Source organism: Phoxinus phoxinus (genome assembly GCF_949152265.1).
Source record: "Phoxinus phoxinus genome assembly, chromosome: 1".
In the NCBI taxonomy this organism is placed as follows: domain Eukaryota; kingdom Metazoa; phylum Chordata; class Actinopteri; order Cypriniformes; family Leuciscidae; genus Phoxinus; species Phoxinus phoxinus.
The window spans coordinates 17739857-17861752 of NC_136876.1; the positions used below are offsets into that span (position 1 = coordinate 17739857).

The window sequence follows — 121896 nt, forward strand, 5'->3', positions numbered from 1 at the left end:
AATCTGCTAAAATTCTGTCATTATTGCGCTCCCTCACGCTGTTCGAACCCGAATGAAGAAGACGTTGTAAAGAATGTCCCGTCTGCTTTGATGTCGTTGATCTACTAGTCTCTGGTATCTGAGAGTAACCAACGAGTTTTCGACAGTGTTGTCAAATATATTCCGAAGCTGTAGGGGGAGCTCTACGGAGAAACCTGCGAGCAAAAAGCGAGAATACAGCGAAGAAATTCCCGAAATAGCCCTGCTTTAAATGGCTTAAAAAGTGACAAATGAACGTAAAGATTTGTGAGTAAATATGATGCGTGTCATATTCACGTCTTAAAGTGACAGCAGCCTAATAAGCACCTGCTGCTGTCTGTCAATGTTAATCAAAGAACAAAAGACAGAGAAATGAACTCACTGCTGTTGACTGAGCCACTTTTGTAGCTTTAATAAGGATGAATGTATATTCAATTTATAATTTATGAGACTGTCTATTGTTTATTAACTGCACATACACCAATTATCCAATAAATTATTAAATTTCTGTATATTTACCTGTTAGACTTACCTGAAAATCTTAAAGCACTGTTTACAATGATACATGGGTCAAAAAACAAAGACAACAAAAACAAAAAAAAGAGAGAGAGAGACAGAGAGAGAGAGAGAGAGAGTTTTCCATTCTTTCCAAGTATTAAGCATTAAATTAATATTTTTTTTTAAGAAAGGACAATTTAAAAGAAATAGGGAGAATCAACAAATTATGAATCATTTAGTACCATTTTATAAATAATATGTAATCATGTGATCCATAAAAAAGTAACTGTAATTTGATAATCAGCATTTTAAAACACAATATAGTCTAATCTCTAATTACAAATATATTTATATATTAAAAAGAAAGAAGACAATAGAAGGCCATTTTACATAAATAATGAGGTGAATAATAATATTTTATTGGTCTCTGAGCAAGCCTTGGTAACTTGTAAATGGGTTTTAAATGCAGAGGAGTTTATGGCAAAGCTCTGAGGAAAACTGATCAGGAGCAAGACATCTGACACCTCGCTGAGTCACTTTTCTGAGTCAATTTTGTTAGTTTGGACCAGCTAATCGCCAGTTTGGATAATCTCTGACCAGATTGGACCAAGTAATGACCAATTAAAACCACCGTTAACTGGTTTTAGCTGGAACGTCCAGCACATTCCACATTCACATAGTTATCTGGCTTTACATATTGCTGATAGTAACAAGACAAAACTCAGTCCTTCTCCCATAGCTGTATTTTGTCAATGTCAGATTCCTTTAAACTAATAAACTAAAATAAGTTGCTACAGTTAACATTAAAAACCTCTCTGGCAGGAAGAACAGACCAGAACAGACACACACACACACCGCTGCATGAGTGTGACTGTCACCCAAGGAAACAAGCAAACTCCACTGACAATATAAAGCAAAGGCTTTTCATGCATGTAAAAGAAGCTAATGGTTTATGAAAAAGCCAGTGGAAAATGGTTATCAAGGAAATCAGCTTTCAAAGTCCCACAAGATCAGGGCCAAACTATGAATCAGAGTTACGAGAAAGCAATCGCAACCTCGATGCACTCACCCCAGAGGATACTGAGAAACACGACAGTTTCCGTACCAATACATGCATGCCTGCAAACGATTTGAGCTAAAATCGCACTTTGAGGGCACAAACATGCGCCAGATGTCATAAAGGAAGAAAATATGAAATAAGCTTAACCATACGGTAGATTGATACATGCATATTCAGTGTGACACATTGACTCTTAGATGAAAAGGTTCTATATAGAAGTTTAAAGGGTTCTGTCTTACAATAACCTTTAAAGGATTCCCATCATGGGATCATTTTATGGATTTAGATTTCATTTATTTTGTGAAAGTATATGCAATAATTTTTACCTTACAGATTTTTTGACATAAAGCGTTCTTTAAAATTGAGTCTATGGTTCTAGAACCCCACTGAATATTTTTTTTTTAAGAGAGTACTACAATCCCCTCACAAAACAGGCTGTTGTTTATTTAATCATATTTAATTTTGACTACTAGATCTCTGTCATCACATCTGGCAGCAAGCAAACCCCTAAGGAAGGAAAAGGGGAGTAAACGGCATGATGGGGAAATAAACTGACAAACACTGACAGAAAAAACACTTCAGTAAGAAAAAACCCACAGGCACGGTCCTCTGGGAGCTGAATTTCAGCAGAGATGCTTTATCTTTGTCAGATCTGTTTAGACACAGGCAAATATTCTCTAAACAAGTGTTTTGCTCAGAAAAACACACTTTCCATCATGTTGTTGTTATCTTAACGGCATCAGGAACGTAGCTCGTGGTCAACGTAAACACTAACCCACTTAGAAAAACTTGGAGAAAGAGTGTGAACGCAGAAAAGACAACAACATAACAAGCCAGAGAAGTGGAGGTAGACGCCAACGGCTGTGACCACCAATCAGACACTAACAGGGACTGAACTATAAATATTCAGAATAATATTGACCAATATGTGTTTATCAATGGCTAAAAAAAATGGTTCACCCAAAAATAAACACATGTGCACTGCCATTCAAAAGATTTTTAATTGTTTTCTCTTATTCTCACCAAGGCTGAATTAATTTGATTAAAAAACAGTAAAAACAGCAATATTGTGACATTTTATTGCAACGTACTGTAAAATAGCTGTTTTCTATGTGAATATTTAAAAATTTAATTTATTCCTTTGATGGTAAAGCTGAATTTTCAGCATCACTCTTCAATGTCACATGATCCTTCAGAAATCATTCTAGGATTAGGATTCTTTGACAAATAGAAACAGCATTTATTTGCAATAAAAACCCTTACTTTTGAATAATTTAATGCATGAACAAAATCATTAATTTGTTTAGTTTTTTCCTTACCGACCCCAAACTTTGAACCGCTGTGTAACTCAAAAGAACAACTTGAAAGCACAGACGTCTCATAAAAGTAGTCATATAATTTGATCTGTTCTTCACATAAATCTATCATATAACTAAGTTGTTGCACTACTTTTACATGTAATTAGAATTGTGCCTTTTATACTTACTGTTTTCTCCTCTTTATTTCACTGATCTGGACTTACAAATGCACTTACAAAGTTTTCATTATACGTGTTACGTTCAATATTTTAGGCACACAACTGATTCCATACTTTTATTGTGTTTTTTCTCACTATTAATTGTCAATGTGTATCAAAAGCTGTATTAACAATAAATGCAAAAGAAATTGACTTACAGAAAAAATAGCATACTGGTTTGGAAGCACACGAGGGTGAGTAAATAATGAGTTTTTATTTTTAGATGAACTGTCCATTTAATCAAAATGGATAGTTTAAATTTTTCCCTTTACAAGTTCTGAATGGTTACTTCTTTGCTAGACGCACTGCTGTTCTTCTAAGTTAACACAGCTGCGTCTGTCTGGTGTACAGTATTTTGGCAGGAAAGTTTGTCTCGAAGGTCCCATATGCAGGAAGGGGAATGTCTGTTCTGCAAGGGTTTCTGTCCTTGGCTTTCATCCTTTATCGCCACCAGGAAGACATTCCAAAGGGCCATGTAGTAAAACATGCTGTGCTTTACATCTGTCCCTTACAGCAAACAGTATTAAAATGCATTCAATGAGAGCAAAACAAAAAGTTTATTTAAAAAAAAGAAAAGAAATGGCAAGTCTCTCATCATTTACTCACCCTCATGTTGTTCTGAACTCGTATGGTTTTCTTTCTTCTGTGGAACACAATTTTTTTTTTTACATGATGCTTATTTTCCACACAACACAGTGATGAAGGGCTGTCAAGCTCCAAAAATCACTTTGAAAGTACCATAACAATAGTCCATATGAGTCATACACTATATTGCAAGTCTTCAGAATAAGTTTTATTTATTTGAAGAACAGAGGTAAATTTATGGTGGTGTTATTAATTGAAAAGCTTCATTTATGCATACTGCATTTATACTGTACATGAATGAGATATATAGCTCATAGAAACATAGCAAACAAGTTATATTTGATACTTTTATATGTTTTAAATACTTGTTTTTGTCCTGTATATGGCTTGACTGTGCCTAGAATGTTTTTTGTATGGAAAAGAGCATTCATCACAGAAGAAAGAAAGTTATACACGTCATTTGGAAAGACATATATCTTGGCAAGTAACTGTTTGAATCTTTGGGACATTGTGAAAGACAGTTTTATGTAAGCATATGAGTAAGTCTGGTGTGAGTCTTAACAGAGAAGATGCATGCATACATGTAAGAAACTCAGATTCATCAAAGAGATGATAAAAAATACTGATAAATGCTCCGTTGGACACGCTCATGTTCTTTGTTTAAAACTCTGAATGACATCCGTGTATGAATAACTCTGGCTTGGATTGGTGTTTGAGCCTCAACGGCTCATTGGTGACCAAGAAGTAATCATCACCTTCATATTACAATGAGTTATCATGGAAATATCCATTGCACAACACTCAAGAGGGAATCCTGGTTGAAATTAGAGCTGGACGGACAGCCTAAGCTGCAGTACAGTTTTATTCCCATTTTATGCGTTTCATAGCTTGATGGTTTTCAGGAATGCGTTAATAAGCAGAGGTTTGAACTTGGGTTCATTTTCCGAATAATACTGTTGAAGGAAAAACACATCTCTATACTGAAGAGTGCAAACCTGAACGCCATTCAGCTGTGAAACTGATGCATAACCACGACTAGCAGGTAAAGGAATACTGGCTATGTTCGGAAAGCATACTGGAATAGTACTTTTCCTCTTTCTGCATTATATGTTGCCGATAATGTGAAAAACATGCAATTGTTCTATATTTGCCAGAATGAATAGAGTACACTCCATGACATGTAATATCCAAAGTGTTCAAAAGTCCTTCTATTTCTGATTTCAGATAAGTTTCTGAAATCAGCCATGATTTTTTTACCATGTCTTTCTATAATCATTACTTGATCTGACATTTAATAATAATTTAAAAAGTAGTTGCAAAGTTACTTATTGTAATGTCTAATGTGGACCATCGAAGTAAAGCGTTACGCAAGTTTCTTCACCTAGACAGTCAATGCTGGTCTGGACCAGTCAACAAAAATTCACTTCTTGCTAACATTCCCATGAAGTTAATTTTGCAAACATTATGAGAATGTTATTGTGGCGAGCAGGACGGCGCGAGGCCGGTGGCGTGATTAATGATAAGCGACACCTGCGCGACGCACCGGTCTCGTATCTCTCACGGAGGAGCGGAAGCAATAAAAGGAGGAGCGCCATTCTCTCACGGCTCTCGGCCTCGTCCTGCTTGCCACAGTTACATTTGAAGGTTACACAGACACACACACACACACAATCAAAGCAAAACAACGATGGCATTGAGCTGTTGCTCTGTTTTCCTACAGCACACTCCCAGGGAATTAACCTGCATCCTTTCTAGAAAGAAATGAGCAGATGCCAAGCTAAATATGGCTGTACAAACACACAACAGTCAACATGCAGCCTGCATCAAGCTGAAGTGCTAAACTACACAGAAAACCCTCTCGAGCTCATGTAGAGTCTATATTTCTCAAACGTGGACACAGAAAAGAGAGAAACAGAGGCTGAGCAGATGAGTTTACTGTAGGTGAAGTCATGGAAGAGGCGCTTCTCCAGCTGCTGAGTGACGGATGAGAGCTCGGAAAGCTGGAAAAAGCCACAAAAGACACTTTGTTGTGAAAAAGACCTGCACTTAATTTCAATGCAATATTTAGATGGCTTCTTGACCACAATTGATTTGGGACTTTTGAACAGAAAAAGCGCTCAACTGTGTCATGTGGACTTTGTGGTCATGGACATCAACAAAAGTTGATTTATGAAAAAGTTTTAGCGGTGAAGTTTGAAAAATTATTGTAAATGAATGCATCAGTGTCAACTGAGTAAAACAAAGTTACATGTAGATCAGAGGAGGGACATTAAATACATTTGCCGGGATCTAACAGTAATGTCTTACAGTAAGACACACATCATTCAATTTAGTAGAAGAGAAGAAATATCTTAGTGTTTGTTCATCAAGGACATGTTTCTAATTTTAATACAATTTATGAAATCGTTGAACATCACTCACTGACGAATGCGGTCTGACATAAACATCACTCTCGCAATCATAGCATAACGGTGGTTTGGTGCCATTAGCATGTGTTAAATGGATGGCGAAATGCTACTATGAATTATTAATAACAACAACTGTGCGTTGATGGCGCCGGCACCCAGTTTACACAATAAAGTATATGCAACATAGGAAGTTCTTACTCAAGCATTTAACTTTTACACCAACTTTAAAGTTGAAGCAAATCACCTCAAGCATGAAGCCCAGGTAATTTAACAATCAATTCAATTTAAATACATTTTAGGCTAATGATTCAGAAATCTCCTTTCAAGTCAAATTATTTGGATGTATATCACCTCTAAATATGTGTGGATATGAACCATCAGAGATTAATCTTTTACAGAACAATATAACGCTGAAAGCCCTGCAATACTATAACATCCAAATATGATCTGCCGACAAAAACTATCTGTAATTGGCGGTAATGTGCAGAACAACAGCTCAATCTTAATAGGACGGTTCAAGTGGAAAATCTGGTGGATCAATGCAAACTTCATCTTTCTAGAATCCCTCAATGTTTCAACAGGGTATCAGTAGCAGCTCGGCGAGATCTCCAGAGACCTCTGTTCTGCTGACAAAATCTGATGCTGACAAATGACGTGGATTGGAGAAAAAACACGGCCTGCTGCCCTTAGAGAAAACATATGATGGGTTATTATTACAGCAACTCGGACAGTCCTCTGACACAGACACTCATCTCTAACCAACTATCAAGAAAATATATGTGTGGGAGGAGACTGGCCAGCAATGAGTTTCAGGTGCAGGTGGCTAGTCATATGACCAAGACAGCAGTAATGGTTGTTGTTACAACAGATGGTGAGATTTCTGTATGTTTCTGAAGTTGTGCTCAACGTGCAGCCTCTGTGCCCTTATGTGTGCTGAGTTACAGTAGCTGTGTGGCCGTGGCTGCACCTTGACTGCGCAATTTCATCCTCATGTGATCCTTTCTTCCTTTAGGCTGATTTATTAAGAGGTTTTACTCTCTGTCTGGGTAGTGGGGCAGACAAACATTTATTTGGCTGACGGCCGTGTTGGGAGTGCTGAATAACCGGTAAATGCAGTATACTTTATTGAAGCCGATTGCTTATGAGTTTGACGCAATTAATACACGAAAATGTATTTGATGTGGTTAATACAGTCCCTTTATCTATCATGTTTGGGGATTGAGAGCTGAGATTGGGTAACTGTGCTGCAGTTGTACTTATTTGCTAAAGTATGTTTTGTTTGTTTGTTTTCTTTTATTGCGGGTTGTAGCCTATTGATGTGTATTAACGTGCATGTTTTTTTATTGTGAAAGGGGCAGACCAGCCACTGCTTCTTGTGTATTTAAGTGTTATATTGGGGTTTATTTTTTTCTTGTATTTGATATTGATGTTTAATGTGATTATATTAAATATTGTTTGTGTCATTTGCTGTTTGTTTCTGTGGTACTGCTCTCCTTATGTGTGTTACAGTGCTCAGTGACTTTGTACGTGACCAGGCCTGCATCGACACTTAAAGGGATTAGTTCACCAAAAAAACGAAAATTACCCCATGATTTACTCACCCTCAAGCCATATAGGTGTGTATGACTTTCTTTTTTCAGACGAATACAATCGAAGTTATATAAAAAAAATTGGCTCTTCCAAGCTTTATAATGGCAGTGAATGGTCGGTTTCTGTTTTGAAGTCCATAAAAGTGCATCCATCCATGATAAAAGTTCTCGACACTGCTCTGGAGGGTTAATAAAGGCCTTTTGAAGCAAAGCGATGCGTTCGTGTAAGAAAAATATCCATATTTAAAACTTTATCGACTAAAATAACTAGCTTCGGACAGACGGCCGGACCGGACGCATCGATTTACGGCGAAAGACTAACCTTTGACCGCTTCAGAAGGCCTTTATTATTCATCTTGGGGTTAACCCAAGATTAGCTTTGTGGATTTTTTGACTTTCTGACGAACCGTAGTCAACGAGTCAAATTCAACTCATGTGTCTCATCGTTAAAATCCATAAACACAGTGGCACCACAAGGGTGTGTTCTGCCCCCTATTCTATACACCGTATATACTAACAACTGCCAAGCAACCATCTCAAACCACACCTTTTTTAAATATGCTGATGATACAGAATTAGTGGGTTTTGTACAGTCCAATACTGCATCCCTAGAGGGCTTTGAGAGGGAGGTGCAGGGTTTTATTAATTGGTGTAAAGATAATTTCCTTGTGGTTAATGCGAAGAAAACAAAGGAGATGATCATAGATTTTAATAAAAATGGAATTATAGTTCCACCCTCAAATATAAATGGTGTGAGGGTCACAACATATATATTTGGGTGTTGAAATATGTGTACAAAATAAGTCCAAAAGGTTGCAGAAGAGGATGTTTTTTCTGAGGAAACGTAATCATTTTAGAATAGACAGCTGTATTCTTCAGATGTTTTACAAAGCTCTCTTGCAGAGTGTCTTATCTTTTGGTCTTATTTGTGCATTTGGTAACATGTATATTAAGGATCAGAATACGAATAGTGAAAACAGCCAAGATCATTGGAGTTGATCAGGTATCTGTAGCTCAATTGTACAATGACCTTAGTCTTAAAAAGACAGAACAAATTCTAAATGATCATTCTTCATCAGATTTTTTTAAGAAGTAACAGGTCAAGTGGCAGATTACTGCAAAGGAAAATTAGGACTAAAGGTACAGCAATTATTTTGTGCCTACAGCAATTAGACTGTACAACAAGCAGATCGCACTCAGCTAGTTTTATTTATTCATACATGTGTGTCATGTTTCTTCAATGTTTTCTGTTTTGTTTTGTGTTTCTTATGTTTTAATGTCTAAATATTTAAATGCTTTTTGTATTTATGTTTTTATTCATATGCAGCAGGCTAATTAACAATGGAGCGTGTAATGGTGACCACATGAATTTCCTACTTGTGAATAATATTGTTTACCTTGACCTTTAACCTCCCTCGGTGTAGGTGATTTGGGTGGTGTGACACTAGAACAATACAATTGTGATTTTTTTTTTTTTTACAAACTACATTTACTGCTTAGAATAAAGTATTGTGATCTGAGGGCTCCTCCTTCCTTAAATAAGGAGTCAGCTTATATTTCCTACAATACTATATATATATAGATTTATATAGATTCATTTGACAAAAGATAAATGCATTGTGTGCCTCCAAATTAAACTGAAATATAATTATCACTCCTGTTGTAAATTCCAGCAATATTTTTGTGTCTGGGTAAAAATGTTTACAGGAATTTTGAAAACATTGTAACGCAAGATGTGCAAGTTTATGAATTCTCCTAATAAACAATTTTCATATTTTTCATGCCAGATGTCAAAAGTTGCTTTGGGGTCAATTTGACCCCATACATTACAGGAGGTTTTAATATTGCCCCAAAACAATGAGAGGAGAACACAACACTAAACTTGGTAAAGGTTTTTAATCTGACAAAATGATTTGGCAAAAACAATGGGCAATTGCTTAGTACAGCTATAGGGTTTATTTTACTTTACAAAAATATTTAGTTGGTTCTCTCTTGTTTTCGCATGTGTTTATACTTTCTTTGACAGCATGGCCAGAAATTACATCCGCACAAATTGCTCATCTTTTTCATTATGTTATCACAAACAAAACAAGTGACTATACAATATGCTTACACAAGCAAGTTTTTAATCATTTTTGAAGAAAGGGTGAATAAATTTTATGTGTGTGTGTGTGTGTGTGTGTGAGAGAGAGATTTTTAGTATTATTGAGATGCTATTATAGTTTTTATGAATATAATTCATTTATATACATTATATTTATTTATATATATTTATTGTATATATTTTCCATTTTCACCTTCATTTTAGTTAAAGTTTCAGTAATTGTGTTGTGGCCCTTTTTCTATTTTTGTTTATTTCTATAGTTTTTTATTAATTTTTATTTCAGTGTTAGTATGAAAAATGGCAATAGCTGGAATAACACACGCACACGCACGCACGCACGCACGCACGCACGTACGCACGCACGCACGCACGCACACACGCACACACACACACACACACACACACACAAGTAATAAAAACAAATCCCACATGTTCCAATAGTTTATGGTTTTGGAATGCTCATTCATATTCCCAAAAATAGGCCGAAACATATGCAGTCTGAAGACTTTGCTAAAGCTTTATGACAGAGTCAATGTTCTGTGAAAGTCTTGTGGCACATTTGACTTGTGGAAACCTTTTGATACATATCTATGCCAGACGCTGTTTCATAAGACACCTAATGACATGAAGTCAGCAAGCTAGATGAGTTGCTACATTTTAGTAAAGTTAAACTGGACAGCTAATCTGTACTATTAGAAACTGCTGCAAAGTAGTACTAAAGTAATCTCAATAAGCATTTAAATCAGCGTTTAAATCTTCAGTGTTTAAATACTTTAGTAGTCTAATAACATGATTTTAGAACAACAACTTAAAACTAAATGTAACCTTTAATGTAAAAATACTTTTTGTGAGAGAATATGTCATCTCAAGTTATATTATCCACATACCTAATTTCTATAAATAAATAGCACAAATTAAGGTTTTCAAAATATGTCAAAATATTTATAGAACATTTGATAATAACTAGTTAATGTGAAAAAATATTTATTGGCAAGGCAGACATCAACTTGGCTGACTAACATAAGTGTTAGTTGCTCCTTGTATGTATTCCAGAATCGACAAACTTACTAAACAATTTCTGTTGTCAACATTTTGAACAAAATATTGTGTAAAATAAGTGTTTGATTTCAGAAATTGCATGTCTCATTTTGTAATAAAAAAATTTTTTTTTTAAAGCAGGGTGGCCAATATAATGCTGAAACAATGGAATAAAAATTTAAAATGAAAAAAAGGTAACACTTTATTAAACAGTGTTCTTGTTACACACCTACTTATTAAAGTAACACACATTTATCCATAATTACATGCAACTAACCCTAAACCAAACCCCAACTTAATTATTACTCCATACTTAACTGTACAATTACACTGTAACTAACAAGGACACCTTAAAATAAGGTGCAACCAACAACAATGAAAAAATAAAATGAACCAGTAATAACACCATAATGTCCCATTAGTTCATGATAATTAATGCATCAACTAACTTTAACGATCAATGAGCAACACATTTGTAATGATGAATAAACAATGAAATGCAACTGTTCATTGTTAGTTCATGTTAGCTCATTAAATAATATTAACGGATACAATTCTTGATTTTAATAATGTTAATAACTTGCAGAAGCTGCAAGTAAAATAAACAGAAACATGCAGGCCTTGTGGTCCATTGCTTACAATGTCATTGACTAGGTTTAGCCTTGACTGAGTCTTTCCGCCTGATGTGAGACACAGGGCTGGTATTTGTCTGTACTTAAAAGAGACACAAGTGTGTCAGTATAGTTTATGTTTCAGCTATTTCCCCATCCTGTCAGCCACAGATATCTGATAGCATCTCAGCATGTGTTCCCGCCCATTCGCTCTGGATCTGGCATTGTTTGGCTTTTACGGTTGCAGTCATGTCCGAAGTGTTTGTTTTAGTTTGACATATTCACCCGCATACATTAGCTAATCTATCTTCCTATTTCTCACTGAGTTTGCTGGGAAATGCCTGCGTCACCCAATAAAGATCGTCCTTTTTTTCTGCAAATGACCTTAGATTATACACACCTTGTAAATTATTGCGTACATGTAATATAATATATCAGACAGCTCAGAGTACAACATTTAACTCCCTCATGATTTGAATAAACCTTTCGACATGTTTTGATACCAACAAACCAAGAAGTACATCGAAGTCTGAAAGAAAAATGGGTTTCACTTTATTTTACAGTATGCGTGCACTTACAGTGTAGGCTACTTACCAAGAAAGTTCTGAGTAATATACATAGGTTAAGATTAGGTTTAGGGGTTAGTTCAGATTTAGTACCTAGTTATTACCTAGTTATTACTATAATATAAGAATATAGTATGAACATGCGAAACAGGACTGTAAGATAAAGTGCTACTCAAAAATGCTATCCAATAGCATCCCCATGCACCTCAATCACACAAAGTATTTCTGGATTGGGTGGCATGCAAATCAGATTCGCTTAAAATGCCATGAGCTCAAATATATCTTTATATAATGAGAAGGTCCATTGGACTCAGTTATCAGTTCTATCTGAGAATGTGAAATGCACAAAATCACCAAACATGGAATGCTTCCCACTTCCTGCCATCAAAAGCCCTCCAATCATGGAGGGAAGCTAGAGTATACAATTAAGAAAAAAAATACAATATCCACAAAACTGTCCTTATACACTAACTTTAAATCCAAGTGATGAGCAAAGTCTATACGCAAGTTCATTTCTCTAGTGATAGTGATTGAGGGTTGGTTACGTGTGTTGCTTAGTGGCTCAATTGCGCCCTCGTCTGGTATGTGTTTACAATATAAGACACACTAGCATGAATATATATACAGGATATGGTCACACTTTAGATTAGGGTCCAATTCTCACTATTAACTACTTTTGCCTCAATAAACTCCTACTTACTGCTTATTAATAGTTAGTAAGGTAGTTGTTAAGTTTAGGTATTGGTTAGGATTAAGGGATGTAGAATATGGTCATGCAGAATAAGGCAATAATATGTGCTTTATAAGTACTAATAAACAGCCAATATTCTAGTAATAAGCATGCTAATAATCAACAAGTTAATAGTGAGAGTTGGACCCTAAACTAAAGTGTATATTCTTTTCATTTTCAGGTCAAACTAAATATTACACTAGTGGTTTTACTATTCTTTTTTACTTCATACTTTTACATTTATTTTATTCGATTTGAGAGTCTAAATAATGTTTAAAACCCTGATTGTGTGATTTTATGTTTTAGCATTAAACATTGAATAAACAAAATGTATGCAATCCCATGCAACAACAAAAAAAGAATAACAGGATTGTAGGTTAAACCTAAATTAAACTCAGTAGAGCCTAGCTAGTTTGAGACCAAATATTTGTTCATAATATTATTATACTTGACAAACCTATTGATTTGAGAGAATTTTTAAAAATAATTTACATATTCTCTTTTAACTTGAGTAATACGGTGTGGTTTAGCTTGATGAACAGCATTAAAAAAAAAACAGAAAATGTAATGCGATCATTTATTTGTCAGTAGAAAGGGTTCATAGGGTCTTGGGTTTAATTTTTGACTACAATGAAATAAATATTAAAACAGATTATGTCATTATTATGATGCTGTATGATTACTAGGTAAGGTCGAGAGAGGCTGGACAGACCAATGGGACTTTAGGAATAGACTCTCAAATCCCAATGCCTCGGAATCGACACCCAGTCCTACAGAACAAACGACCATTTCGAGTTTAGCCTACACACTGGATACAATGTTGCTGCTTTGCCAATATATCGGTTTTTTTTCCATAATAGCTCTCACTACAAAAACGTGATTTGTGCCCTATTCATGGAAAGCGGCACACGGTTTGCAGATTTAGAACAAGAGTTCAGGAAGCTTGTTATCACCGTGTTCCCATCACATCCACTTTAACCATTTACTAGCGGTTTGTTTTGCTATCAGACTGTTTACAATTCCCAGCGCTGATAAGATGTATGCAAAGGAATAATAGACTCCGTCCAATTAAATCAGGGCGTTGTTGATCATCTTGCTGAGTTATGAATAAAAAAAATGACGAGTGCACAACTTGCTGAGATTTTAGAGCACATTTAATGATTTTCATTCAAGAGCAGATTCACATGAATCCGTCTCTGGTCAACACTTCCATGGCACTTCTCTCTTTCAGTCACAAAAAGTCATGTTTTCTTCTCTCTCATACAACACAAATACTTGTACAGAGACTGCAGTCTAAACCAGCTGAGGAGATCTTTAGGAGATCTTACACCATCTGCTGTGAAGCACATGCCAACTGGGCAACAGTCACAAAATGACCCAACTAACCAATAACAACATACATAGCAGTTGCATTTAAGACACGTTTTTTTAGAGTCCTTGGACGAGGACTTGACAATCTCCCTTTGAAACAATCTTCAATTAAAAATCCATTCACATCCACTCGTTCACATGAGCACCAATGTACTTAATCTTAAAAGAGAAACTGACGGAATAAAAAATAAAACACTGATCTATTCCACTGGTATGTAACTGCAAGTAAAGGAATGCACATCTCATTAAAAAATACACAGCATTAAAAATTGAAAATAAATTCACAAAGATCACATTTTAAGTGTTAAACTGTTAATATCTTCTTCTTGTCTATACATATGTTAGGTAAGATATATCAATAATATTCCCTTTTGGAATACTAAAAAACCTAACAGTCAGAGTTGAGTCGTAAAAGCTGCAACAAACATCCATAGTGGACCAGTTTGTCATTGCTCCCCTGTGAAGATATGGAAACATAAGCAAAAGCACTCGTATGTTTGGGAGGCAGTCACTGTTTTTGCAGAAAAAAAATCGACAGTCAATTCTTGGATGAATCAAACACCGAGTATGGTGAACTTGTATGGTATACTCACATAGTAAACTATACTTAGTTGTCAATTTCTATTTATTTTAAAGCAAATCCACAGCAGCAAATCTGCTGCCATCGTCCACTCCTCAAAGACAAAACAGAACGGGGACTTGCAAAAGCTAAAGCTACCAAAACGTGTGACGTCCTCTTTGGCACATTCTGTCACTGGCAAATTTAAACTTCTTAAAATCCTTTTCTTGCTTTTGTTTTTGTGAAAACGCCTTCAGATTGGTACTGGGAAAAACTTCTTAGGAAAAAAGCGTCATACATAGCCATTTAGCACTTTATGCTCAGAAAAAAAAAACTAAATATATGTATATTTATATATACAAGAGTTTAAACACACGAACGCTCCCTAATTCGTTGCAGATAAAAGTGCATCGTCTTTTTACTCTTGCAAAACATTCAATGTAGTGTAGCCAAATAGTTCAGTTCATTCAACACTCAAAAGAGCCAAACATTTTGGTTCTTTTGAAATCTGGGGGGTAACTTTTATAAGACTAAAATACTTCAGCCAATCAACTTCTCAAGGCATTTTCTCAGAAAGCTTCATTATCATTTAAAAAGCAACCAGAAGACTTTTAGACAGCGGAGTTGTCTAAACTGTTTCATTTGGAGTTTACATTGTGTCAAGCACAGAAATAACAAGAAAGCTGCTGTGAAAATGGAGCGATCTACGATCAAAATCTTCAAAGCATTATGCAAAGCATCGCATAAACTTGTGCAAACGTGCTACAAAATAATGTGCTGTATGAAAGAGGAATGAAGGCATAAATACGTATGTTCGAATACAACTGGAAGGCATGACGTAATTTTTCATGCTTATTTTGTACGTTGGACGTGCTAAAACAATGCATTTAACTAAGTGTGCTTAGCTTATTTAAATATTTAGCAGCAAATGGTTCCAGACAAGTTTGATCATCTCTAAGTTGCAAGATTCAACTGAGAATATAAACATCAAGTTTGCAGAGGGATAATGACCCCTTAGCAATGGAGCAGAAAAGGATACAAGGGAACAGAAAAGGAAAAGCATGTCTCGTTTTGACATGAACCCATCTATGTCTGCTTAAAACAAACATCTCGCATCTTTTTATAACTGCATGGCAGTGCAAGCTTGTACTCAACTATCACAGTTAAAACAGCTACAAACTGTGAACTTGCAAATGCTAGAAACAGAAAAGCTTTGTTTCAAAGGGCCAAGGCCTTTTGTCTAAGTGCTTTATAGTTTTATCTCTGTGCCTTTTTGATTGTAATTCTGATTTGTCGACGATTTAACAATACATTAGGTAAGCTAAATGGTTTTGCTGTAGTCTTAAGAGTTCCTCTTGAACATCAAATTTTAGGCATTGGGCAAAAGGGCCAGGTAGCTTACAAAACTGAACTCACCACATATTCTTTCTCCTTTTCAAAGAATAAATGCTTGAAACGTTGCATTGTACTGTGATGTTTTTTTCTCCCATAAATAATGATCAATCCTTTCGAGGCAAAAGGGAGATGAGAACTGTCATGGCAACACACCTACCTCACGCCTGAATCCTAACAGATGCTTGTGATGTAGGTCAGGGTAAGAAGGTCGCTAGCTGAGAATTTTCAAAAAAAATCTCTCCCTTTGATCAGAGATAGAAATATTCAAAGATGAGCAATAGAGAAACTAAAAAGAACAAATTAGGGATATAACTGGTGAAGATGATGGCATCCCATACATATGTAGGAGGGACACATGGTCTAATTTGCAGGCGAAGGAATTGGCTCTGCTGTGGCCGGACGCCTCACGGAGACTTGGTTGAGAGTGGGTGTAGGTGTGGGGGCTGAAGCGGGCATTGGGGAGGGCGTGGACGGGGTCGCGGCAGGAGCTGTGGTTGTAGTGGAAGAGGAGGTAGCAGCTGAGACAATAGGGTTTGGAGTAGGAGTGTCACTTTGGACAGGAGTGCCGTTTGTGGGTGATGCAGTCTTGTTGTAGTTAAGATTGAGGATATGCTGCTGCAGGTGTCTGATCCAGTCCTCCTGTACCGAGAGAGGGCCGTGAAACTCCATGTCACAGAACCTAAAAGAAATTAATTTCAAATAAAAGATAAGGTTCTGAGGGCTTACACATTTGTAAAAAAAAGGAATGTCTGAGCTGTTTAAACAAATATCATCAACACACCAAGGCTTCATCTACACTAGGGACATAAATATGATCTTAAAATAAACTACATGTACACTTGCTGTTCAAAAACCGAATGAACTGACTACTAGGGCTCGGAATCGATTCCTCGATTCTGAGGCCTTGGGAATCAAGAGTCGATTCCAACCTCCTTCAAGGGGATTCAATTCCTTCCTTTTTCATTTCAACAAAGCGTATCATATTCGCCTCTCACTCGATAATAGTAAAATCAATCAGAACTGTAGAAATTAATTTTTTATATTACAAATAAGGCTTCATATTATGAGAAGGCAACATTCTACGACCTTTATCCTGTAGTCATGGCGAGATTAGGATCCTGCCATCTAAAAAAAAAAAAAAGATGCGAAAAAAAAAGCATAGAAAACAACAGTGAGCAATCGATTCTTGGAATAGACTCCCATCGATTCCAGAACCAGGAATCGGACTCGATTCCAAACATTTCGGAATCGAACAGCCCTACTGACTACCAAGACATTAAGGCATTTTAAGGCATCATAGACATGCTCACAACACAAAGATCTCACTAAAAGATTGATACAAAGTTTTAGACCAAAGCTATGTATCTATCTAGATCTATGATTCTAGATAATTCTACAAGAGTCACTTACTAGTTTCCATTTCAGTTAGCATTCTAGTTATGTAGCCTGTAGATATCCAGGCAGCTCACTAGATTATGGACAAGACCTAATATGCAAGTACAACTTACCGGCACTTGAGTGAGTACATTTTACCCACAAGTCTAACCAGTGGGGTGGAAGGGGGCTTTGGCACAAGGGCAGGAATGGTACTGGAGCGAGGCTTTGGGGGGCCACTCTCTCCCTCCCCTCCTTCAGCATGTGACGGGTGTTTAAGTGGCCGTCTCTCAAATCCTGAAGAGAATGAAATCGGCAGCTTAGGTACAATTTTGCAAATACATAGGGAAAAATTAAGACGAAGAGATTAAGGTAAAGTTTTGCTCAGACCTCGTGGCAAACGCACGTTGAGTTCACTATGGGCCACCTGTGCATGTGGAAGAGCATTATTGGAATGATGGCCGCCAGGCTGTGGAATAAGGCCATGCTGAGTGGAACTTCCACTCCTGCTTTTTGCATCTGTTCCCCGTGATGACAACCCCCATGAACAACTGTTGGTTTCACGTTCAATTGCCCTCTTTTGAGGCAAAGTGAGAGATGCCCATTTGGACACAGCAGGCTTTTGGGAAACAGGAGTTGTAGGGACAGAGTTACAGGATGGTGAGAGAGTGGAACTGCACCTCTGCAAAAGAATACAGACATTTTAATTGATATAAAAAGAGCAGTCTTTTCATATTTTCACAGCTAGACACCACAGAATTGCAATTACTGGGGAGTAGTTGCTTTCATACTTTCTTTTGGGTATAGCGGGCTCCTTGCACATAACTTTGCTGCATCTCTGCTGCCTTCTGTGGACGGCTGCGTATCCAGGCACTTAGCGTCTCGATAGGCGAACCATTTACACACCACTCTGTCACGCCAAACTGCCGTAAATGTGCCCGAGCATGACTGGCCAATGCCTTCCGGTTCTCAAAGTAGAATCCACAGAGTTCACAACTAGCATCTGAAAAGGAAAAACAAAAAGATGAAGCCACATTGTTTTTTAGAATATTCAAAACCCATTTTACGTATTTCTGAGTAAATCAGGATATTCAACAAGGAAAAAAAATGCTAAACAACCAAACAATGAATATTTTTAAAATAACACCAGGAACATCTCTCTCTCTATATATATATATATATAGTTTTTTTTAAAAGCAAATAGGGTCATTTTTAATACATATTTTTGTTTATAACCACAAACTTGATTGGCTCTATTTTAAGTCTAGAAATTCTGAATTTATTTGAGAGTCTTTCTTGTGCAAACATGGAAGCAACAAAGACATTGAACTACAAATAGTCCTCCAACAATGTTATGGAAAAGAACCAAAAAAGGAGTCTTACAAAAATATACCCTTACCCATGTGGCCTATCCCTTGCTTCTCCGTTGAGGCTTTACCCTTAAAGGAATAGTCCTGTGGGGGAGGCGAGAAGTTTTTAGATTGGATGAGCAGTGTCTTCTCTCCTGGCTGTCCCTCCACCAGCACCTTCTTCTTCAGTGGAGACACTCCAAAAATCTTCCCCACAGGTGAGGTGGGGGACAAGGTCATGCTTCCCAGCCCATGCTTATGGAGGCGTGAACCAGAGTGTAACAGATTAAGAGGTGATTTGCGGGACAGGGCAGAGGTCTGATAGCCTTGACTGTTCAATGAAATTCCACCATCCTGTCCCGGTTCCTCCTTTATGCCCAAGGCAACAGATGCAGGGGTTGTGCCCTGTCTCCTCATGACTTCCCACAGTGTGTCAATGGGCGAGCCATTTACAGACCACTCTGTGATACCCATATGCCTCAAGTGTGATCGTGCGTGGCTTGAGAGGCCTTTGCGGTTTTCGAAGAATTCGCCACAGAATTCACAGCGAATATCACGGGAAGGTTCCTTCTCCTGAGTCATGACTGTAGGAGGAAAGACCGTAAAATGACAACAAATGATTCAATCATCCATTAACATCATTAAACATGATAAAAGTAAACAAACATGGACTACAGGTATAAAACTTACCCAAGTTGACTGGATAAACATTATCTGAATTAATTAAACTGGAATGCAATGGCTCTGGACTGTAGCCTTTATTTACTCCTATGTCTGATCCTTTCATAGTAACTTCTACAATTTCAGGCTCTGGTTTTGGCTTAACCAGCTCTACTGTTTGGGGGGAACTGGCAGCAGATGTCGAAGGAGACATTTTGCGATAAGTAGGCTGGTTGTGGCTTGGTGTTTTGGCAAAGTGGAAAGGTAGGCGCCCAAGAACATTCCCTGGTGGGGAAGAGGACTGGACCGCAGGCCGTGGCATTCCTGGGCCCGGAGAAGAACAGGGGGATTTGGGAGACTTCAGAGGCATGATGGACGGTAGGCCTCGACGGACTATAATCTCTTTTAGTGTGTCAATAGGTGAGCCATTCACAGACCATTCTGTGATGCCTAGTTGGCGCAGATGGGAGCGAGCATGACTGGAGAGGCCTTTGCGGTTCTCAAAAAGTTCTCCACAGAATTCGCAGCCCACGTCTTTCATTGGCTCTGATAGAAGTGTACAAAACAATCTATCAGACTTAAGTTTATGTGTGTAAATTACATTATGCAATTAGCCAAGGATAAACAAGGACATGCAAAACACGTAAAAGTTGTTACCTATAGGAAAGGACATCACTTCCCCACCACTGAAACGAAGGACCTGCAGAGAGGAGGGTTTCAGCTTCTTTGGGGGTGGGCCTAATAGGGTGTGGGTAGAAGATGAGGTAGCTTTGGAGCCAATGGCTGTCTTCAAAGAAGAAGTTGCCATTTTATACAGGACAGGGCTGGAGGGAATATGTCTCTTAGAGGAAGAAGTGGAAGTGGAGGGTAAGAGGGAAGTCATGCTGATCTTCTTGGACCTCAGGTCCTCAGGACCGTCAGAGAGAAAAGAATTTGCTTTGTGCTTAAAGTCATCAGTCAAGATGAAACGGTTGAGTAAGTCAATGGGGGAGCCCTTGGATTCTGAATACTCAATCCCAAAATGGCGCAAATGTGCACGAGCATGACTTGAAAGGCCTTTTCTTGTTTCAAACCATGCACCACACAACTGGCAAATAATATCTTTAGAGTCCATGTCCATCGCTAGAAAAGAAAGTGAGAGGAACAGAAAAGTTGAAGAGATTTTAAGGACATGTAGACAATAAATTTGCAAGAAGGATCAATTGATGACCCCAACACTAAAATAAAACAAATCGCAAACAATTTGTTGAAATTATTTATTAGTATTTAGTATATTAAATGCTTTCTTACTAAGGTTTAAAGGGGCATCTGTCTCTTGTGGTGCCCAGAATGGTTTGGTTGGACTGGAGAGGTTTGTAGACTGTTTCTTTCCTAAGGCCTTATGCTCCTGGGATCGCAGTGGGGAAGAGACGGGTAGTAAGGAAGAGATGGGAGCCTTTCTCAGCACTGGGGAAGGGGATCGAGACTTTACAAATGGAGAGGAAGGCAGAGAGCCAGCTGCAGATGGAGTAGTTGGGGAAGAGGAAACTTTAATAGCGGAACCAGATACAGAAAACGGGACAGGGGGCTTTGTGTCCAGCAGTCCTTCTTCAGTTTCAACGACTTTTGTGGGGCTAGGTATAGGAACAATAGGGGCATGGTGCTGGGGCTTCTTAGATGATTCCATAGTAGTGGAGGTGCCAGTGAAGCATGCATCAATTGAACGTTCCTTAGTGATCTTGTGGAGGAGATCAATGGGTGCACCACTGTTCTCCGACATGCCAACGCCCAGCTGCCGTAGGTGAGAGCGGGCATGGCTAGACAAACCACGACGTGTCTCAAATGTAGCACCACAAAACTCACATTTCAAAAGGTTGGAGCCTGGAAAACAGAGAAATGGTGATACAAGGCCAATATACACTTATCCATTTCATGGATTTACTGACTCTCCACTGTGGAAATAAAAACTAATTTTGATTAGTTAATAAATGTCATGTAAAAAGACAGAAAAATCAAGATGGCAGACCAGACCAATAAGGGCACATGTATATAACGTTTCATCCCACCAGCTCAAATATCCATGTAGATGCAATTAACACTAGCGACTTCATGTGTATTTAAAGGAATACTTAATCCAAAAATAAAAATTAATGTCCACAATATAACTCACTATCAAGTCATTCCAAACCTGTATGAATTTATTTTTCACTGGAACAAAAAGGTTGAATTTTTAAAGAATATATTTGGATTTTTGGGTAAACTATTACTTTAAAAGCAGATTAAAATAGTTAAGATAAAATAAAATTCAAATTACCCATAGAATCGGTCTCTTTAGATTCAGGGCTCTGTTCGTCTAGAGTAAACAGGGTCTTTTCTTCTGGACTTGTGGCCAACTTATCCGTATGGGGCATTTGGGCCTCATCTTCTTCATCTTCCTCTTCCTCATCCTCTGCCTCCTCCCCACCTGAATATGCACAGACAGAGACAACATTTTTAAATGAGCTAATAGTCAAAGCTTTTCAAAGACAACCACAAAGGTCTGAAATTAATGTTTTCCTAAAACTAACAGTTACTAGCTTTCCCTTCACCATATGCACATAATAAATAATAACATCAAATAATTCATAGTTAATTCTTACTTAATTGACTGGCTACGTGATTTTGAGAGATTTGCTAAAAGACACCTGGTAAATATTTGTTTTCATTATGGGGACAGAAACTTGCAGGGCACTCACAAAATGTAGTTGTAATGATGAAATATTGAATATAGCATTAATTTTAATTAATGAATATAGCCCTTAAAATTCACATCAATTTCTTGCTTGAACTTTGAGATTATAGTCCACCATTTCCGATTGTATTTCATAACATTACAGTTTTTCACTTCTTTTGGCAAAAGTTTAACATATTCATCTGTGTTTGTCATTTCATTTTTCTCACAACTTGAGCATCATGTTCCACAGAGAAAATGTTAGATGAGCATAGCCCACCCCACCTAGCACCCTGCTAAATCTGGGCTTTCACAGTAGATTGCAATTTGAGGCAGCATTAAACTTAGTTATTGACTTAGTGTTTTTAAAACGGACAAACTTTGGAGATGAAACTATAAGGTACAGCTAAGCAATAGTCTTGACCTCAAAAAGCCACAAGATTATAGGCTATAGTTTAACTACATTTTTAGACCACTAGATTATAAAACAACAGGTTTATCTGACTAAGAGTTGTTTTATTTTGATTGCTCAAGTCTACCAATTAGATGAACACAACCAATATTTGATTCACTCCAGAGCCAGAGGTAAATTCAGCATGCCTACTACATTCGTAGCACACAGTGTTTTTCTTTTGAAGCTGCTGGTCTTGCACTTCTCAGCATATTCAATATAATAAGCTGTGAACGCGTTCCTGCGGTGGGCGTTTCTGTTCTGTCATTTGATCTGTCCTAGACACAAATCTAGCAACATCAGCCTTTTTCTCCTCAGACTGAAAATGAAAATTCATTGTAATGGCATACATCGCATGAAATAACCAGACAAATAGACAAAAGACATCAAATGCAGTAAGTTAAAGATTAAAGCCAACCGTTAAATAACTTATTCAGGACAACATAAAAGAAAACAAGCAGCGTTGTCATTATTCTTTTCAAAAACGTTTTTCTGAAAGTGCGCGGAAAAAAGAAGAATCAAGAATAAAAGCGTTGGCGCGCCCCATTTCAACATTAAAAAAAGCACCTCAAGTAAAATGGCGAAGACTCAGCCTAATTTCGGTAATCATAAGACAAATACACTGAAAAAAACAAGCCGTCATTTTGACAGGACAACAAAAACTGCGTTTATTAAGTACCTGAGCGCATAATGTCATCTTCACTTTTCAGATAGAAAAGTGACAGACAGCAAGGGAAGCAGTGGCTTTCACACGCGCACTCTGTCTCGCTAGACCATTTCAGGCATTAGTAATTTAAAATGCACATCGGGTATGACAGGAGCTTGTCTTAAATGTTAACACGATTGCATGCCATGCAAGCTTGAAAAGTGGCTAAGCTCCGATCATATGCATATTTCATGCATCCCCATGCACGGCGCGGAAGTGCATGCACTCACCATTCAGCGGCTGCAGGGCATCGGACTTATTACAGCACCTACAGTCAGACAATTTTTCCGCTATTGTTTGTGTCTGCGGGGAGGTGGAAGCAGCCATTTTGCCCCGCACACATGCACTAACGCACCAAGGCGTGACGAACCGAATAAAGGCGGAGACTAGGATAACTATTAAATACCAGACAGACATCAATCACATTAACGAATGTTGCATTAAGAAATTAGCAAGTGTTCTGCACCATACAAAAAATCTTTAGAACTGCGTACAACTGCCCCTGACAGCATTACAAAAACATCCTGGAAGGCACCCACAAGCTTCAGAGGTTTCTCTTTAGGCTAGCAATATTTTGGACTTCAGGCCACAAAGCAGGCGAGGTAAAGGGCAGGCTATTTATGTAAAAGAAAAGTTATAAGCAAGTAATGTAAGAACATTAGAACGTCACATCAACCTTTGAAAAAAACACTACATTTAAAATAGTGTGAGACCGGTGATTTTGTATTTTCTCTAATGCAATACAAACTTTTTTATTGCAAATTATATTATGACTACAACAATTTCAATTTCAGAATTTTTAAATTATCTTATTTTGTATAGGCCTGACCCCTTTTGCTTACAGCATCCAATCGAAGTATGACTCCACAAGTTTTTTTCAGAACCCATGTTATCCAGCATGTCATGATGTTAAAATGTTTCAAAGAGCATCTTGTGCTTTAATAGTTTTAAGCAAGACCATCTGACGTTTTTGTACAAATAAGCTAGCATTTGAATAATGGCAGATATAATGCAGAATCACAAATATTGTGATATGTCAGACTTTTTTTTTCTTTGTGCATCATTCTTTTTCTAACAGACATTTTTTTGCAGTGATTTAAAGAACTTTAAAGAACATAGTAATAACTATGTAGGCCTAGTGACCAAATCTTTTTAAGTTATTTGAGAAATCAAGAAGTAAATCCCATTTACTTACCCTCTGGTTCACTGATATTGTGCTTTTCTTTCCAGTGCTGTTTTGGAGAGTCAGAAGAAAGAGTGGCAAGATCTGCAGTCATGTTCTCCTCATCTTTCATATCTTCCCTGCTCTCCTGCTCTTCATCAGAGTTTTCCTCTTGACTTGACTGGAGAGTATGTGTGGGAGCAGTGGGTAGAACAAGATCTGGATGCTTGGCAAAAAGCTCTCTGAGAATGTTAATGGGAGAAACCGTGACTTCCCAATTGGTGATTCCAAAGTCTCTGAGATGGGCTCGGGCATGACTGGAGAGACCAGCCCTGGTGTCAAAGCCAGCACTGCAGAACTCGCATCTCATAACGCTGAAGGTCGACGGGTCAAAGTTGGCGACTAGAGGTGGCAATGGAAAGTATTACATAAAAAAAGTTACACAAGCCTTTGGTTCTGTATCGTAGATATGGAAAAACAATTTCATGAGACATCAAGTTCATAGACATTAACAATAGTAGGCAAAAAGCCATCTGCATTTAGAAGTCTCCTCACCTTTTTTCTTCTTTTTCTGGTAGGAGAATTTCTTCTCAATAGCATTAACCTCCTCTGGGGAGATGAAGTGCCTAACGTTGTAACTGACGCCCACTCTGTTCAGGTGACCCCTAATGTGATTGGCTAGTCCAATGCCATTATGGAATCGATCTGGGCAATAAGGGCATTTTCTTTCCACACTCTCGAACAACCCCTCTCTATCATTATCTTCATCATCTTCCTCAGTCAATGCACCAATAAGACGATTTACAACATCTTCGTCATCTTCATCTTCTTCATCCTCATTATTATTATCATCATCATCACCATCCTCTAGTTTTGCAGCAACAAGTGTGTCTTGTCTGCTCCTCCCCCGATTATCAGATTTGTCTTTTTTGAGTTTGGGTTCCTCCTTTGCTTCAAGCTTTTTGCTGCTCTTCTTAAGTGAAAAGGAGCTGGCTTTGAGATCCAGAACACTGGCAGGTGGCTCACTCCCTGAGGTTAAAGTGGAGTGTTAAAGAGTGTTTAGCAGTTATGAAAAAAATAAACAAACAAACAAAGATGATTATTGCGCAATCAATTATTGCAATTTTTCTGCAACAAAACGTTCGTGAGATGCAATGAGAATGACGGCAAGTTTTCTTTTACTCCCTCGTGTTGTCTTATAAACACAAATGACTTCTAATGAAACATGAAACAAGATATTTTGAAGAATGTTCATGCTTTTCTTTTAAAAGACAAAAACATTTCTATACAACAAAACCATATTTGGGTCAGGGTCTCCAAAAAAGGAAAAAGTATTGTAAATGTCCATCAAAATGTCTCCTTTTGAGTTCAACAGAGGAAAGAAAGTCATATGGGTTTGGAACAACAATATGGAAAGTAAATGATGACAGAAATCAAGCGTAGCGTTAGTTCTGGCAGGTTACGTTAGTCAGCATCAGCTGACTCTCAGCTGATTCACATCTACCTGTAGGAATACGACGCCTATCACCGTATACATATACAGTATAACCTCCTTCAGTATTATCAGCAGCTATCGCGTTTCTCAGGACGAATTACCCTCCTCCATCCAAAGCTCCTCCTCTCGTCAGTCAGAATTTGGCATTCTGATTCCCCTTGAATCAGAATAAGTTCTCGAATTATGTTGCACTTTAAAATCTTGAATTAAATATATTTGCATACATTCATGTTGGTTCTGTTCTGTTCTGTTTACCCCAAGGGGGGTTATTGCTGCTCTCCCTGCTCTTATCCATGCTACATGGATACGCAGGGATTTCTCGCCCAGAATGGAACCATACCGCCAATCTAAACTGTATGCTAATTGTCAATCATATTTGGCGATAGTGGTCCTGACAGAATTCAAATTTTTGGCCTGACTACTCTGCAACCATTTACGATCTCAGTGGCTCTCCTCATCACTCACCCATCACCCTGCTGAATGAGAGGGGAGTTTGGAGGTCAGAGCTGAGAGTCTCTATGAGGATGAGGGGTAACTTGTTTCTTAGCTGGGCTTGCTACCCCTCAAGCACCCCCAGTCTCTCTGCTGCCCCTCAGAGGCTGGCTGAGAAGCTGATCTTCGGGTGCAAGGCCAGGGTGAAACCTGGGATTTCCCTAAGTTTATGGCCAAGCACAACTCATGTGAACTATGTGCTTCTAGAATTTCAAGACTTGGCATTTGCCTCCCATCAAAATATTGGTCCTCGCTGACTATGGCCACTGACTGGATTAACTGTTCCTCTTCTACATTAAAAATGGAAGGAAGAAAGTCACTATACCACCATCAACAGTTGCTAATAGTGAGCATCGGCCAATGGAACAGGAAGTTACACCTAACAACTATAATAACTGTCCAATGGAATGGGGAGAGTCACTCCTTTAACCAGTGGCCAATCGAAGAGGATGTTCCATAACACAAATTTGGTTCAACCGACTCAGGCACATTGAACCTAGGCATCAAAATAGCACAACAATACATAGCTACACATAAGCATGCATCACTACAAGACCAAAGAGAGAAGTACAGGTAATGTATTTATTCCGAATATGAAATTAGAATTGTGACGGCAAATTCTAATTGTTCTGTTGTGGTGGTTAATGACAGTATTAATCAATGTGAAAATGTTATAAGTGGATGGCAAAATAATTATTTAAAATAAAAACAAGACCTTAATCATATATAAACCAAAATAATAACTTAATAATAAATATACCATTAGTTTATGCTATTTTTCATCCTCTCTTGTTCCCTACCTAAGTGTTGCATTGACAAGTATAGTTTCCTTTACACAAATGCTGTTGACAATGCTAAATGTTAGCATTTACTGACTACATTTAAATTTATGAATTTGCCAAACACCTTATCCAAAGCAACTTGCACATCATTTGAAGTTTTGCCTAAGTGTATATGTCTGTTTCCTGGGAAGTGAAGCCTTGCCATTGCTATCACCTTACCATTTTAGTTACACAGCTAAGCATTGACTGGTATTGGTGCTATAACTTGTTATTGACTTACCTGTTTTGGAGTCTTGTTTTGAATCATGCTCTGGTTCTGGTGTTGGAATGTCTTCTTTCTGGCCCTTATCTGCAGTCTGGTTTGAGATTTGGACTTGCTTTGTTACACCGGTAGTCAGGGTTGACTTACGATCAAGTCTTGTACTTGCTCTTGTGCGCCCCAGTTTATTCTTTGCAGCCCGGACTGAGCGCTTTTTTCCTATGCTCTTGAATGCCACATCCTTACGCCGCGGAACAGCGCTTGGATTTGGAGGAGACATTAGATGCTGAGGTTGTAGAACATTCTCTTCCATACAATTAGCCAGAGATGTCTCTTCTATTTGTCTCGACTCCTCCGCATGGTCTGTATTTGCATGCAGGGTTGCTTTATCAGGTTGGTCTGTGGCTTCTCCTGGGGTTGCAGAAGCACTTTGACAAGACAATGAACTAGAGCCCACCTGTGAAGGGGCAATGTCTGGCTGTGTTTCTTTAGGTTTTTTGGATGTTCGGATGGGGTACCTCTTGTTGAGAGGTGAAGTGATAAAAGTTGGTGTAACATCTGCAGAGGACTGGACCTGTCCTTTCTTGCAGGATTTCTGCTGGAAGCGGGGTGAAGTTCGATAAACCCCAGCCCTTTTTCGGGTGGTGTGCGTCTTGGCGTGCTCGGAAAGCTCTTGAGGCACATCACAGCTAAAGTTGCACTCAAGACACACAAACTGGCCACAGTTGACCTTTGTTAACTCTTGAATGACTGGCTCCGATGCATTACTGTAACTGGCTTGCACTGCCACCCGCTTTTCCCCCTCATTTAATTTTCCAATCTCTTCAAGGATTTTTTGCCGTGACTCCTCATGGCATCGGTGATGATCTAACAGCAGTACCTTGTCTACAAACTCCTGACCACACTCTATACATTCAAAAGCATTTTTATTAAGATGTCCGCTCCAAGCTTCTTTCTCTCCATATTGCCATTTCTTCCCAGGTCTACCGACCTGACCATGCTCGAGCATGTGTTCACGTAAATGGGCACGGTTTTTGAAGTAAATGCTACATTCTACACATGTGAAAATCTCTTGGGAGAGGTCTCCATCCATTTGGTGGTCTACTACTGAGTTCTGCCTACCCCGTACCTTCTCTGTTTTTTCCTCTTTAAAATCGAACATCCCTCCCCCATCCTTTGTGGTTTTCCTACGCTGCTTTGCTCCAGAGGGTTTTCCCCTGGTCCTTCTGCCGGCTCCCGTTGTGCGTTGCCAGGTACCTAAACCAGAGAAAGGCCTCAGTATGACCCTCTTTTTCCTTCTGCGCTGGATGAAGGTGCAGTGCGCCCACGGTCCAGGTGGTGGACTCTCTGGCTCAGAGTCTGCTGGGAAGGTGTATACATCTGCTTCTTTGGTGATCTTCTCTTCCTGCCCTCTACGATTAAGGACGTTTTGCTTATCTTTCTCTTCTTTTTGGCATCCCTCTTTTGGTGTAGTATCTGGTAGATGGCTCACTTTGTCTTTTCCCACTGAAAGTAAATAGGGAAAGGTTTATTGACTTGAGTATTTTTTTTATTTCACATGGTGGTATTGACAGGAATTTAAACATGCTTTGAGGTACATTACTTTTTGTTTTTTTACGTTTTGCTGCACGCTTCGGTAGGCTAGAGTCTGTTGTTGGCTTCATGTATGTTACATCTCCTTGATTCTCCACCTCCAGGGGGGCAAGTTGGTTTTTATCAAGAAATAAGTGCTTGGTTTCCACAGGTTCTTGGCACGGATCAATGTCAAAGCTGCAAGTATAAGGATTAAGACTGATGAATAGGTTTCAGCTCTATATTTATCTCCATCAAACCCCTCAATATTTAAAATCCTCATATATGCACCTTTCTATAAACAGGGGTGCACATAACTGGTGCGCAGGTGACCATGCGTGGAAAAAAATAAACAATGTGCAGCAGAAAATGTGGAGGGAAGCGCTTTTGAGTGCCAACATTTTGGGGTACAGACTGAGACACGTTTACTTACTGGAGCAGGATTTTTGTCCATCTCTGGTAACATAGCAATATGATGATAATTGTGTTCATTAATTATTAGTTATTAATAGGTGTGCAACGTACGTATGTGATTAGCAGATTAACTGCTAAGTTTAACCAACCTAGAGTAACAGACAGTTTCAGACAGCACTCGAACACCGAATTGATTCCTCTTTCGTGTTTAATTGCGCTTGAACAGACACATAAAATTATGTCAAAGTACGCGTCTCGGCAAGTTTTCTCTCAGTTATGTCATAAATGAACAGTTGAGAAAGAAACCGGATGTGTGTCAGTATATTCGATCTGTGCATTCTGTCTTTAAAGTGACAGCAGTCTGATATTCCTGCTGTTGTCTGTGTCATTCATTTTAATATAAAATAAAGAATACAGCTTGAACCTATATTTAATTTCTACAAATAGTGTTAAAGTGTGGAGAGCAGTCAGGAAGAAAGTGATGACGACAGCTTGCTGGATAAGTTTGCCACATAAAGTGTGAGTACCAAGCAGCATCTCCAGGTGCGTGCTCCCTTGAGAACCAGACCAAAAAGTTATGTGCACCCCTGTCTATAAACCTGTTTTCCCATATAATTATCTGCATCTCACCTGTCTTGTTGTAGTACAGAGGTGGGACTCCCTGGGCTGTGAGCAGCCAGACCATGAGGATTAGAAAAGTGCTGAAGTTCTTCCTCTGACATAAACCATTGGAATCCACACAGGAACACAAACAATATACACATGACTTAACAGAAAGCAGTAGACTCACAGTTATAAATACAGCATGTAGACAAACAAAACCATTAACACTTTTCACAGAGAGACAAGTTTCACAGTACAAACACATAGTTCAGCCTGAATGTAGCTGAATGATTGCAAATTCTCATTTCAAGACTTTTTGAGTTTCTTATGATTTAGATAGACACTAATGTGTTTTTCACTGACATGAAAGTAAGAATGAAGCAGAGAGACAATTACCATCCAAGGTTTCTTTCTCAGAGTCCGAGTCCCATGTAAGAGATGAGGGAAAGCCTGAAGAACGTGGACTTCTCTGTACTTTACCACAATGTTCCAGTGTGGGGAAAAAGCAGTTTGGACCTTCTGAATCTCCATTTCCATCACCCTTCTCCACGTCATCACAATGCAATAACCCCCCCTGTGAGTTCAGAAGGTTGAAAAAAGTCCAGCATTACATTTGTTACATTACATTACAATAAAATGTTGCAAGATTCTCACACGTGTAGTGTACGCTAATTGTTAAAAGATAGGAATCAGAAATGTATACAATAACAGTGCAATGATAATTATGATTAAAAGGCATCTAACTGTATTAAAACAATGACTCTCACATATAATGTTTTACATTCATATTGTAACAGTTAGTTGTTTTTCCATTGGAAAAGAGGAATCAATTAATGCAAAGAGAAAAAACGTTAAAAACATCCATTGTCTAGAGCCTTGGCTATACCAGGAAGGTGCAGTTGAGTAAGGATGTTGATGTTGAAGGCAGTAGCCCTTGGTTGGACATCAGATCTTGGGGGTCCCTGGTCGAGAGATCATCCTCAGGCTCCATGATCCTCTGGTGCACAGGCTTGTGTGCAGTTACAATCCACCTCTCCTGTCCTACATTATGAAGAGCAATTCCATTTCTGGACAAACACAAACACAACTAAGAAACAAGATTGACCACCTGAAAGCAATAGATATGGACTAGTAGCCACAAAAATTTCATCATTTTAAGGGCTATTTAAAGAAAACCTATAAATAAGCATTTGCAAGATGTTTACAAATTCAAGAGGTTAATGTGGGGATGAATTACATACTGCTCTGTGCTATTCGCCTATTCAGTCTCTGAAAGAGTGCATTTGAATAGCCTAACTAAATCTCTGTGTTGAATTCATGAGGAGTATCACTCTGTCTGACCTATTTTATCATGCCTCATTTCCTACGTTGATGATATCAGAGGAGGCCGTTTTTTACTGAGAAAAAAAAAAAAGGCTAGTACCGGCTCCCGAAAATATGGTGCTCGTCTATGTAGTTCACATGCGTTTATAACTTGCTATATTAATACTGGACCATCTGCAAACGCTGTCCTTCCCCGGCAGCACAATATGAGACTGTTAAACATTTCCCAGGATGTGTGCGGTGAGGATGAAATTGTGCAACACTCACGGAAAGCGGCCTGTCTTTGGAATCCTCTACGTCCAATCACATCGCTTTCTCCATGTCCTATTTGGATTCAAGTGGCACGAACGCACGGGCGCTTATAGAGCATGTGTGCGTTGCGCTGTATGCGTCCCGGAGCGTCGCAGCCTTTCCTCAGGATCACCGGGAAAAGCATATAGGTTTCGCAAACGGTGCAGACCGCCTTTGCACTCTAAACACCGGACTCCATGTTGTTAGTTTCGGAGGGATGGTGACGTTGGTGGGGAGGGGAAAGGAGTTTATGTATCAGCCACGGTGTAACTCTTTCACAGCAGGTTGAGAGATGAACTAGACTTGATCAGTGCGGTAGCAACGGTGCATAGCTGGCTAATTTCAGTACATTTATTGGTGCTTAAATGACATTATTGTAAACGTCACTAATTTTAAGTGTAAAATAATGTAAAATGCTTCAGTTATAAACTGCAAAATAATCAAATCAGCTTAAAATACACATAAAATAGAAAAATGTAAAAAAAAAATTAAGGACATTTATTTATATAATGTATAAATACTATATCATTTATTAAGTAATTACATAAAAATATATTTTATAATAATATAATAGATCTGTCTGTCTATCTGTCTATCCATCCATCTATCTATCTATCCATCCATCCATCCATCCATCCATCCATCTATCTATCTATCTATCTATCTATCTATCTATCTATCTATCTATCTATCTATCTATCTATCTGTCATTTTGTCTATCTATCTGTCTATCTATCCATCTATCTATCTCAGTCATTTATTGTAAAATTTCCATGCCTTACAAATACATCAGTGTAACTAGATAATTTTAGCTAAAATAGGCTACCTAGTATATATATATATATATATATATATATATATATATATATATATATATATATATATATATATATATATATATATATAAGTAAAATTAAGTTGTGTTCAAGGGGTATTGATTAAAAATGCCTTGTTTTAATTTTTAATTATAACCACTGCACAGTCATATTAGTAAATTCACAACATCATATTAGCTAGGTTTGCTAATTTTTTATATTTTATCAATGTAAAAATAGGGTGGTAATGTTTCTGATCAAAGTAATACTTAAACATTAAATTTTTAAAGGAGCTTTAGACCAAAAGTATTATTTTAAAGAAATTATGCATTTATTGTGTGTGATACATGTAATACATCATGTACTATGTTCCAGAGACACAGTTGCCCATTGTTGATGCCACATTCATCAAGGCAAATAGCTCTGTAGGACAAAAACAGAGATACAGACACACACGGTTAAGGTCTGAACTGTTGGGACAACAATACATTCTGAGAAGTTCAGAACCACATAAGTTCAATAAATCCCATAACATTTTTGTTGATCTTTTTACCTGGTAACGCTCCCATGTCTGGATTTCAAGGTAGAAGGCATTTCCTGGGCAGTCTGTGGAAGTGGCTTGCCTGTGTCCATACAAGGAGTAAGATGAAGACAGTCGACCTCCATTAACAGCACAGCTTGTGAAGTCGTACCGCACCATGTTTATCGCACTCCTGGAGGGGAGGTTGGAGGTATAATCTCCAATGAAGGAGACACCATAGCCTCTGGAGTTGTACCCGTAAGTGTGGGCACCCACCCAATTCCAACCGCGGCCTTCGTACAAGTTTCCATCAGAGCCTGCAACAAAACTTCAGAGGGAAGAACAATAATTAAATTACAAAAACTCAGTACAGAAAAGCAGTTCATAGGGCTTTATGGTACAGAATGATATCTTAAATTATTTTCTACTTAAATTACTTTCCTAACCTGTATCCAATGTCAGACCATCCATTGCTTTGCTGGTGGTAGCGCTGCATGGACCGCATCTCACTGGCACATTGTTCAAAGGTGGTGCAAGGCTTGGATGGTTGGTATGTGTGGTGGATGAAAAGGTACGGCACAGGGAGAGACAGATAGGAGGGAGAACCGATGAAAGAGGCAGCCCCCCATTGAGACCTCGTAATGATTTTGGGACAAACTTGGCAGGGGGAAAAAAAGCAATGTGAGAACACAAAATAGGTCACAAATAAAGGGGTTTACTTGGTAGTGCATAAATAGTATGATTAAAAATATGTATCATTTAACAATAAAAGAATATAAAATGTAACCATTAAAACAGTAAGTCAGCTTCCCAAAATCATTTAATTTAATTGTAAACTTCCCAAAATCGTTACTAAATATAATCCCATATATATATGTGGTTATATTTAATAGGAAAATAAATGTATTTGTCTGTGTTAACATCAGTAAAAAAATAAATAGTACTTAGTTTCTAATTAAATGAAAAATTATCTACAATTACAGAAAATAAAGTAAATGTAATAAAGTAAATGTAATAAAGAATGTAAAATGTCAGTTCAAATTGTTAAATAAATAATTGAGTCAGCTTAATCTACAATAAAAGAAAGTTATATTTTTTAAGAAATGTATTTTATTGATATATATTTAAAATATCTAAAAAGGAAATATATATATTAAAAAAGAAAAAAAAAGTAATCTTATAAATTTGATTAAAACATATTCTAAATTCTAAAATAGGGTAATCTTAAATTTTTTTATTAAAACGGACACAAATTCAACCTCTGTGGTTCCTCCCACTCACCACCAGAGGTCTCCATCAGGGTTTGACATTAACTTTTTTGGCTCACCAGCCACTGTGGCTAGTGGTTTTCCAAAGTTGTCACTCAGCATTTTTACTGGACACAATTTTGACATTGATACCATTGGGAAAAACTACCATATAGATATTTTTTATATTATCATTCAGTCATTCACATTCAACGTTACGTCGATACTGACCTATTAGGGTCCCTAAGAAAGCGCCACAGCCACTGAACTATGTTACGAGATGCTGGCAAGCTGTTGCGTGCCACTTAGCAAACTGCTCTCACAAAGTCGTAACCTACCCAGCGCCCCATGCAAGCCAGAGGGTAGTCCTCCATAGCAGATGGGATAGAAGGAACAGGGTTTACTCTGAGTACGGTCGAAGCTGCTGTTCCTCCCCAGGGAAGAGTGCTTCGGAACTCAATTCCCGTTGTTTTTCAACCATGACCAAAACGCTGGGGAAGGGTGCCCAATCCCAAAGGAGGGGAACGCCATGGAGACCACACCCTGCCCAAAGGGAGGTAACGTGTGGACATACACATATGGACTGACCCATGGGGTCATGGCTGCTCGCCTTGGGACTGGTAAGTCCACTACCCAGTGGTCCAACCTCTGTTTGGAGAGAACCTTTCCCTTCTGCTGACCTCCAAAGCAGACAATGAGCTGCTCTGAGCTTTTAAAGCTCTGCTGCCCATGTAAGCGTACAGTGCGTGAACGGGACACAGCAGGCACAATTCGCTGACCGGAAATGCTTGCAGGTCCCCTACCCTCTTGAAGGAAGCGAGGGCAGTCAGGAGCACTGTCTTCAGAGACTTGTGTTCAACTGACTCTAGGGGCTCGAAGGGAGCTCTCTGTACGCCCAAAAGATCGACAGAGAGGTCCCAGGAGGGGATGAGGCGAGGCCTGGGAGGGCTTAACCTCATGGCGCCTCTCAGGAACCTGATGTGCCGTGCTTTTGCGGTGACCTGCCATTAACAACATCATGATGAGCTGCGATGGCGGCAACATAGACCTTCAAGGTAGCGGGGGACAGCGTCCGCTCCAAGTCCTCTTGAAGGAAGGAAAGCACAGAGTGTGAGATGCGTACAAATCAATCAAAACCCACAGCCAATCAGAACAGCATGTGGGCGGGGTCTCGCGGCAGGTGCACAGCACCAGAGAGTAATCTTGACGGCACTCGCAAGAAAATGGATAAGTAGCTACATAATCAAATTCACAAATATTACACCATTTAAACATTATTCAAATACATACCGAGTTACTAAAACAATCTTTGTCAAATAAAACAATTGTTTCTTCACAGTTTGAACGTTCTTGTTTCCATTTGTTTAATTTCAAGATAGAAGGTGAATTATCCATTGTTGCGTTTACAGCTACAAAGCTGGGAGCACTAAATAATATTCAAAGTCACATTACACGCTTTTAACATTAAATAAAGCACATAAACAGTGCCTGAGATTATCATTGCCACACTTTGTGTTTGTTGTTCCAGCGCGACGTTGCAGAAAAATAGAAACCGTTTCTAAAATTGTCACGGCGTCGCGTCGCGGCTGGTTAGGACAAAAACTCTGATTAACATGGAAAAGATACCTTTTAGCGTGCGTCGCGGCGTCGTGTGTAGTTAGGACACGGTGTAAGCAGTACTGCTAGCAACTCGAGGCAATTGATATGCCACTGCAGTCGAGGTCCTGTCCGGGAGCGCAAGGCAGCCTGCCTGTTGCAGCCGGTGATGGAAGCATCTGTCGTGACAACAACATGCCTGGACACTTGTTCTAGAGGCACTTCACCCCGTAGAAAGGCAAGGCCTGACCTCAGGCTGAACATTTGGCGACAGCTCGGTGTGATTGCCACACGGAGTGCGCCATGGAGCCATGCCCATCTTGCGACTCGGCTGAGCCTCTGGAATTGCTTCAGTGGAACTGCTCTCTTTCGCCTGAACGTATTCCGGCAGTTCAGCACCGACTGTGTACACTCTTTGGTGAGACTTGCTGTCATATTGACCGAGTCCCACTCCACACCGAGATAAGAAATACTTTGCACAGGGGAATACTTTGAAATACTTTGCTTCTTCTAGTTGACCCGAAGGTATCGGAACTCAAAACTCCGAACACTTCTTCCTTTTTTAAGAATGACTTAAGTGCCGTTCTTTGCTCTTTTCTCAAAGAAAAACTTAACTCCAAGTCCTCCAGAGTCGCGGCCAAAGCCGATTCAAAAGACCGCTGTTCGGCAGCAGCAGCCGCCATTCTTTGTTTTCAAGTGGCAGTGAACCGTCGCAACTCTGTCGTCATTATGTTAAGCCCGCCCCGTCTACTCTATACACGATGTGATTGGTCTGACCCAATTTAGGTTTTTCCAGCTCGAAAGTCAATGGAGAGTTGCTAGACTACCCTGGCTGCAAAATAAATTTTACTGCCGCTAAGGTGCGTCTAGATTTCTAGGCTAGAAAAGTATGGCTGTCAGCTCTGGATTCGATTCACACCGCTGGAATGCACCTTTACACCAGCCGAGTAGAATCCACGACAAGCTGAGAAGAAAACAAACAGAAAATCCCATGGCACTTCTCGTAAAAAGAGTAAGGGTGTAACCCCGGTAATAATCCCCATCCACTGAATTGGCTCCATCACACTCTCTCTCTCTCTCTCTCTCTCTCTTCTCCACCTGTAGCTGATGTGTGGTGAGTGCACTGGCGCCGTTGTACTGTGGCTGCCGTCGCATCATCCAAATGGATACTGCACACTGGTGGTGGTTGAGGAGATTCATTCATTCACTCTTTTGATTGAAGGTGATCTGGAAAAGAGTGATCACTGTACAACTGCTCGGCTCAGGAGCAAAATATGAATGAAGTGAGTAATGCCAGTCCTATTTATAACCGTATGTCCGGGTAGGTGTGACTCAGCATGCAAATCTCACTGGCTAATGTTCATTGGCTCGTTTTGTTACCACTTGGAGGTGATTGGGCTCCCAGACGAGACCCCAATACGTCAGTATCGACGTAACGTCTAATGTGACTGACTGAATGGGAACGAGTGAGTAAAATGACACAGGTTTGTGTGTAACACGCTATCAGAGAGAACGTGCAGCTGATATTCCTAGACATCAACATAGTGTCTGCCCAGATCCGGGCCACATCTGATACATGTGGATTCAACGTGTACCAGATGTGGGCCAGATCTGGGCCGACACTATGTTGCTGTCTGGGATTATGTATCCTGCGGAAGAGTTTCAGATATTTCAGTATCTATATGTATCGAAAAAGCTATATTTTTGACAACACCAGATTGCACTTAGTTTATTATTTCAGATGCCTTTTTTTTAAACTACAATTGGAAAATGTATAGGCCTATTATATAAAATTCAACCCACCAAAGTGGCTAATAGGAGTGACTGCGTTACATGCCACCGCTGAAATCCACCTGCACTTGGCAGGTTGGAGGGTGTTAATGTCAAGCCCTGGTCTCCATCACCTGAGTATTGACACTTTCTCCTCGGACTCTATTTCCCATAAGCCCTGAAACTGATAACCATCCACCTGCACCTTATGACCTGGACTATTTCAGCTGCACACACACTGATCAGTATAAACTAATCAGTATAAAATGTTAAACATCAGTAATAAATAAATAAATGAATAGGTTTAATTACCCGCATACACATGGACAAATTGCTCAAACCCCTCGTTCACGACATCATCCAGCCTCTTCCTCTCAGACTCATTTAAGTTACGACGAACTGTTAGAGCCTGAACCACTTGGCTTTTCAGCAAAGAGAAGCTGACGACCTTTTTTAAGTTCATCCTTCGATTTTGACTAATCAGACGGGGCGCTGCGTCCAACCCTGCGGCATCAAGCTGGTGGCTGTAGTAACTCTTCAGCAAGTCACTCAGTGAAAGCTCACGAAGGTCAGAAGTGGCAACTTCCGACCCGAGAATGAACCCGTCCATTCCTCCGGTTATTAAGGCGTCTGTTGCCAAGGAGGGCAAACCAGAGAGAGTGTACACCTTTGGGGATTTAATGCTATCCCAAAAACCTTTAGTGCCCAAAGGAGCGCTGGACTGCTCATTGTGGGTATAATAGACCAAAGAGGCAACCAGGTTTTCGGTCAAGGTTAAAGGGTACAGGCCTTGGATGGTCGACTGCAGCCCAGCCTCAAGTCCAAGGAGCATTGGGGCCAACACCACATTTGAACCATCTAAAGTCAGAACTACACCTTCCTCCTGACCCAACTGTGATATGCTGTGATTAATGACCTTGCTTAAGAATGAAATGACGGATGGTTCTGTCGCAAAGTCGCGGGCATCACTGAGGTCGCCGAGGTGGCGCTTGATGAGGTCGGTTTCAAAGCCAGCAGCCTTACGTAAACCTTTGACCACATCGAGCATCTGAAGTCCTGGATTCTCTGCTTCAATTCTCTCCACAGCACTGATGAAGTCATCCATACGCCTTGTGGTGGTCGCTGATGAAACAAATAAAGAAAACATGGACATTTGAAATATTAAAGGAGTCAAATAACAAGAAATCAAACATCTAGAATTCATTGTACTGTGAGTTTCAGACCCCAAAACTACTCCACAATCCAAAAAAATACCCTAAACGTTTAGCGAACTCAACGTTTCATTTATTAATGTGTTAACTACAATAGTAGCCAGCAGCAGCCATATCACCCTGTAGCCCAAGACCGGTTGCCCACTGAAGCTAAGCAGGGCTGAGCCTGGTTAATACCTGGATGGGTGACCTCCTGAGAAAACCAGGTTGCTGCTGGAAGTGAGGCCAGCAGGGGGTGCTCACCCTGTGGTCTGTGTGGGTCCCAACGCCCCATTATAGTGACGGGGACACTATACTGTCAAAAGAGCACCGTCCTTTGCCTGAGATGTTAAACCGAGGTCCTGACTCTCTGTGGTCATTAGAAATCCTAGGATGTCCTTCGAAAAAGAGTGGGGGTGTAACCCCAGCATCCTGGCTAAATTTGCCCCTTGGCCTCTGTCCATCATGGCCTCCTAATCATCCCCATATACTGATTGTCTTCATCACCAAGGGGGCAATCCATCCGCCGGAAACTGAAGCCTCCCTCCGGGAGCCGCCATTGTAGCAGAACTTCACCTGCTGTTATCATTACATTGACTCCCATTCATTTTGGCGTCACTTTGACAGCGAATAACTTTACATCTGAGGCGTCCAAAGACTCCATTTGTCCATTATTTATTTCTAATGAAACACGACAATGTATAAAAGGCTCCATTACTTTGTATCTTACGTTATGGCCCCGTAGAAGCCGTTTTTGTAAAAATAGGCTAACGATTGCGTCATAACCACTCGACTTTCTGTCGCACAGTCGAGAAATTACCATATAGACCGGCGGAGGAGCTTGAAAGCAATAGGGGGGACGTGGAGGCATAAAGTCTGATAAAGTCAAGGGAGAAACCCATAGAGAGTGATAAAGTTGCTCCTGCTGCTAGCTCATGGACAGCTAATGCTCACGCTCTCCGTCTCTGAGAGATTCGGAAGGGAATGATTCAGATTTCTCTCGGCACAGCTACTAGAAGACTAACAGCTGTCAGACACGTTGCTCACGTCACATCTACGTCATCAAGCTCAGTTTGAGCCTGCACAGTTCGCTCAGCGATCAGGAAGTGAGTGCTTCTAATGGGCTTCACTTTTCTCCGTTGAAATTTATGGGGTCGCTGTGTCCATCTTATATACTGTCTATGTTCATCACTGTCACCAGTAAGCTGGTGTGTGGCGGGAGTTCTGGCGCAATATGGCTGCCGTCGCATCATCCAGGTGGATGCTGCACTTTGGTGGGGGTCGAGGAGATTCCCCCTTCCATGTAAAGCGCTTTGAGTACCCCGAAAAGCGGTATTTAAATGCAACAAATTATTATTAGTAGTAGTAGTAAAAAGGAACGAACAATGAACAAAACTTTTCCAGCACCTTGTAATCTTAGTTAATGCTAATTTAACCATTTATTAATACATTCACATTAGCTAATGCTCTTTGAATTAACATGAACAAACAATTGAGAATTGTATTTTTAATAACATTAACAAAGATTAATAAATTCTGTAAAAAATATGTATTGTTTATTAACAAATGTTAAAACCATATTTGATTTGTTAATGAAAGTAAAATTTACGTTTTGTCACTGATGTGAAATCTGGGATGACGTAGGGCAATATTTTAAGTAAATAACTCAATTCATATCATTCTGTTTCTCAAACAAAGTTACCGTACAGCTTTAGCAGACTTAGAAAATAATTTTTACTGTATTTTCATGGTGCTATTTTTTTGGTCCTATTATTGAAAAACTCTTTGATGTTTTGGTTTGGTTCATGACGAATAATGTCTTTTGTTTGGAATGACAAGAAGGGTAATACATTTATTTTTTGAATTATTTTTGAACAAACTCTTTAAAAACTTTTCTAATTTTTGTCTGTACACCAAATGAAGAGTATTTGACCAGTAATTATTCAGCATAGTGACTAGAAGATGAATATGACTTACCTTCAGTGAAGCCACTGGCAAACACCACAAGCAAAGAAACAAGCAACGGCAAGTGCCAAGCCATGAGGACAGAAGTTACTAGCACTGAAGATTCTCTGTTCATACAAAATGGATGTGTGTCTACCTGCACCTCATACGCATTATAAATACATGCTGACGCTTATGTAAGCAAATACTGATTAACTGCGTTCCATAAACGTCCATTTAGGTTTGAGAAAGTGACAGCTGCTTTTAGTGTGCCCCAAATAAACAGGCCAAAACCCATGATAAAGACAGAAATAGGTCAAATATCTTGACAAGATGCCAAAAAAGGGTGTATTATTCACTCTTAAAATTCTGATTCCAAAAGGATGTTTCACAGTTATTCCATAGAAGAATCACCTTGGGTTCCAGAAAGAACCTTTCAGTGAACCGTTCTTAAATGAGAACCCTCTTTTTCTCAGTGAGAAGAACACTTTAATACTTTTCCGCTATTAAGAACCTTTTGTGGAATGGAAATGTTCATTCAAATATGATTTTTGCCTCTTATTCCAGGGTTTCTGCAGGTTTTATAAATGGAAATTTAAGAGTTTTTATAAAACGGTTCGTTCCAATCCTTGATTCTAATTGGCCAATAAAAACAAAAATACTGATGAAGAACAGCACTTTGCAGTGTGATCAGAAGGTTCAGTAACAGTTATTTCCATGTTTGGGAACAGAGTTCAAGCTACTATTTTAGTAAAATTAATACAAAAGTAATGTAAGTTGTTTTGTCAAACTCTAAAGTGTTGATAAAACAACTCTTTAGACATTTACATTTAGAGAACATATTGATGTATTGTGTTCCCTTCAATTTATTCCTTACATTTTCTTTACCTGGTCTTAAGAAGGTCTTTATAAACTCTTACATTTATTTAGTTTGAAAGAAATTCAATTGTGTGCACAAACTTTACTCAATTGAGTTAAAAAAGGGTAATAAATTAATTTGAGTTTTTCATTGAATCCTCCTCGATGCCAGTAAATAACCTTTATTTTTTTAAGTCTGGTGTGAGATACAATTACAGCCTACTTCCTCTGATTTAGTTTTACATACACGAGTCTTAAAAATTGAGAAATGCTAAAACATTTGAACCTTTCCTTGTGTAGAAAAGTGTTTTCTTATTGCTAATAATCTTTCAGATCATTCTAGCAAAAAAACAAACAAACAACTATATTAGTTCTTGTTGGGAATGACTGGAAACTGTGGATAGATAAAGCTTCCATTTTGGTCTTACTCGATATTAAATCTTCATTTGAGACAGTTTATCACAAGGTCCTTATTCACCAAATAGGAAACTGGGTTAGGTTTTCCAAGGACATTTTTCAAAGTTTAAATCAGGTGTGTCCTGCAGTTTGGCTTCAACTTGACTGGGAGTGTCTAGTACGCCTATAGTAAGACCGTGATTACCTGGTTCAGGTGTTTAATTGGGGTCGGCGCTGAACTCTACAGGGCAGTGGCCCTCCAGGAGCAGGACTGCACACCCCTGGTTTAAATCATATTTGATAAATAGACGTTTTGATCGCATTTGAAATCAATTATCAAAAAGTTTCTTGTTTTAAACCTTTAAAGACCACGACCCTTTTCATTATAAGTTATCAAGGGATCAAAACTATGGCTGCGTCCCAATTCGCATACTATCCGTCCTAAATAGTATTCGAAAGTAGAATTAGTACGTCCCAAATCGTAGTATGTTGAAATAAGTGTTCCAAAGATACCCGGATGATCTACTACAGGGATGTTCAACTTCGGTCCTGGAGGGCCACTGTCCTACAGAGTTTAGCTTCAACCCTGACAAAAGCTCTTTTCTAGTAATCCTGAAAACATTGATTAGCTTGTTCAGGTGTGTTTAATTAGGGTTGGAGCTAAACTCTGCAGGACAGTGGCCCTCCAGGACTGAAGTTGAACATCCCTGATCTACTATTTCCGGTCAGAATCCGAAGTGCAGATCGATGATCACTCTAACGGCTAATATTGCCCATAACCCATCGCGCGTTGGGCGAGGATTCGGTTAGAACTACAAACACGAGTGAAAAGTGTTAAAAAAAACTACAGACATGGAGGAAACGCGAGTCCGGCGTTATGTAGAGAGGTTTAGATAAAGGGGTTTGAGTGATTAATTATCAGTATCTAACCTGACGAACATGTATTTATTCAATGTTGTCCACATTATATTGCATCTGCAGCAGCATTGTGAACTTTTGTAAAGACACGTTTAGCCATTAACTTTGAAATGCATCATTACATTCAAATTCCAAACACATGAGAAGAGTCTCCGCATGAAAGACCCGCGACTGGCAGATGAACGTGCGTCTACATTTCTCTCTGTAACGGTAGGAAATGAAATTAGATTGAATGGAGGATTTTAACTGTGACAAGATGATTGACAGGGCAGTTTACAGTGACAGGATGCACACAGATCTGTCCGTTAAAGATGACGAAGTAGTACGTCTCAAAGCTTGCCTAATTTTTTGCTACACACTCAAAAGTATATACTTTTTCTTAACAAAAAGAGTACATACTTTTAGGTCGAAATATAAGTAGGCGAATTGGGACCAAGCCTATGTCTCTATTACCATAAATATCTTAATCAGCTGTGCGTTAAATTACAGATTATGAATCAGGCCAATGCTAAAATAGCAGGTGATAACATTTCTAAATTGTGTCCGTTTCACTTAAAAAAAAATATCTACGGTATATTATATAATGTATAATATTAATTCTAAAGTACAGAATCTTGGTTATTAGATAATTTAATAGTGTAAAAAAGGCTCATGTTCGTGCATGTGCTTTTACACTCACTACAAAGTATTTTTAGGTCAGAATTGAACTTAAACAGAGCTTTGAATCAGAACACTCTTTATTTTAAATCTACAAATTATATGTTTTATTATTTGTATATATAGTTCTACATTGTGGGTTTGTATTTGTGTAAAGAGGAAGAATAAACATTTAGAAAGTTGAGCCTAAACAGCACATAATTTATAACAACAAACTGACATATTATACAAAAATGTACATATTCATATTATAACACAAGCGTGTTTGTGTACAGTTCATGGTATGAGAGTTTGCACATGCACACATAGCTGGTCGAACTGAACTCTATTCAGAGTTAAAGTCTCTTTCAAGTTTATCTCTTGATCAATTCTATTTCTAGTTTTTATTTCTCTCTTAAACAGAGAGGGAATACAAACACGGCCTGCTTCACCAGTAAGACCTCAGCGATCCATTCCACTGTCCTCCAGGGGTTGCCCTTGGAAACACGCCGCTCGTAAACGTTCACAAAACTCCAGCTCCTCCTGCAGGAGAAGAAAAGAAGAGTTGTCAGACATTCGAGTCATTATGAAGCATTGTTTGCAACCTATTTTACTTTTAAAATGTTACTTAAAAAAAATTAAAAAATCAATGAGAGAAAGAGGGAAACAAAAGTGTTACTTTAGTATTACTTATATGTGACCCCGGATCATAGGGCTGGGTAAATTTTTTATTTTTACCCGAATAAAATTCTTTTATATTTAGAGTTATTTATTTTTATAATGTAGCCAAGTGTACCTAAAATAAAAAGAGTTTAATATACCATACAGGTTTGTGGCTCTTAATTTCTTTTTATTAATTAACCACTTGTAAACTTATGCTCACCGTTCTTTTTTATAAATATAGAATTCGTATTAAATCTATATTCATTGAGTCGAATGGGGAATCGAAATCAAATCGAGAATCGAATCGAATTTAGAGCTTGTGAATCGAAATCGAATAGAATTGGAAGATCTGAATCGATACCCAGCCCTACTGGATCACAAAACCAGGCATAAGTCGCCCGGTATATTTGTGGCAATAGCCGACAATACATTGTATGGGTCAAAATTATTGTTTTTTCTTTTATGCCAAAAATCATTAGGATATTAAATAAAGATCATGTTCCATGAAGATATTTTGTCAATTTCCTACTGTAAATATATAAAACACTTATTTTTGTGAGTGTTTGTGACCATGGTTTTGTGGTACAGGGTCACATATACTATTATATATTAATTATTAATACTTTGAATTTGCTTTACCTTTTTTTATATTTTTTAATTAGTAAATAAATTAATAATTTTGTGCTTTTTCTAACTTTTACTAGTTTATTTTATAATTATGTTAGCTTCATTTTTTTTATTTCAGTTTTAGTCATTTTAGTACTTTAGCCTCTGCTAAGTCAACATTTCTACATTAAGTTTTTTTATCTAATATTTATATTATATTTCAATTATTTTTAAATACCAAACACGGACTGGCTCATGATATTTGGATAATGTAATGTTATTTGCTATTATTGTGGTAGAATTGTATTATGTTAATGTTAATCTGCATTTAATTGTTTACGATTGTGTACGACAGCCTAAAACAATTTGATTATTGCTAAAAAAAAAAAATTATCCTCTATTATTTTACCTACCCATGTTTCTCATACATATAAATGAGTGGCCTGTGTGATGTCAGCTAAGAAAGAAAGTAATTTCAGAGACAAGACAGGTTATTTAATATTGGTGAAGGATTACGAACCCATTCTTTTTTTCTTTGGAAGAACATGCATAAACAAATCACACATAATAAGACAAGGTAAAAAGGGTCCATTTTTATTACATGTGGACCTTAAAATATTTGATATGAAAGTGAATGTGAGAGTAAAGGACAAAGTACAGGAGAGATAAAGTGAACAGTTAAGAGTTGAGTGAATGAATTTACCTGGCTCTCCTCTTGTCCCCTGAGGTCCTGCACTCGCTGGTTGAGCAGTTCCTCCAAGCCCAGCGATGGATCTCTGCAATCACTCACGCCACGGGGAGAGTCCTCAACCAGACTACACACATACATGTTGCAAAAAAACAGTCAGAAACCAAGCGTCAAACTCCAAATGCTGATTTACTACCATCAGCATACTGAAGTTTCATGTTCCTCATGCAATAAATGTTACTAACCAGCAGAGGGCACCAAGTACATGTTCATGTACAGAGGAATGAGGGGACCGGAGAACTGACACCAGCTGCTGAACCATCCCCATAGACAGCACTGTATCTGAGAAATTAAGAATGAATACATTAAACACTCGTACAAACTGGACTCTAGATGCTCGAACAGATCCAGCGCTACCTTTGTGCTCTGGGTGACTGGACAGAAGGTTGAGGAGAAGGAACGCAGATTTAGTTCTCAGTTTCTCGCAGTCTGACTGCATCCCCCTCATCAGCACTGAAAAACCATCATGTGACAGGAAGTCCCGCAGACCCACATCCTGTTCCCGGACTAAACCTGGGAAAGACAAGATTTGAAGATGCTTAATCCCAGAGGCAGAATAAGGAGGAGACTTGCCACTAAATGAATGGAGGCCTTTCACTTAAAAAGATCCAATGTTGGGTCACTAACCAAAAATAACCTAAATCATATAGACTAAATATTATAAAATAAATAGGCTGATTAGGGCTAGACACAAAGCCCGATTTGGGGATCAAATGTAAAATACGATTTTAGTGCTTGTTTGTTGGGATGCACAACTTGGCCAAAATTCTGTGGCTAAATAAATTAATAAATAAATATTATACTACCGTACTAAAAAAATAAAATAAAATAAATAAAAACGAGAAACACTACTATTGCAAAACTTAACTGTATAGTAAAAAAGCAGCATTTAAGAAAAAAAATAAATAATAATAATACATTTCTTTTGCAATGGTAAAATTACAATGATTTGTAATGTCTTAATTTCTTCATTTTTTTTCGAACTTTAAACTATCAGGCATTTATTTTTTTTAAGGTTTTTAGTAAGATTGGGAAGATGATTTGCACTTTTTATCCCCCCAAACTCATCGACTCAAACTCAGAGCAGATGCAGAGATAGAGATTCTGTAGAGCTCTTCTCATTTACTAACAAGTGTGTGAATTATTTAATATGCGTATGTGTGGTTTCATTTGTTCCAACATTTCTCCCTAGATTTTGAATAAATTAAAGTCAGAAGTTATTGGTGAATCATTTCACACACAAATTTGTGCGTATGCACCGAGTACTCAATATAAAATCTTGGATAATATCAATCCAGACATTTTCTTTTATGCGCAGCTATACTCACAGGACACCGCGTAGAGTGCTTTAACTCTAACTGTGCTGTTTGCGTCGTGATCTGTGAGTTGCAGGAGTGTCAGTAGCGCCCCCTGGTTGAGCAGGTAGAACTGCACCTCGGGCATGTTCTGGGCACAGCTGGCGATGAGCTGAGCCGCTCTCCAGCGGATGCCCGCCTCGGAGTGGCAGAGACACCGGGAAATGCACAAATCCAGACCGCCCAGCTTCATCAGATCTGCAAAACACACAGAGAAGGGATGCATGTGTTAGGTGCTACAGGAAGACGACAGGACAGTCTGAAGAGCAAACACACATACACACACACCTCTCGCATTGTCAAGGTTCTCACAGAGCTCAGAAAGCATTTCCAGGGCTTCCTCTCGCTCATCCTCCTCTTCCTCCTCCTCCTCTCCCTCCCTGCGTTCATCTCGATTCAGCACGTCCAAACACTGCTTCATCTGCTCGACCTCGTCCATCTGTCCTTTACACACTTCTGCAAGAGCTCCTCTCAGAAACTCCAACCTCTAGAAAGAGAGAGAATGTGGTTTACTTATAGATGACTGTATATTGAACTGGGATGTGAGTATTTTAATAAACAACAAAAAAATAAACATCAATATCACAGACCAGACAACTGTCAGGAGGACATATTTTCAGAGATTGCATGCTCACCTCTTGAGTCATGGGTTCTGGTGGAGCCGGACCGTCCGAAGCAGAACCGGCCTCCACTGCCATCTGAAGCACACCTTGCAAATTACGGGGGTGTTGCCTGTTACCCCTGCCTTCTGCCATCTAAGGAGATAAAGACACATCATATGATATTCGGGGTTCAAAGTTTTTCTGCCAATCCATAAACGCTTTTTAAACTTGGCAAATAAATTCAATATTCGGGCAATTTTACTAAAACTTGTCAAAAACGTTGTAAAGACAAATGAGATGCTATTTGCAGTATAATGCTAATTCTTTTTGGTTGCTTTTTATGGTAACTTCTAGTCATGTTGAGAATAATGATTTATTTTTTGACATTTATATATTTTATTTCACATTCACTTGCAGAGAGATAATATACTTTAGATATTTTTCCTTTCATTTAGAGATACGTTCAGATAATATATTTTGGTGACATTTATTTATTATATTTTGCTTACAGATGTAATTTCACAGATAATAAATTGTGCGACATTTATTAATTACATATATTATCATATTATATATTTTATGATATTTATTTATTATATTACACTTACAGATATTATCACATCACAGATCATATTTTATGAAATTTTACTATTTAAGTTAGAGATGTTATCACAGATCATATATTTTGTGACATTCATTTCTGATATTTCCTTACAGATGTATTACGTTACCACAGATCATATATTTTGTGACATTTATATATTTATTTTGTTTCACTTACAGATATATTATCACTTATAATATTTTATGACATGTAGGCCTATTTTATATTTCCCTTAGAGTTACATATATGTTATCGCAGATAAAATATATTTTGACATTTTTAACAGATATAACTTACTGTCAAAGATAAGGAACAGCCAAATACAACCAAACCGAATCACGTTCTACTTAAGATACAAAATGTAAACACGGTAAAAACGACTCGGGCCTACCTTTGGAAATGCTGTGTGCCAAAGTTTAGAAGTAGACGTTGTAAGGATGTGTGTCAAGAGGTTTCGCCGCAGTATTAATAATAATGTGCGTGATCTCCGCGCAGAAATTATAAAGTCACCATCGCTGATCCAGAAGCTTCCAGATGCTGCCGCACATTAACGGCGTGTGCTGCAGCAGAAACCGTCGACACGCGATGACGTCAAGACCCTTACCGTAATGTTTTTGATCATCATTGTTGTATCTCAATCAACAAATAATAATTTGCATAATTAAAACATTGTATACACTACAATTATATATTAGCATCATATTAGCAATTACAATTATATGACATTATATTGTAATATTACTACCCACATAATTTATACATTTTATATATACATATACATATATAATTATATATATACATTTTGTGTATTTATATAATATAAATATACCATGTTTATAATTAAAATACGTTTTTTTTTACAGTCTATTTTTCTGCTGTTTCTCTTTATGTTTAAGTGGTAGCTAGTGTTAACAATAGTCTCATTGCAATACAATAAATTAGTAAGTAGTCATTAATGAAATGAAAGAAATTTGGTTAGCAAAGCAAAGAGTCCGCTTAATATCAACTTCCATTGTTTAGAACTGTTACGGTAATTTAAAGACGCCTGTTGATGGCGTATGTGTATTTCTCCGCGCACGCGCTTTTGTTAGTGTCCGCAAAATGGCTGCGCTTGTGAGCGTCCGCGCGTGCCTCTCCGGTAAGTTACAAAATCGGTGTATTTTTCTTTTCGCGTGCCATTGACATTGTGTTTATGCTACGAGTGTTTTGCGTGCGAGATGTACCACATATATGTGTGTATATATGTGAGTGTGGAAATTACAGTGATTGTGAATTGAGAAAGGATGCTCGTGCGTCCCATAAGCAAGGTCAAGTTCCTCAGCCTGTGCCTTACATCATCGAGAGAGAGCAACAGCAGCGACATTAATGCATAAGATTGGTTATGCATACGTACTTGAATATCTGTCCTGTATAAAGATTAGACATCTGGGAAATAGATTAGGGCTGTTTCAGTCTCATATACTTTTGACAACTGTGCCAAGAGACTGAGACTTTGAGGCATTGAACTTTTTAAATGGTTGTTTTGTGGTGTGTTGATTATGAACCATGCTTTTATTATGGCATAGTTGTTGAACTAATGCTTAGACACACATCTAAACCATAAGCCATTATATATCATGCAAATGAATTAAATTGTACATGACATTAAGCACATTTTCTCTCCTATATTCCAGCCCTTCAGTTGACCTCCCCGAGTTTACTGCACAGCTCCTATAAACTGGTAAGTTTTCATGTTCAAAATATCTGTAACTTTATGCAATATAGGCCTGGTTTCACAAACAGGGCATTGATTAAGTCAGGATCAGGCCTTAGTTCAATTAGGGCATTTAAGTATCTTTTATAAACGTGCTTTGAATAAAGCATGACTGGTGTGCATCTTGAGACAAAAAAATGGCTCTCGCATATTTTAAGATATGCCAGTGCAAGTTACTTTCAGTTTAAACTGCTCAAAAATGCATTTTAGTCTGGGACTTTGCAAAGCTTAATCTGTGAAACCGGGGGATAATATTTAATAAGAGAGTAGAATCAATATTTGTGATTATCATAGAATTAACATTATGTGCATGAAATGTATTTATTTTATTATGTTATGTTCTGTTAGCTTGCAGTTCCTCTAAGTCGGAGGAATTTCGCAGCAGAAGCGAAGAAGGTTTTCTCTCGTGATAAACCCCATTTGAACATCGGGACTATCGGTCATGTAGACCACGGCAAAACCACGCTGACCGCCGCCATTACCAAAGGTATATTGTCGACTTGTTTTTATTTCTTACTGTTCGAATAGCAGTGTGCTGAGTGTATTTTGTTCATGTCAGTCCTTGCCGAAGCCGGTGGTGCAAGTTATAAGACGTATGAGGATATTGACAACGCTCCGGAAGAGAAGGCAAGAGGAATCACCATAAACGCCTCGCATGTGGAATACACCACCGCCAACAGACACTACGCTCACACAGACTGCCCCGGTCATGCCGACTACGTCAAGGTATTGCACACGGATAGCATAGCGTCTGTCTGTCTGTCAGTATGGGGGTTTTCTGATATAAATTAATACGCTTATTCAACAAGGATGCATTAAATACATAAAAAGTGCAAGAATGTAAGGACATTTATAATTTTACATAAGATTTCTATTTCAAATAAATGCTTTTCTTTTTAACTTTATATTTATTAAAGAATCCTGAGGGAAGAAACGCAGCACAGTATCCTCAAATATTAAGCAGCACAACTGTTTTCAACATTGATAATAATCAGAAATGTTTCTTGAGTATCAAATCATCATATTAGAATGATTTCTGAAGGATCATGTGACACTGAAGACTGGAGTAATGATGCTGAAAATTCAGCTTTGATCTCAGGAATAAATTACATTTCACAATATATTCAAATTGAAAACAGTTATTTTAAAGGAGAACTCCGGTCAATTTTAACATTGAGCTCAATTTTTAGTAAATTTGGAGTGCTGTCAATACAGAGAACAACGACAAAAATCGGTGTTGCCTACACCGTGTTATCCTCTTTTTAAAATGTACACCCTATTGACTTGAATGGGGCAAGTTTTAAACCTGCTTTTATCCTCTTAACATATTTGATGTGTCATACAAGTGCCCAGCCATGTTGAGTGATTCCTTAAGAGTGAACACGAGTGAATCTGACTGCAGTAGATGTGAAAGATATGAATAAAAATGATGTTATATCAGCCAGCGCAAATACCTGTATTTAGTTCCTGTTATCGGTGGAAGTCCAAAGTAGTCGATTGTCGAGTTTACGCGCATAGGTTTAGTTACTATGAACTCGACAATCGACTACTTTGGACTTCGACCGAAAACAGGAACTAAATACAGGTATGTGCGCTGGCTGATATAACATCATTTTTATTCATATTTTTCACATCTACTGCAGTCAGATTCACTCGTGTTCACTCTTAAGGAATCACTCAACATGGCTGGGCACTTGTATGACACATCAAATATGTTAAGAGGATAAAAGCAGGTTTAAAACTTGCCCCATTCAAGTCAATAGGGTGCAAATTTTAAAAATAGGATAACACAGTGTAGGCAACACCGATTTTTGTCGTTGTTCTCTGTATTGACAGCACTCCAAATTTACTAAAAATTGAGCTCAATGTTAAAATTGACCGGAGTTCTCCTTTAAATTGTAGTAATATTTCAAAATGTGTTTGTCGTTCATTACTTAATTATTATTAATAAAAAACAAATTAAAATTAAGTTTTTACTGTATTTTTGGTCAATTAAATGCAGTCTTTGTGAACATTCAAAAACTAAAAAATTGCATCTGTATTATAAATGCACATCTCTGTGTCTGAAGAACATGATCACAGGCACGTCTCAGATGGACGGCTGCATCTTAGTGGTGGCGGCGACCGATGGTCAGATGCCCCAGACGCGCGAGCACCTCCTGCTGGCACGGCAGATCGGCGTGGAGCACGTGGTGGTGTTCGTGAACAAGGCCGACGCCGTGGAGGACAAAGAGATGCTGGACCTGGTGGAGCTGGAGATCCGAGAGCTGCTCACTGAGTTCGGCTACGATGGCGAGAATACACCGGTGGTTATTGGATCGGCACTCTGTGCTCTGGAGGTAAGGATGGAGGGTTGGAGATGAACTGATTAAAAGTCGGCGTGAAATGGAAGTTGCAATGTTTTTTTTTCTTCCCTATTGTGACGTATATATGAAACCGCTTCTTGAACAAGAGTAAATGTGGGGAGCGACTTGATTTTGTCCATATGGAATTGGATGGTTGTGGTTTGCTATTGGTGGATATCATGTGAGTGACGGGTTGATCCCGCCCTCATGCCAGTAAACACGTCATCAGAGAAAAGATGAGATGCAAGAGGAGGGGAAGTGATTTTGAATAAAGATTGAGGCACATGAATTAAAAAATAATGATATGCACAGATAAATCAGTTGTTATAAATATTGGAATATTTATATAATATATTTATATTCCATTAAATTATATAATTTTTTTTTTATTCGTGGGTGACTTTAATATGAATCCTCATTAACTAATATATATATATTAGGGATGCACGATATGTCGGCCACCGTATATATGTTAATTTTCAATGTTATCGGCCTGATAAGAATTTTTTTCCAAAATGCAATTCACATTAAATTGTTTAGCGCTTTTCACAATACACATCGTTTCAAAGCAGCGTTAGAGAAAATGTATGCGTCTACATAACAATTTAGAGTTATCAGAGGTAACTGTCTAAGTTATGCATTTCCGAAATGTTAATATACAAATCACACAGTTGGCTAATAATGTATTAATTTAAATCTATATTAAAGGCGATTAAATGATGGATTATTTCCTTCCGCTGAGACACTTCAGATGCACACTGTTCACCATGATGGTTTTGAATAGCTTGAAATATGATTGGAATCACTTTAAAAAAAACATACAGTTAAGTGCAGCTCAAGTCTGTCATATAGGCTACATAACATTATGATGAGAACATTTTAATTGTGTGCTTGGGACATGGGTTTTAATGGTGAGAATTTGGTTTTTTTAATCAGGCTCTCAAAAATCATTGAAAGATTTAGATTTATCGGCTTTCAAACCTAAAGAATTATCGGTATCGGCCAAAATGTTCATATCAGTGCATCCTAGGGATGGGACGATACACTTAAACTCACGATACGATGCACCTCGATATGCCAGGGTCACGATACGATACGTTTCGATACGATATAAAAAAAAATACATTTTTTTTTACTGTATAACAACAACTTATTTATTTTTGTTTCATGAATTTTCTGTTCTCTACCATGTTAAATGGAGCCATATAGTCCGCTATGAATTCGCCAATGAGCCTGGTTATCTGTTTTGCAAGCGGACTTGACGGAGGTAGAGTTGGTGTCAGCGCTTGTTTCATGGTCAGCTGTCCCTTCGGTAGGCTCGTTTTCTCCGGGACAGTCTTCACATTTTTATGGTGACGTTGAAGGTGGTGGTTCATGTTTGATGTGTTGGATGTGGTGTACGGAATGTATGTATGTAGACTGTATGTCTGCCCCATATACATACACACACACATATAATACACTAAATTATTTATATACTACGCAAATCATGCAGCAGTGCCATCTATCTTTATTTCGCAATCCATTTTTTTCGACCTCGATGCGTTTCGTCACGTTTTGTATCGCGATATTTTGTCAAACGATATTTCGTCCCATCCCTAGTGCATCCCTAATGTATGTGTATATATATATATATATATATATATACATACACACACACGCAACTCGTGCCGAAATGAAGACACTGGGATGTTTTAAATTGCGTTGAATCACAAGTGGCTCCTAAATTTCACTGCTCTGCTTCTGTTGTGATTGTGTGTGTTTAGAACAAGCAGCCGGAGCTGGGTGTCGACTCCATTATGAAGCTTTTGGAGGTGGTAGACTCATTTATTCCTTTGCCAAAGAGAGATCTGGATAAGCCATTCCTGCTGCCCATAGAGGCAGTCTATTCTATTCCAGGTGTGTGTAATAAAAGTCTTCTTCTTGTAGTGCTGCTGATATAGTATCTGTACTCTGTATGATTTGTTATTTGTGCTTTTCTGCTTTGCATCTCCAAAATGAATAAATAATAGTTTTTGTTTGTTTGTTTTTTCATATCCAGCTTGATTTTGTCTGCTTGTGATTCTCATAAGTATGTGTCTGTGTGCAGGTCGTGGTACTGTGGTCACTGGCACGCTAGAGCGAGGAGTGATCAAGAAAGGAGATGAATGTGAATTTCTCGGACACAGTCGTTCCATTAAATCCGTCATCACTGGTGAGAAATTACTTTTTTTCCTGTTTATTGCACAAACTTTGTTGTGGAAATTATCAATATTCAAAAACCTGGATGAAGGAGACAAAGTCGATTGTCAAAAGTTTAAACAAAGTATTTTATTTCATGCATGAAATAAGACGTTCCCACACAGACAGCGTCTGATATGAGAAGGCCCATGGCATTCTCACGCAGAGAGCATCTGACATGAGAAGGCGAAGGCTAGTCCCTTTCCCCAATGTTATATACCCTAACACATCCTGTGTAAAAAAAACCTTTGCTGCCTTAAACCCAGACTTCTTAGCTCATGGTCTCATGTGCTCATGTGCTCATGATCTCATGTCCAACATTATTTCTATCAGACAGAACAATTTGTCATGTCAGCAAAAGTTTCCTGTTTTTAGCTACAGATCTCGTGTGCTGATCGAAATTGCGCACATACATATTGTCAGCCTTCACATGACTCGGAGAACATTTCGTTCCTGAAAGTTTGTCCTAACTTTTAACATTTCTAAAAGCTTGGTTTTATATCTTTAATAATGTGCTTTTTGCTTATATGATTATATTCCTTTAAATTCTCATGAGTAAACAATACATCTTCAATGTTAATAAAAGTTGTACCCATACAAAAGTAAAAGAAACACATCTAAATGTAAAATTTCCATAACAACATGCACATCTTAATACGCAGTTCGTCAATGAGTAAAATATGGTCAATACATTTAGAATGGATCTGGCATTGAACATCATTAATGTCTCTGTGTTGTGGTGCAAAGATAACACCATTTGGTACTTAAATATGATTATTGGGAAAAGTATAGGCACAATAGTATCAGATGATAGTATAATAATAGTATCTAAATCTGAAAGCATAACATTTTATTTATTATGGCAAGCTAATAGGAAACGCAAAGAAATATATTTTTTCTGTATTAATCTGAAAGTGTTTTTGAGCTTTGGACAGTAGCTATATAAATACAGTTCTGATATTGTTAACTAAAACTTTAAAAAAAATAATTTCATTAATTTAAATAAAGCGTAAGTAATATATACAGTAGTGGCCAAAAGTAATGTATGGCCTGAGAAAAAAACATCTACAGGATTTATTCAAATATTATTACAAATTTGTTATAGATTTTGTAAACATATTGCATAGTTGTGCTTGAAGTCAATTGTTTTATTTGTAATGACAACGCAATGAAACGGCAAATATTGCGGACATGTTTTTTTTGGACGGCCAGTCAGTCATACAAATAAAATATGAACACATGCAAAAACAAAGAACCAAAAAATATGAATAACTGATTTTGCTGTAGTCAATGTTTGCTTTTCCTATGCATGCTTTTACATAGTAAAATAAAGCCTGTAGCTGTTTTATTCTGGTTTTCTTTTTTTCAGATAACTAAAATATTATGCATATACATGTATGTATTTATATATGTGTGTGTGTATAATAAAATGACTAATACTTCAAAATTAAAAAGAAAAATGTAAATATAAATACTTAAAGCTAACTCAAATATTAATAAATGCTACAATGGTATATAAATAATATAAAAATTATAATAATTTTTATTATTATATTAAATGTTAAATTTGTTACTTCAGTTGTTGTGTTTTAAAAAAATATGATTAAAATCTAAAAACAGATGAAAAATGTTGAAATGTTGCCTTGGCAAGTAACTGAAATAAAATTAAGTTTAGTTTGAAGTGCTAAAATTGCAAAAAAAATGATTTAAAACTGAATACTTTCTGAATTCTAAAAGCTAATTCAAAATATTAATATATAATACTACATTATTGTTATTGTAAATGTGTTTAACATGTCTCTCTGTCTCTTTATAATGTGGATTTCTCTTCTGACAGCAAAGAGATGGAGTCGATAAAACCGAATCTTTTAAGTGTTTGAGTCACTATTTTTAGGGTCCAAATGTGTCATTACACAAAAATGAACCTCTAGCTGTGCTTCTCTCAGGTATCGAGATGTTCCATCAGTCCCTGGACCGGGGGGAGGCGGGCGATAACATGGGCGCTCTGGTTCGTGGTCTGAAGAGAGAGGACGTCAGGAGAGGCATGGTGATGATCAAACCTGGATCCATCCAGCCTCACCAGAAGGTCAAAGCTCAGGTGTGTGAATTAGTGAACATTAAACGTCAGTTCAGCACCTTCTGTCCTGCTTCACCAACCGATTAAACTGTGTGTGTGTGTGTGTGCGTGCAGGTATACGTTCTGAGCAAGGAGGAGGGCGGCAGGCACAAGCCGTTCTGCACAAACTTCATGCCTATCATGTTCTCTCACACCTGGGACATGGCCTGTCTAGTAGAGCTGCTTCCCGGGAAGGTTCGTTTCACCTGTAGAAATACTCAGCACTAGTTCTTGTTGAAGCATTTGCTCTGAATCGGTTGTTTTCTCCGTCTCTTGTTTGGTAGGAGATGGTGATGCCGGGCGAGGACACGTCTATAATCCTGGCCCTCAGACAGCCCATGGCTCTTGACAAAGGCCAAAGGTTCACGCTCCGAGACGGCAACCAAACCATCGGCACGGGCCTGGTCACAGATATCCTCCCCATGACAGACAACGACAAATACAACTGGGGCTGAGAGACCCCATATGTCGGAAAGAGGGAAACTCTTTGAGAATTTGGTGTATGATGAAGCCTTTGTGGACTGAAGTTCTAGAAATCGCTCTAGAATTGAATTACGGCCCTGTTTATTGCAAAATCAAACGTTTGCTAAGGAGAATGACTATGTTCTTATTGATAATGTCTTCGCAAAGCCCTTAAAATATGCGCCCACCGATTTTCTACATGAAGAAAAAAAAAAAAGTACAGTATTGCTAAGGATGAGCAATCAAACATTGTCATGGAATAATTTGTGTCCGAAACATGCTCCACTTTTATTATCCTCTGTTCCATCTGAGCAGTTCACAAGGAGAAAAACAGTTAGTTTGTGGAAGTTTCCTTATTTAAACTGTACATGGCTTGTCATTGCATGCCGTTCATATACAGACACGCATTTGGTTCTTTTCCTGTCTGGTTTCCGGGTCATCTGTCTAAAAAATGTGGCTACTGTAATAAAATGTATTCAACAGACCTGTAGACTCAGCTTTGTGTCTGTTTTGCATTGCTTTTCAACAAATAAAAAAAAACGTAATGGGCCAAAAAATATACTGTGAAGTTTCAGTGTACTATTACGTACATATATTTTAAGCTGGGATCATCAAACCTGTGTTAACGGTTGATGCGGCGATGAGTGTTTTTGAGTGTTATGTTTAAATTAATGCATTTTAGTTTGATGGTGGGGGATTATTTGTGTTCAATTAGTTAAAAATACGTAAAAACGAACGGGTCTGTTTTTAGATTTAGCGTTTTGACTTTTAACACTATCGTGATGTCTTTGAGACAGTTATGCAATAAAATATTAAAGCTCTTGACAGTTAAAACCAAGAACCTAGATGCTCACAAAGCAACGTGGTCACATTTCATCTTAATATCAAGAGATCAATTAAAAGAAAATAAAGCTTTTTGCTTCACGTTATGACTTTTGTTCATGACAAATTGCGGTAATGCAATTTTTTGCATAAATTCAGTAAAAAAAAAATGCTACCTTGATGTAATTGTAGTAATTAAAAATTACTTAAAATACTGTTAAAAGCTATTGAGGAAGGAGGGTTTAAATGTGCCTCATTGTCATGAAACTGCTACAATTTCTTTTTCTTTCTTTTTTCTGTTGATTGACATATGACCAGGACATTTTTTTGACATTTCTTGTGAGATTTGCAACTTTTTTCTTTTTTTTGACATATGACCAGGGCATTTCTTGAGAGATTTTCAACTTTTTTTAGATTTCTGATTGACGTATGACCAGGATATTTCTTCACAGTGTGCGATTTGCTCTAGAAGCTATAAACATCTCTGAAAACAATCTAGATTTTTCTGAGTACTTTGAATGCAAAAACACAAGGTCTTCAGACGACATCAAATATAATTCACAAACGTCTACAATTCTGCAATGTGACATTTTGAGTGAAATATTCAGATGGGAAACTGGAACTTCAGGATTTGATTGGATAATAGAAATGTAGGCTAAGATATTTTTGGTTTGTGTGTCTTTGGTTGTCAGCAGCAACTTTTTAATTTGTTAATATTTGTTAACTACATCAGTTAAAATTATAACCATGAAAAAGCATGTATTCATCTTAGTTCATGTTAATTTCAACATTTAGTAATACATTATTAAAATCAAAAGTTGCATTTTATATAATGGACCTGAGCTGACATGAACTAACGTTATAAATAAATACTGTAATAAATGTATACTCATTGTTAGCTAATTAATTAACCGGTGTTAACTAATTGTGTTGCGTTGATGAATTCTGCACAAGACCAAGAAAGTAAAGTCAGATTTTATTTCACGGTTGTTTTTGATAAGTAGCTATGTTTACAAACTTGTTAAAATAATAATTAGCTATTACTCATCCGGTAGCTGCTTTCTTAGGTTTTAATCATAGACAAAAAAAAACTACACTGTTTCCCTTGTCTCGATCTCTCGCTTCAATTTCTCCCATCGTCAGCACGGCAGTTGTCCATTCCTCTCTCATTCACCCTCTCCTCCTCCATCCATCTCTTTCTAGATCGGGACTGGGATCCCGTGCATCTGTTCATATGAATCTGAAACAGGCGTTTACACACAAATTCACATGCATGTAAAGAGAGGTATTTCTTTAACACACACACACTCACCGTCCTCTGCGGTGTCATGGGATGCTGTGAAGTCTGTGTTGTTGTATACACAGTCTGATTCGGCCATGATTTCATACGATTCTGAGAGAGAACAAGACTGTTTTGTTTTGTTTTTGTTTTTTCATATACCACATGGCCATACAAACACATAGCCTATAAAACACTTACCAGTGTCTGTGTGGTCCAGAGCGAGATCTTGTTTTGCATCTTCATCTGGATTGATGTAGTCTATGCAGGGAAACATTTTTAAAAGAGTTTATTGCACATTATCAATTCATTTGTCACTTACAAATAAAGGTTCTTCATTGGTTCCATACAGAACCTTTAACATCCATGGAACTTTTCCATCGCACAAAAGGTTCTGTATGGAAGAAAAAATGTTTCTTTTAAGAACGGTTGACTGAAAGGTTCTTTGGGCTACCAAAAAAGGTTCGGCGTCACTGTGAAAACCTCCTTTTTGAAACCTTTATTTTTAAGCGTAGACAGTATCAGACCCGTGGCACACACGTGTGTGTGTGTGTGTGTGTGTGTGTGTGTGTGTGTGTGTGTGTTTGATCCCTCACCCTCGTCTTCAGTCGCATGCTGAAGTTTATGAGTTTGTCTTCGGGGTTGAGCATACACACATCCCTCCATGTTCTCATACGACTCTCCATCTGTAGAGAAGAACACACACAACCTGTGTCACGTCCTTCCTCCATTGAACTCCAGCCATTCATATTGTGAAGCTTTAATAAGCAGACGAAACTTTGGAATTTATTTTGATAATATTTATTTAGTAATATTAATTGGGGGAAATAATTTCAGCTAAACAAATTATTTCAGACCTTTTGTTGTTGTTGATTTTGATGATTATGGCTTACAGTTTATGAAAACCCTTTCACAATATTCTAATTTTGAATTTGGGGTTTTCATAAGCTGTAAGCCATAATCATCAAAATGATATCAAATAAAGGCTTGACATATCTTACTTTGCATGTAATGAGTCTATATCATATATTAGTTTCACCTTTTAAGTTGAATTACTGAAATAAATGAACTTTTGCACGATACTCTAAGTTTTCGAGTTTCAGCTGTGAGTAAAATCAAAAATCATATGCTCACCAGTGTCTGTCAAATTGCTGGGCGGTTGTAGGGTGTTCTGATGTTCCTCTGGCCCCGCCCCTTCCTCTTCCCCAATTGCATCAGGTTCAAGATAATCTAAAACCAACAACCGTTAAATTTCAGATTAAATCCCCTCACATAATTACTGCTGGCCAGGATATATACAGTACCTCCATCTGCAGACACATAATATGTGACTTTGTCTTGATTGCTGTAAATAGCTGCATCTACGTTCTCATAGGACTGCGTCTCATCTGTCCAAACCAACAACATAATATTGACTGTATTTTTCTGGATTTTAATTCGGCTAGCACTATAAAAAAATATGAAATTATTAGCAGTGTTTTACCCTTCTTTTTGTTTTCAGCGCTCTCCATCACAGGGCACCTGTGACAACACACATTCAAAAACATGAAACAGCCTTCTTAGCACGTTTACTTCTTTAATGTGACATGTTTCCAGTGTTTCCAGTGTTTCAAATGAAGGACGTGACTTGATTTTATTGGAAAGTAATTGAATGAATCATGAGAAGTCTCTATATGACAGGTAGAGAGGAGGGCTTGGTGATGTCGAGCTGGTTCAGAAGTGGAATTTTTTTTTTTTTATAAAAAATAAAATGATTAAGATCATGAACGATTATTATTAAAAACCCTCTGGTGCTCTTTGGTCATTTTTGACCGAAACATTTTACTTTTTTTTTTTTTATAGAATTTTTTACTTCATTGGAATAGTACGAAACTTGGTAAAGGTTTTTGACATTTGCTATGTGAACACACACCAAAAATCATGGACATGATTCGAAAAGGCTATAAAAAATGGTCACACTTGTAGCTACTGTTCAATGAATTACAAAGGAATGGGAAGCGGATTTCATCTAGTGGAAATGTTGGGTACTGCGCCCAAACAAAATCTCACTGAAAGCTCATTTTTTGAGATATCAACCTAAAATTTGAAACACAACTTGTTTAGATTTATGGCTTTGATGTTCTCACAGTTTTAGAGTAAAACATTATTTCATATAAAAATTGAAAAAAATTTGTTTTGCATTTTTCAATAGCCTAATAAACTTAAACTTCTATAACTTTAAGATCACTTTTTTTCACGGCAGCAATAATCTACTAAGTGCCTTCTTAAAAAGAAACCAAACTCAAGTCAATATTTAAGACAGTTTAAATTTAAGTAGTCAATGCTCAAAACATAGTTAAGTAAATAAATAGATTATAACTACTGCATAAATATAATTTAGTATAAAATCCCCTTTAAAATTAAAAATTAAAAACTATAAATATAAAAAAAATATAAAAAACATTGTCAAACGTAAAAAGTAAAAAAAAGGTGGTTGTTTTTTAACAAGATATATAGAGTAAAAAGGAAAAGAGAAAGAGTATTGGAAAAGCCAAATACATCACCTAAAAGAAGTATAGGTGGCAACTTGTCCATTTGTGTGTGTCCTCTGTTCTGCAGGTGCTGCATAAAGACAAAAATATCATCAAGGACCATCATAGATCTATGAACTATAATGCAATATATAATTTGTCAACATGAAGCTTGTATGTTGAGAATTTTTCTATGTCAGTGTGTGTATTTTTTGGCTCAGTGTTATTTTAGTATTAGGCCTATCTAAAGTATTTTTTTATTAATAGTATTTTTATTCACATTTTTTCCCCTAATAGGCCTATTGAAACAGCATAAACATGGTTGATGAGGACACCTCTTCATTGTGTGTGTGTGTGTGTGTGTGTGTGTGTGTGTGTGTGTGTGTGTGTGTGTGTGTGTGTGTGTGTGTGTGTGTGTGTGTGTGTGTGTGTGTGTGTGTGTGTGTGTGTGTGTGTGTGTGTGTGTGTGTGTGTGTGTGTGTGTTCACAACACTTGCCATTCCTGCGTCGTTGTGTTTTGCAGATGTAGGCGAACAGAACAATCCCAATCAAAAAGGCTGATGCAGGAACTGTGTAGAGCAACCAGTCAGGCCGAGATGCTAAACACAACACACACACACACACACACACACACACACAAATTGTTAACTGATTCAGCATCGGATTTATTATGACATAATGCTGCATAAAAACTTACCTGTGTTCTGTGAGTGGTTTTTGACTGGCTTGAGATCAGGTTTGCTGTGAGATGCACCATCAAACACAGTTGTGTTAACTGTTGTGTAGCCTGTGGACATGATGAAATTGTCTTTCTTTTGAGCTGAAAGTGCACTTAATCATGCTAGTTTATTAAACTAACACACATGACATAATCAGAAACCATTTACACATTATAGCAAAATATATTATATTTTTTAAATATCTTACTACACTCTTAAAAAATAAAGGTTCCAAAATAATGGGTTTTCACCGTGATGCCATAGAAGAATCATTTTGGTTCCCCAAAAATCCTTTCAGTGAACAGTTCCTAAAAAATAACTTTTTTTTCATACTCTTAAAAGTAAAGGTTATTTATTGGCATTGATGGTTTCGTGAAGAACCTTTAAAGGGGACCTATTATGCCCCGTTTTACTGAATGTAATATTAGTCTCAATTGTCCCCAGAATGTGTCTGTGTAGTTTCCGCTTAATAATACCAGTTCATATATTATACCATGTTGTAAATGCCCATTATTGAGAGGAAGCTGTTTTCGTGCATGTATCTTTAAATGCAAATGAGCTGCTGCTCCCCGCCCCCTTTGTGCCTTTACAGCTTCTGCCTCGGATACTCTGCCAAAAACTAAATTATTTTAATGTCTATCGTGGCCACACTCACGTGACATTGCAGTTCTTCATGAAAGTTAGGGGCTGTTTACACGACACCGTTTTCAACTAAAAATGTAAAACATTTTATGCAGTTTGGCCATTAATTTACACGACAGCGGCATTTTGGGTGCCTGAAAACGCAATCTTTTGAAAATGATATCAGAAACAATTTTGCATTGTGAAATGTTGAATGTCAGGAACACAGCAAACATCAGGCCGCTGTCACTATTAAACCAAACTGTGTTCTTTCTGTGGTTTTCACAGTTGAATCAAAATCATTTAATCCAAAAAACAGTTTCAAACTCTTCTTTAGATGTGTTTACAGTCTAAAAATTGTTATGTTTGTATCATTATTGAAATGATCAGGATGGAAGACTCAACTGAAAATAATATATGACTTTTGTACAATCGTGTATTTATTTTGCTTTGACAGATCTTTTGAAAAACAAGGTTAGATTAGTTTAATTTACGTGACACTTTCAGTCTTACTCTTTTTCTCTTCAAACACACTCACAGACAGATCCCAAGGGAGGGACTGCTTGTTTTCTCACCAGCTGCCTTCACACGTTTCCTTTCTTTAACAATTTGAAGCGTTATTTTCACAGAAGTGATGCTTACTCTGCTAAACTGCACTGTTAGACCTTACCAGGCTTTTTACAGTAAAATACTGGTAACACTACAGTATGTTACTGTAAAAATACCATGCGCTAAATTAAAACTCGAGATAAATAATTTCACTTGAAGAAACTGACTGCCTTAAATTGACCAACTGTCATTTTAAACGTATTAACTAAAATGTATAATGCACTAATAATGTGAGCAAAGTATTATGGTGAACTTTCATTTGAGACCACAAATTTTTTTTGGTAAATAAAGACATTTCCACTGAACTAGCAACACTGGTCACCTGCTGTTAACAAGCAGAATCACTGAAGGAAAGAGGAACACACGAACGGCCGTCCAGCCATTACACATTATTACACTTATTATTAACCAGTATGACTTTATTTCTGTCATACATCTACATAAGTTATTGAGATGTTAAAATTGAAAATGGTTTTAAGGATGTTTCTTTTGCTTGAACTTTTGCAATCCACACTTGTGCTCAAACACATGGTTTGTGAATGCAGTTTGTTATATTGATTATGATGACAAAAGCATCATATAGTCTGTTCATTCAGTAATCTCGTTCAGAGTTTAATTCTGTATCAAACGTGTTACATTAATACCTCTGTAAAACTACAATCATGACGCATTTTTTTAACACATCATGCACAACCAAAGAAACAGAGCTACACTGTCTTGAAGAAACACAGAGATATAAAAAATCAGCGCATGTCTCTCAACAATGGTGGCAACATTTTTTTTTTTTTTTTTATAAATTAAATGTATTATTATTTAGCCTATTATTTATATTGATGTCTGTGTCTGAGTCAAGGAGGAGTTCAAAACTATGCACTATATTATTTCAATATCCTTCAGAATACATGTTTACAGAAACATTGCTGGATTTCATGTTGTAGATTCAAAGATATATGATTAATAAATATGAAATACCCATTCAAAGCTTATACACAGGATGAGATCAGATAATCAGACATGTCCATGATGATCATGGCATCATCACAACAGCCAAAAACACTGGATCAACTTCCTCTTGGCTGTTAATTGACTGTATTCCTGTAGGCTATTTTTGTTACGGTATTACTGTTTTAATGGAAAATGGTATAATATTGTCAGAATTTGGCCTTTTTTTTTTTTTTTACAGCAAGGGTTAACAGTGTATCAAACATGCACCTAAACACAGAACCATCAAGTGCTGAAGATTATGTTTCAATGTTTCATTAACAGTGTTGTTTGGGCGAAAAACTGCTTTGTAATTATCAGAGACCAAAAACAGCAAGTCCGTCTGATATTTTTCTGACATTTTTCTTAAAAATTAGCATTATGTACAAAATTACATTGTACGGCATACGGCATATTTAAATGCATCTATATATGAACTGTTTGATTTATGCATCTGCGTGAACCACTTTTTCTCTTATCAAACAATATAAGGTTTGCCAGAAAAATATCAGAACTTTATTAACTTTACTTTTACTAACCTTCAGTTGTGGTCTTGTTTGCTGCATTCATCCTGAAACATCAGAAAGCAAATATGAGTGTGAACACAAAGCTGGGCGAGTGAAAACTGACAAGAGAAGAGGTGAAAACAGATGTGGCGGAAGAGAAGGAGGGTGAAAGAAACAGAAAATAACATCAAATGTAAAAAAATAAAAAAGGAGAAGTGAGAGAATAGACATGTCGTAAACAAACCCACCACTCATATGGCACATATTTTGAAACAAACTTTCACTTATCTTATCTTATATTAACATTTAAATGCATATATATAAACAGCAAATATTATTATTGTGAAATATTATTACATTTTAAATAACTGTTTTCTATGTGAGTTTAAATTTATGTGAATAGTAAAGTGTAATTTATTCCTGTGATCAAAGCTGAATTTTCAGCATCATTAGTCCAGTCTTCAGTGTCACATGATCCTTCAGAAATCATTCTCAGTTATTATCAATGTTGGAAACAGTTGTGCTACTTAATATTTTTTCATAACCCTAAAATCATAACCCTAAAAGATCATTTGGAATAAATGCTGTTCTTTTTTACTTTTTATTCATCAATGAATCCTGAAAAAAATATCACAGGTGGCAAAAAAAATATACATAATATTAAGCAGCACAGAGGCTATAAAATCAGCATATTAGAATGATTTCTGAACGAAATTGTTATTATTATCAAATTTAGCAATAACAATACAAAAACCCATTATTTGCACTTTTATTATCTTTTTTTTTTTTCATCATCAAACATTCATGCTCACAGATAAATATAATTTAAAACGGCATAGCCAAAGAATGCACAATCACAACTGTGTCTTTCTATTCAAGTCCACCTTGTCAAAGTTATATGTGGGTGACAAATGTGCTAAACCATTTCAGGATCATTAAAATGGTCAAACTGTGGTCTTCAGCTTCAGCACGCGCAGCCGCACTGTGAAATCACCGGGTAGTGCGCGCGGATCCACGCGCATCGCTTGAGCGCGCGAGAGCCCTGCTGGCAGTGCCACCGGAGGAGCGTGACGCTCACGGACTGCACCGGTTTACAAAACATCCCCTCCGGTAAAGAGCACGAGCGCTCGGTCGAGCACTGTCCTTCTTTGACGTATCTCGGCCAGAAACGCACGCCCAGATCTTTCCACATCGACAGCACCGGGCACTGCGTGTACGACCACAACCACCGGCGAAACCTGCGCTCCGTTTTCGGTGCTGCTTTAAGACCAGTGAAATCCAGCTGCTGAAATTCACGGGGAATCGGTCCGGCGAGACTGATCTCGTCCTCTCGCGTGATGTCGGACCCGTTACCTCGCGTCGGTGGACCGGTCGAAGAGAAGAAGGGGTCAAAACTGCTGCCGAGTTTCCGCCGCAGCAGCCGAGGGGTTAAATCCCTCTCTCCCGGTTCCAGCGCCGGGTCAGGGTCCTCGTGCAGGTCCGGTACCGGCAGGTGTTCGCTTGGGGACGGGCGCACGCGCAATTGAAGCTGAGATTGCGCGAAGTGGACGGTGACGGACACGCAGAGCACGAGCGCAGGAGACGCCTTCATTTTCATTCAAGTCGAGAAAAAGTTTTGTCCGATTTACTGAAATGAAGTTTAACAGACAAAATTTATGATCATTAGTTTTGGATCGCGGTTCTTGGTTACAAATAGCTTGTGAAGAACAACTCATTCAAAAGTATAATGCTCAAATTACTCTTCACTGGCTGGTATTACCTAATGAACTGTTAGAGACTTTGAATGGGAGACTATGAAGGCTAGGCTACTCTTGTCTTTGATAACTGAAGCCTGTCTCCTGCTGAATGGAGCTTTTCTTTGGAGACGCCAGACGCGTCAAGAGACGCGGGAGCGCGCCGCGCTTGTGTCGCCCCGCGGGTTTAGATTAATGTGTCACCCGTTACAACTACAACCCCCCCCCCCCCTCTTCCTCCCCCCCCCTCTTCCTCCCCCTTCCTCCCCCTCTCACGGGTGAGCAGAGACCCACAATGAACTTACTGAAACAGCATACATGTCATAATTTGCATGCTGTTATTTTTATTAGGCAATATAGGCCCTTATATTGTTAATGTTTTATAGTCAACTGTATATATATATATATATATATATATATATATATATATATATATATATATATATATATATATTAAATGCATTTTTATATTAGTTATATAAAAATATGTGTTAGTTTTATATATTAGTTTTTATTTCAGTTTAATTTTTATATTCTTAATGAGATTATGATACTTTAGCCAATGTTTTTTTTTAAGTCCAGTTTAATTTTTATTTCAGTGTTGGTGTAGTTTTAGTTTATTTATTTCCAAATTAATCTTTTTCCAACGGCTCCAGGGCGTTAATAAAGGCCTTCTGAAGCAAAGTGATGCGATTTTTTGTAAGACAATTACTACTTATATATACTACTTTTTATAACTTTATAAACTTTAATCACTGGCTTCCGGCAATGGCAGAGGTCACTCTTCCTCCGGAATGACTTGCGTACCGCTGTTACCATTAAATATGGATACTGTCTTACAAAAGTACGTTTGTTGCAAACTTGTTATTTTGGTTAATGCATTAAATAATGTTAACAGATGAGAGTTTTTTAATTATTATTTTGTTTTATTTTAGTTAAAGATAAAAACCTGCAACTCTTAAGCTGTAGGTTGATGCTAGACAATGAGCAGAGAATGACGTTAATTCGGGTTAATTAATTACACAGATTTCCAGGCTCATTGAAGCACATTTATAGTTTGCTATTGATGTTAAACAGGCCTGACACACACATACCTTAGATCCCCTATCTTGACCATGAGATACTAAAAGGTTTGAATGTAGACCGTCTACGTGACAGCGATTGTGATGCGCGGCCTTCAAGTTGACACTTTGTCACACATTGAATGAATGACGCATTTTATCACTTTAAATTAATCAATTAGCTCACTGCTCAACCTCTGACCTATAACGAACACTGAGTTTATGCCTGAAGGATCTACGTCAGTGACACCCCCTTAAAACATCCACACACACAATAAACACATGCACAAACACACACCTCACCCACGCTTTTTAATAAATCTAATCATCAGGTCAAGCATGCCAAGCCAGCCTTCAGTGAGGTGACGCTTGATCTCCAAGACAGACGAAGACAACACACACATGTATAATTACATTATATGAATACAAATGTATATGGAAAAAGCCCATAACCTGAGAGAGAGATCATATTAATGTACTGACTTAAGGGGTTTAACATATGATCATCCCTTTACTCTCAAAATTAATTCGATTTTAATAGATAATAGTCATTTTGGAAATTATTTAGGACATGCTTGTGTGTGTTTATATCACTATATTTTCCTGTTTATTGGTTTGATTAAAATACAGTATTGGACAGGTGTAGCTATGAGTTTTAACTGAACGGTTTAATAAACAATTTATTAAATATAATAATCATTAATAGTATGAAAAATGTGTCATTTAATAGTAACATTAAGTCATTTAATGAATTAATTAATCAATACAATTATGTTTAATTAATGAACTGATACTATTTTTAACAAATGTATATGTTTTATAATTTTGTTACATTTTAATATTTACATTTTCAAACTTTTTTCCTCTTAATTTCAACCCTTGGTTATTTCCCCCTCTTCTTTATTTTCTCCTCTCAATCTTAACCCTTGGTTATTTTTCCACTCTTTTTTCCTTTTAATTTTAACCCTTGGATAATTTCCCCCTCTCTATTTTAACCTTTGGTTATTGTTCCATTCTTCTTTCTTTTTTCCCTCTTAATTTTAGCCCTTGGTTAATTGTATCCCTCTTTTTCTGTTAATTTTAACCCTTAGTTAACCCTCTTTTTCCCTCCTATTCTAACCCTTGGTTCATTTTAACCCTTTGGTTATAATTACATTCACAAACAACGCTCAAAATATTGTTGCGTACACGAATGCTGCTCATAAATTTGTTTGGGTAACACTTTATTTTACAGTGTCCTTGTTACATATGTTACATGTACTTAATAATAGTAAATTATGCATAATTACATGCATCTAACCCTCAACCAAATCCTAATCCTACCCTAACCCTAGTAAGTACATGTAGTTAATTAATATTACTCAGTACTAACAATTACACCTTAAAATAAAGTGTAACCTTTGTTTGTTTAGGTGTTTCAAGCATCTGTCTAGGACTCCCATGTACATTAACTTATCACTCCAAAATGGAAAATGGATTTCATAATAATCGACTATCAAAGCACTTTTAACAAACTTCAAGACAACAACAACATAACCTTCCATACTCTGACATGTTGTTTTAGTAATGAAGAGAGTTTGTTTGCTCTGTTTTTCTTAATGTGTGATGTTGTGAATGTGAGAGCTGTCTGACATAGGTTAGAGGTTCAAGGGAAATGAAAGTGTGTGTTTCGCCCTACAGTGCTGTTCCCAACCGTAATGACGCAGGTGTGAGCGGTTTCTGTCCGAGGGTTAAGCCGCCAACTCAAATCTGTCCTTTGATATTAATAAGCACAAAAAATAAACAATGTGTAGCCTCACTGCACACAGAGATACCTGTAGCCTACTTGACATTATTAGTGTCAGTGGCTTACAAACACACACTGGTGAATAAAAGGCTCTCTGTTGTCATTTTGGTTTGGCTCATACTGCATTTGGTCTTTATTTGATTTGGCTTATTATGTTAAATTGAGCATTGTGCATTGCATTAAATTGTTTACATCTCCCTTGTCCATAGACACATCCAGTTAGCCTACTTGCATACAAAATCTATTTAACATTTTGACCTTTATAGTCCAAAAATAGGCTAATGTTCATTGAACACACAATTACCTAGATGGGGTAAGTTGTCAGAAAAAAAACCTGCTGTTTATTGACATTGTTTTGAAAAGCATAGCCTACCTTTTTTTTTTTTTACAGTAAACATTCCAAGTTTTACAACACATGTATTCAGCTATTTAATTGATTTGCGCTCAATTTAAATGTAAACGATAAGTAAATTATGAAAATGTATGTTACATATATAAAACAGATATGTCAACGTAATTAATCAATATTAATTGTATATTTGCGGTTTTAAACACGTTCTAAGCGCGTGTATTTTGGCCACGCCTCCTCGTCAGCTGACACAGCGCGCGCGTGACACACTGGGCTCTGACTTCCTACAGAAAACTAGCGCCCGGACCGAATCATAGTAAAAGTATGTGAATTAACGGTAAGTGTTTATGAAACTACAACCGATGATCATATGCGTGTCATGTTCCGGTATCCTTAAGATGAATAAATGAAGAGCTCGATCCTTTCTTCCGGTGTGTTTGTTTACTGTCTGCTGCATCATTATAACGTTAGTGATCAAAAGCACCGCTTGTCTAATGTTTTAAAGTCGGTGCTATTATGTATTAAATAATCAGAAATAATAATCACAATGCAATGTTTGACAGTTGTCCGTATAAACATGGTAGGTTTCTCTAACAGGAAAAATAGTTTGACCTTTCTAAGTTAAATATTGTGTCATAAAAACAGATAAAATGCGTTCAAAAGGGCAACGATCGTTAGTTCATTGTGTTTTATGGAGGTCAACCCAGTTTATTTCTATAGCACTTTTAATATACATAAAAAATAGCTACCTTAAGAAAGTCTACATCACAGTTGTCAAACATACATAATTGAATAGGTTCTTAATTAATTATGTAAATGAATGATTCACCTGACATTTAATAACCAATATGATCCACTTTGAAGACCTGACGCATATCCTGATTCTTTTCATAGGGTGTTTTTAAGTGTAGGGGTGGGATTTCGGGAGAGATGCCGTCCAATAAGAGTGTCTCAGATGCCCCGATCACACAGTTTGTGAACTGTAGGATACTGAAGGACCACAGGCTGCAATGGTAACGTATCAGACAGATTCTAATTATTGTGTACAAACCCCTCATTTCCTGACAATTGTATACAATTATATAAAAATGTGTTGCTACCAAGCCTAGATTCACATGCATTCTCACATATTTGAACGTAACAGGGGTCTCTTCAGTCTCTACATAAATACTGATAGATTTTGGATAATGTATTATTATATTACACTTGATGTAATCATTTGTTTCTAAAGCTGATTATACCATCTCGAGCATAGACTTCTAAAATCCGTGGACTTTTTGCACATTTGCGACAGTGATTTTGAGGGGAAATCTGATTTTGTAGGGAAGACCTGTGGGTTCGTGACGGCAAGATTTTGAACCCAGAGAAGCTGTTCTTCGATGAGGAGGGGTTTGCCGATCACAAAGTTGACTGCGACAATAAGATCATTGCACCTGGATTCATAGATGTACAGATAAATGGTAAACTACACATACAGCACAAATCCCCAGTTAGTGTAAAAATCACTGTGCTGTTCTTGTTGTACCATAACTGATATCTTATTATGCCAAGCTCCTCCCCTCTTCTCACTCATAGGTGGATACGGCATTGACTTCTCCCAGGCCAGCAGTGACATCAGAGGGGGCGTGGCTGTGGTGGCCAAAAAGATTCTTGAACAGGGCGTCACTTCCTTCTGCCCCACTCTCGTCACGTCTCCACCAGACATATACCATAAGGTTCAACATATGCACCAATCACTGGCCTTCATTTGTCTCTCAGATGCTCATTCGCACCCACAAATACATCGCTGTTGATTTTTGACGTGTTGGTACATGTGTTTTTATTGGCACTTTAATGTTTTCATATCTTGCATCATCAGGTACCCCCTGGAATAATTAAACAATGTAGCATACACTATCGTTTAAAAGTTTGGGGTTGGTAATTTTGGTAATAATGGTATTTTTTTTTAATGTTTTTGAAAGAAGTCACTTATGCTCAACAAGGTTGCATTTATTTGATCAAATATACAGTAAAAGCTGTAATATTATGAAATATTACAATTAAAAAGAACAGTTTTCTATTTGAATAGATTGTAAAAATGTAATTTATTCCTGTGATCAAAGCTGAATTTTCAGCATCATTACTCCAGTCTTTAGTGTCACATGATCCTTTAGAAATCATTCTAATTTGATGATTATGATCAATTTTCAGGATTCTCATGATTATTATAAGGATTCTTTGCTGAATAGAAAGTAAAAAAACAGCACTTACCGGTATTTGAAATAGAATTCTTTTTGTAACATAATAAATGTATTTATTTAACCCTAGGTTGATTTCCTTATTTTTCCTTTTCATTTTAACCCGTGGTCAATTTTAACCCTCTTTTTTGATCAATTGAATCCATCCTTTCTGAATAAAACTTTTAACTTCTTTCAAAATAAAAATCTTACAGACCCCCAAACCCAAACTTTTGAGCGGTAGTGTTTGTAGTTTCCATGAAGCATCTTCCGTATCTTGTTCGATTTCAGTTCAATGCTCATCACACATCGGCTGGTTTTGCATCACAATTAAAAAGGAACAGTGGCATGGTTTGCATATATTTAGCATTAGTAATGTGGCAGTCTTTCTCTCCACAGGTCATTCCTGAGCTCAGAGAACAAGATGGAGGCCCTGAAGGGGCAGGAGTTTTAGGTAAGATGCACACAGACCTAGTCAAATTTCTAAAACTTTAAAGCTGCTGTATGCAATTATTTTAACTGTTCTAAAGCATAAAAATATGTTTGCAGAGATTTAGGAAACACGCAAAATCAAAATACTTGATTCTCAGAAGAACAATATAACAGCCAGTCATTATACTTTTAAAAAATGCGTTCCATGTCGGAATGTCTGTTTTTGTTTTGTTCCGGGTGACTCCGCCCATTTCCAATTCACCCAATAGTATTTCAACTCCCCGGGGTGCCAGTTGGTGGAAAGCACAGTGTATTGTAGCCACGGAAGCCAGCGAACAAACTAGGTCAGAGATTGCAGATTCCTCCCTACCAATAAAAACGTTGCAGACGTATACATTTGACGATCAGCTTGCAGTATAAGGATCGTAGCTTTCCATTGTCAATTGCGCTCGCTCCTGTTGCATGTCCTCAATCTGGCAACCCGTGTGAGCGTCCAGTCTGAGGAGGAGTGGGCAGGAGAAACAACCTACAATATATATATATATATATATATATAAATAAATATAGCTGCAAGCAGCGATTACGGGCCCAAGCCGGTGGCACCGCCACCCTGGTGCCTTTAGTTACACTAAAGGCACCGGGCTGGCGCTGCCACCGGCTTGGGCCCTCCATCGCTGCTTGCAGCTATATTTATTTATATATATATATATATATATATATATATATATATATATATATATATATATATATATATATATATATATAAAGCCGCCACCCCGTTGCCTTTCGGGTTCCTGTGCACGACGGGCAATAACATAACCCCGCTTTGACTGTCGAGAAGAAGTCTGCTTTAGAGCTTGTATCAGTGTGAGTCTTTCTGCTCCCCTCCAAACACACACAGAAAAGGGGGGGCTGTCTGTGTGTGTGCCCTCCCTCCCTCCCTCCCTCCCTCCCCACACACACACACACACACACACACACACACACACACACACACACACACACACACACACACACACACACACACACACACACACACACACACACACACAGAGAGAGAATGGCAGGGGGAACTCTGTCAGAGAGAGACAAAACCACTTTCAAACCAAAATATCTGACTTCCTGTTGGTCGGAGCTAATGACTGTAAATGAGAAAGTTGTCCGGATCGATAAGCACAATATACAGACCGAGTTTTGTGACTGTAGGTAAAAATAACCCCCCCACTTTAGTCAAAAGTATCTTGAAAGTAACACACTTCCTGCTGCCAGTTGGTGGCGCTATAACTTTGACTCACAATAGTCACATCCATGTGATCGCCCTATTACAACAAACACACTGCTGAAGTTTCATCAAGGTCAATAAATGTATGAAGACGTTATAACACATTGTGTATTTCTTTTCTCGCCATAACTTCGTTTCCTCGCCACGGCCAAACCGTTCGAGATATCAAAAATCAGTCCGCAATTTAGCGTCCTCAATGTCTTTACTTCATGCTGACCGAGTTTGGTGGCGATAGGATAATTTTTCTTGGAGGAGTATATAAAATTCCAGGGGCATGCATTTTCATACAGCCCAAAATAGCCGACTTCCTGTTGGACTGGCGTAAAACTTAGAGCACGAAAGTTGTTCGGCCCGATTAAATCTATATGTGTACCGAGTTTCATATTATTACATGCAAACGTGTTTGATATATGGACCAAGTTTTCGGACCACGTTCAAGGGGGCGCTGTTGAGCTCCCCTGCCACGCCCGGGTACCAGCTTCAGCCCGGCCCTGATGGCCGCAGGTTCTGACCTGTGTGCAAAGTTTCAAGAGTTTTCGAGCACGTTAAGGGCCCCAAATGTGCCAGAGAAGTAGCACACAGCAGAGAAAGGGTTAAAATAAAGCCCCCCTCCTCTCTCACACACACAGACACTGAGAGAGACTGGCAAAATTCCCATCAAATCACATTCAAACCAAAATATCTGACTTCCTGTTGGTCGGAGCTAATGACTATAAATTAGAAAGTTGTCCGGCTCGGGGAGATAAATATAGATACCGATTTTTGTTACTGTAGGTAAAACTAATACCCCATTTTTGACTAAAGGTGGCGCTACTGAGCCCCTCCACCGCGCCCATTTCTGAAACTTCACACATGCCTAGTACCTAATAAATCTGATATGCATGTTGAGTTTCATGCAATTTGAAGCATGTTAAGAGCCTCAAATGCACCCAAAAAGAATATAAAAGTTTAAAGCGTTGCCATGGCAACAGTATTTAAGATATCAATAATTCTTTCACAGGTCTACATCTGCCGTGTGTTTACATTATACACATAAAGTTTGAAGCAAATCGGGTAAAAATAAGAGGGTGAATTCAAAGCATTTTGAAAGTGACACACTTCCTGCTGCCAGTTGGTGGCGCTATAACTTTGACTCACAATAGTCACATCCATGTGATCGGCCTCTTACAGCGAACACACTGCTGAAGTTTCATCAAGATCAATTAATGTATGAGGATGTTATAACACACTTCCTGTTTCCAATATTCGCCATAAATTCGTTTCCTCGCCACGGCCAAACCGTTCGAGATATCAAAAATCCCCTGGCAATTTTTCATCCTCCATGTCTTGACTTCATGCACACCGAGTTTCGTGGCGATTGGTTGAATTCTCTAGGAGGAGTATTTTAAATTCCATTGCATGTGTTTTTTAAACTACGCCAAATAGCCGACTTCCTGTTGGGCTGGGGTAAAAAGTCAGAGCACGAAGGATATATGAACCGATGAGATCTATAAGTGTACCGAGTTTCATATTATTCCACGCAAGCGTGTTTGATTTATGGACCAAGTTTTCGGACCGCGTTCCAGGGGGCGCTGTCGAGCCCCCCTGCCACACCCGGGTCCCAACTTCAGCCCGGCCCTAATGGCCGCGGGTTCTGACCCGTGTGCAAAGTTTCAAGAGTTTTTGAGCACGTTAAGAGACTCAAAAGTGCCCGAATAGTCGTAAGAAAAATAATAATAATAATAATAATAATAATAATAATAATAATAATAATAATAATAATAATAATCCGAAGGAAAACAATAGGGCCTTCGCCTTTTCAAGGCTTGGGCCCTAAATATTGTGAATTTGGACTGCAGTACCTATTTCAACCACTAGCTGTCACTATTACAGACTGCACTTTTAACTAAAAAAATTTACTGCCAAATAATTTTTCGTTTACTGTTTTCCCCTTCTGTTTGTTTCAGGTATTCACCTGGAAGGGCCGTTCATCAGTGAAGAGAAGAGAGGCGCTCACCCTCCGAAGTTCCTCCGCACGTTTAAAGCCGGCGGCGTGGCCGACCTTATGGAGACCTACGGCCCCCTGGACAATGTCGCAATGGTAACACTCGCACCAGAACTGGCCAATAGCGCGGCTGCAATCCGTGAACTAGCAGGAAGGGGCATAGCCGTGTCAGTCGGTGCGTATGTAGGTTTACACAGGCTTTATTTTTGCTAATAAATTTCCTCCAGGTTGAGCATATCCAAAGTGCTTCTCTGTCCAGGTCACTCTATGGCTGATCTCTCTCAGGCTGAAGAGGCTGTGTGGAATGGAGCCACGTTCATCACACACTTATTCAATGCCATGTTGCCTGTTAGTATCACACACACGCATTAATTAACAGTTATTTGCATTAGAAAACTGTATGTTGATGCACACATAAACGTATTCCTAATACATTATTCTACCATGCAAACAAATCGATTTAATAATCTATAAATATTTTTTTAACTCAAACATCCATACCATGAATGATTATGCATAGCAACACACCAGGTATTTTACATATTGTTTTGTTATAGTTTCATCACCGGGACCCGGGCATTGTGGGATTGCTTACAAGTGATCGTATTCCACCAGGTCGGACGGTTTACTACGGGATGATCGCAGACGGGATACACACACACCCCGCAGCGCTGCGCATCGCCCACAGAGCTCATCCCGCAGGTATTCATACACACACACACAACACGCAACCACAAATCTGTGCAGAATACTGAACCATTGCTCGCAATCATTTAAATGAGATGCTTCCCTCTCAGGTCGGCTTTACTGAATGAAGTTTGTGTTTTGTGTGTGTCAGGGTTGGTGTTGGTCACTGACGCTGTGACGGCGATGGGTCTCCCTCCTGGCCGACACACACTCGGACAGCAGCAGATCGACATCCAGGGGCTTCACGCATACGTCGCAGGTCTGCATCATATTCTCCCTGCTTTCATTCTGTGCAGAAAATGAACCCAAATTCCTCTATTTCTGTTAAGCGCTACATTGTTTGTATTTTGTTCGTGCATTGTAGGTTGACTGTTAGTTTGACTGTTAAAATGGATTTTCTGTTCACCAATTCTTTGAGATAAATTCAGTTCAGCAGGTGAAGGCATTCAGAAAACATAAAAGTTTGTGAAAAATTCTTTGTAAAATACAGCTGTTGATATGGGTGTAATTATTTGCTGGAATTATTTATATACATTTACTTGATATATTGATGTACAGTACAGTTCTAAAGTTTAGTGTCTGCTCGATTTTTTCATAAGTCTCTTATGCTCAAGGCACCATTTATTGAATTAAAAAAACAGTAATATTGTGAGATTGTTACAATTTAAAAGCTGTTTACTGTTTTAATATATTTTAAACTAATTTATCCCTGTGATCAAAGCTGAATTTTCAGCATCATTACTCCAGTCTTCAGTGTCACATGATCCTTCAGAAATCATTCTAATATGCAACTGTCACATTTTTTTTTTTGAGGATTTTTTTTGATGAGTAGAAAATCCAAAAGAACAGCCTTTATTTATAATAGAAAACATGTGTAACATTATCAATGTCTTTACTATTACTTTTGATCAGTTTAATGCATCCTTGCTTAAGTACTTCAGAAGATATACCCTTGTAGGGTTTTTATTGTAAGTATTTGATGTCTGTATTATTCTGTATAATACTTTTTAGGGTATTATTTACTGATGTTTTATCATTTATTTTTTATTGAGTATTATTTTTATTGTGAAATGCTTTACAAGGGATTATTATTACCTTGTAATCGTAGTGTTTTGCTGACTTGTACAGCACCAAGTTCAGGGACATTTGTCTTGAGGATAGTATAGTCCCTTGTGGATAGTAAAGTGTGTTTTATTCATTCATTCATCATGATTTCAGGCACTACAACTTTAAGTGGCAGCATTGCGGCCATGGACATGTGTGTGAGACACTTCAGAGAGGCGTCAGGTCAGTGTTTGTGTGTATGGAGTGTGGCGTGTTCATTAATCGTAGTGTGTGTGTGTCGTAGAGGTTGTTTTTCTGATGTGTGTGTGTGTGTGTAGGTTGTACTGTTGAAGCCGCATTAGAGGCAGCATCTCTTCATCCTGCTCAGCTGCTGGGCGTCAGTCACAGGAAGGGAACGCTGGAGTACGGCACAGATGCAGGTATGAGCGCGTCTTTCAGAGTTGATTTTCAGTCATTCATTAATCTTGTGTAGGCATTAAGACAAAAAGCTTTTTTTGACATTCAGTTTGTTGTTTAGTGCGTCTCAGGGCAATCACAGCAAAAGTGTCAGTGCTTTATTATGATATCAAATGCGAGAAACATGTATATATATATATATATAAGATCTAGTTGCACACTTTAGTGGTTATTAGAGGTAAATGCATTATAGTGGCCACTGGATAAATGTTCACAACAGTGTTTTTATTAAAGTCGGCATGAAACGGAAGTTGTGATGGTCTTTTCTTCCCTATTGTGACGTATATCCGAGTGAAACCGCTTCTCGCACAAGAAAACATGTAGCGCGGGACTTGATTTTTTTTTGGTCCATGTGGGATTTATTGGATGGAGGTTGTGGTTTGCTATTGGTGGATCTCATGAGTGACAGTCTGATCCCGCCCTCACAGTAAACACATCGTCAGAGAAGAGATATATATGCAATATTCCCTAAAACAAGAATAATTTTCAGTGTCTTTAGTAAGAAATGCCTGTAGTCATTTTGGTTGTTTTGTAGATTTTATAGTACTTGATGACACACTGACAGTCAGGGAAACCTACATTGCTGGACAGCAAGTCTGGAGGAAGTGACATCATCTGGAGGACTGTCTTCTGCTGGAAGAGTTTTTCTCTCTCTCTTTGGTCTTGGATCACCAATAAGACTCATTAAGACATCTTTATTCTTTCATTTAATTTCCTTGATTAAATCCTGAATATAAAAACTACTGCATTTATATAAGCACTATTATATTATGGCAGTCTTCATGCTCATGTACTGTAGCTGAATGCATCTTGGGGGCATTTCAAAAAGATCCAGAATCTTTTTATCACATATTGTTTATAGATGTGTGTTGCTGTAAAGTGCAGGATGTCAAACACAAATCTAACTTGTTCAAATGTGAAAAATATAAATAATCTCAAGGGTTCAACTATTTCAGTAATAACATTTTTTCAATGCTTCCAGTTTAATTTAATGAACTGATTCCAATGATCTGTGCTTTTCATGTCAACATTTTTTCAGTGTATTGTTTCTTTACTGATTTTTATTTTGTTTAGTCTGAATGTGGAAGATGCATCTGTGATCGATGTATTAAATATATCCAACCTACTACCACAACCAATTTTCTGTTTATTTCAATACAACTTGCCCAAATCATAGGTCTCTAAAACAAAGCTTTATTTAAAAAGCATTTACAAAAATTACTTAAATAATCCCACATTAAAAGGAGCTTTTATAAATATTTTTTTTCATAAAATCAACGGACAGTCAAACTGCTGGTCCTCTGAGCAACTGAATCCTTGATTGGTCCTTCAAGTCAAACGGACATTTTGTGTGTGTGTGTGTGTGTGTGTTTGTGTGTTTTTATCCCAGAAAAGTTGAAATGAAGACGCTGGTGTCCAGATTTAGAGTTGCATGCCACCAGCGATCTGGAAAATACAGCACCTGCACAAAAACACTCAATTTATTCTCTACAATAGGTGATTTTTGTTTTTTTCAACCCTTACTTCATGCCTAGTGGTGAAGTGTGTAAAGGCCCCAATAACACATAGAAAATCACATCTTTTTCATTCTTCACTGAGGGATAAAAAGAAGTTAGTAATACCCGTGCAGCAATATACCGTTAACAAACATCCCGATGCCATCCGACTTGCAGAGAGTGGCGTTTAGATGAAAATATGTGCTGCACTCTTTCCTCACAATAACAAAATACTACAACAAAAAGTGACTTCGCCGATGAGAAAACGGTAGTTAAAGCAGAACTCGGCAACTTTAGTCATCAAAAAGTTGCCAAGTTCTCCTTTAAGAAAGCATCTGATCATAGCATTGTGGATTTTTGCATCGGCACTCCAGTAAAGTCAATTCACATTTATATAGCATTTTATACAATAGATTGCTTAAAAGCTTTACAGTATTAAACATGAAGAGACAGAGCAGAAAAAAAAAGGTCCATGTCAAAGGCGGCGGAGCCTCAGAGCCACACCCACCTATTCCATAATCACCACGGACCAATTGTAGCTCGAATGCGTAACCAGCCAAAGCGAACTCCTCCAGAAAATTTTTGGCAAGTTGTTTCGAACTCCCGTTTTGGGCTGATTTTGTTTAAAAGGACGTAACACCATTTACTTGTTCGATTGCTTGAAAAGGGCCTTAAAGGGTTAGTTCACCCAAAAATGAAAATAATGTCATTAATGACTCACCCTCATGTCGTTCTAAGCCCGTAAGACCTCCGTTCATCTTCGGAACACAGTTTAAGATATTTTAGATTTAGTCCGAGAGCATTCTGTCCCTCCATTGAAGCTGTATATACAGTATACTGGCCATGTCCATAAAGGTAATAAAAAGATCATCAAAGTAGTCCATGTGACATCAGTGGGTTAGTTAGAAGTTTTTAAAGCATCGAAAATACTTTTTGGTCCAAAAATAACACAAAATAAGACTTTATTCCGCATTGTATTCTCTCCCGGGTCTGTTGTGAATCTGCGTTCACGACTCCGCAGTGAGGCTGCTGACGGAAGACGCTGATGACGTGTTATCTGGTGCGCCCGAGCTTCGTTTACAGTCTGAGGGAGACGCACGCTATATTCAAGCTATTCTACATTGTTTGCGTGGATATTTTTTTAATGGTGCGTAAATGTGCATGACGCGGATGAGACACTTTTACAGCGTGCGTTTCCCTCAGACTGTAAACGAAGCTCGGGCGCACCAGAAATACACGTCATCAGCGTCTTACGCCATCAGCGTAACTGTGAAGGATTGACAGCAGACCCGGGAGAGAATACAATGCTGAATAAAGTCTTATTTTGTGTTATTTTTGGACCAAAAAGTATTTTCGATGCTTCAAAAACTTCTAACTAACCCACTGATGTCACATGGACTACTTTGATGATCTTTTTATTACCTTTATGGACATGGCCAGTATACTGTGTATACAGTTTCAATGGAGGGACAGAATGCTCTCGGACTAAATCTAAAATATCTTAAACTGTGTTCCGAAGATGAACGGAGGTCTTACGGGCTTAGAACGACATGAGGGTGAGTCATTAATGACATTATTTTCATTTTTGGGTGAACTAACCCTTTAAAGGTGCAGTGTAATATTGACAGCTAGTGGTTGAAATAGGTACTGCAGACCAAATTCAAAATATTGGAGAGAGTTGTTTCCCCCACTCTTACTCCTCAGACTCAACGATCTCACAGGTTGCCAGATTGAGGACGCGCAACCGGAGCAAGCACAATTGACAATGGAAGGCGACGAGCCTTAACCTCGAAGTTGATTTATCCACGTTTTAATATGCTCCCATTCATAGAGCGGTTTAGGTCGGGGTAAAATCTGCGATATCTAGCCCAGGTGGTCTGCTGGCTTCTATGTCTGAAATACGCTGCGTTTCCCGCAAACTGGCAAACCGGGGTGTCGAAATACTATTGGGTAAATTGTCACACAGACCAAAACAAAAACAGACATTCTGACACTGAATGCACCGTCCAAAAGCAGAATAACTGGCTGTAGTGTTTTTCAGAGAAGCAAATATGTGAACTTAACATGTTTCCTACATTTCTGAAAACATAAATACAATAAAATAAAATAATACATACAGCGCCTTTTTGTTAACCTCACCTCTCCGGGTCGTATGGTGCACTCCAGGGGCCTCTGGTGGAGCTCCAGGTTTGGGTAGGACAGAGAGACCCAGGACAGATGGGTGTGGTTGGGGTGGAACTCGGGTGCCTCCTCAGGGGGGTACAGGAACCAACGCTGGAGAACACAATTGTTTGTATACAGAAGCACATCAATATATGGCTAGTGAAAATGATATTAGCACTTTAGCTGTAAAAAGTGTAGAGCTCCACAGACCTTCCTGCCGTAGATAACTTCAGAGTAGCCGGGGCCGTGCCAGTGAAACGGGACACCAGTACCTGGTCCTGCAGGAGAGAGAGGTGGTTGTTTTTGGTGAAAACAAGTGTTTTCAAAACCCAAATTGGCTGGATTGAAGAATCTGTATCTTTACCAGCAATCCCGAAGCTATACGCAGAATGCATGAGTGGAAGAGAAAAGGGTGGCGCTTTATACTCTTCAAACAGAGAATGCCACTCCGTGAAGTTATTGTCCCCAAAGAAGTACAGCGTATCTGAAATAAACATGCACACACAATATGAAATGATCATGTACAATGTGAAATACACTTGGAGTGTGCATGTAGAGAATGAGAGAGAACCGACCGCTGCCCAGGGTTTCTTCAGACTGAGGGGTCAAAAGGAACTTTACAAACTCTTCAAACCGCACGTCCACTGTAAAGAGACAAAGAAATCTGTCTGAAAACACCAGTTACACTAAAATTTTTTACAGAAATTAATACTTTCTACATGGATACATGAAAGTGATCAAAAGCGACAGTAAAGACATTTATAAATTAACAAAATATTTCTATTTCAAACTAATGTTCAGTTTCCACAAAAAACTGTTTTTAACATTAATAATGATAATAATCAGAAATGTTTCTTGATCATCAAATCGTCATATGAGAATGATTTCTGAAGGATCATGTGACACTAAAGACAGGAGTAATGATGCTGAAAATTCAGCTTTGATCACAGGAATAAATTACATTTTACAATATATTCAAATAGAAAACAGTTATTTTTAAAAAGTAATAATATTTCCAATAGTACGGTTTTCCTGTGAGATGGATGAATGGAAGGAATGATTCTCTTCTGGAAATTCTTATGCAAAATGTAGGTCATGAGACTTTGACAGATGTTTGTAAAATCTTAGTAGTTATCAAAAGTCACTGTTCGAAACCTTACCCTTTGCACATGAAAAGACAGAAGTATGTAAAAGTGTGTATACGTCTACCTTTCCTGTATGAGTGTGTATTGGCTGTGCTGAGACGGACCGTTTTCTCTCCGTACTCTCTCACCAGATTGGATTTGGAACACAGGAAGCGGAACTTCTGAAACAACCAATCACAACACAACACTGTTGGGCATTAATCAATAAGAGCCATAAACACCATATATACAGTAGATCTACAATTCTTACGGTGTTATCTGTTAGACCTCGGAGTATAACTGGTTTTGCATAAGCATACCTGTCAAACAAGAAAAACAACAAATTATTATCATTTTTAATGGAATAATAATGATCTATCTATCTATAGGTTTTCTGAAGCCAACATTACAATTTATTATCAAGTTATATACATTTATACATACATATTATACTTGTTCTTTTTATTATATCTTACAATTATCATTATAACAGATGTTTTCCAGGATACAATACAAAAAAAAAGCAATGGAAATCATGTTCTTACACGTGACTTAAATGTCTAAATGCTAATAACTAACTGTAAATGTGTATGTGTTATTCTTACTCTTTAATAAACTCTCTGTGTGTTATTGACTTCGCATCTCTGATCTCAATGTTGCATTCGCCTTCATCCTCCATACTGGAAACCAGTCCCCTGAAAGACAAAACATACTAAAGTTTTGAGACACGGCCCGAGTTGCATATAGGAAATGTTTGTCCATGTATCTCTCACCATCCTCCATCATCTCCACTGAGGAGGGTATCTGTGCAATGAAATGACGCCAGTAACTGCACTAACAGGAGCCGTAACAGAGCCCTGACGATCTGATCCATGTTTTTTTTTATCCACTCTCATGAGAACACAAACATAATACCACCTGTTTTAAAAACACCACCATTCACTACTTTCAAAATCACACACACTAGTCTCAGTTCCGGGGGGGGCGGTGCTTTCAGCGCGTCACTGACCAATCAGCGCAGTCCACACTAGGATGTGGGCGGGATCTCATAATACTGACCTCAGGACAGACTTTAAAAAAAAAATGATATTATTGTTAACTATTCTATTAATGTGTTTTTTAATTATGTACTCAATAATGTGAATGAAGTTTGATTTTGGGGTAAATACTGTTTTCATCTCATCTTTACGAGTTTTTTTTACAGTCTATGGTTTTGATGAACTACTGAACATGATATAAAGGAAATCTTAGAAAAATTATTGTAATAAGTTTGTTTATAATTACTTCCCACCACTAATTCATATACAAAAATAATTATATTGTTTCTTGTCTTAAAGGATAAACAATATTTTATTTTATATTAAATTAGATTTTATTTTATTTTATTTTATTGGAGGTTGGATGTATTAAGTATATTGAATATTAATATCAATAAAAAGTTTGTCAAATTCGTTATGAATAAATTAAAATTGAAATTAAAAAGTCTTTATATTAAAATTAAATGTATGAAGGTAGGAACCAATGTGATCGGTGTGAATCCAAACACGGTCAGTAAATACAGTCGCGCGCGGCTCTGTCATTGGTCTGTGTGCTGTTCAGCAGTAACTATGAAGGGAACATGAGGTGTCCTCTAGCAACAGAACAACAGAAAAAGCAGATTGTGCCGAGGAACTAGATGCACACAAAGTGCTCACAAGAAAGGTCGGTTTACATTTTTACCAGTTTATATTTTTAACCATGCGCTCCGAATATTTAGTGTTGGGGCAATACTGGCTGTGTCTCAAACCACCACGAGCTGTTTACCAAGACAACATTTTTAGGCACGTACCAGACGAAAGCATCTAACGTTGCACATCTAAACACTCTCTAGATAGGCAGCTCAGTAGGTTTTGAAACGCAGCCATTGTGTCTGTGCTGTCATGTTAAATGGGTGAGTAAATTATTTAAATGTAAAAAATGTAGGCTATATTATTTTTGTTGCATTCTTTTATTGTTTGTAGTATTGAATTGTATTCTACAGTATGTCATCCATCCACACCACCAGTCATATTGATGATATTTTTTAATATTCATTTTATTCCTCTGAAGTTGTCACCCATGCACATCAATGTCACATGCTTTTTTCTCCTATACACCAGCTGTGCTTTTAACACATGATCTGAGCAGGAATGGTGGGATATGATCCAAGCTCCCCTGGTTCGGCTCTTACCCCGGAGGAAGCTGCCCTGGCCGGGTCAGCGGCCGGCATGGTCACCCGTGCCCTCATCAGCCCTCTGGATGTCATCAAAATCAGGTTTCAGGTGAGGGCTGTTGAGTTTCACAATTGTTACTTTGTACACCGTAATGAAATGAAAGCATAAAGATGAGCACATTCAACTAAAGCTGTCTTTCCCTAGTAGCTACATCTGATTTGTATAAGCGGCAGCATCGTGCCTAGAACATGAGTCACTTTTTCCTGTGGAATTTTAGTACCACTCCCAAATCCACATCAGCACTGAGCTCAGTTGAAAATAAGTTCAAAACAGCACATCGACCGCATCTTCTGGTGTGTATTCATAACCAGTTTAAAGCGGATAAACAAGCTAAAATTTATTTTTGTAGTTAGCAACTGATGGAGAGGCCTCAAGGTGGCGGTGTCTCACTTTTTTAGTCATTTCAAATCTTCACATTCAAACAATTCTGATATATGAGTCCTCAAACTGCTTTTGCTTCTGATAAAAGAGGATCATTTTGAGCTTTTGTGCATTGCTCCTGCAGTTGCAGATCGAGCAGGTGTCCTGGAGGAATCGTCAGGGCAAGTACTGGGGTTTATGGCAGGCCACACGCTGCATTCTGACCGAAGAAGGTCTTCCTGCTTTCTGGAAAGGACACGTTCCTGCCCAGCTGCTGTCTGTGTGTTACGGGGCAGTTCAGGTACTTGGAGATGCAGAAAATACATTCGGATATTTACACCTCTGATGTGGCCTGAATCATCTTCCTGTTTAATAGTTAAGCCAAATAAAAATGGTTTTTGACCTTAAAGGGTTAGTTCACCCAAAAATGAAAATAATGTCATTAATGACTCACCCTCATGTCGTTCTAAGCCCGTAAGACCTCCGTTCATCTTCGGAACACAGTTTAAGATATTTTAGATTTAGTCCGAGAGCATTCTGTCCCTCCATTGAAACTGTATATACAGTATACTGGCCATGTCCATAAAGGTAATAAAGACATCATCAAAGTAGTCCATGTGACATCAGTGGGTTAGTTAGAAGTTTTTGAAGCATCGAAAATACTTTTTGGTCCAAAAATAACACAAAATAAGACTTTATTCCGCATTGTATTCTCTCCCGGGTCTGTTGTGAATCTGCGTTCACGACTCCGCAGTGAGGCTGCTGACGGAAGACGCTGATGACGTGTTATCTGGTGCGCCCGAGCTTCGTTTACAGTCTGAGGGAGACGCACGCTATATTCAAGCTATTCTACATTGTTTGCGTGGATATCATTTTTTTAATGGTGCGTAAATGTGCATGTCGCGGATGAGACACTTTTACAGCGTGCGTTTCCCTCAGTCTATAAACGAAGCTCGGGCGCACCAGAAATACACGTCATCAGCGTCTTACGCCATCAGCGTAACTGTGAAGGATTGACAACAGACCCGGGAGAGAATAAGTTGAACTTGACTTTTTCATTGTAAGGGTGGAAATGAAGATCCTGTTTTGTTCTATTCTGTCAGGATTTTGTAGCAAAAAGATTCTGTTCTGTTCTGTTCTGTTCTGTTCCAGTAGGGTTTTGTTACTGTAAACAAAGATAAATCTTGTCCTTATCAGTGTTATTTTAGTATTATTTATTTACTGTTTTAATATTTATTAATATTTTGAGCTTTTGTTTTTAAATTTTTAAATTTTCATTTTATGATATCTGATTTTGTAATTTATTTTTATTTTTCTAAATACAGTACAATTAATTTGTTTTAGTAATTTTAGTAGGCAATTTCCACTTTTATTTCAGTTAGTGCCAAAGCAGCATTTCTAATTCTTAAATGTTTCATCTAATATTTATATTTTATTCAAATTACAAAACCTTTTTTTATTAGTTTTACTCTTAGTTAACATTGACAATTCTGATTCTGATGTTGTAGCAATAAATTAATAATAATAATAAAAATCTACAATTTAAAAGGATTAGTAGAAATTTGATAATGTGTCATCATTTACTCATCCTCATGTTGTTCCAAACCTGTATGAATTTCTTTCTTCTGCTGAACACAAAAGATGATATTTTGAATTTGAAGATTGCCGGAAATCAAACAGTTGTGGGGCACCATTGACTTCCATAGTATAGAAAAAATATATAATGGAAATAGGGCTGGTCGATATGGCCAAAAAAAATTATCACAATATTTTTTTTTATATCAGTCGATATCGATAAATGTAAAATATTTCTTTCTTTCAAGTTTAAAGCCTGATTTTTGCTCCTAAGTGAAAGTTAGGAGCCAAAAGAAACCAGAGCGTTAATTGTGGTTTTAAACTACTCTTTATTGTCAGAACACATCATGTCAAACACTTGCCAAACAGGGGAACATTCACAAATCTGAGGTAGAACATTCAAACATTTGTCATTTTTCCTTAACAAAATAATATCTTAATAGAAAAAAATATTTCTTAGTTTCTGCATGTGCTAATTTTATTTTGTAAAATGACGAATAAACATTATCGAACATTTATCGAACTCTTGATATCGTTGTATCGAGAAAAATTATATTGCGATAATTATCGTTATAGTTTTATCGCCCAGCCCTAAATGGAAATCAACGGTTTGATTACCGACAATCTTCAAAATATCAATTTTTGTGTTCAACAGAAGAAAGAAATGCATACAGGTTTGGAACAACATGAGGATGAGTAAATGCTGACACATTTGCATTTTTGGGTGAACTATCCCTTTAAATTGTAGCAAAAAATATTATCCTATTTGGTATTTTAGATTGATAGATTAATAATTTGCAGTAACCCTTCACAAAATTGTAGACATCTTGAAACTCACTGTTTCGGTTTGTCTGGTTTGTCCTAGTTTGCGAGTTTCGAGGCCTTGACGAAGCTGGTCCACAGGAAAACCTCCTATAACAGCCAGACCCCAGGAGTCCATTTCCTCTGTGGTGGTTTGGCCGCCTGCTCCGCCACCTTCACCTGCCAGCCGCTGGATACCCTGCGCACACGCTTCGCTGCCCAGGGCGAACCCAAGGTCAGGGGTCAAACCTCAGGAATGTGATGATGTGTTACTAAATGCTGCTGAATCATGTCACAATGCATCTGAACGGGTGAAATATTATATTTGAATCATTGGTACCCCTTTGACTGGGTTTTGATCTTCTTTCACGGGTCGTTTAGATCAAAGCCTTCATACATCAATACAGGTGTTCTGCAGGGCTCAGTTTTGGGTCCTCTTTTATTTATTATTTAATTATTTGTTGTTTAATGCTGCTTGTTTTATTGTGTTTGTAAGGTGCACTTGAGTGTCATGTAAGGCGCCTATAAATAAAATGTATAATAATAATAAATTACAAGTCAGTTATCAGTGCGAAGTGCCTACATTTCACTTTTTGAAGGACTTTAATGAGACACTTCCCATGATTCAAAGGTTTTCTCATATGTGCAGATGTATCGTAACCTCAGGCATGCGGTCGGCACTATGTTCCGCTCAGAGGGGCCCTTCACCTTCTACAGGGGCCTCACACCCACGCTTGTGGCCGTGTTTCCATACGCAGGCCTGCAGTTTTTCTTTTATAATATCCTGAAGAAATTTCTGGCACAGCAGGACTCCAAATCTAAAGGTCAGATCATGCTTCTTTAACATTTTTGCATTGTTTATATACTATTATTGTATTTATTAAAGTCCGCGTGAACCGGAAGTTGCAAACGACTTTTCTCAAGTGTTGTGACTCAAAACACTTGTGACGCATTTCCGAGTGAAAGGGAATATTGAACAGAGGGCAGGGTTTTACTTCAGCGCTCCTCCTCTCCATCTCTCGCCCATAGCAGAGTAACGGTTCGAGGGGAGTGGTTAAGCGATTAACCAACCCAAGCCGTCAAGCCAATGTCATCAGAAAAAGAACCATTCCAGACCCGGAAGTAACTTTTCAGACTTTGATTAAAGATAACCACAGCAAACAATTTTTTCCCATGTATTAACTTGCACGGATTAATTGTTCACCACAAGACTAGTAATATCCGCTAACAAAGTAAATAGGGTCAATTTTGATTTCATGCCGACTTTAATATTAATAAATATTTAGAATTAGCTTTTTTTTTTTTTTTTTTTTTAATTTTTAATTTTGTTTAGCTTTAAATTAGTTTTTTTTAAATATTTTTATTATTATTAAAAATTGGCATTTTCTGCCAATTTTCAATAAATCAATTAAATTGAAAACTAAAACCAGATTAACCATTTCATAAAAAACTGTACGCAAAATATGTGACATTAAATTTAGTTTCGAATGCTTCATCCCTGTCAAATTAAAGAATAAAATGCAGTCAACATGTATGCAAATTGTTAATGAGTGGGCGGGGCTTTTTCAAATTAGGGAGAGCGTCTTGATTTATTTAAAATGGGAAGACAATGCCTTCCCTATGTTTCAAGCACCAGGAGCAATTTTTTTAATAGATCTAGTTAGCAACAACAACAATGATCTTAAAGTACATATCTATCAAGACAGATTTAAACCTTGTGCTTTTCTGTCCCGATATAAATGTTTCTGTGGTGTTTTGTCTGTTTTAAGGAGGTTTGCACAGTCTGGTCAGTGGCAGTTGCGCTGGAGTCGTCAGTAAAACTCTCACGTATCCTTTCGACCTGATTAAAAAGAGACTTCAAGTGGGTGGATTTGAACAGGCCAGGATGCAGTTTGGACAGGTTGGTGGAATAGACTAGTAGTTAAAGATAAAGTTCAAACCTAACAGGGGTTCATCACTGTCCCTATCATAACTAGTTCTGCTTGCTGGCATCCTATCTAAACCTTGAGTATTAATCTGCTGTTGTTTTATGTAGATTAAACCTTTCTGAGCTGAATACTCTTCGATAATATTGAATAATATCATTCAAAAGATTGGGGTCCTTAAGATGAACATTTTTCTTTAAGGAAATTTATATTTTTATTCATCATGGATCCATCAAACGTCACAATAAAGACATTTATAATGTCAATGCAAATAAATGCTGTTCTTTTGAACTTTGTTCATTAGAGAATCCTGAAACAATGTTTCATGGTTTCCATAAAAATCTGAAGCAGCATTGTTTTCAACATTGATGATAATCAGAAATGTTTCTTGAGCATCAAATCATCATGTTAGAATGAATAGCATTTATGAATGACTCATTTCTGAAGGATCATGTGACACTGAAGACTGGAGTAATGATGCTGAAAATTCATCTTTGATCACAGGAATAAATTACATTTTAACATATTCAAATAGAAAACTGTTATTTTAAATTGCAATAATATTTCATGGTTTTTACTGTATTTTTGCTCAAATAAATGCAGTAGGGCTGGACGATATGGCCTAACAAAAAAAAAAAAAATCAGATTTATGATTTAACGCGCGTTCGGAACTACGGGAGCCCAGAGGGGAGCCTCGGCGGATGTTAAAGAGAAAACTGATTTTCATTCAAACAAATCGACTTAAACTACACATTCGAGTTAATCGATAATCGCCCAGCCCTAAAATGCAGCCTTGGTGAGCGAAGAAACTTCATTCAAAAACATTTTAAAATGTTACAAAGCCAAAACTTTTGATTTTGAAAGCCCAAAATGACTAATTTTTTCTTGTATTTTCTGTGAAGGTGCGCACATATCATGGGTTTGTAGACTGTGTGGTGAGGATCGGCAGAGAGGAAGGGCTCCGAGGTTATTTTAAGGGACTCTCCCCTAGTCTCCTGAAGGCCGCTGTATCCACAGGCTTCACCTTCTTCTGGTACGAGTTCTTCATCAATGCCATTGTGAGCCTGAAGAGCAGTTAGTGAGAAAACGTGCAGACCTCCTTGAGAGACATTTTAGATCATCAGATCCGATGGAACTTAACGTGCGCTTTACGGTGTGTAGATGTATTAGGACCAGATATATGTTTTACCTCTGACTTGCCTAAACTGAACTGAACTGTCACTCTCGACTGGAGACCTGAAAACTATTGTTACAGATATTACGGTTTGTCATAATGTCTGTGTATTTTGTTTGCACTGCATGAGGGTCTATTTTTATATATATATATATACATACACAACATTATACACTGGAAATTAGAACGTTTGAACTTTATACTTTTTTTTCTGTTTTGCATTTCAAAACATTTAAACCATATAGCAAGTATAGTGCATAGAATATTCAATCATCCGGTTTCTACAAAGTTTAATTTTGTGTGTTTTATGTTATTGTTAAGGTTTTCAAATGATGAATGGTCAAAATATTTTTTTGGATGAATGAAAAAAATGTATCCATTTAGATATTGAAGAACAGTTTGAACCTCCATGTTTTCTTTGGCTTTATTTATCCCCATATTTATATATGATTTTTTATTGTAGGCCTATTTCCTTTCTGACGATAAGAAAAACAAACTAATCTGAGGTTCATAGTGGTTATACTTTACATCTGTGTACTTATGTATAAAAACACATTTATTTAGGGAGAACAAATGGGTGAAGCAACTATTTTTGTAATAAAAACAGTATTTTATTTTGATTCTCTTTGTATCCTGTCCTGCTTTTATTGAATTATTTTTGGAGAAAAATGTTTCCTAAATATTAGATAATATTTAGTTGTATGCAGAGTTTTGGTAATGGGTAATATGCCAAAAAAACATGCCTTGTCAATGTTAATTGAGGTGTATAAAAAGCATTACATTGACTTAAAATGTCATTATTACATTAATAAGTAAAACACACATACTCACTGTAAAACTACATTTTTTATTTTAATTATTTTTCATTCACATTAAATCAGCAGGGTAAACCATAACAATTTCTTCATATTTTATGACACTGCCGTGACTTGATCCGAATTGAAAACGCAGCGAAATCTTCTAAATCAGCTAAAACACTTCTAAGCATCTCTGAATACTTTCTCTGAATATTTCTCACATCATACATGACAACCTTTCGGATCTACAACAATAGATTCAAAAGCCTGGTAACAAAAATAAAAACCACTGTACAAAGTTATATAGCCTGCCCTGGAGTGATATAAATTGGAGGCTAGGCTATATAATGATTAACCCATGAAACATAGCCTACCATGAATAAATATTAACCATGTCCGACTGTCTGCGAATTAATAACTCATCTGTACTTAACTTTTGATGTCATGACTTACTAATTAAGGTGCGGCCACATTACTGTTGTATGGCGAAGTTCAGCGTGCGATCTGATCTGTCGCGTGAAGCGAAACATATCACATATGATTCAAGTTTTTGACGCCTTGGCCTATATAACAATGCTCAGTTTGGAAGTGACGTAAGAATAATCTGTTCTTAAAACATGGCTGTTTAAGATGGACAACAGGCCTTCTTTGCCCTCGAAATTAAGTTGAGCTAGTATATGTCCACAATTATAAGGTTATTCAGAATAGTTGGGACATTTTTCCAGCAGTGGGTCCCCTCAATGGCAAAAAGTCTCCCAATTTACAATTTATATATCCAATAATTGCATGGCACATTGGTGTTTTTTCCCACGTGAAAACAGAAGGGTTAACCACCCTCTCCATGATGGGTAAAGAATACTATTTTAACCGAGTAGGCCATGTCTCCGATGTATACCAAGAAGTTGATGACGGTCATGAAGGTCACCACCACCAGATCATCCCATGAACAGTGGTTACAGCCATCTGGACGTGAGTTGTTAAATGCATACAGCGGCCAGATAACAACAGCGGTTGCGTACATAGCCACGGCCAGGATGTTGAAGGTGATGACCGCCTTGTCGAAAGAAAACGGAAAGACGTGCAACAGCCTGGCAATGGTGAGGAGAATAATCAGCAAGGAAAAAATGAAGCATATGGAGTAGACGGCCACGCACCACTGCGTTCCCGGAAACCTCCTATATTCGCCAAGGCTCAAACACGTGAATATGATGCAGGAAACAAAGGTCTCCAGGATTTTGAGGAGACCAGGGACGGTGGAGAGAAAGCCGCTGATTTCACCAGGTATTTTGTGGATCAACCAGACCTCGCCGGCGTACAGTCCGAAACACAACCAGGACACTGCGGATGCCCCGATCTCCCTGGAGTCGGAGGCGCGGGCGAAGAACGTGGGAAAGACGATTGAAATGGTGAGCATCATAAGTGTGGCCAGCATAGCAAAGGCCATGGTGAAGTCCTCCCAGGAAATGGGCACTTTGGCGCTCAGGCTGGTGAACTCCAGGACGAGGATGAGGAGGGTTGTGAAACAGCAGAAGCACCAGCAGAACATGCACCAGGCCCAATGGGACAGACCGTTTTCGATGATTGGGACTCCTTCTGACGCCGCCAATGCAAAGCAGATGCAAGTCAGAACCACCTCCAGCATCCGCACAATGCCAAGAGGCTGGATCAGTGTCCTGAAATCCACGTGCAACATGACGATTCTGTTTCACAAATCCCCAAAGTCTTGATGTTAAGCTTTTTTAGGTCGACCTTTTCCCAACGCTCGTTACATTCTCCTGGTGCAGTTTCATTGTGCCACGAATTTCAACAAATCCATAACAAATCCTCTGTTTTTTTGTATTCCACAAGCATTGAGGGATTCTTGAGACGCCAATAGACAAGTTCTTCCTCGTGGTAAACCTTCAGTTTATTCCGATGTGGCAGCAAACAAGTTTCATGTTGACTCTAGACCAGAAACCATCAATCGAGGCGTTTTGAGCTTATCTCTTTTATGACCCATCTGCAGGTTCTCATTGGTCGCTGGTCTGTTGTTGTCCTATGAGCTGATCCCAAACCCTGAACTCTGGTCTCGAGCCAGGCTCTTTCTAATCTTCTCCTATGAGCTTCAGTCCCTCCTCAACATATCTACTGGTTTAATCAGAGGGGAGTGTACATTAAGGTTTCATTTGGGTTATTCTTTTACTTGTCCTGATAACAGTATGATGTAGGGTTATATTTAGACCAAGATTGTTTTACAGATAAAGCAAACAATACGGCATAACTCTTCTTTTGTCTACGCCTAGTAAAATAAATTAATGAGCTTTTCTCTTATTTCTCGTATTACCTCGGATCTTCAGCTTAATTTGATACTGAATCTCCACAACGTGACAAAAAATTATATATATAAAGTTTTGGCATTAAAAGTCAAAATTATGAGAAAAGTTGTAATTATGACAAAAATTTTCTCATTTCTCTCTCTTGAATGTCATAACTATGACTTTTACTCATAAATTCGACTTTTCATCTCATCTCTTATGATTTACCAAATTATTTTGGCAGAAATGGGCTTGATATACTCCGAATCATTATCACATTTGTAGATCATAACAATATGTTCCACTAAAATTTGACAACCAGAAGGTGTCATTTTACTTCTTGATTTCATTGTGAATAGTAGGCTAGCTATGTATGTGTGTTGTGTTTTAAATGCCTGTTTTTATTGCTATTTTCATGCTTAAATCCAGGTTCAAATACAATAGTTGATAGATAAAACAACTAAAAACCTAAATAAGATGTTCAAGATCAATTTTTAAAAACTTTCAAACTGAATTTGAACTAACCTTTTAAAGCAGTCAGCTGGTCATAATGACATCATTTCCCCTTCAGCATACCTACGGCATTAATCTGTTGAAATATGTTTAAACTGAAGTTTTATTGACGTTTGAAGCACTAGTTGATAAGTAATGGCATTTGAAATAGAGCAGAAAGGTTAATGTGTATAGATAGACTAAAAATCCAATAGATAATAAGCAATAAAATTTAAAGGGGCATTATTATGCAAAATTCACTTTTAAATTGCTTTGAACATAATAATGTGTCCACAGTATGTGCACACAACCACCCTATTGGGGTAAAAAACAATTCATCCAACTGCATACAAGTGTGAATCCTTGTTTTTGTTCAGTCAGCAGATTAAAGTAACTGCTTGAATATGTTCATTCAACTTTATGATCAAACTGCTGAAGTCACAACCGCATTATAACTAGCTAACTAACCATAGCGGTAAGCATAGCGACAGTGTCAAACATGGCGGTGTCCATGGTGTCCATAAAACCGTGAAGTTTTACAAGGACTGACAGCACGTAGAGAGCACCCGATACGCTTTTATTATGACAATTATGATGCCATAAACATAATGATGAAGACCAACTGATAGCCTGTTTTTTCTCTTTCTTTCACTTTCTTTGGTTTTACTGGCCAGTTTATTTGCAAACACTGATAGCAAAGGAGAATTGCTGTGAATCTCTACAATGACCAGATGCCACATAAAAAAAAAGAAGTATGCATTCAGGGCAAATGGGATTTATTTCAAATGTTATAATCTTAATAAACTTTAATATCACATTATGAAATAAATGTTTTTCTCTAAAACACGTTGACCACAATTATTAATACCCCTAGAATTTTTTATTGAGTAAAATATCTCTGAAGTATATTCCCATTAATATTTACCCACCAGGGGGACTAGGAACATGAAATTGTCCAGCTATGACTTCTTGTTTCACAGGAGTTTAAATATGAGGAAACACAAAGGCCAAATTCCCTTAATCATCAATCACAATGAGTAAAACCAAAGAATATGGTTCTGATGTGCATCAAAAGATTGTTGAGCTTCACAAAATAGAAAGTGGCTGTAAGAAAATAGCTAAAGAATTGGAAATCCCCATTTTGACCATCAGGGCAATAATTAAGAAGTTCCAATCAACTAAAGATGTTACGAATCTGCCAGGAAGAGGACGTGTGTCTATATTGCTCTAATGCACGGTGAGGAGGAAAGATTGAGTGGCCAAAGACTCTCCAAGTTTTTGAGACTCTCATGTTGTGGGCCTATTTTTCTGCTAGAGGTTCTTGTTCAGATATACATGGCATCGTGGATTAAAATATCAACAGATAAAAAATCTAAACCTGACGGCTTCTGCTAGAAATCTTATAATGGGCCGTGGTTGGATCTTCCATCAGGACAATGAACGATCCAAAACAAACATTCAATTCAAATTTATTTGTATAGCGCTTTTCACAATACATATTGTTTCAAAGCAGCTTTACAGAAAATGCATTTCAGAAATGTACATACAAAAATACAGTTAGTTAATCATAAATTTAGGGCATAACATATCGCCGGCGTTGGGTCGTCTCTTTAATTTCAAAATCAACACAAAAATTTGTTACGGAGCACAAAATGAAGCTTTGCCATGACCGTCCCAGTTCCCTGACCTGATAAGTGGAGTGAACTGAAGAGGAGAAGCACCAACATCTGGGAATCTGAAGGATCGGGAGATATTCTGTATGGAGGAATGCTCTCTGATCTCTTGTCAGGTGTTCTCCAAACTCAGAGAAGATTTTTAAAATAAATAAACACACACACACACACACACACACACACATACAGAGATCTATTATAAACAAACTTTTATGTTAGATGCGATTAATCGATTTGACAGCGGTGTTAATCAGATCACTGATAAAAGGCACTGTTACAAATCAGACATTTCTAAATATTCTCAAATATTTCGACATTGTTTCAAAATACATTAATATCAAAAACAGTCAGTCAGTTCGCTATATAATCCTACTATGTTAACAAATACTAAATACCTTATCTATGATAACAAAATCCAATTTATGCATGCTAAAAACTTCCTGTATAAAAACTCATCCAATCTGATGCCACAGTCTGGTTACACTTATTAATAGATTTTACAATAACAATGTATCATACAACCATCGTGCTTTCCCTAGGCAGGTGAAACGAAGAACACCAGACGCACAGAGTAAACCGTATCCACAATGTAGGCGATCAGATTGATGCAAGTCATGCAGGACACAACAACCAGGCTGTCCCATAAACAGTATTGATGGTATTGTTGGTATTGTTGGTATTGTTGGATTGAAAAACAGATACTTGGTCTGGGATTGCCGTTAAAACTGTAGATTGGCCACATCACCACAGCCGTGATGTACATTATAACCGCCAGTACGTTGAAGCCCATCAGGCATTTGTCCAATGGGAAGGGGCATCGAGCCAGCAAGCGTCCGATCGTCAGGAGGATGATGAGGAGAGAGACGATGAAGCAGATCGAGTAGACGGCCACGCACCACTGCAGCCCAGCATATATGTTGTAGAATATAGGTTCCAGAGAGATGAAGATGATGCAGGCCACGAACGTCTCCAGGACCTTCAGTAAGCCCGGCACGGTGGACAGGAACCCGCTGATCTCCCCGGGTTTGGCTCGGGTCAGACCCACCTCGGTCGCGTACAGGCCGAAACACACGCAGGATATCACTGTAGCTGCGATCTGTGTCGCACACTTGGAGCATACAAAGAACCTGGGGTAGATGACCGATGCGGCCAGCAGCATAAGCGTGGACAGCATGGCAAAAGCCGTGGTGAAGTCGTCCCAAGAAATGGGCACCTTGGCGTTCAGGCTGGTGAGCTCCAGGATGATGATCACGAGGGTCACGAAGCTGCAGAAGCTCCAGGTGAACATGCACCAGGCCCAGAATGAAAAGCTGGTGTGGCCCACAGAAGCCACCAGACTGAAGGTGATGAGCGTCAGCACAAATTCAAGCAGTCGGATTATTCCCACCGGTGTGGTCAGAGATTGAGTGTTCAGGGTTACCATGATGATCCTTAAATGTCAAATAGTTACGCCTTGATTTTTTATGCGTCAGCCTTTAAAATGTTGTCGACAGCTCTCTCACACTCGCATGTTCTAAGCAGGGATATAATTTATGCTGCTTAATTCTTGGCTTTTCCACTCTTTTCTCAGCCTAACCGTTGTCCGTGTCAACTCCAGGTTAGTCTTCACACACTAACCTCACCCAGAAAGGAAGCAGTGTCAGGGAGGGGCCACATGTTTTCAGGCACATCCTCTGATTACTCATTGCCTTATCAGTTAGCACCTCAGGGCAAAACTAGATTGGCCCTGGTTTGGAAGTGTTTAGGTAGTGTGAAGTTCAAATGAGAGTAGGATGCGAAGATATGAATCTGGGTGGACCCTGAAATATCATCGGTCAATAAGATGATAAGCATATGAATACTAAAGGTGGAGAGAGATTATTGGTTTGAGTTACGGTCTGTAAATTGCTACAGTTCTCATTTGTGAAATAGGGCTGTATAAACTCTGACTAATAATAATAAGAAAGTCTTTCTCTGCAGAATGTGAGTCACACGGGGCAGGGTGGGGCCGGGCGGGGCAGGGCCGGGCCGGCGTGGGCTCACCTGTTTTAGAACACTCATTCATACTCTAACCCTGCCGTTGTGAACGGGAGGGCGCGAGGGGCGGAGTCGCTTTCTGTATGTAAGGAAGCTGGCCCCAAGCGCAGTGAAGAGAGCAGCATGTCCTCTTAGCTGAGGATGAGTCCCGCGGGGTGGGGCGGTGTGGACTCGTCCGTTTGGTAAATAATCACAGGAGGAAGAAAGTGAGGAACAGCCGTTGTGACTGAGTGAACGCAGTTTCAGCGTGACTGGATCTCAGGCATGAACACATTAATTGTGTTTGTGTCCGTCCGAGTCATGTAGAAAACGGACTAAAAGTGTTCATATAAATTTCACCTGCTGCCAGAGCCAGGATTCGAACATGGGTCTCTAGCGTGGTGCGAAAGCCTTAGAATCCACCACTGAGTCACAGGGGAAATGACATGACAGTTAGCACGAGCAGGCAAGAGATGTTTTGTGTCGCCTTTTGTTTGCAGGTGTGCATGTTTTATAACAGGCTCCGTTTGCTGCAATATTGACATTTCCAGCCTCCCAAACTAAAGTGGGGACTGGGAAATTTGTGAGAAATGGAGATTGATCCGGCCTCGGCGGGACTCAAACACTCTCTTTCTTCCTTTCGCCGATGTGAGTGACGCAGTTTAGAAAACTCACTCACAGTGTCCGTCTGGGTCATGCAGAAAGCTTGCGAGGGCTCTGCATGACGCGTGAAACGGAGGCGCGAGGGCGGGGTAGCTCTCTTGAACGTAAAGAGAGCTAGCCACGGGCGCGAGCGCCATAGTGAGTCGCAGCGGCGTGTCCGTCCACTCTGGCATCCTTTGTGTGCTGCGCTTTTAGCGCGACTCAAGCAAAGGGAGAGCGGGAAGCACGGGTCGTCATCTGCGGGGAGATCCATCTCATCGCATTCAGGGCAGCTGCCCTTAGCGAGTGCAGCTTCCGCGTAATCACGGCCCAGACAGGGAGCGTAGAGGAAGTGATGGTCTCTGCCGAGAGGTCCTCTGCACGAGGCGCAGGTTTTGGAGGCATTTGCAACAACGCCTCATTTTTGCTCTTTTAGAAAAAGTGTGACGCAACGGCGAACACACTAATGCGTTAAAAGGATATATAGCGCGCTGGATAGCATAGCAGAACAGAGAGCTGAAGGCGGCGTCGAGTAGAAACAGGAGCCACCGTCCTCAGAGCTGCTTAGCAGGGCTTTTCGACGACGCCGTAGAAGGCTTCTAACCGGAGGTCAGCGAAGTTAGAGAGTTCGCTGAAGGAGATAAAATCTAGAGTCTCTAGGCGAGGTATGGGTGCTTTTATAGCCATAAGTCACGCCCATTGTGGCGGCCTCTGACGTGCCAGGGTGCGAAGTGCCTTGATTGGTTGATGCGCCTGAGCCGCCTTGCCATAGGTTTGTGCAGTTGACGCAGCACAGCCAATGACTGCGCTGACGTTCATATGTGTCTGCTGTGCAGCTTCACTGCATTTTAAAAATTTGGCTTCAATATTCTCGAGAAAAGGAGTTTTCCCATAGCGTAAGCTAAGCCTTAGCTTAAGCCTTGATCTCTCGTAAGGGAACTAGACTCATGAGGGGTTGGTTAATAGTGAACTGTTACAAATATACCCACCCCGAAAACAGCCATAATAATAATAATACGTTTTATTTATATAGCGCCTTTCCAGGGCTCAAGGACGCTTTACAATAAACAAACAACAATAAAGGCAATAAAGAAAATGTAAGTACCGGTACATTAAATGAGAATTAGGTAGATGGGGCGTCACCCAGCAGAATACAATCAGATAAAAAAATTAAATAAAAATAAGAATTATGACATTCAGAAAATAGGTGAGTTTTGAGCATGGATTTGAAATCAGAAATAGTGTTAACAGAACAAAGTGATCGGGGGAGAGAGTTCCACATTTTGGGTGCAACAACACTGAATGATCTGACCCCCATTGAAGCAAGGCGATGCCGAGGGATGACGAGAAGGCTAGAGTCAGAGGATCGTAAAGTGCGAGTCGGGGTGTAGGGGAGGAGCAGGTTACAGAGATAGGGGGGAGCCAGGCCGTGAAGAGATTTAAAACTGAGAAGGAGAATTTTGAATTTAATACGGTGAGCCACAGGAAGCCAGTGAAGATCATGCAGAATTGGGGTGATATGTGCAGAACGCTTGGTGTGGGTGAGTATTCTGGCAGCAGAATTTTGTTTGAGTACCGGTATTGCAATTTGGAAATGGAGCTACTCAGCTAACAGACTTTTGTTATAAGAACGTTCTCCAAATATTCAGTGTTGGTTCCGGGAATGTGAAAAGGTCCCGTTTTCTTGACGTTAGAGGAACGTGTTTTAAGCAAAAACTCCAGTGTTAAATGAAATAGTTAAATCTGTCTTTTATATCTCAGTTACAACAGCAAAACAAAATCTAAAGTTAAATATGTAAGGATCAACTGGCCAACTAAACGCTGATCTCCATAATGGTGACTTAAAATTTGATTTTCTCCTTCAGTGATTCTGCTTGTTAACATCAGGTCAGGTGTCTTCAATAATGCTCATTCATCACTCAATTAATCACTTAATTATCTCATTAACTTTAACACTCTTCAGTGTTAATTTAAAACTCATATTTTAACACTTTACACTCTTGAGTCTGAAGCCAAATAAACTCCCAGGAGAGTCCATTTAACACTGGAGTTTTTGCTGTGTACCTTTTAAAACACGTTCCTCTAACGTCAAGAAAACTGGACATTTACACATTCCCGGAACCAACACTGAATATTTGGAGAACGTTCTTATAACAAAAGTCTGTTAGCTGGGTAGCAGATAGGCCAATGAAAAGTGCATTGCAGTAATCAAGACGTGATGTGACAAATGCATGGATGACAGTTTCAGCGTCTGAGATACTGATGAAGGGACAGAGCTGAGCGATACGACATAGATGAAAGAATGCGTATTTAGTGATAGATTTAATGTGAGAGTGGAAAGATAGAGAGGAGTCAAAGATTACACCAATATTTTTAACAGTACTGGATGGTTTGGTAGGAGAGCCAGCGATCTCACAGGTGAAGTTGGTAGGAATTTTATTAGTGAGTGACGGAGGTCCGGTAAAAATAATCTCAGTTTTGTCCATGTTAAGTTTTAGAAAATTTGAATGAAGCCAATCTTTTATTTCATGCACACAAGCAGAGAGTTTGTCAGTTGTGATAGATAGAGTCGATGTACAGGTAGTATATAATTGAATGTCATCAGCGTAAAAATGACAATTAAAACCATAATGGCGGAGGATCTGACCAAGAGGTATTATATAAATTATGAATAATAATGGCCCTAAAACGGATCCCTGAGGGACACCTTGCTTCAGGGGGACAGTAGGTGAGCAAAAATCCTGAAGTGAAATGTAGAATTGTCTTTCAGAGAGATAGGAAGAAAACCAAGAAAGAGCAGCACCGGAAATACCCACATCCGAAAGGCGAGAAATGAGTAGTTGATGGGAGACAGTATCGAAGGCAGAGCTGAGGTCGAGCAGCAGGAGCATAGACAGAGAACCAGAGTCACCAGAGAGAAGCAGATCATTCAGTACCTTAACTAGTGCAGTTTCAGTACTATGTAGAGGGCGAAAACCAGATTGAAGAGGATCCAAAAGATTATTTTCGACTAGAAAAGACTGAAGCTGGGAGTCAACAGTACTTTCTAGAAATTTAGCTATGAAGGGTAGATTTGAAATAGGACGATAATTAGATAAAACTGAGGGATCAAGGTTGGGTTTCTTGAGAACAGGGGTAACAACAGCAGTTTTGAGTGGCAGAGGGAATGAAGCAGAGGTAAGAGATGCATGCATTGATGAAGTGAGAGATAGGTGCAGAGATAGATAACTGAATGGCAAAGTTTCAGAAGTGGACTAGGAGCAGGGTCAAGACGACAAGATGAAGGGTTGGATTTCAAGATTAACTCAGAGACAGAAGAAGGAGTAGTCAGAGAAAAGAAAGGCAGGGATTGACCAGGGTGATTCTGAGATGTCTAATATTCGTAGCATCAGTAGAGAGGCACTGGTTTACGACATTTGTCTTTTCTAGCAAGTGAGTCAAGAATGAAGTGCAAAGTTCATCAGAAGCTAGAGTAACATGAGATGGAGGTTTGGTAAGTTTATTTATTGTGTTAAATAATGCTTTTGGTCTGTTGCTTGATTTATTAATTGTGGCAGATACAAAACTAGAACGAGCCAAGTTCAGGGCCGATTTGTAATTTTTTTACATGCAATAAAAGCCAAAAGGTGAACAGTCAGGCCAGTTTTTACTATAGTGACGCTCAAGCCGTCTACCAGTGGCCTTTTAGGATACGGAGCTCAGGAGTGTACCAAGGAGACGAATGGGCGGAAGGGAAGGGACGCTTCTGGTCTTAACAGGAGCATGCTTGTCTAAGATATCTGAGATTATGGAGTGATAGTTGGATAATATTAGGGAGGGAGAAGAGATATCAAAGACATCAGAGAGATTAGAAGAGGCAATGGAGGTACAAAATAATGCAGTATCAACAGCTTTGAGATTGCGGTAGGATATCAGTTGATAAACATTTCTTACGCATAGGCAGGCTGAAGCTAAAATCAAGAAATTTATTATCAGAAATACCATTGTCAATAGAAGAGATGGAAGAGATATTGGCCCTTGATGTACAGAGCCATAGCTAACTGTTTTAGCATACAAAACAATTAATTCATCATATTAAGTTAGCATGAATGCAAAGCATAAAATTACACTCGAGAAACGGCTACGTTTGGTTATGTAAGTCAAATAATTGTATCTATAATACAATGATTGATATTGAGGACATCAAACACAGCTCTTTTCTGACTTGTTAAACTGACCCCTTTGTGTTACAACTGACTCCGGTGAGGTCTCCCCTAAACAAATAAACAAACAACATGTTCGTCTGTATTTTATCAGAATTTTTTTTTAAGGATAATTAGAATATTATTAAATGTTTAAATCAATAGCATAATGGATTTGTTTTCGTAGAATATTACAAAATAATTAAATATAATGAAAAATATATACTAATTAAACATAAAAAATTCAAATAAATAAACAAATACAAATGAAAGAGCCTACTATTAAAAACGAAATAATTTAATTTATTTTGAAGCACGACATTGAAACACCAATGACGTAAATGATGTGCGCCAGAGCCAGAGGAGGGTAGTATTGTTTACATGCGTCTGCTGGTGCCAGTCACATACAGTTAGCTATGGTCAGTCATATATTATCTGATGATAATCGAAAGGCCGTTTCAATCTTCTATATATTTTTCTTTTTTTCTAACATACATGCTCCCCGTTATCACAAATCTTACAACGTCGTTAAGGGACATAAAACAGACTGAACTCGGATGATTGTGCAGAGTCATATCAAAATGATCAATAGTTCGTGACAAAAACCTGATGGATGAGAAATGTGGATCGTTTGCCCTTTCAATCGGATTTTTGATTAAAAAATAAGGTATGAGCCCGTTATATCTTACGTTTAAGTAAATCATATGGATTATTACAATCCATAGGTTATGTATTTAACTTGGTAAGCGTACCCATTAAGCCCACCAAAATCTAAGTCTAGGTTTTTTTTCATAGATATTGACATGGTTTATAAGAAAAATTATTTGTTAAAATGCAAGATTAATCTCACATTTGAAAATGTATTTATTAGTTGATGTACATTTTAGAATATAAAATTAAGATATTTTATTAATAAAGTCAGAAGTCTGGCATGGGCTTAATTGGTACTTTGGCACCATTTAAGCCCGCATGTGCTCCAAATAAGCCCACATCATGATTGATTTATACAATATCATTTTTTTAATTTTTTTAAAATAAGTAAAACATTGATATATTTATTCAGTGACAGGGAAGCATTAAAAAAAGTAATTTTGCTAATGTTTGATTAGAGCCCTGGGTGTGATTGGTAGGTGTTAGTGACTGGGGGTCCAGGCCGGTGGTCTGGAGCCTTCAGTCGGCTTGACTCTGGAGCATCTCAGGAGCCAAGCCGAGTTGCGGATCCATACTCTTGGCTTTCAGGGGGTATTCTAGTGAGCCCCCCACACCGGGAGTATGGAGCCTTAAGTTGGCTTGATTCTGGAGTTATGTCTGGTCAAAGCTGGAACTTTGACCGAGTGTATCCTGGGAAGGAACCCAAGTTGGGATTCCAGACTCAGGGGTTAGGGGGGTCCACATATATATGGTTATGTATTTAACTTTATGTTACGGTCGGTTTTCCATTTTTATTTTATTAGACATGCAAGTATTTACGAATTACTCAACTGGCATCTAATTGTTTCTGCTTGAAAAATCTGCTTCCGATATAGATTTCAACTTATAGGCTATACCACTAAAGGAGTGTATCTTCAGCAGCCTGTTTCTATTTATTTATTAGGCTATATTTTAATTGCTTAAAAACGTAATGTTGTCATGTTTGCCATGCCATTTTTTTTTTTAACTTAGAGGCAACCAGAGTAAATAATTTTGCATTAATGGGCGTAAAGAACGTATCTTTTCAGATGAAGTTGTTTATTATAATGTGAATAACAGAAAGTGACGTCAGCTTCCCTTTATGCTCTTGCATGCGTTTCAGGTGATGTCGAGGCTAAACGTCACCCTGGAGGAGAAAGAGATGGAGAAGGAGAAGGATGAGGAGAAGGAGAAGAAGGAAGAGAGATGCCCTGCTGCTGCCACCGCCAATGAAACCCCACACTCCTTATCTCAGAGGTCTGTATGAAATATTTCAACTACATATAAAATTTTGATTGGTTTGCATGTGTAATTGTCATGCCTTTGCATGTTTGCACTTTCAATGTATTTATTTTCAAAGCACTTTATTTAAAAAACCAACAACACATTTGTTCTAAAGTGCTGTAAGGCTGGAATACACTTCGTGCCTTTTAAAACCTGAACAGATTTTAAATCACTAGGCGTAGGCATCATACACTTGCTTGACTTTGTAAATAGTTACAGATGAAAAACTGGGCATCATACACTCAACAACTGATGATCACACACTAGCAGACTTGCGAGTCGTTACAAACCCAGCAGACTCACGCAGAAACAAACTCATTTTGTGTTCTAAAGATATGACAACTCAAATCTGCAGACTGGCTATGACTTTCGGCTCGTCCAGACTGTAAATCAGCCTTTTGCTGTAAACTCTTGCATTGTGACATTTTGCCCCACAGACTGAATTTGGAACCGTCCGTCATGGCTTTGGACACGAGCCCCTCCCCGTCTAGTAATGGGGCAAACCTCCTGTCGTTGCCATGGGAGATAGTTACCCAGATCGCCTCACATCTCCCAGCGCAGTGTGTCATTGATGTGCTGCCACAGGTAATCCTTTCCACATTCAAGACACATTTACAAACCAAAATGGTCTTTTTCCCCCTATTCAAGCTTCTCTCAGTACACATGCATTTTGTTGGGCCTATTAGTTTTTGCTATTATGAATGCATTTATAAATATTAATAATAATATAATATTAGTACTTTTCAACATGTGACATGTTTCATTTTGTATGATGAACAACTGTTTTTGTGTTCAGATATCTCATAAGCTGTTGGGTTTAAAAGTTTGGGATCAGTAAGATTTGTAATGTTTTTAAAATAAGTCTCTTATTCTAACAAAAATACAGTAATATTATGCAATATTATTACAATTTAATTATACCATTTGAATATATTTTAAAATGTAATTTATTCCTGTGATCAAAGCTGAATTTTTAGCATCATTACTCCAGTCTTCAGTGTCACATGATCCTTCAGAAATCATTTTGATATGCTGATTTGATGCTCAAGAAACAATTATCATTATTATCAATGTTGAAAACAATTGTGCTGCTTGTTGAAATAGTATTTTTGTTGAAACTGTGATAAAAAAAATGTCCCCGTGATTCCTTAATGAATAGAAAGTTCAAAAGTATAATTCGTTTTGAACATAATAATTGTCTTTACTGCCACTTTTGATCAAATGTATGCATCCTTGCTGAATAAAAGTATTAATTTCTTTAAAAAAAAGCTTTTGAATGATAGTGTCTGTGCATCTCATTATCACGTATGCCTATTTTTCTACGTTCAGGTTTGTCAGACGCTGGGAAAGGTTGGCGAGGATCGCTTGATGTGGCAGCTGAGGGCTCAAAAACTCTCAGGTCCCAAAGCACTTTTCCCAGTCGGGCCAAAGGAGGATTTTGATTGGTCCCAGGCCTGCTTGGAAATGGAGCAGCTGATTGGCTGCTGGACAGGGCTGGAGAATCGGGGAGAGGGAGAGCGACAGGAAGAGGCGGTTGTCGGGGTGAACGGCGAAGTCCCGTCAGCTGAGAGGAACTTGGAAGAGATGCAGCTGGATGTTGATTTGAACGGTGCAGCGGAAGCAGGAGATGAAAACATGCAGGTTCAATCCCAGAATGCACCTGATAGTCTCAATCTGATCGAGTCGTCCAGCACTTCTTCACCATTGGAGCACATCATTCTTCCGTCCGGCCACATTGCGGATGTGAATTGTGTCCTCCTGCTGGGTGGAACAGGGGCGTTGTGCGCCTCCGGCTCTCGGGACCGAAACGTGAACCTCTGGGACCTTCGAGACGGCTCCAGAGGCACCTTAATGCACACTCTAGCGGGACGGGGTACCATTAGCACCCACCGGGGCTGGGTGTGGTGCCTGGCATCCAGCGGACCTCTGCTGGCGTCGGGCTCGTTCGACAGCACCGTGAGGCTCTGGGATCTTGAAGCCGGAGGAGCAGAACGGGGACTCATCCAGTGCAAAGCTGCCGTGTTGTGTCTGTCCTGCGAGAGGGACACGGTGCTGGCCGGGTCACATGATCAGAGACTGAACATCTTTGACACCCGAGGTGAGTCAAAGTTCAGCCCCTTTGTTTTCGTAATGCACATTCATGGTCTTATTGTGAATGATTTATTAGTTGCGATTGGGAATGAATCGCATATGAACAGTGCTATTTTAGTATTATTTATAAAGTATTTGTATTTATTTATTGATATTTTGAATTGGATTTTATTTTTATATATTTTAATTAATTCAAGTCACCTTTATTTATATAGCGCTTTATACAATACAGATTGTTTCAATGATAACAGGAAAATAGTTGTTCAGCTGAAGTCAGTTCAGCGTTTATTCAGTTCCGTTGTAAAGATTATCAATTATTAAATTAGTTAATTTTATCTATAAAGCAGCTTCGGAGAAAACAGTGATGCCATCGTCCAGCTCAGCTCAGTTCTCATTCAACACGTCAGTCAAATCAATAATATTGTTGAATATTAAGTAACTTATTTTTATTAGTTTTAATTGTAGTACTTCGACTTATTTATTTCAGCTTCATTAATTGCCATGGGAATATTTCTATATTTTAGGTTTTTCATTTAATATTTAGATTTTATTTTAGCTTTATTTCAGTAACCAACAATGATTTTGAATAGTTTTAGTTAACAATAACAACACTGCATGATGTAAATACATTTGTAATATTTATTTAAATTATTATTCATGCTTAAAACCCTGAATTTAGTGTTAAATGACTGTTGCAATGTTTAATCTGAAAATAAATTCATTTATTATAATATGTAGAGTGACCTAAAAAGTATTTGGACAACTTAAGCCACAATTAGAAATGGATAAATGTATTTGCATTATGTAAAAATAAATCAAAGCTTGTGCACTTTATAATCACAAATGACAGAATAGAAACTTTAATGAACTGGTAGTACGTTTCCATGAACCACTTCCTGTAAAATCAAACTACCATTCAAAAGTTTGGCGTCAGTAAGATTTTCCTTTTCCTCTTCATCTTTTATACTTTTATTCAGCAAAGATTGTCACTTTTATTCAGTGTGTGAAAAGTGACAGTTAAGACATTTATAAATGTTACAAAAAAAAAGTTTTTCCAATTTTCTGTTAATTAAAGAATTTTAGAATTTAGAATTTTACTGTAAAAGGTTACAGCACATATTTTAAGCAGTACAACCAGTTTCAACATTGATAATAATAATAATATGTTTCAAACTTTATTCAATAACGTAGACTCCTGTGAAGTCACTGTGATGTGATTGACACGTGCCCGTTGGTTGGATCTGTATTAGTTGGCAACTGTCATTTCTGTGACACAGCTGCAGATCCATTGGTCCAGAGTCTTCATCTCCACAGTGATGCTGTGTTGTGCCTGGTGTCGGATGACCAGTACATCTTATCAGGCAGTAAAGACAAAACCGTCGCTCTGTTCGACCGCAGGGCGGGGAAGCTCCTGCAGAAGGTTCAGGTATTAATGGAAGCTTGTTTTCGCCACAAAATAAAACATTTGAAAAGATAATTGCAACATTTTATCTCACAATTACGAGTTTACATCTTGCAATTCTGAATAAAGTCAGAATTGCGTAATATAAAGTCGCAATTACGTGTTATAAAGTCAGAATTGTGCGAAATAAACTCACAATTGTGACTTTTTTTCTCGCATATTGCGAGTTTATATCATGCAGTTCTGACATATTTTCTCAGAATTGTGAGATATAAACGCGCAATTGTATGAAGGCTCGTTTCTGCCACAGAATAAAACATTTTAAAAGATAATTGCAACTTTTTTATCTCACAATTGTGAGTTTACATCTTGCAATTCTGACTTTTTTTCTCTGAACTCCGAGATATAAAGTCAGAATTGTGAGAAATAAACTCACAATTCTGACTCTTTTTTTTTTTTCTTTTTTTTTTTGCAATTGCAATTTTATATCTCACAATTCTGACATCTTTTCTCAGAATTGTGAAATATAAACTCGCAATTGTATGGAAGCTTGTTTCCGCCACAGAATAAAACATTATAAAAGATAATTGCGACTTTTTATCTCACAATTGACCATTCGCAAAGACCCGCCCCCCCTTAGTTACTGTTGCTATGCCTGACAAGCTATATGCCGCTCTCACACACCATGTTCTCACGCAGTGAAAAACACATCGCGGAGCAGAGAGCACACTGGCAACGCGCTGACAGACAGGACAGACCAGGTTACTTTTGTAATTAAACATATTAAACAAAATCTCAACTTTCAAATTTGGTCATTTTTTAAAAAGAAATTGAAACAATAAATACAGTTTTGTGGCTCTTTAATGTGTCGTGACAGATCGCTGTAGAGCCTCAGTTAAAGCGGCTCGTGAACCGATCATCTCTTCCATCTAGTTCATTTATAGCATCAAATAAACATGAATGAACATCAGAAGGAATGTTGTTTTAACCGCGGAAAGGCGTCAGTACACTCCGCTTCTCAAGTTCAAATCCTCCAACGTTAATATACTAACTCTCCTGACTGCTTTGTCGGACAAAATGGCGGATGGCGAAGTATGATTGGTCAGATCGCCTGTCAATCAAGCTCCCTGCGAAGGGTCAATTGCGAGTTTACATCTTGCAAATTCTGACTTTATTTCTCTGAACTGCGAAATATATACATGCACTTGTGAGAAAAAAAGTCAGAATTGTGAGATGAAGTCACAATTACCTTTTTTATTTTTTATTCTGTGGCGGAAACAAGCTTCCAGATGTATTCACACACAAGCTTAACATAAAATGATAAATGATGACGCGCTCTACAAGCAGCTGTTTCAGTCTTGTTCCTCTGCATGTGTGCAGCTGAGCACCTACCTGTTGTCGCTGTGCCACAGCGGTCGTGAGGTGTGGGCCGGGGATAACCGAGGACTCGTGCACACCTTCTCCCTGCACAACAGCTGCCTGACGCCCATATCACACTTCAACATCCACCGCTCACTGGTCACAGGTGTTCACTCTTCTCCGGGCACTCTCTACACGTGCTCCTCTGACCGCACTATCAAGGTAAGGCATCCCACTGTTCAAAATGTGTCTTGTTGGCATTTATGTAAGGTTATCGGCAGCTCACGTCTTATTCTGTGCAGATCCACCTCCCATGCGCTCCACCACAGACGCTGTGCACCCTTCACCATCAGGCAGGAGTTAATGGGGTATGATGACTAATTTAACCAGGATTTTTCTCTATATTGATTAATTTTATAAAAAAAATGTTTTGGTACATTCCTTTCAAGCGGTCATATAGGTGGGCAGTTTGACCAAAACCATATATCTTAAACGTTTGGGCACATTAATACTTTTATTCAGCAAGGATGCATTAAATTGATCAAAAGTGACAGATCAATAAATGCTGTTCTTTTGAACTTTCTATTCATCAAATAATAAATAAAAAAAAAGTATGGTTTCCACAAAAAATATGAAGCAGCACAACTCTTTTCACAGTTTTTTTTAATTTATTTTAATCAAACAAATGCTGCCTTGGTGAGAATATGAGACTTCTTTCAAAAACATTTATTAAAAAAAACATGGTAATGCTATTTACCTCTAAATTATTATTCTTTTTTTTTTTTTTTTTATGGATATTTTCACATGTTTATTTCCTAAAAGAGAACATAAATAAGGGGCTGTTTACATGACACCGTTTTCAACTAAAATCCTAAAACTTTGTATGCGCTTTGGCCGTTTATTTACACGACAATGACGTTTTGGGGGCCTGAAAACGCAAACTTTTGAAAACGGTTCACATGCGTATCACGTGTTCAGTCTATAGGCGCGTAGTTTCTCTTTACAAAGTGACATTGCCAACTACTGGCCTGGCATGAATAATACAGAGTTTTAAATCGTTCTCGCAAAGGAAAAACTTTTTCAGTACATTGTTGTCGTGTAAACACACGAGTTGTGCAGTTATTCTGCATTGATATCATTTGGTAGTAATTTGCACCTCGATATTCAGATTTTGTCATTATTTTTCACGATATTCAGATTTCGTGATGTCATTATTTATTACATCACGGTAGATATGATCGGGCCTATTTTTGGATAATCCCGTGAATTAAGTATTTGTCTCATTATATTGGATTGTTTTTGGAATTTGATGGATGCAAACCATAATGTGATTATTCAAAACAAAGGAATGAATCATTGCACAATAAGCTTCACATTATGTCAAAAAGACTCAAAACACAAATGGATTATAAAGCTAATTGGATGAGCCACTTTCAAAGCCTTTATAACAGATATACCGTGGAATATGGTTGACTCATTTCTATATGTCATCTAATGTTAGAATGGAAGTGAATCTGAACCTTTATGTCTCGTAAATATTTCTGTTGGATTATACCACTATTCTTCTTATCTACCAGAAGTCTTTACTGCCATGCATAAATAAAGGCTCATCATTTTTCTGTTCGCAGTTAAGTGTTGAAGGAGGAACGCTGGCCATCGCTTCTGGTGACATGAATGTGGAGGTTTGGAGGCTCAGAGACTGAGAGTTTAAAAAGCATTTCAATGCAGGGAACAACATTCATGTGCTGCTTTTATTGGGGAAAAGATGAAAACCAATGTTTTATGTGTCTGATACATGTCTGTAGAAAAAAAAACTTGACATTCCCAGCTGTCCATGGTTCTCCGTGAAGAGGTCTGACTACGATAGCACACTAAACATTTCAGGAACACCACCTCTGTTTTCCTTACAACTATATTTGTTTGCTTGTGTGATCATTACTTGAAATTTCAACAAAATTGATGTTAACAACATAGTATAATGCAGTGCAGTTAAACTAGTACAAACAAGAATCATTATAAATCAGTTTTCAGTGTTTAGCTCCCTAGATGTGTAATACACAAACAAGGAAATCAGTTGCGATTCAATTTGTTTTTGTATACTTGTAAGTGCACTTAGACAAGTATACAGTGCACAGCTTAAAAACGAGGCACTGCGCTTTAAAATGAATGCACTGTCAGTGAACACTTTTAAGACCATAAAAAACAAATAAATAGACTCAATAATAATAAAAAAAGTCCATATTTATGAATTATTTATAATTGCAGACAATTATAAGACAGTGCTGTGATATTATTGCTCTGTGACTGACTGAATGTCCTGTGATCAAAATCTATTTTTTTGTTTGATTGCTTTTTTTTTCTTTTTTTTAAAGCTTTATAAATATATAATCCAGTTTGATTTGTCAAGGTGCCGTTTCAAGACTGCAAATAAAAAGTAAGATTGTTGATTACAGCAGCACGCATGTCTTCTTGTCTTTGAACGGGTTGGAGGACGCTGCGATCCCGGTGAGCAGTGGATCGGCTCTCCTGTGTTCCTGACAGTACTGGACAATCTGCTCTGCTGCTGCCGAAATCTGACACACACACACACACACACACACACACACACACACACACACACACACACACACACACACACACACACACACACACGTTGCATATCACAGACAGTTATATTATATTACATCATGTGATATTCAGTGTTGGGTTTAATGCATTACATCATGTCAAGTCATCTTCATTTATATAGCCTAGTGCTTTTAACAATGGAGATTGTTTCAAAGCTGCTTTACAGAGATAAACGTATAATTTAAGGTAACAGATTGTTTTGGCTTTATAGCGGTTCTTGAATAATGTTACTTTCCAGCTAAAGTTAGTTTTGATTGATTCAATTCCGTCGAAAGGATAATTTGTTATTAAATTAGGGGCCGCTAAGACGACACCGTTCTCTCTACACAGACTTTAGATCATGTGATATTCAGTGTTGGGTTTAATGCATTACGAGGTAATTCTTTACTGTAATTTAATTACTTTCCCTTGGAAAAATTAAAAGAGCAGTTTCATGAATTTCGGAATTTATTATTAATTTAATACGTAATGCAATCCTTTTTAGAGAGAGTAATAAGTACAGTAATCTAATTACAGTTACGCTGTTGAGGATGTAATTAGTAATGTAATTACTTACTTTTTTAGAGTAACTTACCCAACACTGATTATATTATACACTCTCAAAAGAACAACCACTCTAAATATGAACTGAAAATGAAGGATTAATATATACATACACACACACACTAAGGATTAAACGATAATTAACTAGACACATGAGGGCATACCAAAAACCACGGCAACTTGGAACTAACACTGCAAATCAAACAAGATCACTACTCAAATCCAAAATAGATGTTACTATATTATATTATATTATAAACTCTCTCTTTTTCCCTAATGTAAATTATTATTATTTTTTTTTTAATCTGAATAACCCTTTTCTACTGTAAAAAACCTTTGGTGCAATGCAAAACTTCATGAAACCATAGATGCCCATAAAGAACATTCATTTTTAAGTGTTTATTATATTATATTATATTATATTATAGTGCTTTGAAGATGTAATTTCAGCCAAATATACTCTAGAATGTAAGAAGTGTAGTAGTTTATATCATCATGGCGTGATGAACGCATCTCACCTTGATTCTCTGCAGTTCTGTCTCCAGTCTCAGCTGCTCCACGGTTCTCCTGGCCTGAAGAACGTTATTACTGCAGTATACGTCCATCACTGCTGCTCAACCTTGCACCACCTGGAAAGCATGTATATCTTTCTCTGAGCATAACATATATTATTTGAACTATCTATGAATGGATTATTCTGTCAGATAGATTATGGCCGAAGCTGTAATTTTACCTCAAGAGTCCATTTGGATTGTTGTGTAGAGCTCAAATGTTCTTGTTTCAGTGAGGAAGAGCCAGTGTCCAGTTTTTGAAGGCATTTATATCTCAGTGGGATGATGAACCCCTCCATCCTCCAACACACACACACACACACACACTCTGCTGGAAGCTTCAAAGGTCCTGTGATGTGGTTGAGTTCTGAGGTCACATCAACAGTGCCAGAAATGTCACGAAAGTTCAGTAGTATTTTGATTTCACTCTGGTCGTCATGAAACCTCTCTTAAATGTGTGTAACTGTGTGCACATAGCTTTATCCTCCTGATATGTATGAGAATATTAAATGTGAACGGTGTTTGTAGAATAGTGTGCTCCTATGAGCAATCAATTTGCGTAAATCAACTTCTCTGTAATTTGACATTTACGTAATCAATAAAAAATAGTGCATATTTCAAATGTCCAGATTGAAATGTTAGTTATATATAAAAGTTGTTATATTACATTAAGAATTCAGCAGTACTTCGTTTGTCACATACTATTTTTCGCCTACTAGTGGGCAAGTTTGTGATTTCGATGCAGTCACTTCGCGTTTTGCATTTATTTTGTACCGCTGCGCTTGCCGTAGTTTGGAACATGTGGCTGATCAAATGTGCGGTGTTGGTGTTGTGAGTGCGATCAGTGATAAACTACATTAACATACCGGGTGTTACATACTTAACCGCTGGGGTGAGTGTAACATTATTTTAGACATACAAATTAACAGAAACAAATATCATATTTATTTATATTCGCGTTATATAAAACGATCAATTATTGACCCGTTAAATTCAATGCTCTAGCACTGCAGGGGGCGAATGTAACGTTACCTTCAAACTGTTTTTAGTAGATAACATGTGCATGAGTTGTTGGAAAGTGCTGTGGTAGAATGTAAATTGTACCATGGTAGTCTTTGAAGCACCATATAAATGATTATTGTAGTGATTCAGTACTATGGTATATATCAGCGCATGATGTTATTAGCTTTACCCTGATGAAACTGTGTTGAGTTGTGTAATAATAGTGTGTGTAGAGTAATATTATAAGCTGTTTGTATGGTTGTGTGTCATTATCAGGCTGCTCGTCATGGCTCACCCGGCTCCCTCCGTGGCGAGGGACGCAGTGTTGAAGGAGAGCACCCCTCTCCCGCAGGACATGCTCCAGATTAAAGGCTATGACTTCAACCAGGGGGTGGATCATAAAGCCCTGCTGCAGTCCTTCCTCACCACGGGCTTCCAGGCCAGCAGCTTCGGCCAGGCCGTGCAGGAGATCAACAGGATGGTGTGTGTGTGTGTGTGTGTTTCTCTCAGACTGACTACTGCTGTTCTCCCTTCTCAAACACTTTATCCAACAACAACAACGACATCTAATATGCTGATTTGGCGTTTTTACGTAATAATATTATCAATTTCGAAAAACGTTATTGCTGGTTAATATTTTTTTGTGGAAACTGTGATGCACTACCATTCAGAAGTTTGGTGTTTGTTTTCAAACGAAAGAAAGAAATTAATATTTTTAGTCAGAAAGGATGAATTAAATTGATCAAAAGTGACAGTAAATGTATAATGTTACAAAAGATTTCGATATAAAATAAATGCTGTTCCTTTGAACTGTCTATTTATCAAATAATCCTGAAAAAAATGTATCACAGTTTTGACAAAAATATTTATGAAGGATCATTGTGACACTGAAGACTGGAGAAATGATGCTGAAAATTCAGCTTTGATCACAGGAATAAATTGCATATTAAAATATATTCGCATAGAAAACAGCTATTTAAAATTGTAATAATATTTCACAATATTGCTGTTTTCACTGCATTTTTGATCAAATAAATGCAGCCTTAGTGAGCATAACAGACTTCTGCATTGAGCATAAGAGAATATACTGTATGTATTTTAATAATATTTATTAAAGCTTTTCAAACCTATGGGAAATGGTTTATCTTATACAAAGACATTCAGAATAATAATAAACTTGCCTGAGTGTCCAAATACTTTTAGGGGGCCACTGTATATTCATATTTGAAGGTACATCAAATACTAATAGCTTATCAATGTGGTATAAATAACATTATTTAATCACTTAAAAAGTGTGACTTAATAAAAATAAATGTTAAAGTATTACAGAAACATGCAATTTGTTTGTGGCGCTTGTTTTATCAACTACAAATTGCTTTTGTAATTGAAAGGAGCGTTGTGTGATGTGGTATACTACCAGTGTCTGTTATCTCACATTGTAGCTCTTAAAATCAGTCGTGACTGCGAGTGTTTTTTCTTTCTCATGTCTGTGGTTGGAATAGATCGAGAAGAGACTGGAGCCGCTGGAGGACGAGATCGAGGGCTACGAGGATCAGACTCGTTCAGGATGCACTATTTTCCTGGGCTACACGTCAAACCTGATTAGCTCCGGTGTACGAGAGAGCATTCGCTACCTCGCTCAGCACAGGATGGTACGACCACACCAGTGAATAAGCACTATTACGCATTTTGTTCAGTGTTCACTATCTATTCTGTAGTTATGAAATTAAAAGAATCTATTTTATGTAGAAAAGTTAAAAAATCCAAGGCACTCTTCTTCAAAATGATTTTGAAAATTGTTTATTTTACTAGCTATTTCATAATAGAAAATGAAAAGACCCTGAAGAAGGCTGTTTGCGCCACTACGCGTGGGTTGCTTCTCCCTATGTCTTTTAATTTTCTATAGACCTTATGTAGCCCCGCCCCTTTTCACCGCTGCGCTCGTTGTCTTCTTCTGTCTTCCGGTCTTCACAGCGATGCTGCATATTTATGAATGAAAGGCTTGTTTCCCTGGCGCATAAGGTCTATATGAAATATGCAGTAAAATAAAGGCATTTTGAAGAACAGTGCCTTGGATTTTTTCTCTTTTCTACATTTATTTGAATTTCCGACCCCAAAGAGCACCTTCAAACATCTGACTGAACTCCCTGAGCACCCTGGACACTTTTTTTGACTTTCTAAAAGAATCTGTTTGATGTTGAATTATTTGATGTTTTTGTAGGTCGATGTGATCGTGAGCACAGCAGGAGGGATTGAAGAAGACTTTATCAAATGTTTAGGATCCACTTACCTTGGAGATTTCAGTCTAAAAGGCAAAGAGCTACGAGAGCAAGGCATTAATAGGTAAGTAAACGGTTCACGATTAGATCATTGTGGTGTTTATATGTAATTATTAATACATTTTAATTATACTTTATGTCATAGAATAGGTAATCTCCTGGTACCAAATGATAATTACTGTAAGTTTGAAGACTGGCTGATACCTATTCTGGACCAAATGGTGCTGGAACAAAAAACTGAGGTGAGTTTTTTCTTTTCCTTTTCTTTTCTTTTATTAAATTAGGTGGTTTAATGTTAAAAAAAAGCCTATTTTGGACCAATAATGCTGGAACAAAAGGTGAATTTAATTTGATATCATTTTATTTTTATTTTACGTTACTTTACTTTATTAAATTGTATGGTTAAATATTTGTAAAGATGCATCCTTTGGACCAAATGGTGCTAGAACTAAATATTATATTTTATTTGAGTGGTTAAATATTTGTTAAAAACTAAATTTTGACCAAATTATGCTGGAACAAAAAGGTGATTAATTTTTTTAAAATTTTATTCTTAAGTTGCGTTTGCCTTGCATATTGAAGTTGTTTTTGTAAGTGAGAATCTGCAATATTGTTAAATGTTTTTACGTCAGGGCACACACTGGACACCCTCCAAAATGATCCACAGACTTGGCAAAGAAATCAACAACCCAGAATCGGTGTACTACTGGGCCTATAAGGTAATGTTAGAATTGCAGTCACCTGTGTCAGTCCTTCCTCAGATGTAAATCTTACTGATTGGATGATTGTTTTTCAGAATGACATCCCAGTGTTTAGCCCCGCCCTCACTGACGGCTCATTGGGTGATATGATCTACTTCCACTCCTATAAGAACCCTGGACTAGTGCTTGACATTGTGGAGGGTGAGGCGCCCAAGATGTGATGTGAACGCAATCTGGAGATTATTTTACAAATCTCACTTTGTCATTTGATTTTGTGTACGTCAGATATTCGGAGGTTGAACAGCAAGGCCGTGTTCGCCAAGACCACAGGGATGATCATTCTCGGAGGAGGTCTCGTCAAGCATCACGTCTCCAACGCTAATCTCATGGTAATCATATGAGCCTCAAAAAGCACAATGGCTCATTCAAAATAAAACATCTCATCTGTTTTCCGTGTCTCTCAGAGGAATGGAGCGGATTTTGCTGTGTTTGTCAACACCGGGCAGGAGTTTGACGGCTCTGATTCCGGCGCCAGGCCCGACGAAGCCGTCTCTTGGGGGAAGATCCGCATGGATGCCACTCCTGTAAAGGTAAAGGTTCATATGTTGGCATGCACTTCAATCACATCTGCAATATCACAAACATGCAGCTATTACACGCGTCACGTATGCTGATCTGGTCAACTGTGCTGTTGTGTTTCTGTGCAGGTTTACGCTGACGCTTCTATAGTCTTTCCACTTTTAGTGGCTGAAACTTTTGCACACAACGCCAACAGGCTGATCAAGGACAAGAAGAGTGATTGATGGTGCTGTTCTCTTGAAAAACCTATTTAAACGCGATACCCCTCATCACTGTCTTCCTGTTAGCTTGTGTTTCTGTACAGATAGATTGAACGCTCAATTTAAAATCATAAAATCTTGGCTAATTGTTCATTTAAACAAGCGCAACCTCATTGTTTCTTTTGTATATGTCACGGTTTTCTGTCCTGTTAAATCATCACATCATAAAATATGTTCAAATGTTGTTTCTTTTTTTTAGTTCACTAGTTTTTATTTTATTCTGTAGTTAGATACAATGTCCGTTTTATTGCATTTCATCCCTCATTGTTCTTTGCAACATTGTGTGTGCTTCATTTTATCTGGAAGTTTCTCTTCATTTTCAGATTTGGAGAGTATATTTATTCCATAATCTACCGGTACATTACACAGTATTATAATGTAGCTGCTAGAATGCATGGACATGAATGAAGAGAAGTTGAAAGACATTAAATAATTTAAGAGAAATTCTGTGCATGTATTTATCTCTTTGAAAAATGAATGCATCTTTCTTGTTCTGCCACCAGAGGGCAGTTGTGATTCTCAGTCTACCTGTAATCCAACTGTCTCTCAATCCACTACTGTACATTTGTATTCACACGAGGCTCTTTTGATTTACTTCGCTTGGATGGGAGTGTATAAACAGTTTATGTAATTACAGTGAGAAACGGTAGAGATTTATACTGTTTTTAGCTGTTCTGTGGAGACCGGTAGTCGAGATGTTAGCGGCATGTATTCGCTCGGCTGGTGTAAGTGTGCAAATCAAGTGTTTCGACTTAAATGTCAATGACCTAATGAATGTCTTGGTTTTGTTAGCATAGTTTCAAATTCCGTTTTGCACATTTGAACTTTCAGCGATAAGCAATCTTGACCTAAATACTGCCTATCTGAAACCTGCATGCAAAGCCTGTCATTGTCTCATGTTTTCATTTCTTGGTTTCTTTCTATTTAGGACAGGTTGCTGTTTTTTTGGAAGTCCATTTTATAGGTGTACCTAAGTTGATGCGACATGAAACTGAAACTTGTTTTAATATCTATATTGTTTGACAGAATGGTTTTCATTTCATTTTCACAGTTATGCATTTAGCAAACGCTTTATTCCAAAGCGACACATTTCAAGACAGAATTCAATACAGGTCTGCCAACTTGAGTTCAGCTTGGAGTGACAATTATTGCTGCAGGGGAATTATGATTCATAAGCTTGAAATTCAATATGATTCATAATTTGGATATATGCATGAACATAATAGGCAACATATTTTTTCTGAAGGTGAAAAAATCTTTTTCTATACTAATGCTGTAAACTATACAGGGAATCGTGTTAATAAAGGTTAAAAATAAAAACTGTTTTGTATATAACTGCATATAAGACCATTTTTAATTATACAAGAGTAAAACATATATATATAGTGGGAGGTTTTTTTCACAAAATGCTCTCTAGACAGCATATTTCTTGTTATCTATATGCAGGGTTCGTACAGATACTGCAAAATGAAATTCAAGGACTACAATCAGAGATCTCACTTAACAAACAATATCTTTATTATCTTTCAAAGTCTAAATAAGGTAAATGGATAAAATCATTACTATGACAAAAATATTCTTATTCAAACTGATTTTTTTCTCTCTCAATATACGATTAATTTTTCTCCTGAAGAACGAAAGCTGTAACATATACTTGGATATTTATATGAGCAATTTAGCATGAAAAGATTGTTTCATCAGTCAAATCAAGCACTAATTTCACATATTGTCTTTCAATAATTCAAGCACTTTTCACATATGTGGCTGTTTTCAAGGGTTTTCCAGGACTTCAATTTTAAAAAGTCAAATTCAAGCACCTTGTACAAACCATGTGTATGTCACCGGTCCTACTTGACCCAATCCGAGCAGGATTCGAACCGCTGTCTGGCGTGGGAGGCGGGTGGCCAACAAGGACGCTAAAAAACGGAGGTCTTACTGGCCTACGTCTGTCACATAGACCTAATAAATGTATGGACACAGAATGGCTTTTCTGAGGTGAATATAACGTTACATGACATTGTTTAAAAGCTGTTTTATTGAAATAGTGAGAGCCTGAGAACAGTTTCAACTGCGTGAATCTCACGCTGAATGCGGCCCTTATCCAATATTCAGCAAATTTCATTTGTTCCTGTTTGTTTCAGTATGCTAACCAGGACACTGAATTTGATCTGATCTTATCCAGCAGCACATTAGGCTAAATTCCAGTAAAACGTTCCTTCATGTTATGGATTTCCATTTTTTTCCCCCATTATTGACCCATTTTGGAAATGCTCTCCTGCTCTAAGTGTTTGCTTTACTTGGATGAATGTTTATTAAACTCCAGCAGAAGATGAGTTGTGTGTTGCACTAGAGACATGGCTTTTTCCTAACCCTATACAATTTATTATGTGTGCGGAAGGATTTATCAGGAGGAAATTTACACAAAGGCTGTGAATGGAAAAGTATGTGAACCAGCTGTCTTAAAATAAAGTCCACCTTAGTAGTCCTTTTGCCTTTTTGAAGTTTTTCCCAGAAGAAAGGCCTTATTTTTTTTTAGATTGAATGCATACTTGCATATTATTATTAATACAGTTAATAAATACATGTAAAAGTTAATTAATGATTTAAGCCACATTGAATGTCATTCAGAACACAATTGATTTATTTCTTCCAAACAATCAACATCCGCTTTTCTGCACTTCCAACTAATTCTATCTGAACTCTGAATGTGTAGACACGGAAGGAAGGTGTAAAGTGCAGGGTTATCAATGAGTAGGTGGGTTTATGAAGTGTGAGAAAATGCTAGTTTGCTCAAAGATCATTCTCTTATCTGACGCTCTGTTTACCTGTTATGTTCCCATGGTGATCCGCCCCCATTACTTCATGTCTATCATCATCATCACAAACCTGCAAAGGTGTCATTTAATCTAATATGAGAGCAAAAAGACGCTGCTGAAATGCGTTGAATGGAAAGCGAGGTGACTTTAGTTAACTTACCAATAACGAGAGAAGTTCCCCTGGTTGTCCTGTTAGAAACAGGAAGTGCGATGATGTAAGTGCGAACACTGACGCGCATCTGCTCGCGCTGACGGACGGGTTTCTTCGTAGCCATGGCGACAGCTTTAGTGTGACCAAACATCCGGCGCTCTTGTTCTCCACATGAGCAGCAGAAGATCTAACGTTACATCAGAAGAACTGTGTTCACACCTGGACTACAGAGTCTCGTGAATGTGTGGCCTCGCTTATTCATCTATTTGATCACTAAACAACGCCTAATGGAATAGTTAAAGGGGTCATATTATGCTATTTTCAAAGGTCATTATTTTGAGTATTGGGTTTAATAGAATTATCATGCGTTTTAATGTCCAAAAATACATTATTTGTCACTTTCTGTACATTATTGCTCCTCTATTCCCAGTCTTTCAAAAAACACCTCCTTCCGAAAAGCGCAGTCTGATTGGCCAGCAGACCCGGTGCGTTCGTTGTGATTGGA

At 38.0% G+C, this 121896-nt stretch overlaps 13 protein-coding genes across 17 annotated transcripts; 5 read left to right on the plus strand and 8 right to left on the minus strand.

The window, feature by feature from the left end:
• Positions 1-13858: 13858 nt before the first annotated feature.
• Positions 13859-31895, minus strand: wizb (WIZ zinc finger b). The gene is made up of 17 exons (XM_079620017.1): positions 31647-31895; positions 30943-31123; positions 30453-30630; positions 30084-30168; positions 29071-29237; positions 27489-28973; positions 24995-25468; positions 24473-24841; positions 21725-21874; positions 20722-21291; positions 20089-20553; positions 19462-19977; positions 18822-19355; positions 18214-18425; positions 17813-18104; positions 17557-17719; positions 13859-16727 (listed from the first exon to the last, which is right to left on the minus strand). The coding sequence occupies exons 2-17, from the start codon at positions 31045-31047 to the stop codon at positions 16409-16411; spliced, it is 6084 nt and encodes a 2027-aa protein (XP_079476143.1). The 5' UTR covers positions 31048-31123; positions 31647-31895; the 3' UTR covers positions 13859-16408.
• Positions 31896-32801: 906 nt separating this feature from the next.
• pglyrp6 (peptidoglycan recognition protein 6) lies at positions 32802-40897 on the minus strand. The gene is made up of 5 exons (XM_079593515.1): positions 40786-40897; positions 37931-38740; positions 33452-33662; positions 33039-33333; positions 32802-32908 (listed from the first exon to the last, which is right to left on the minus strand). Exons 1-5 carry the CDS (start codon positions 40886-40888, stop codon positions 32894-32896), a joined length of 1434 nt encoding a protein of 477 aa, XP_079449641.1. The 5' UTR covers positions 40889-40897; the 3' UTR covers positions 32802-32893.
• Positions 40898-43540: 2643 nt separating this feature from the next.
• Positions 43541-48797, minus strand: hspbp1 (HSPA (heat shock 70kDa) binding protein, cytoplasmic cochaperone 1). Its single transcript, XM_079620271.1, has 8 exons — positions 48530-48797; positions 47568-47687; positions 47221-47419; positions 46906-47130; positions 45935-46090; positions 45763-45859; positions 45533-45644; positions 43541-44103 (listed from the first exon to the last, which is right to left on the minus strand). The coding sequence occupies exons 2-8, from the start codon at positions 47685-47687 to the stop codon at positions 44023-44025; spliced, it is 990 nt and encodes a 329-aa protein (XP_079476397.1). The 5' UTR covers positions 48530-48797; the 3' UTR covers positions 43541-44022.
• Positions 48798-49168: 371 nt separating this feature from the next.
• Positions 49169-57058, plus strand: tufm (Tu translation elongation factor, mitochondrial). Its single transcript, XM_079619760.1, has 10 exons — positions 49169-49276; positions 49812-49858; positions 50240-50378; positions 50451-50617; positions 51961-52230; positions 54003-54135; positions 54326-54430; positions 56403-56554; positions 56648-56767; positions 56857-57058. The coding sequence occupies exons 1-10, from the start codon at positions 49240-49242 to the stop codon at positions 57025-57027; spliced, it is 1341 nt and encodes a 446-aa protein (XP_079475886.1). The 5' UTR covers positions 49169-49239; the 3' UTR covers positions 57028-57058.
• Positions 57059-58813: 1755 nt separating this feature from the next.
• On the minus strand, positions 58814-65226 carry LOC307009153 (uncharacterized protein). Its single transcript, XM_079632674.1, has 11 exons — positions 65115-65226; positions 62343-62432; positions 62143-62244; positions 61679-61736; positions 60619-60656; positions 60440-60523; positions 60270-60365; positions 59732-59821; positions 59337-59396; positions 59169-59249; positions 58814-59096 (listed from the first exon to the last, which is right to left on the minus strand). The coding sequence occupies exons 1-11, from the start codon at positions 65143-65145 to the stop codon at positions 59056-59058; spliced, it is 771 nt and encodes a 256-aa protein (XP_079488800.1). The 5' UTR covers positions 65146-65226; the 3' UTR covers positions 58814-59055.
• A 727-nt stretch (positions 65227-65953) lies between these two features.
• nog5 (noggin 5) lies at positions 65954-66885 on the minus strand. Its single transcript, XM_079613710.1, has one exon. The coding sequence runs from the start codon at positions 66676-66678 to the stop codon at positions 66046-66048; it is 633 nt and encodes a 210-aa protein (XP_079469836.1). The 5' UTR covers positions 66679-66885; the 3' UTR covers positions 65954-66045.
• Positions 66886-70196: 3311 nt separating this feature from the next.
• Positions 70197-79266, plus strand: amdhd2 (amidohydrolase domain containing 2). 2 transcript variants are annotated; one of them, XM_079630813.1, is made up of 12 exons: positions 70197-70347; positions 70905-71023; positions 71334-71470; positions 71586-71725; positions 72626-72680; positions 75887-76099; positions 76184-76272; positions 76482-76626; positions 76763-76870; positions 77830-77898; positions 77994-78095; positions 78668-79266. In XM_079630813.1, exons 2-12 carry the CDS (start codon positions 70941-70943, stop codon positions 78739-78741), a joined length of 1215 nt encoding a protein of 404 aa, XP_079486939.1. In that variant the 5' UTR covers positions 70197-70347; positions 70905-70940; the 3' UTR covers positions 78742-79266. The 2 variants fall into 2 exon arrangements, with proteins under 2 accessions (XP_079486939.1, XP_079486940.1); XM_079630814.1 differs by having other exon boundaries at positions 70237-70332.
• jmjd8 (jumonji domain containing 8) lies at positions 78799-83982 on the minus strand. Of its 2 annotated transcripts, none has more exons than XM_079630839.1 (9): positions 83689-83982; positions 83521-83610; positions 83187-83235; positions 83001-83097; positions 82367-82435; positions 82156-82275; positions 82002-82069; positions 81768-81902; positions 78799-79594 (listed from the first exon to the last, which is right to left on the minus strand). In XM_079630839.1, the coding sequence occupies exons 1-9, from the start codon at positions 83787-83789 to the stop codon at positions 79514-79516; spliced, it is 810 nt and encodes a 269-aa protein (XP_079486965.1). In that variant the 5' UTR covers positions 83790-83982; the 3' UTR covers positions 78799-79513. The 2 variants fall into 2 exon arrangements, 1 of the variants encoding a protein (XP_079486965.1); XR_013799772.1 differs by having other exon boundaries at positions 79268-80298; positions 81228-81902; positions 83689-83898.
• Positions 83983-84442: 460 nt separating this feature from the next.
• Positions 84443-91627, plus strand: slc25a19 (solute carrier family 25 member 19). Of its 3 annotated transcripts, none has more exons than XM_079624593.1 (7): positions 84443-84616; positions 85054-85215; positions 85673-85828; positions 87968-88138; positions 88553-88727; positions 89673-89803; positions 90731-91627. In XM_079624593.1, the coding sequence occupies exons 2-7, from the start codon at positions 85084-85086 to the stop codon at positions 90905-90907; spliced, it is 942 nt and encodes a 313-aa protein (XP_079480719.1). In that variant the 5' UTR covers positions 84443-84616; positions 85054-85083; the 3' UTR covers positions 90908-91627. The 3 variants fall into 3 exon arrangements, with proteins under 3 accessions (XP_079480719.1, XP_079480720.1, XP_079480721.1); XM_079624594.1 differs by having other exon boundaries at positions 84475-84845; XM_079624595.1 differs by having other exon boundaries at positions 84485-84616; positions 85082-85215.
• A 249-nt stretch (positions 91628-91876) lies between these two features.
• LOC307009961 (uncharacterized protein) lies at positions 91877-97952 on the minus strand. Its single transcript, XM_079634229.1, has 3 exons — positions 96797-97952; positions 93619-93743; positions 91877-93499 (listed from the first exon to the last, which is right to left on the minus strand). Exons 1-3 carry the CDS (start codon positions 97679-97681, stop codon positions 92626-92628), a joined length of 1884 nt encoding a protein of 627 aa, XP_079490355.1. The 5' UTR covers positions 97682-97952; the 3' UTR covers positions 91877-92625.
• Positions 97953-103386: 5434 nt separating this feature from the next.
• fbxw9 (F-box and WD repeat domain containing 9) lies at positions 103387-112338 on the plus strand. Its single transcript, XM_079632682.1, has 8 exons — positions 103387-103743; positions 104869-105002; positions 105467-105614; positions 106359-107127; positions 108398-108546; positions 109903-110103; positions 110184-110249; positions 111510-112338. The coding sequence occupies exons 2-8, from the start codon at positions 104872-104874 to the stop codon at positions 111582-111584; spliced, it is 1539 nt and encodes a 512-aa protein (XP_079488808.1). The 5' UTR covers positions 103387-103743; positions 104869-104871; the 3' UTR covers positions 111585-112338.
• gng14 (G protein subunit gamma 14) lies at positions 112203-113915 on the minus strand. The gene is made up of 3 exons (XM_079632704.1): positions 113786-113915; positions 113571-113681; positions 112203-112454 (listed from the first exon to the last, which is right to left on the minus strand). Exons 2-3 carry the CDS (start codon positions 113655-113657, stop codon positions 112329-112331), a joined length of 213 nt encoding a protein of 70 aa, XP_079488830.1. The 5' UTR covers positions 113658-113681; positions 113786-113915; the 3' UTR covers positions 112203-112328.
• A 426-nt stretch (positions 113916-114341) lies between these two features.
• On the plus strand, positions 114342-119772 carry dhps (deoxyhypusine synthase). Its single transcript, XM_079632695.1, has 10 exons — positions 114342-114495; positions 114882-115086; positions 116108-116257; positions 116827-116948; positions 117030-117126; positions 117517-117603; positions 117681-117786; positions 117871-117974; positions 118050-118175; positions 118293-119772. The coding sequence occupies exons 2-10, from the start codon at positions 114892-114894 to the stop codon at positions 118386-118388; spliced, it is 1083 nt and encodes a 360-aa protein (XP_079488821.1). The 5' UTR covers positions 114342-114495; positions 114882-114891; the 3' UTR covers positions 118389-119772.
• Positions 119773-121896: the final 2124 nt, after the last annotated feature.

Coding starts and splice junctions, on each gene's coding strand:
- amdhd2 (XM_079630813.1), top strand. CDS start 70,941: ATGCCGTCCAATAAGAGTGTCTCAGATGCCCCGATCACACAGTTTGTG. Junction 71,024..71,333: donor AAGGACCACAGGCTGCAATG/GTAACGTATCAG, acceptor CTGATTTTGTAG/GGAAGACCTGTGGGTTCGTG. Junction 76,100..76,183: donor GGGCATAGCCGTGTCAGTCG/GTGCGTATGTAG, acceptor TTCTCTGTCCAG/GTCACTCTATGGCTGATCTC.
- pglyrp6 (XM_079593515.1), bottom strand. CDS start 40,888: ATGAACAGAGAATCTTCAGTGCTAGTAACTTCTGTCCTCATGGCTTGG. Junction 38,741..40,785: donor TGCCAGTGGCTTCACTGAAG/GTAAGTCATATT, acceptor TTGTTTCATCAG/CGACCACCACAAGGCGTATG. Junction 33,334..33,451: donor TGGTCTGACATTGGATACAG/GTTAGGAAAGTA, acceptor TTCCCTCTGAAG/TTTTGTTGCAGGCTCTGATG.
- wizb (XM_079620017.1), bottom strand. CDS start 31,047: ATGGAGCCTGAGGATGATCTCTCGACCAGGGACCCCCAAGATCTGATG. Junction 20,554..20,721: donor AGATGCCCCTTTAAACCTTA/GTAAGAAAGCAT, acceptor TTTCTTTTCTAG/CGATGGACATGGACTCTAAA. Junction 19,356..19,461: donor TGTTTATCCAGTCAACTTGG/GTAAGTTTTATA, acceptor TTCCTCCTACAG/TCATGACTCAGGAGAAGGAA.
- nog5 (XM_079613710.1), bottom strand. CDS start 66,678: ATGAAAATGAAGGCGTCTCCTGCGCTCGTGCTCTGCGTGTCCGTCACC.
- tufm (XM_079619760.1), top strand. CDS start 49,240: ATGGCTGCGCTTGTGAGCGTCCGCGCGTGCCTCTCCG. Junction 50,618..51,960: donor GTCATGCCGACTACGTCAAG/GTATTGCACACG, acceptor CTGTGTCTGAAG/AACATGATCACAGGCACGTC. Junction 52,231..54,002: donor CGGCACTCTGTGCTCTGGAG/GTAAGGATGGAG, acceptor GTGTGTGTTTAG/AACAAGCAGCCGGAGCTGGG.
- jmjd8 (XM_079630839.1), bottom strand. CDS start 83,789: ATGGATCAGATCGTCAGGGCTCTGTTACGGCTCCTGTTAGTGCAGTTA. Junction 83,236..83,520: donor CACAGAGAGTTTATTAAAGA/GTAAGAATAACA, acceptor CTTGTTTGACAG/GTATGCTTATGCAAAACCAG. Junction 83,098..83,186: donor GAGGTCTAACAGATAACACC/GTAAGAATTGTA, acceptor TGGTTGTTTCAG/AAGTTCCGCTTCCTGTGTTC.
- fbxw9 (XM_079632682.1), top strand. CDS start 104,872: ATGTCGAGGCTAAACGTCACCCTGGAGGAGAAAGAGATGGAGAAGGAG. Junction 105,615..106,358: donor TCATTGATGTGCTGCCACAG/GTAATCCTTTCC, acceptor TTCTACGTTCAG/GTTTGTCAGACGCTGGGAAA. Junction 108,547..109,902: donor AGCTCCTGCAGAAGGTTCAG/GTATTAATGGAA, acceptor GCATGTGTGCAG/CTGAGCACCTACCTGTTGTC.
- LOC307009153 (XM_079632674.1), bottom strand. CDS start 65,145: ATGAATGCAGCAAACAAGACCACAACTGAAG. Junction 62,245..62,342: donor AAACCACTCACAGAACACAG/GTAAGTTTTTAT, acceptor TGTTGTGTTTAG/CATCTCGGCCTGACTGGTTG. Junction 59,097..59,168: donor CCATGACACCGCAGAGGACG/GTGAGTGTGTGT, acceptor CGCCTGTTTCAG/ATTCATATGAACAGATGCAC.
- gng14 (XM_079632704.1), bottom strand. CDS start 113,657: ATGGACGTATACTGCAGTAATAACGTTCTTCAGGCCAGGAGAACCGTG. Junction 112,455..113,570: donor CAGAACTGCAGAGAATCAAG/GTGAGATGCGTT, acceptor TGTGTGTGTCAG/ATTTCGGCAGCAGCAGAGCA.
- dhps (XM_079632695.1), top strand. CDS start 114,892: ATGGCTCACCCGGCTCCCTCCGTGGCGAGGGACGCAGTGTTGAAGGAG. Junction 116,258..116,826: donor ACCTCGCTCAGCACAGGATG/GTACGACCACAC, acceptor ATGTTTTTGTAG/GTCGATGTGATCGTGAGCAC. Junction 117,787..117,870: donor AGTGCTTGACATTGTGGAGG/GTGAGGCGCCCA, acceptor TGTGTACGTCAG/ATATTCGGAGGTTGAACAGC.
- slc25a19 (XM_079624593.1), top strand. CDS start 85,084: ATGGTGGGATATGATCCAAGCTCCCCTGGTTCGGCTCTTACCCCGGAG. Junction 85,216..85,672: donor TCATCAAAATCAGGTTTCAG/GTGAGGGCTGTT, acceptor TTGCTCCTGCAG/TTGCAGATCGAGCAGGTGTC. Junction 89,804..90,730: donor CCAGGATGCAGTTTGGACAG/GTTGGTGGAATA, acceptor TTTTCTGTGAAG/GTGCGCACATATCATGGGTT.
- LOC307009961 (XM_079634229.1), bottom strand. CDS start 97,681: ATGGTAACCCTGAACACTCAATCTCTGACCACACCGGTGGGAATAATC. Junction 93,744..96,796: donor TGTTCTTCGTTTCACCTGCC/TAGGGAAAGCAC, acceptor TTTCTGGTCTAG/AGTCAACATGAAACTTGTTT. Junction 93,500..93,618: donor TACAAAAAAACAGAGGATTT/GTTATGGATTTG, acceptor TTTGTGAAACAG/AATCGTCATGTTGCACGTGG.
- hspbp1 (XM_079620271.1), bottom strand. CDS start 47,687: ATGGCAGAAGGCAGGGGTAACAGGCAACACCCCCGTAATTTGCAAGGT. Junction 47,420..47,567: donor CAGAACCCATGACTCAAGAG/GTGAGCATGCAA, acceptor CTCTCTTTCTAG/AGGTTGGAGTTTCTGAGAGG. Junction 45,645..45,762: donor GTACTTGGTGCCCTCTGCTG/GTTAGTAACATT, acceptor GTATGTGTGTAG/TCTGGTTGAGGACTCTCCCC.